At 37.5% G+C, this 124,130-nt stretch overlaps 2 protein-coding genes and 2 long non-coding RNA genes across 13 annotated transcripts; 1 reads left to right on the plus strand and 3 right to left on the minus strand.

Moving 5' to 3' along the window:
• The first annotated feature begins 51,718 nt into the window (after positions 1-51,718).
• On the plus strand, positions 51,719-94,662 carry ECHDC1 (ethylmalonyl-CoA decarboxylase 1). 5 transcript variants are annotated; one of them, XM_027086906.1, is made up of 7 exons: positions 51,719-51,792; positions 62,640-62,687; positions 66,260-66,481; positions 69,023-69,165; positions 77,764-77,816; positions 82,044-82,124; positions 93,898-94,662. In XM_027086906.1, exons 3-7 carry the CDS (start codon positions 66,262-66,264, stop codon positions 94,304-94,306), a joined length of 906 nt encoding a protein of 301 aa, XP_026942707.1. In that variant the 5' UTR covers positions 51,719-51,792; positions 62,640-62,687; positions 66,260-66,261; the 3' UTR covers positions 94,307-94,662. The 5 variants fall into 5 exon arrangements, with proteins under 5 accessions (XP_026942707.1, XP_026942701.1, XP_026942726.1 ...); XM_027086900.1 differs by lacking the exon at positions 51,719-51,792 and adding an exon at positions 51,799-51,979; XM_027086916.1 differs by lacking the exon at positions 51,719-51,792 and adding an exon at positions 54,225-54,396.
• Positions 52,147-60,019, minus strand: LOC113609555 (uncharacterized). The gene is made up of 3 exons (XR_003428680.1): positions 57,193-60,019; positions 52,849-52,927; positions 52,147-52,760 (listed from the first exon to the last, which is right to left on the minus strand). It is a non-coding gene; the product is annotated as an uncharacterized LOC113609555 (long non-coding RNA).
• Positions 74,190-78,629, minus strand: LOC113609559 (uncharacterized). Its single transcript, XR_003428683.1, has 2 exons — positions 78,173-78,629; positions 74,190-74,364 (listed from the first exon to the last, which is right to left on the minus strand). It is a non-coding gene; the product is annotated as an uncharacterized LOC113609559 (long non-coding RNA).
• A 1,383-nt stretch (positions 94,663-96,045) lies between the features above and the next one.
• RNF146 (ring finger protein 146) lies at positions 96,046-117,583 on the minus strand. Of its 6 annotated transcripts, XM_027086975.1 has the most exons (4): positions 117,266-117,430; positions 108,792-108,899; positions 101,154-101,229; positions 96,046-97,998 (listed from the first exon to the last, which is right to left on the minus strand). In XM_027086975.1, the coding sequence occupies exon 4, from the start codon at positions 97,995-97,997 to the stop codon at positions 96,918-96,920; it is 1,080 nt and encodes a 359-aa protein (XP_026942776.1). In that variant the 5' UTR covers position 97,998; positions 101,154-101,229; positions 108,792-108,899; positions 117,266-117,430; the 3' UTR covers positions 96,046-96,917. The 6 variants fall into 6 exon arrangements, with proteins under 6 accessions (XP_026942776.1, XP_026942758.1, XP_026942785.1 ...); XM_027086957.1 differs by lacking the exon at positions 101,154-101,229 and having other exon boundaries at positions 117,266-117,583; XM_027086984.1 differs by lacking the exons at positions 101,154-101,229; positions 117,266-117,430 and adding an exon at positions 117,438-117,556.
• Between the last annotated feature and the right edge of the window lie 6,547 nt (positions 117,584-124,130).

A 124,130-nucleotide genomic window follows, 5' to 3' on the forward strand; every position in this document is an offset into this window, starting at 1 on the left:
TGGTATCTCCGTGTGTTTGATTTGCATCTCCCTTATGATGAATGATGTTAAGCATCTTTATGTGTGCTTATTGGCTATGTGTTTTTCTTCATTGGAGAACTATCTATTCAAATTCTTTCCCAATGTTTAAGTTTGTTGACTTTTAGAAATTTTTTACATATTCTGGACACAAGTTCCTTATCAGATACATGATTTGCAAATATTTTCTACTATTCTGTTTTTTTTTTAATTTTCTTAATGGCGTCCTTTGAAGCATAAAAGTTCTTAATTTTGATGAAGTCCAATTTATCTATTTTTTCTTTTGTCACTTGCACGTTTGGTGTAATATCTAAAAAACCATTGCCTAATGCAAGGTTATCAAGATTCATTTCTATATTTCTATAAGTATGTTGCTTTTTAGCTTACTTTTAGTTTTATGATCGATTTTTAGTCAATTTTTGTATATGACATGAAGCAAGGCTCTAACTATATTATTTTGGATGTGGATACCCAATTTCCCCAGCATAACTGATAAAAATAAATGATTTATTTCAGGACTCTCAGTTCTATTCCACTAATCTGTATGTCTATCTTGATGCAAGTACAATATTGTCTTGATTACTGTAGCTTTAGAGTAAGTTTCTGGGCTCCTTACATTCCCATATAAATTTTAGGATCAACTTATCACTTTCTGCAACAGAAGAATGCAGCCGGGTTTTGGGTCGGGACTATATTCAATCTGTAGATCAATATGGAGACTATTGCCATCTTTATTATGTCTTCTGATCCACAAACATGTGATATCTTTTCATTTATTTCTATCTTCCTTAATTTCTTTCCATAATGTTTTGTAGTTTCCAGGGTATGAGTTTTGCACTTTTTTTGTTAAAATCAGTTTTAATCATTTTATTCTTTCTGATGCTATTGTACATGGAATTGTTTCTTTTTATTTTCAGATTGCTCATTAATAGTGTATAGAAATACAATTTATTTTTATATATTGATCCCGTGTCTGGCAACCTTGCTGAATTCATTTGTTAGTGCTAATATTTGTGTGTGTGTGGTGGGGTGTTCCCTTAGGATTTTCTACATACAAGATCATAGCATCTGCAAATAGACATAGTTATACTTCCTCCATTCTAATCAGGAAGTCTTTCATTTCTTTTTCTTCACCAATTGACTGGGATAGAATATCCAGAACAATGTTAAATAGAAGCAGCAAGAGTGGACAGCCTTGTCTTATTCTAATCTTAGGGGGAAAGCCTCAGTCTTTCATTATTAAGTATGATGTTAGCTATAGGCTTGTCACAGTTCTTCATTATCAGTTTGAAAAAATTTCCTCCTATTTCTTAGTTGAGTGGGTTTTTTTGTTGTTGTTAGGTGAGTGTTTTGTTTTGTTTTTTAATCATGAAAGGGGGTTGGCTTTTGCTGAATGATTTTTCTGCATCTGTTGAAATAATCATGTGATTTTTGTCTTTTATTCAATTGATATGGTAGACTACATCGATTGAGTTGATATGCTAAACCAAACTTGAAGTCCTGTAATAAGTCCTACTTGGTCATGGTGTTTAATCCCTTTTATATGTTACTGGCTTCAATTTGCTAGTATTTTGTCATTGAAGGATTTTGCATCTATATTCATAATGGATATTGGTCTGTAGATTTTTTGTGATATCTTTATACATTGTTTTGGTATGAGGGTAATATTGGTAATACTGGCCTCATAGAATGTGATGTGAAGTGTTTCTCCTCCTTTTATTTTTTGGAGAGTTTGTGAAGGATTGGTATTAATTTTTCTTCAAGTGTTTGGTAGAATTCACTAATAAAATTTTCTGCCCAAAACTTTTAAGCTTGAAGAAAATATTGTCTTTTTAAACACAAATCTCAAAGTAAATATACATTCCAGTAAGCTGTTTATAATATAAACTTCTATTTACATTTCTAAAGCATGAATGTACTTTATTATTCTTTTGTAAAACCATATACCTTGCTATAAAAAGAGCATAATTCTTAAGGTACCTCTTCATTCTGGTGTCAAAGACAGATGTCCTGTTTGTAGTGTAGGATTTCTAGTGGCTTCGTATCAGTACTTTATCAGTCAGGGGCCAGTCAGGAAAACAGAAACAATGGTAGGAATCTAAACACAAAAGAACAGGAAATTGATAACAAAGGTACTGGCATTTCTGGAAGAACAACTGATGATGGGGCCTAGAGGAGCAAGAAAGGAGATGTAATACCTAGAGATTAAGAGCTAATGTTCCTGGCCTGGAGCACACACTTGATGCTGCGCTGTTGGAAGCTCTGTCAGGGCTGATTCTAGGATGTTAAATAAGGACCATTTCATATAGAAAAGTGCAGTTTCCATTTGGACTGTCGAGTCTGAAATCACCGCACCTCCACTACCATTACAATGACACCAGCAGTTACCACTGGGTGGGAGCTAGAAGCTTCTCTTTCCCTTTATCATCCTGATCTCCTGCCAGTATCAAAGGAGCTTAAGATGTGTAGTCTCCCAGCCCTGACCATACACAGCAGAGTGTACAAAGGCAAGTGGGAAAATCCAAAATGCTTCTGCAGAACTTATTATAAAATTAAACATTTGATTTAAAGTGCCTTAACAGGAAAAATGATAGTACATGGCACCTGTCGGGAAACTTTATTTTTTTATCCCAATATTTTAGAGCAAAATGAAATTATCACCAATATGTAGCAGGATCATTTACTTATAGATTTTAGTAAAAGTGACAAAGAGGGTTTAGAGGCTTAAATTGGCACAGAGTACTACATAGAAATTTCAAACTGCTAGTAAGAGAACAAAGAAATTTGTGGGGGGTTTTCCCAAATTGTACTCAGGATATTAACTTGTTTGTGTGAAGGAGAAGAGCAAGGAATAAGCCTGCTCTTCTTTTATGGTATTGAACACCATAAAAGTATTTAATCCATTCAAAAAAAGAGAAGATTAATAAATCACTGAGGATCAGCCTTTAAACTGCATTTCACATTTGTGCCCTAAGTAAGCACCTCTTACCCAGGTCATCCTAATTTAATTTACAAAACCTGAAAATATATTCATTCACCTGGTATCTCTTCTCCAACTCTGTAATTTACACTCTAAAACGTTCATGGCTTATTAAACAAAACTTCCATAATTATTTAAATGAAAAGACAGATCTGGTTCTAAATCACATGACTGTTACTGTCCCCAAATTCAGGCAGTGCATGTCATGCAATGGGGGCAGAGACACACACAACATTAGCAACCAGAGGTATAAAAGTAAAGTGGTTGTCCTGGGGAAACATACAGTCAGGCACACTCAACAACAGCAGGGCACACTCGATCCCATTGACCTGCATACCCTGCATAGCTCACAGAGGCAAGCTGAGGAGGGCAGAGCAGGACTCTCTCATCATAGAAAGGGCTCTAGGAGAAAGACCTCACATGATACTACTATTCTACATATTAATAGAGAAAGAGGAGTAGGAAATGGCCACTTGATTTTGAAAGTGTAACAAGGGGAGCTTATTTTAATAATGTCATGGGACATTAAAAACAGCCTTGTGGGAAAGGCGGAGCCCCAGAGCTCAGGCACTGCTGCCAGCTTGTTCTTTTATCAGGCTGACTCAGACCAGAATCTAGCTAGCTACCAAAAGGGGGAGGAAATGAGCTACTGACACCAGCCATCTCAAGGTGTCTCTCCTTATAATTGTGAACTGTAGCAGCCAGGGAAAGAGAAAGAAAAATTTAGAGAAGTTTAGAGGACTTAGTAGCAAATAGGCACTTAATCTTTTGACTGTAGGAAAAAATGTTGTTATACTGTAGAATGGAAAAATGTAATGGGATTTCACTTATATATAACAAATACCTTTGTATTTTCTACTCAAAATTTTATAGAAACAGATATGTGTGAAGAGAAACAAATTTTAAAATATATAAACAAAATATGATTTATTTTATTTAGTCTTTCAAATGATTTTTATCTTCTAGTGTCCTAATTAGAAAATTAACTTAATTTTCCTCTAAAGTATAAGAAAAAATATTTTTATCTTATAAATAAATCACTTTCTATTCATTTAAATTATATAAGCATTATCTGTTAGCTGAATTGTGTTTAATCTATTAACTTATTTTAAATAATAGACTATAAAATACTGAGGTAATGACCCTTACCCGGGTTAAGAAATTACCATCCTGAGGAAAACTGTTCCAATAAGCATATTTATGATGACCATACATGTGGGGTTGCTATACTTAACAATTATAAATACAGAATGCCCAATTAAATTTGAACTTCAGCTAAACAACAATTGGTTCATAATCACCTTATTGGTTTATTCTACTCTGAACCGATTGTTAACACGAAGATAGATAAATAGATGATGGATGATGATGGTAGGTAGATAGATAGGTAGATAGATAGATAGATAGATAGATAGGTAGATAGAGCACAATATTTGGGACACACATGCTAAAACATTTCTTGTTGTTTTCTGATTCTCAATAGAGGAAAGAAAGAAAAAAGAAATATTTTTAAACCAGAAAGCAGAGACCAAGGGAAGGGCTAACCAGACTAACAATAAACTGGTTGCTTTGAAAAGCAGAGGAGGTTTTAAGTTGATCTCCATGGGAGACTGGTAGAGCTCCTAGTTGCTGCAAGATATGTATTTCTCAAGCTTAAAACCCTACAGCATGCAGCTCAGAAGAAAATGGAACAATCAAAAGAATTCTTTTGACTTGGAAAAGTCAGTCTGGAGCTAAAAGGAGTTTATAGCTTAGAGTAGGATACACTAATAAAGTAGTTATAAACTGTTAACAAAAAGATTAAGAAATCAATTACAAAATAGAAGCTACTTACAAAATATTTTTTCCATTGTATTCATAATAATGCTTATTATATAAAATTTGAAATTGTTAGAGAAATATAATTAAATACACTATGTTTTCCCAACCCAAAAAAGTAATAGAGAAAGACAGCACTTTTGTTTTTGAATAGGTGTTAAACCAGACTATAATGCACATCACAGGTAACCTGCTAAGAGATTGCGAAGACAGAAAGGAGTCTTACCCTCTTATATAGCCAAGGTGATACAGTCCATTGCACACCTATTTTCTTTTTTTTTTTTTTACATCTTTATTGGATTATAATTGTTTTACAATGGTGTGTTAGTTTCTGCTTTATAACAAAGTGAATCAGCTATACATATATATATATATATATATATATATATATATATCTCTATATCCCCTCCCCCTTGCCTCTCCCTCCCACCCTCCCTATCCCACCCCTCCAGGTGGTCAAAAACACCTAGCTGATCTCCCTGTGCTATGTGGCTGCTTCCCACTAACTATCTATTTTACATTTGGTAGCGTATATATGTCCGTGCCACTCTCTCACTTCGTCCCAGCTTCCCCTTCCCCCTCCCCGCGTCCTCAAGTCCATTCTCTACGTCTGCGTCTTTATTCCTGTCCTGCCCCGAGGTTCTTCAGAACTAATTTTTTTTTTTAGATTCCATATATATGTGTTAGCATACGGTATTTGTTTTTCTCTTTCTGACTTACTTCACTCTGTATGACAGACTCTAGAACATCTATTTTCAAGGTAATAATAACTAATCCTCAAAGGGAGGACTGGGCAGCACCGCCTGGCACGTAGAGTTCATCCTAAATTCACCTGGTAATTGGGGGTGGCCATCTGTGTTAGCTAACTGACCTATCCAGAGGGAAAACAAACTTCTCACGTTCTTATGACAGAAGGTAGTTTTGCAACTTGGAGCCAGGTGCCCACTGAAGTTAGGCTCCTGCCCATCCACAGAGACTGGGAGATAGGGATGCCGTCTTCCTCAATGTTTATGTTTCCTGTTGTGTGTGATGGGGGCGGTGGAGGGGGCAGGAAGACTTAAACCATTTACTTCTCATAGCTCTGGAGGCTAGGAAGTCCAAAATCAAGGCGGCCGACAGATTGGACAGGTTTGGTGTCTCGTGAGGACCCTTCCTGGTTCATAGACTTCCAGGTTCATTCTGCTCACTGTGTCCTCACAGGGCAGAAAAGTTTGATGTTTACATTTCAAAGAGATGGTTCCCAGATCTTTGAGAGAATACATTCCTGGTTCATAAAGCTGACAAAGGACTATCTAGTCTCCAAAAGGATTTACATATATTTCAAAAAGAGGAGAAATTACAGTTACAAGTTTTCTAAAGTAAATGCTCTGAGAAAAAGGAAGAGAGGAAGATTTCTTCCCTTATTTTCAACAAAAAGAAATAAGCCTCTTATTTTTAAATTGTATTTTCCCTTAAATATTATAAGAAAAGTTAAGGAGGTATCTTGATACTACCTATACGTAGATATAATCCCTTTAGCGTTTTGGTATATTTTCTTTTATATATTTTATACGTCACTTTGTTTCTATAGCTTTAATTGTACCATATAAACATAATTTTGTGTCTGACTTTTTTCTCTTAACGTTATCCTATGTTATTTACAAGTATCGCTTTTAATGGTAATATTTTAATTGTTACATTATGGTTCATTTTATACAGCAGTTAATATTTTGGTGGATAAAACTTTTATTCCTGCATATTTAACATTATTTTCTTTTGAAAGATTATCAGAGGAACTTCCCTGGTGGTCCAGTAGTAAGACTCTGCACTCCCAGTGCAGGAGGCCCGGGTTCAATGTCTGGTCGGGGAACTAGATCCAGCATGCATGCCGCAACTAAGAGTCCGCATGCCCCAACTAAGACTGCATGCTGCAACTAAAAGATCCCACATGCTGCAACGAAGATCCTGCATGCCACAACTAACACCCAGCGCAGCCTAAATAAATAAATAAATATTTTTAAAAAAGAAAGATTATCAGGAATAAGATTTCTAAGTAAATAAGAATGAAACTTTTAAAGCTTTTGATAGATGTTGCTGAGTTGCTAAAAATTACTTTTTAAATAACACAGTATGTTTAATCCAGTAGTTTTTCTCTCCCTCATTCTTCAAGCAACTGTGCAGTTCCTATGATTTTTAAAGTGACTTGAACAATTCCTTCTCCTTAATCCAATTAAATCCTCTAACGCATTTAGAACTACTGGGAATCATGAAAAAAATAGTCCTGTTATGTTTTTCCCTCTTCATAGAGAGAGCCCACACGTTTTGCCCTCACTGGAAGCCGTCACTTGACAGTGAGCCATCACTGACAAGTCAATAGAAGCTACCGAAGATAAGAGGAGAAGGAATACTGGATGAATCTCACGTTACCTTTGACCATGGTTTGAAGCCTTAATGAACACTTGTGATAATTGTATCCTCATATAGAAAAACAGATTGCTCAACTTCAAATTAATAACTGAAAGGTGACTTTGAAATAATCTATTTGGCTGCATTACATATTTTTCTTTCTCTGCTGCAGGCTGTCCTGTTTACCCTAGAGACCGACTAAAGTAAACCCTGGAGACTCCACTGACTTGAGTCTCTGAAGCAGCCACTGAGGTCCTTTGATCAATGGATTAAAAAAAATAGGTCCCTAAAACAAAGCATCTTTTCTCTCTCCCTACCCCACCCCCAGCTTTTCCACTTTTGTCAGCTGTTTGAAAGATCTAATTAAAGCCACTGTGTTTTGATACACAGCCAGCCCCCAGCAGGTTGAATTACAAGTCATTCTGTAGTCAGAGATTCAAGTCAGTGTTCTAGCTCTTAAAGTTAAAACAGTGAGTAATAAGTTACATTTGATCAAATTCAGCATCGGTTTTCAGGCAGAGAGATAAAATGGAGGGATATATAATTTTTTAATTAATATACAGAACTTAGCTCCTCTTTGTCACAATTCTGTTTTAAATTACCCCACGTCCCCTGTAAGTAACAACAACAAAGAATTAAGTGCTATTTTCACATATTGCTAACCAACTAATAAGATATTTAACATGAGATACTCTGGAAGCATTTTATCACCATATCAAATCCACCCCGTTAGTTGACAAATATCTTTGTTTATATAGAATAGAAAAGTACTTGGCCAGGAGTATTGAGAAGACAAAGTATAAGAACTATACAGCATTCTCAAGAATTCAGGATGTAGATGGAGAAAAAATACAATACAATACAAAAATACAATACATAAAATTGTAACTAAAACAATACATGGTATTAAACAAAAATTATGATATACTCAATATTTCTATAATTTATTAAAGTGTACAAAGTTTGGCCTTCACTAAAACTCTGAATTTGTTATTATTACCACCATACAATGGATGAAGAAATTGGGATTTAGGGAGACAGGAACCTGCCTAAGATTTCAATTCTAGTAAGAGATAAAGTCTGACATCAAATTCATGATTCTGAATATTCTAGGCAATTAAATGTCTAGAAAATCAAAATTGGAGGGGAGCATTTATGACAGATGCTGGATTTGACTGGACCTAAGCACATAGGTCATGTTAAGTGAAAGACAACTTTGTTGGCAAAGGCATGACAAATGGAAATCCTGAGGCCTCCACTGGAATTTGGAAAACAGTGAGTGGACCACGTTGCCTGGAGGGGAGGCTTCAGGAGAGACTGGAATAATAAGGCTAAAATGTTTATACTTTATTAAGTAAACCAATGGGTACTAATGAAAATTTTGAAAGAAGCCAGTGACATTTTATCTTTGAAGAAAATGACAGTAGGCTTCAATAAAGTATATGAGTAAAAAACATTCTTTATATTTTTAAGAAATTTCTTCTAGGAACTCGGGACTGTCATACTATGCCAGTATATATTTTCGGACCACTAAACTTGGCAAAAATGTTATAGGTATCAACTGTCAAAATCCCTTCCCAGATGCTCCTATTGTATTTGATAGTAGCTAAAGGATATCCATTCATGTCAACTGTTTCTTTGTAGAAATGCCCCAAGATTCTGAGGACCATTTTTCTGGTTAAGAAACTTAGGTCATTGTTATCTTAATAAATAGACTTTGTTTTCAGGGACTTTGAACATATTCTGAGGCAGTGTTGTTTCTCAATCCTTGAGATTCCAGGAAACTGGGAAGAGGCATGGCAGAGAGGAAGTGAATGGCACAACAGTGACATGGGTTTGGAGTCTACTGGGTGAGGCTTTAAGACAGCCAATAGATTCCAGTCTGGGGTTAGGGGACATTGCTTCTTTGTCTTTCTTTTCCAGGTCAGAGCTGACTAGCTTCCATCTTGCAATAGAATAAAGGTGTATAGCACTGGTTCTTTCTCAAACACAACTTTGTCCCTCTTCTAAAACTCTTTGTCAGTGAAACATAGGGAGAATCTATGAGTCTGAAGGATTCACTAAAATTGTTCTTATGAATACTATGCCTGTTAATTTTATAACCCTATATGGAAACAAGACACACCAGGATGGATAAGATTAATTAGCGTTCTGAAAATGTACTCAATGCTTAAATAACTGGAGATAAAAGTTGAAGCAACATAATGGAAAGTTATTCTTTCACTTATTCTTTTTCTTCTATTCTCTGATTCCACATATCTTGATATTTTAAAAACATGCAAGATTTATTTGTTCTTATGTATGTCTTGAATAGCTTGGTATAATTGATACCCATGGAATATGATTATAATTTTTACGGCATATTTGACTCTCAGAATTAAAAGACAGTCATCACTGAACCATAAATATGAGTTAACCTATATTTTATTGAGCCTCTGCACACACCACCATTTTAGACATCATAGTAACCTGGGCCTTTGCCCTCAAGTATTAAAACATGGTTATAGAGAAAAACATACATGCTTTGAAGCATTTCCAAAGTTAGCAGTCAGTAAGCATAAAACAATACTGTAATAGCACAAATTAAATGTGTACATGTAGAAATGACAGACTAGACAGAGTAATAATATTTCTGACAAACTAGACAGATTGAGTAATAGTATTTCTGACCACATATGGTGCCTCTGTCCCACTCAGCAGATGGAGACTTTTTTTCAAGTTCCCAGGATTTGCCAAACCCCATTCTATGACCTACATAAAATAGGTCATCTTTGTTCCATCTGATTAAAACCCTGATGACATTGCCAGTCCTGAATATAAAACAAGAATGAAGCTTCTAACACTGTAACCCAAAATACGCAGGGGGATGAAGAAATTCCTCTAGATTCATAGAAATCCATAAGAAGATTAGAGGTCATTTTAATAAGCTAGAAGAACCAAAGAAATGCTATGCACGATATTCAGAGAATAAAAGATCTCATTTATTTCGTTCAACAAATATTTATCAAGCACCTTTACGTATTAGGCATTGTTGTGGGTCTGGGTGAATACAAGCTGATAAAATCCCTTCCCTTGGCGCTTACAGTTTAATGAAGGAAGAAAAACCAAGAAAAAACATACAGAGAAAAGATTTTGGATGCCAGGTGGTAAGTAAGAGGTTGAGAAGTGAGCTAGAAAGAAGACAGAATGCGCTGGAATGGGGATTCAATTTAAACAGAGTGATTAATGAGGGCTCATTGGGAAGAGGATATTTGAGCCAGGATCATAAGAAGGCGAGGGAGTGAACTCTGTAGGTATCTGGGGGAAATGTGTTCTAGGTAGAAGGAATAACAAGACCAAATGTCCTGAGGCAGCGGAGTGTCTGGTGAGTGAGAGACCCAGTAAAGAGGCCAGTGTGGCTGGAGAAGAGCGAGCAAGAGAGAGAAAAATAGAAGAGACTGGAAGGGTCATGGGGAGCCAGGTTGTGTAAGGCCGGCTGAGATGTTTTAAAGGCTTACACTTCCACTCCAAGCAAAATAGAAAGCCCCGGCAGGACTTTAAGCAAAGGAACGACATGATCTTACACAGGTTTTAAAGGCATGGCTCTGATGCTGTGTTGAGAATTTAAAAGAAAAATCTAAACAAATAATTCTCCGTTGCCTTGAAAACAAGGAGTCCATAGAAGTATCTATCAATCAAAAAAAGAAATGCCTTGTCCTTTGTACAAAGATGTGGATCCTTTGTTTGGGCATTTGGCAGAAAAATGGTGGTAAAGTTGGAGCTGATGCATCCACCCTGTCTAAGCCTGTCACTCTCCTGCCCAGTGCACACAGAGGAGCCAGCTGGCCAGGATTAGGTGCTTCCTCCCACGCAGGGAATGAAGGAAGGCGTGGGCCTTGGGAGCTTATCATTGGCAAGTGCAAAGTGAACGACTTCTCTCTCTCCTCCTGTTCCTACTAAGATGAAAATCAGCTTAATCTCAAGAGCAAATAAACAGCATTTTTACTGATAAAAATAAGGTTTCTTTACTTCAATTACTTTCTCGAAAAATATATATACAGCACACAATCCTCAGAGTAAAATGCAAAATCCCAAACCTGACATCCAAGGCCTCATCACCACAGCCCTGCTCTGTCTCCCATCTTCTATTTTTTCTGAACACACACAGTGAGCGTTAGCCAAACCAAACAGCCATTTTCTGCTCCTTTGCTCATGTTATTTGCTCTGCCTGAAAAGCTTCCCCAACTCCCACTTCTCCTGATCCAAAATGAAGCTACAAAATGAAGTTGAAAGAGCAAGAACTTAAAATGAGGAGCCTGGGTGACTAACTATCAAACTTTGACCCCCGTCTCTTAAACTTCCTCAGCCCATTTCCTTATTTGCCTCACATAGTGTGTTATATGCCAACTAGATGATATATGTGAAAGTCCTTCTAGATTATAAAATAAAAACATCCCATGAATTTATTTAGTCAGTAAATATTTATTTCATTGAAGGGGACAGATTGAAGAGAATAGAGGGAATGTAGGAAGAATTTAGGAATAAGAAAGCTCAGTGATAAGTGCTGTCACAGAGGGGTCTATGGCTGCCTAAGGATGTTCTCCTCCACTGCACCTAGTCATATGGTGGAGAGAAACTAGTCCCACCCCTAACCCTCATGGGGCCTGGGGCAATTGTACAAAATGGAAACCCATATTCTATGTGTCACATACCTTCATAACAACAAAATTGCAAAATACCTGTAAAACTATGGTTTTCATATAACTTGAAAATCTGAGAGACACCAAAGTTGGCTGAATTCAATCACTGTTACACATGTCCAGGATTCTACTTATAGACTGGTGGTGTGATGAGTAATAAAACAAAGGCAAGCATAATTAATGAATAACTTAATATATTCCATTAAATTTATTTTTCTTGTCTTCATTTTGAGAAAACCACTAAAGCTGTGCTAGAAGTATAAAATACACACAGAATTTGAAGACTTGCTACCCCAGAAAAAGAATGTAAAATATCTCATTAATTTTTGTATGGATTAAATATTGATATAATATTTTGTAAAAATTGGATTAAGTAAAACACTATTGAAATTTAAAAAATATATATATACATATAGTACGTATTGACTTTCAAATGTTTTTGATAAAACTAGGCACTGAGCAGTCTAACGCTAATTTGGGATAAGTCCCCTTTCATTTTATTTCTGAGGCAGGGAAGATGATAGTGATCATTGCTCCTTCAATCCTTTCCTTGAACAGACATAAGAAGAACACGGCAGGAACAAGGGCTGGAGCTCAAGAACCTGACGCAGTCCAAGTCCACCTTTGGCCATGCTATGCCCTGTTACAAGAGAGTAACTCTGAGCCTGATTATTAGTGCAGAGGGAAGGTGGAGAGGACTGAATAATATCGGCTCTGTGAACAGGAAGAATCTGCAGCACCTGGAGGACGGCATGCTCTCACAGCTCCCAGAAAACCATAGCCAGAAAAACCTCCTTCCTCACCGAAACTTGAAATCCTGGAAAGAATTTCTTTCTAAAGTCACAGGAGGAAAGGGATAGCATCCAAACTACCTCCCAGAAAACTGTATTTCATGTTTTATGTAAGTCAAAGAGTATCTGTGAAATCAAGGACTTAGGAAGTTCCCAGAAATAACCTTGAAATTGAAAAGTAGTTGTAAGTGACTTATAGTCTGTCAGATGGGTTTTGCATCTTTAAGCTATGTTGATATTTGCCTTTTTTCATTATTTATTCGACAAATATTCACTGGTCTTTTTCTTCTGGTTAGCTCACAGTGAAAAACGAAAACAAGAAACTTTCTAATTTTTGGACTCATATCTTTTTACGGCATAATTTTAAAATAATTCTTCTAATTAAACATTTCTCAAAAAGGTGATATTTGAATGAGCACGTTGTAAGCTTTGAACATGGAGAATATTTACTCTGCTTTTTCTTTCAGTCCAAGAGAGCAATTTTGAAAACTGTGCTAAAAGCATTTACTTACAAGATCATATCTGGGCCAAAGCTACTTGCTAATTTTCAAACTGGCTGCAAGAGAGGAATGAGATTAAGAAGACAGGGCATTCTGCATATTATCAAAAGGAGGGAAGGGATCAGGGGCACCTACCAATCATTTTCACTAAAGTATTGTAAATCTAAATTTTCCACATGCCTGAGACATAGTTTTATTATTGTAAAGGTTATCTTACATATGAAAAAATATACCTTTTTATAGATTCATTGATTTTCATTATATAAACAATAAAACCATGTATTCGAAGGGCGTAAATAATTATACTAAAGTGCTACTGGTATGTGTGTTCATGTGATGAGGTGTGTTCTTCCCTCGTTCCTCTGCTTTCTAAATTTTAGACTTTCTTCTATGATTTAAGTAACACATATTAGGAGGACGGGGAGGTTCTTGCACCTAGCCATGACATTCACCTAGGAAAATCTCCGATTTATATCAACATGTTGGTTTCTTTTCTCTCATCTACTGAGCAAACTAGAGGAAATCCTACACCTCTGAAAGTTAGTATGTCGCCACAAGGCGCAACCATCAAGCTTATCAGGGCCTCAGTGCCTGCCGCTCTTTTATTTTTCCCAAGCCATCTCTCTCCTACTGCCTTATGGGTATTTCAGTCCTACATTTTCCCACAACCCTCTATTTCATATTTTTTCCTTGTTTTCAACAGTTTATCTTATTTTTAACTGAAAGAAAAGAAAAATAGAAATCATTCTGCAAGAAGAGTGTCACCTTTCTCCACATCACACCATCACTCCCTCCTCCTCTCAAAGGTTGACTCTTTCTCCTGGTGCTCTAAAAACAATCTCTCAGGCTTCCCTGGTGGCGCAGTGGTTGAGAGTCCGCCTGCCAATGCAGGAGACATGGGTTCGTGCCCCGGTCCGGGAAGATCCCACATGCCGCGGAGCGGCTGGGCCCATGAGCCATGGCCGCTGAGCCTGCACGTCCGGAGCCTGTGCTCCGCAACGGAAGAGGCCATAACAGTGAGAGGCCCGCGTACCACAAAAAAGTAGAAAATAAAAAAAATAAAAACAATCTCTTTTTCAGTCTCTAACCTGTTCTTGACAAGGGAGACGGTAGAGGTTATACTCTCTGCTGGAAAGTTCATTGTTGGCAAATCCAACTGTGAGGAAATCTAGGGTCATCTGTTCCCAGACATGAGTAGTACCTGCAGTAAACAGTTACTGGATCAGGAAAGGGCCTCAATAGGTACGATACCTTCGTGTTATTCCTTAATTTATTTACCAAATGTCGAATGTCCTCAAAAATGTTTACAGTCAATAGGGAGGAAACATATTAAGCCAGTAATTACACAGATCATTAATTATATTCTATTAAATGCTCTGAAGGAAAGATACAGGATGTTGGGAGTATATAACAGGAGACCTTGCCTAAACTACAGCATTAGAAAAGCCTTCCCTGAGAAAATGTCAGTTAATTGAGAGGTGGAGGATAAGTAGGAGTTAGTTAAACTGATGGGGAAAGGGCCTTGTAGGCAAAGTGATCATAAAGCCTGGCATGAAACTTGAAAGCTATGAAAATTGAAAGTAGGTCAGTGTGGCTAGAGTTTATTGACCAAGGAGAAGAAAGGGTAAAGAAGGAGCTTCATAGGTATGCTGGGACCAGATCTTGGAGGAGCATGGTCTTATCCTACGATCTTATCCTGTGGGAGCAATGGAAAGCCACTGAAGGATTTAAATCGATTGGCCTTATTTGCATTGTTTTTAAATGTAGATTTCAGATTTTTTGTTACCAGCACCCACTAAAACACTACTATTTTAACCCATAAAATGCATATTAAATTCCAAGAATACATTACTTTTGGGTTTTTCTTTCTGGTTATCTAAATCCCACACCATTGAATGCACAGCTCACCTTTACTTCCATGAAGCCTTCTTTGAGCATTTCAGGGCTCAGTGATTTACAGTTTTGTGAGTTCTTAGAGCCATTGCAGCCTTGTTATTCCCTGTCAGAACAGTAGCTTCAGGAGGACAGGAATTACTCTCTGCTGACTTTACTGATCTATCCCTATCACATAAAATAGGACCTGGCCATAGCTGGTGCTCAGTAAATATTTGTTAAATGAAAGAATGTACTGCCCTCAGTAAGGTTTTGGGATTCAGGATTTGTAATAGTCGTTTTGGAATTGTTGTATTAATTTATTATTAAGTCTACTTTGCCTGAAAAAAAAAATTCTGGCAAAATACAGCAAATATACATATTTGTTTAAGGTATATATGTTGAGATCTTCATAAATGTCCTACTTCACATATAGTTTATATATAATATAGTAAATTATACATATGTATTAAATATATATTTATGCAAAGCAGAACATTTTTAAATATACAAACTCACAGATTTGAGGGAAATGCTGAACAATCAGATTCCAAGAAATACAGGAACCAGGGTAACTGGGGATCTCAGCCATGGAAACTCTCAGATGGTCTTTTTAGGGCCCCGCCTTCTGTTTTTGTGTGGCTTCACTTCAGATTGAGATTTTTAGGAGATGACAATTAGCACAGATTGGAATACATGCATTGCTTGCCCTCTACCCCTTTGAATCTGGGATGAGGGAGGGACAACTTCCAAAAGGAAAAGTGAGGTGCTATTAACAGGCACCAGAACAGCTGACAAGGGAACATCTGCAATAAATAACAGATGTCCAACACACAGTTGTCCCTCCATATCCACAGGTTCCACATCCTCTGATTCAACCAAACACAGATCAAAAATATTCAGAAAAAAAATTCCAGAAAATTTCCAAAAGCAAAACTTGAAATTGCCCACATGCTGGCAACTGTTTAACTAGCATTTGCATTGTATTATAAGTAATCTAGGTATGATTTAACATGTACAGGAGAATGTACATGAGATATATGCAAATACTATGTCATTTTATATAGGGAACTTGAGTATCCTCAAATTTTGGTATCTGTGGGCCCGGGGTGGGGTGGGGAAGGAGGGTGGTAAGTCCTGGAACCAATTCCCCACAGAAATGGCAGAACAACTGTGTTCACTTTACCATGATGCAGTGTCTCTTCCTTTAATTAAATGCTATAATAGACAACAAGGTATAGGTACAAAGAGGCTTCACTTCTTGAAAACTTATAACAGTATGGAAGTATTATCTGTATTTATGTAAAAGAATAATTATTTATAATTAATAATTTATTTATAATTTTATATGATTCATATTAAAATGTAGACCAATGTGATGAATTCTAAAAGTGGCCACAGACTCTTTCTCTCCCTGAACCCATGTCTTTACAATTTGACTTTACAGGTCCTCCCCTTAATAGGTGGCATCTTTTCACCTTTGATTTGGACATTAGCAAAGGAGACACGAGCAGCAGAAGCTTGACAAGCAGTTGCACATCGGAGCTTGACCATGTGAAAAAGCACACATGGCTAGTCAAGACAAGGATGACAGATCGCATAAGGAAGACACAAGCCATACCAGCTGAGGCCTCCCAGACCAACCTCCAGCCAACCTGGGCTGACTGCAGACACATCAAAAAAGACCTGCAGACTCAGACCAGTGGAGCCCAGGCCAAACAAAATTTCATGAGCCAAGTAAATGTTTGTTGCTTCATGGAGCTAAGTTTTGGTGTAGTGTGCCATGAGGCAAAATCCAACATATATAATCGGTAAATTAACATTTTAAGCATAAGAAATAAAAATGAGAAAAGCAAGTCAAGCAAATTCAACCATAACCATGTATGTTGTCTCTCTTCCTCGTTTGATCTGATAAGTGTTCTTTAAGACAAGATAGTATGTGAACGTAAACCAATTCTGAATTAACCTCTTAATCTCCTTTTGTGATTCATTCTCTTAGTAGGAACCATACTTTAGATTTCAGGTGCTCCGATTCTTTTGTTCTCAGAGGAACTCGTACCTGTTTGATTCTAGGTTTTGTTGTTGGTTGATGCGTCTCTTTTGTTTTAATTTACAAAATTAAAAAAAAAAAGAAGCTTCTCTTCCTCGCCGATGTTTAAAAAACATTTTACAGAGCTTCTTCTCACAGTTCTTTCTTGGATGAAGTCTACCACCTGAAAAAACAGAAAGCAAATTTTCTCTTTCTGGCTCTCCTTTGCCTTTCACTTTTAATAGTGATGTTCTCTGATGATATTCTTGGTTGTTTTCAATGAATTTCACAGATGAGCACTCCCAGTCCCACTCAGAGTTCATTATAGCCCATGGAAATTTCTTTCCTCTTATAACATCTCATCTTTCTTCTGATTGTAAATGAAAATTAGCAAGACACATAACAAAGTTAACATTGAATACAGAAATTGAAGACAGAAGTCCAGCAGGTCTAAGTTCAAACACCACCTTTGTCACTTAAAGACCTATGGCACATTATCTACATTTCCATTCTTCATTTTTCTCATTTGCAAAATGGAAGTAAGTTATAATTTATAGGATTTTTAAGAATAAATGAGTATTTATAAAAGTATTTTGATAGTGCTTGATGTAATAAAAATTCTCAGTAGAGGTGTTTTACTATGGTTTTCATATGTTTAGTATTTGTCCAAGTGCATTGTTTCCAAAGTTATTTATTGATAATCCAGAGAAGATGAAGACAAGCCTACAATGTTAACATGAAGAAGAAACAATTCAAAACACTTTTATTAGTTTATCTCACCTAAATTTCACATAATCCTATGAAATGGTTACTGTCATCACCCACTTAATAGATTTGTAGAGTGAAATCTGTGAGTGTTAGTGTCCTTTGTAAATTCACACAGCTTTGAAGTGGTCACCACTCAAATAGAGACCCATTTGGCTCCCAGTCTCATGCTTTCTGACAACTACATGCTGGCATACCCTCTGCTATCACAGAACAAGTGTCTCACATGTTGGGAGTAATCTTCAGGAAGGCAACGCTGAAAACCACTGTATACGCAGTCAGTCAAGCCTTGTTCAACTTTTAATTCAACTGATGAAATGGAAACTTTGGGTCTTCTATCCCCAAAGTTGCTGATGCCACATCAAAAGCTTAGAAAAAGCCTTCTAAGCCGCGTCCGGAGCCTGTGCTCTGCAACGGGAGAGGCCACAACAGTGAGAGGCCTGCGTAGCCCCCTCCCAAAAAATAGTACTCACAGAAAAGCCCAAGAACACTAATTTCAAAATTCTTCCTTTGTCTGCTGTAAGGTTTTATTCAGATGTGCATCCCACATTATATAAGTTGCATTACTTAAAGTACTAGCGTATGATTTCTATAACTTGCATAATGCACTAAAGAAATGAAATGGGTCAGATTGCAATTTCATTTCATTGTGCAATAGCTTGTCTTAGAATCAGGGTCTATTACTCTATTCCCAAACTTACCCCATCTTTGTATTCTAATGTTACTTAACTGAGATATTTTTGATCGATGAATATACAGTATTTCATTTTGAGAAGCAGAAAGTCATTATTGGATCATGTGATAAAAAGATCATATTAAGAAAAATAACAGGTGGTGCTTCAAATTGTTTAAAAATTAGTCATGAAAGCAAATTTTTACTGCTGACAGTTTTGGCAGAATGCAAAGAGCTGCATCACCAGAACTGATAGATGTACCGAGCTAACGAGCAACAGATGTCGGGCAGACAAACATAGATTCCACAGTTGCTCCCGTCATTTGAGCAATACTTAATTGTGTGATTAGCACCTCCAGTCCTTGTTAACATGCCCTAGAGGCCAAGGAAAATATTCTAATCCAGCATGATATTCTCTGATTTACAAGTTCTATCAGAGATTTCTTAGTGTTGATATTTTTAATCCACAGAAGTGTGATTATATTTTAAAATGAGCTGCACATTTATTAAAAAGAGAACATTTTTAATATTCTTCCTAGTAAGCAATAATGAGGAATAGATCCAGAATGCCAGAGTAAATCTTTGGTTTATGTTTTAAATGTTAAAAAGTAAAATGTTTTAAATGGCTCCATAAAGCTGATAAAATAAGACGACTGATTCCAGAGTTGGGGCAAGGAAGGTACAAGATGAGCCTGGAACCCATTGTTGTGCCAGAAATTAAGGAAGTACTCATCAGAAAGGAAACAAAACAAAAGAAAACAAAACAAAAAAACCCACAATGGGGGCATAAATAAGTAATACAGAAGACAGCCTGAAGTGTCTCCACTTTGGCAATCTGAGACATTTTAATTATTCAAATACATAAAGATGGTAATATCATCAAATAAAATAGGAATCCATGAGTCCACATTACAGATAGATAAATAGAGGAGAGACAAAGCCCTTACTTAGAGTAGAATGACAACTAATACACGTGGAACGAGCACTGGAGTTGTGAAATCATTTTGCCTCCATTATAGTAAATATTGATTTGGGGAAGAATAGTCAATAGACGGATATGAAGGCAGGGGCTAGGGTTAAGTTTGATGAGTTTGTTGAATAGCAGAATTGTTTTAACCCCATAGACTATTTATCAGTTTCAAGGAGGAAGTTAGTAAGGATACAGTGGAGAAACCAGACAACATACTGACCAGTGATCAAAATTAACATCACCAAGAAAGGGTTGGTGGATATCATGTGACTCCAGATATGACACCCTAAAAAGAACACAACATCACTTTTGTAGCATTCTGGCCAGGAAAGCACTACCTGTATCTAACTATGAAAAAAACATCAGACAAATAAATATTCAGGAATATTCTATGAAATAACTTGATCATAGTCTCCAAAATATCAGCCTCATAGGCTGGTGAACTATTTCAGATGATTGAATACAGAGACGTGACAACTTCCTGCAATGTGTGAGCCTAGACTAGTTTTATATGGAAAAAAAAGACTACATAAACATTATGATAAAATTGTCCAAATGGTAATATAAATTGTTGATTTGATAAAGCTATTGTATCAATGCTAAACTTACTGAGTGCGATATTGCAGTAGTGTAAGTTATTCAAATTTTTCTTGTAACTTTCCTATAATTTGAAACTATTTTAAAATAAAATTTTGAAAAAAAGAAAAATATAAGAAATGTGTTATATTATTCTATTCCAATAGTTCATAGTACTTTATAATAGATTACTTCATGTAGATACATATATAAAACAAACATATTTACACCAAATTAGCAGAAAACCAAATTTGTGATGTAAATCAGTTAACTTTTTAATATATATAATGGATTTATCTCCCCCATCATGATCTAATTTGTTTTTTTAACATCTTTATTGGAGTATAATTGCTTTACAATGGTGTGTTAGTTTCTGCTGTATAACAAAGTGAAGCAGCTATACATATACATATATCCCCATATACCCTCCCTCTTGCATCTCCCTCCCACTCTCCCTATCCCACCCCTCTAGGCGGTCACACAGCCCTGAGCTGATCTCCCTGTGCGATGCAGCTGCTTCCCATTAGCTATCTACTTTACTTTGGCAGTGTATATATGTCAATGTTACTCTCTCACTTCGTCCCAGCTTACCCTTCCCCCTCCCCGTGTCCTCAAGTCCATTCTCTACGTCTGTCTTTATTTCTGTCCTGCCCCTAGATCCTTCAGAACCTTTTTTTTTGGGGGGGGGGGGGCGGTTCCATATATGTATGTTAGCATACGGCATTTGTTTTTCTCTTTCTTTTTTACTTCACTCTGTATGACAGACTCTAGGTCCATCCACCTCACTACAAATAACTCGATTTCGTTTCTTTTTATGGCTGAGTAATATTCCACTGTATATATGTGCCATATCTTCTTTATCCATTCATCTGTCAATGGACACTTAGGTTGCTTCCATGTCCTGGCTATTGTAAATAGTGCTGCAATGAACATTGTGGTACATGACTCTTTGAATTATGGTTTTCTCGGGGTATATGCCCAACAGTGGAATTGCTGGGTCATATGGTAGTTCTATTTTTAGTTTTTTAAGGAAGCTCCCTACTGTTCTCCACAGTGGCTGTATCAATTTACATTCCCACCAACAGTGCAAGAGGGTCTAATTTATTTTCAATATGTACATTACAACTTTGTTCTGGTCCTATCCATCTGCATCCATTCTAATTTCAATTATTTTAGTAACTAGCATTGCAAGTTATCTGTGTTACTGTTTCAATTAATTAAAAAATAGATAATACAGGAAAGCTGGACCACAATTCTATTTAAGCCCCCTAGGTTAATTAAATAAGTGCAGTAGAAATATGGTCCAGTTTTCCAATATTATTATCAATAGCAGGAAATAAAGTCTTTTTTTTTTAAGCTAGTAGCTGTCACTATATTTACCTATTCTTTTATTTCCTGATTATTGAGAACAAAGCAAGACCATCTATACTAGTGAAAACTTTTTAACTACTGGAAAGGCAGAATAATAATTGTTCTACAAGTGACCTCAGGGTTTTATACAGTCTCAGATGTCCGAAACTGAACTCTATGCTATATTCTTAGACTTGTTTAACACATTTCTACTATGTGCAGTATTTATTCTATTTCCTGAGCTAGAAAACTTGGAGCTTCTTTATCCAACATCCATCCAGTCAAATCTCTTGGTTACATCAGATGTATCTCTTTATTCTGCCCACATGAAACTGCTCATCATTTCCCAAACATCACAAGTTCCTGTTAGAACTTTGTGCTTTTGTACATGCTGTTACTTGTAAGGAAGTATTGTTCTTTCTGTCTGCCCAACTTTTCTCATCCTTCGTGTTCTGTCTCAAATGTTCCCAAGCATACTAAGCAACGCCCTCCCCTGTGCTCCAGTAGCAATTCTATCATTTTTGTGGTATTCTGGTATTTTAATTTATCTGTTTACAGGCCTGTCTGACACAGGAGACTATGAAATCCTTCAGAATAAGGAACATCTCTTATACATCTTTATATCTCATTCAGGATGTGGAATGTGCATCATAAAAAGCAAGTATTCAATAAATGTGAAATGAATGAATGTAAGAATAAATAAAAAACAAATGGATGAATAACAATAGAATGAAATTAAAAAGCTAACATCTCTGGGGGAAGCAGGGAAGAGGTAAGACTTTTTAGGAAATAAAGAGCTAGGAATGTTCAGTCATTTGAATTTACAGAATATCAATATACATATGTGTCTGGTCATATGTATATTGCATTTTTTTGAATAGAAGTTCTCTGGGGTCCAAAAGAAGAGTTCTTAGATCAAACTTGGAAACGACTCAAAGCAATGGCAGAAAAATGGGCTGAGAGTCTTGGTTCACGACAAGGTGAAATCTGCCAATCATGTCCGGGCAGGAGCAGGAAAGGCGGTCCTCTCAAGGATGACACCCCTCTTGCACAGCAAATCGCTGTGAGCTGTCTTTTGGCCTGTGACAATTCTTAGTCTTCATGCATTTTTATGGTGCAAGTCATCTCTCTGTCTTTATCATTCTTTGTCTACTACTCTGAGTCATGTACCTAAGAACTACATGGCCTTGTTCTGTATAAAACCCTACGACTTCACCTTGGTTCATGGGATAGTCTTGTAACTCACCAGCACCTGGCCTGGCCTCAGCTTCCTCCTATCCAGATAAGGGAGAGGAACTCTAATAGTCCAGAAGCTTCCTTCTAGGTCGAAAATTGTGTGATTCTAATGATAATATCAGGTTATACTAGTAACACAGGTTATCTGGTATGTTGCCAGCTGAAAATCACTAGTCCATCCCATGGGTGAAGGCTCTGAGGTTGAGAGTGACATAATAACTCAAGGAGACTTTTGCAGTGGTTGAGCTGAGAGAAGCCACCCTCCTAGTGAGCCACCTGGTCTAGGTAGGCAGCTGCGTCACCAACAGTGTGCTGAGCTTTAACTACAGAAGACTAGCCTCTCAGATGTCCTTGAGTCCACGTGGTGAGCAGAGCTAAAAATCCTAAGTAGCTCCTGGGTCTCCTAGGCTCTGTTTTTGTAGATGTAAAAATAGAAGAACATTGTGTATTAGGTCTTTTATAAACCATAAACTGGAAATACCAAAACACATGCTTCCACTGTAGAGATGGGGTAGGAGTTTGTCATCCACCTGGCCTGAGGGAGGCAACGGGATAATTGATATGCCCGTTATTTATAGCCGGGCCATAATATCATGTTGGTCATTTTAGTTGTATAAGAAAAGAATGTTTTTTAATTCCTGAATAAGTCCTGGACCATATTTAAATGATATCACGCATCCAAATAAGAAAAGCAATCTTTGTGTGATAAATGAATGGGAAAATGAATGAATGCCTATCAGCTTGATGTTATACAGGCAAAATAGCTTATAATGTGATGGAATATTACAGATCCACACAGATCATTCTTGACATTACACAGATGTGGCCTCAGGCTTTGTCAGAGGCGAACCGCTCAGAAAATTATGAGCTTTGGGAGACAGGGTGGTGAATGTGTTGTCTGAGCTGGTCGCATTGTTTATACATACCCTATTGCTATGAAGTTTTCATTTAGCTTACATCAGGCAACCACTGCAATGCAGTGCACACTTGTCCTGCCAAGTGCACGATGACTCCAAGACATTGCATTCTTAGTCATGGAAATAGCTACAGCATTGCAAAAATGCGTGATACTCTCTACCCCACACTATAGTTAGTGTCTTCTGGTCTTATTCAGTCACGTTAAAGTGCCCAGAGTTTTCTTGGCCTCCTAAACTGTGTGTTCTCATCCAGACACAATTTCTGGCTTGTCTCTGTCCTCTTCTCACAAAAGGTACTCTGAGTTCATTTATTTTATTAGTTCTAGTAAAGAATAGAATATCAAAATCTGTCTGATATGCTGAATTAAATTCTAAGGGAAGTGTTATTAGTACATTTTTATGTAATGGAAATATTAAATAAATTAGGATGCCATATATCTCTTTCTTCAACATCTTTAAAAAACTGGTTGAAGTTTTCTTCTTTATTTTTATTAATTTATGCCACTGATGGCTTCAAAATGCAGCTCTTAAAAATATTGCTTTATTAATTTGCATTTTCCTCATATAGGGAATTACCAGTGAATTGGTAACTTATGAACCCTGGAGATTCATTTTAAGTGAGGTTTTTAGATTTTGAAAGAAACTAAAACCAGAACTAAGACAGAAATGTTGTAAGAAAAGCATACGATAGAAAGACCATGATTTTAAAACCAGACATCTCTAGCTTTGAATTCTAAGTTTGCTGCTTACTAGTTCTGTGCAATGGGAAGAATTGAATGTCTGTTCCCTCACCTTTGAAATAAGAAAATATTTTGGGAAATATCTTTTTGAAAATTGAATGTGATAATCTGTCCAGCCCCTAGCACAGTGAGTCACAGACTAGCCACCAGTAAATGTTAGTTCATCTACTAACTACTACTAACTACCCATCTACTACTCCTTCCTTCTTAGTAACATTAGATTTTATTAAGAAAAAAACAAACCTTCTATCCCTTTAAATTCTACATGCAGTAGCATATTAATTGTTTCTAGACTGTACCTATTATTTTATTCAGCTCCAAAATGCTTCACAGAAGAAATTGGTTTGGAGTAGGTGCCAAGCAGTTGAGCCTAGAGAACACTGGGTCACCATTCTGTGGAGAACTTGCTCTGTACCAGTTCATAAATGGAGATGAAGCTAGGGGTTCTTATAGTTGCACAGTCCCGATGTGCAGCTGTACAATAAGAAGAATGAGAATGAGTTACAATCTCTCTACTGAAAATATTCTCAGAGGCTTTCCCTAAAAAGTTGCTGTTGTTATGGTTTCTGGCCAACAGCTCTGTGAAGCCATTTTCTTATGATTTAATTACCTTATTAAGTGAGAATCTCTTTCAAAAGCTATTCATTCAACCTTCCATACAATGTGTTCTTTATACAATTCTGCTCTCAATCCAGCTCTGACCTGGGGATGATAGAATATGAAGGATATTATTTGTCGACACAGATATACTCAGCTCTACAGGGAAAGATTAGCGACCATTTGGATAGAGTGTGTAGGTAATGGTAGGAAGAGAGACTATTCCTGCTTCTTCTGCTGTTACCACTATTGCTTTTTTTTTGGGCCTCATCTTGCAGCATGTGGGATCTTAGTGTCCTGACCAGGGATCGAATATGCACTCCCTGCAGTGGAAGCGCAGAGTCATAACCACTGGACCGCCAGGGAAGTCCCTGTTACCACTATTCTTGATGCAAGTCATGCCCAACTGATGCGGTAATTCATTAACTCAATCCAGGAAGCAAGAGCTCTCTCTGCACTTCACAATTAAACGCCCAAACTTTCTGATTGTCTCCTGAATAACAGGGGGAGCTCTAACTCGTCTCAGCTAAATTCTCTTTAAAATATATTTATGTCTATTAAATGAGGATAAAAAATAAAATTTTGTAAATCCAAAAATATGCATATGTGATATAAAACATATATGGAAATATGGTGATTTCAGTTTTCTGTCAAATCATAACTAACCTGCACCTAAGGAATAGGACATGCTAAAAAATTAAGGTAATTATTTATATTTAATTTAATAAGGGTAAAATGTTGAAAATGTTTCCTGCCCTTGAGTGATGTATATTGAGATTTTTTTTAACATGTGAGCATTATATGCAAGATAATAGTTCCTTGCTCTTGGTAAGTGGACTGATGCAACCCTGAGTTAAATAGACTAGTAAGCCCGGATTAAATAAAGTCTATGTTAGTGACACTGTACGTTATCCTGAGGGGAACAGAGAGCCTTTGGAGACACAACTAAGTATCACAGTGTAGATCTGACATGACAGATCTGATATCTGACTATTTCAACAAGGGATAATCAGTTCTGTAGACATCCCCAACGTTTCTGTTATTTTATATATAAAATAAAATGCATAAAATCTGATTGGTCCAACCTAGTTCATATGCCTGTACTGTAGATACAAAGGAGTTTGTGGGTGTGAATTTTCTGACTTCTACCTTCAGAAGGCAGGACTCATAGTGTGAGGAATTACAAAAATAAACGGAGGTATTCAAAGGAGTTGGCCAACTACAGATGACGAATGTCTACTCAAGAGCAGATTTGGAGAAGAAAATAGGTGAAGTAGATTTTCAAGGCAAGATGAAATTTCATCTGGAAATATTACATTTAAATGTTGGGGCAAACAGACAGGAAGACATATTTAATAGGCTCTTTGGAGCTAAGGTGAGATATCTGAACTACAAGTACAGAGGTGAAAATATTTATAAATAATCTACAAATGTTGAAGATAAAATGTTGCAGGTAAAACTGCCTAGAAAGAGATGGTATTTAAAAAAAGGGAACAGGGTGAAGGTGGAGAGAACTAGTAATGGAGCCTTGTGGAAGAGTTGCACCCAAAAGAAATTTAGCAATTAGTAAGGACAGTTTCACAATGGGGAGAATAGAACCCAACTTCCATTGGAAGGATATAGGGAATATTAGGAAGTAAGGAGTTCTGAAAGGAAGAAGAGATAAAGTTTCACACTACCCCTGATTGTCTGAGGAATTTTTCTGACCCTCAACACGATGCAGACGAAAGGACTTGGGTATTAGCTGAGTGGTCACTAGCTGGCCCACTGCACTATCTAAAATGACAGCACAGGCAAAGGTCTTTACAGCAGATTCAAAGAATTCACACCCCATGGTCCACTTGGGTTTAATCTATTAACAGACATGAGTCTTGTGTTCTACACAAAGTTGTTGTCTTTATTATTTTCTTCTCTTCAAGTATTCTTTTTTGATGTGAATTACACTAGCCTGTAAAAAAAAAAAAAAAGAATTGACTGAATGAACTGAGTTCTAAAGAATGCAACTGCTATTAAGGAGAAGACACAGTAAACTCTGTAAGCTTATGCTGCATCCTGATTCCAAAAAAAATGGCATCAGAAAGTAAAGCCTCAGTAACAAAGTCCTTGAATGTGGCTAATTAATAGATCCTTCTGGGGGGTTAGGAGTGAGAGTGCTGGTCATGGAGCCCTTTACTTTTACTCTGCTGCTTCAACCTCTACTAGCTTATTGGTTTATCTGCCTCTTTGTTACATGCATTTCTAGTAGCATTGGTACTTTTGGCACTTTCTGTGGTTAAATAGAACCCACCTTTCTCAAGGAACCAACCCCAACACCAGGAAGTAAGGGTTCCTAAGGACCCTTATCTGTGGAAAATATCATTGTCAACATAGCCATAGCTATTTGATCCAAGGATGGATTCCAGAGCTATCTGGAATGTCCTGTAAAACCTGACTTTTTATTTTTTTCCTTTTTTTTAATACAACTGCCTGAGTTAAGTTTGGATTGCTGAGGCATCCACTTTAAAGAGGCATCCACTTCAAAGATGGCTTTCTAGAATAAATTTGCCAGCCATAGGACTAGATAAAGAGCCAGGTCACCTTCTCCCACTGAGACCCCTTTGTTTTAGAGACCTTTGTTGATTTCAATAACTCACCAGTTGGACCACTTTTTTTTCTCTTCCCAAACTTTAAATTCCAGCTCCTATACTTTAAATTCACCAAGAAAGAGTAGAGTGCACCCCTGAAACCCTAGGCCCCCATCCTTGACTCCAGTGAAAGCAGAACTCCAGGCCTGTTCTCTCTCTCTCTCTCCCCCCGCCCCCAAACAACCTCACCATTAGGCCCCAGGTGTGCCATGTGCTTTCCAGGACCTGTGCGTAATAAACCTTTTTTCTTTTTTTTTCAGTTTCCTGATGGTTATTGCTGAAAGGCATCTTGCAATAATAATAAGAACCACAGGGCTGATCCAGCCACAACATTGGTTATTGACAGGCTGGGATCGGCACAAAACAACTGGTCAATCAGAAGAAAGATTAGAGAGCCTGGGAGTTAGTTGAGCTGAGTTCTTTAAATGGCAGGGAGAATCTGGACCACAATGTTTATAGTCTCCTGCTACTGGGTTTCTGGATCTACCTTCTTCCTTCTTTTCTTGCATCTTCATTTTTCTTTTGATTTTGTGAGATATGTCTGTCTTCCAACAAATTCCCTGTTTTTGCTTATGCTAGTCAGAATTGGTTCCTACTGCTCCCAACCAAATGAATGTAATGAATGCTCTTAAAATAGAGATGACTTGAAGTTAAAGAAAGGCACATTCCTAGGAGATTGCATGGAAGAATTGGCATTCTCTGGTTTTCAGTGGAAGCTTGTGCCAGTGACTGTGTGCTGCCCCATCAGAGCACCTAACCATACAATATACTTGGATTCTCTGTTTCATTGTCAGATTCCCCACTAGACTGTAAGCTTCACAAAGGAAGGGAACATTAGTGATCTGCACATTAATGAATCCCATGCACTTAGCACAGGGCCTGACATTTCATAGTCGTGCCAATATTATTGAGTGAAACACTTAATGAGCTAGACACCTTATCATCCTTGCCATGGTCCATTTGGCAAAATTGGCTAAGTTCATTTTTTATTACCACCATATAATTGTTAATACTATGTTCTTTTATTGCAGGGCTTCCATTTATATTGGCATACAGTTTTCTTCTTCTACTAAATCTTAAACCTAGGTCAATTCCTTTGTTTTATAGAGCTATGTTCATCCTCAACTCATGAGTGTAAGATCATGACTTTACTCAGAAACTGAGTTTCAAACATGAAAAATGATGAAGATGAAGTGCTGACTAAAAAAACAATAACAAAAATGTACTTGCAAGGAACTACAAACAGCTGACCCAACAGATTATTCTTTCTGATCCGTTCATTCATGTAAGAAAGAAGAGAGGTCCCTCTCCATCTGATTCTCTTGTTCAGTGGAAAGTCAGTCATCTGTTGGTGGGCTGGTGGGCATCTAGTGAAGCTAATGCAGTTTACAAAGCATTAGAAGCAGAAACCTCACATCCTGGGCTTAGCTGAAAGGAGTGAGGGAGGTTATTGTCTGGTGAGTGATCTGAGTCTAGATCAAAACAGCTGCAGAGCAACTAGATCCTGCCTATTTACAAAATTTTCCTTCCTTCCAGGATATAACATGTATAAACATCTGACCTAAGAGTTAGGGTTCCGAACGTGGGTGCTGGTAAATGTTTTACAACTGGTTTTCTGGGGGGGGGGGAAGTAAACAAAAAACGCGGTGATTGTAGCGTTTGCTGATTTCCACGGTGTACATTGCTTCTAACATGGCCAATTTCCAGGTACCAGTGTGATATCAAGTAGCTCACAAAATTCCCGAATATTTATCAGTTGACTCTCATGAGCTGGTATAGGTAAACTCCAACACACCACTAATCCTCTTCCTTGGAGGGTGTTTATCACACACCTCAGTCCGTTATGGTGTTTGGTTTCATTAAGTGACACATGCATACTTATATTCATTTACTAAACTAACACTTATGAAGTGTCTTGTGACAGAAATGGGAGCTACAAAGACTAACTCTACCCTCTAAGGGTTAATAGTTTAACAGAGACAAATTTTTTAACAATAACAGGTAATATTAGAGGTATGTACAGGCTATATGGGGCCACAAACAAGAAAGTACTTAAATCTATGTGAGGAGGCAAAGGAAAATAATATTAACTATTTAGTCATTTAATGAGCATGTTTTTAGCAATGATTATTACCAGGAACTGCTAAGCATTTGATCATACAAAGGCAAATTAGATACTTCTAGAGAAGGCTTCACATTATAGCAGGAAAGATAAGTAAATAAATGACCATAAACTGGTATAAGTACAATTATGGAAGTGGATATTAGAAGCAGTGATGGCATATAAAAAGCCTAAGATCCACACAGCTTGGTATAACCCACAAGACCTCAGTCACGGGGCCCCTTTGTGTCTCTCTACACTCATTTCTGACATACCGTGTAATCCATGCTCTGCTCTAACAGCGTCTTGAAACTCCTTTAAAATGCCCATTTCTTGCCACTGAAACTCGGGCTTTCCTCTTCTGGATTCAAGTGGTACTGAATATTTCCATATCACTTTTTTGAAGGGAAACATACTAGAACAGTCTTTGTCTATCTTTCTGTCAGACATTCTTCTTTGCTTTGCTTTTTGAAAAATGTCATATTAATTTATATAATTTTCACATAACAAAACTTACCATTTTATTAGTTCAGCAAGCCTTTTGCATTCCAGACCATCTAAGATGAGCTTACTTCTTCTGAAGTGTGTCTTTAAATGCTGCTTTATGGTGGACTCTGGGAAGGTAGTAAACTCAGTTTTTTTACTTGTAAGTATTTTTATTTTCCTTTCATTCTAAAAGGTTTTGCTGAACATGCAATTCTAAGTTGAGAGTTATTTTCTCTCAATAATTTGAAGATGTTATTCCGCTCTCTTCTAGATTTCATTGTTACTGTTGAAAAGTTTGCTGTAATCCTATTATTGTTGTTACTCCTCTGTAGTTTGGAATGGAAAGAATAACAATGGGTCTGGAAGCCATTCCTTGCTCCACAAGGACACCAGAGGCAAGCTTGACCCTGAGCAGAACTCCTTGCAAATGTTAACTGGTGGAATTTACTGACTAAGAAATACATGAGGGTTATGCAGGGGTTTCGATGTGCTGATTACAGAGCTAGGAATGCTTTTAGCATGGTGGATCTGTTCCATGCAGATTGGTCACTGTAAATAACCTGCAATTTATATACTGCCATTGCACTGAAGAATGGAAGGTGTGTACAGTGGCTTTCCTGTGCTACCTTGGCCCATACTCAGTTCTCAACACTCTAAAAGCAACCACATACTGGTGAGGGAAAGGGATTCTGAAAATGGGGTCTGACAGTTTGGGGTCTCCTGGATATTGATGTTGAATACACTTCAGTGTTTTGTGTGAGTCTGTTAAACAGTTTGAGTCTGTGATTATGCACAGGTGTCTGTTCTTCCTCTTCAACTAATTTAAGAACTCCCCCCGACTTTGGTGTTATGCAGTTTCACAATGGTTTGCTATGTATGCATTTATTTTTTTATAAATTACTGTATATCTTGAATTGTTTTTTTGCTTCCAGGATCTGTAGATTCATATTTTTCAATAGTTCTGGAATGTTTTCAGTCGTTATCTCATTGAACATTGTTATTCCTCCAGTCTATCAAGTCTATCTTTTCTAGCTCTTCAATTAGATGAAAGTTAGACATTTTCATGAATTTCTTTTAAAAACTCTTTATTTGTTTTCCCTTTATCCTATAGTCCATAATTTTTTTTTCAGTTATAAATTCCATTTAAGTAATTCTCTTCTAATTTACTGTTTATCCATTTCGGTTTTATTTTAACAAATACATTTTTTTGCTTCTGAAAGCTTCACTTACCTCTGTTTTCCAAATATTGTTTATTCTTGATAGATTTTTATTGCTTGCTTATCTTGTGTAAGAATAAGCTTTGTTCTTAAAATTTTACAATGGGATATCAATGTGATTTCTCATAGTTAGCTGTATTTGTGATGAGAAATGTGAAATACCAACACTTGAAGTATAGCATAAAAATCACCCCAACTTGACTGCGATTCGACACTTATCACAAGATTATTTGGGATATCTGAAATTGCAAAGGGAGTGTAGTGGACCTGCTCATTTTCCAAATCCTCTAATATCTCTAGTCTGCATCTATATTATAAATTAGCCCTCAGTGAAACAATAGCAGTGTTATATTTCTATCATTTATTTATCACTTTCTACATCCCATATATTGATTCAAAGCTATTTTACAAGATAGGTGCTGGTATTATTCTTATTTTACATATGCGAAAACTCAAACTTAAAGAATGTGTGTAACAGTTATACAACTAGCAGGACCCAGGATTCAAATTCAGGATTGCTCAATCGAAATTCCAAAAGGATTTGAACAAAGCATGAAATTATTTACCAGAATAGTACCTAATTTCCCTTACATAACAACTGACTTGAAAATTTCTCTTTAAATGCAGCGTAAGAAAAAGATTGTCACTATAATCCAAATGACACGCTTTCTGCTATAAGATCACTAGAATTATAACACCTCATCTGATTTCCTCTGTATCTTATCTGTCAGAAATCTCAAAGTAAAACAGAATATCTACCTGCCATAATAAACTATAGTCAGATGCCTGGTAATAAATATCAATTTGCTTTTGTCAAGTGTTTTTTTCACTGTTTTAATTCTTTTACTTTTATATTTCCTTTAACTTTTAAAGAGTTTCAAATATTTTTATAATGTAGGCAAGATAACTTTAAAAACTCAAATTAATGTGGTAGGTATGAGAAATATTCATTGCCTCAACATTAATGGCAAGTTCAGTTTAGTTCAGTCAAAATTATTATTTTTTGTTTCAGAAGCCATCTTCAGCCTTTAGTTGACTATAACAGTGGCTCAGTCTTTGAGGAGTTTGCAGACAACTTATGTGGTCAACTTACTTCCCAACAGAAGTGTGGTTTATTGTGTTTCTCTTAGGCTCAGACATTAAACATTACAGGTAGCAAGGAACCTTCTTTTCACCACCTACCATCCCCCCCTATATTTCCACAGTTATATGTATCTACCCTTGAAAAATTAGACCCAAAGGGTGTGCATTACCATCTTTTATTTAATCTTTGTTGAAAAAATATTCTCAAATGTTGCCAAAAGCCAAGAAAGAAAATTATGCTTTTTGTTGTTGTCATTATTATCCCATTTGTAATCTTTTATCTTGATAACATTTCAACCCTTTGATCATTGCAAAATGTACATATTTTAGAATGAACTAAAATTATTTATTTCTAAATCACTAGTATTTGTTAAAGGCCTATTGTATCCATATTTGTACTAGAATTTTTTATGAAATTTTATTTTGAAATTTAATAAAGAATAAATTTAATAAAGAATTTTATTATGAAATTTAATAAAGCAATAAATAGATAAGTTCAAAACAATACAGATGAAAAGTATACAAAAATAAACAACCTGAATATAATTCTAAAGGTGAAGTTATATGATATAAGCAAGATAGAGAGGTATGTTTCCGGACACATCAAGTAAAATGTTAATGGATAACTTGGCATTAGTCAGACAGTGTCGCATTTTAATGGATAGTAAAAAGATGGGAGACTTCTCTGGTTGGGAGAACAGGATGAACAGAGAATATAAAGGGGAGAGAGAAGAAGGAAAGTAGTGTCTCTGAGAAGTATATCAGGGAACAAGGAATCACAGGCCATTGTAAGCCAGGCAAGGGGGAGGCAGAGTGGACAGGAGCACAGCACAGTCGGTAATAGCCCCAGTTCTACAGCCATGTAACTTGCGATAGAGTCTCGGAGGCTGATGAACAGAGGACTTAAACTTTAGGCTGGCACTTCTGAAAGATCATAAAGGATAATATTTCAATTAATTAAATTTCAAAGTGGGTGGTAGTTATATTTTCTGTTTGTCTTGCCGTCTTTTAAAATATAAATTGCTACATTCACCTAAACAAAAACAGTTGGTGATCAATTTAAAGATAGATGGCACAAATATTTTTCCCTACAAGTATGATTGTTTTCCAGTTGTGACATTTTCTTTCCTGAAATTCAATTTTTAAAGATCTCAAAGGAAGCATTTCTAAAATGTAAATGATGACTGCAGTAGAGAAAAAAAAAGCATACTGATTACTGAACTCAACTGTAAGAGCAAATGAGTTCCAGGGGGATATGGCTTGTGTGTCCAAATGTGTTCTAGCCATGAGGTCAAGAGGTCATGATGTCAAAGCCACCCTTACTTGTCTGAAGAGTCAGTGGCTGCCTAGGCAATGTTCCTTCAGGGATAACAGAAAAGGTACCTGTCACTCAAAACAACTCCCCTGTCTATAGACTGACTTCTGATTCTCTCTAAAAAGAGGACTTTTAAGTGAAGATACTCTGTGCAATATAAGGAGTTGGTTTACATTTGCTTGAAGATATAAATGAATAAGGTTGATTCAGTCATGCCAGTCTCATGAATACTCACTTTTGATCTAATGAGATAATTTGACCACATATCACAGCTCTCTTTGCCCAGGGTAAGTTTGCATAGTATATCTATATACTCTGTACAGTGTGGAATAGCAGTAAACACTCTGGATCGCTTATTTACTTATCTAAATAACTTATTGAAGATACATTAGCAAATGCAGCTTCAGATTTTCCTACCACCCAAAACAACAGAATCTGTGTTTTGAGTAAAATTTAAATTGTAACCCAAGGCCTTCAAACTTAAAAAAAACAAAAATTCCAGTTCTAAAGAGTATAGTCTCTGATCTTTAATAAGCACTATTTCTTAGATATCAAGGACTTCATGCTATTTTAGGAAGAGAAAATGTCATATGAGAAAGAATCTAAAATGGATTTACTTTTAGATTCTATGTCTATTGCTGCAAAAGACAGTTACAGTTGGCATCTAAAAACCACACAGCTTTCAAACAGATACCATCTGGAACTGTGAGTAGTCTCCTCCAGGCAAAAGAAATGAGGGGATAATTCAACAGAAACAGCAGAATGAGGACATGGGAAGTTATTAAAACAATAACACGTGCATGTCCATCAATTTGGCAACTATCTTAGTGTCTTGTTACAACACAAATCTAGTGTATATTTTATGAGCAACACCTGTACTTTAAGTATTACAGGTTGCAAACATGAGTTTCTGTTCTTAAAATTGAAGTAAACGCACCCAGAAATTACAGAAATGAGACAAACATGATCATGTACTGCTGGTGGAAGAGTAAATTGGTTTAACCTTTCTAGAAAACAAATTGGAATCAAATATCAAATGCCTCTAAAACTTATTCATGACATTTTAACACTTCTAGCAATCTATCTAAGGAATTTGTCAGTGATCTTTTAAAAAGGGAATATGATGTTTTGCACAGTACTCTTCTTAAGAGCAAAAATTAACTCTACAACAAGGGAATGGTTAAACAAATCATGCCATTTCCACATTATGCAATATTGTGGAGCCCATAACCATGTTTTGAAAACTTAGTATTATTTTTAAAGGTTTATGATTTAATGTTAATTTTTTTGCAATTTCATGAGTAAAATTTTACATATGTGACCATTAAACTTTGTAAAAAGGAAAGTAAATCAAATGATAATATTTCAGTTCTTTATATTTTCCACTGCCAGACAACAATAGCTGTAATATTCAATGGGGGGTCAGTCTTAATCCTGCTCATTTAAGTCACATAGAACAAATGTATTTCAACTTCTTCACCTTTCAAATATTCGAAACTAGGTAGAGAGAGCTGTCAGATGATCTGTCCACTCCTTCCCAATCCTGACAAAATGTCACAACTTCTCCATGTTAACTATTCCTGATACCATCAAAGATTTCCTACATGATATTTCCTATTTATTTACTTAATTCTATTTATATACAATGCTTTCTATCTGCTGGTTACTGTTCTGTGTGCTTTACAATGGTGAGTTAAAGTGGCCTTCAGGGAATTTTCTGATCTAGGTTATCTAGAAGTTTGTGTTCTAATTGTGTTCTAAATTCAGGAGCCAAAAAAGAAATAAGACCTTGGGACCATTCCAGGTGGAGAGTTAAACTGAGTCCTGCCCTCCCACCCCTGCACAAAGTTGTGACCTTTGAAGGGCTGTGCCTTCTGAAAAATGATAAATGAGGCAAAATCTATACAACCAGAAAATGTGTCTGACTTAACTTGAGATATGAGTGAGGAAAGAAATCTCCCTTGAGAATTTGTAAACACAGGCATAGTTCAAGCAGTCTTAGGGTTTTATTTTAAACCTGGGTGGTTAAGTGCCAAGCTGAGAAATATACTTGCACTGGTCCTCATTGGCAGAGCCCTGGGTGTCTGGCAGAACATACTCCCTAAGGGCATAAATTTAATCCAGATTTGTGGATTAAACGTTGGATTCTCAGAAATCCAAAAGTCAAGCAGATAAAGTCAGGGTAACATGACCTCACACCTCATAATTACAAAACTCTCGAAGTTAAAACAATTTTTGTTTTAAATTTTTTAAAATTGGGGTATAGTTGCTTTTACAATTTTGTTTTAGCTTCTGCTGTACAATAAAGTGAATCAGCTATATGTATACATATATCCCCTCCCTCTTCGACCTCCCTCCCCCACCCATCCCACCCGTCTAGGTCATCACAGAGCACCGAGCTGAGTTCCCTGTGCTATACAGCAGGTTCCCACTAGCTGCCTATTTTAAACATGGTAGTGTATTTATGTCAAACTCAATCTCCCAATTCATCCTACCCTCCCCTTCCCCCCTTGTGTCCACATGTCCGTTCTCTACCTCTGCATCTTTATTCCTGCCTGACAAACAGGTTCATCTGTACCATTTTTCTAGATTCCATATATATGTGTTAGCATAAGGTATTTGTTTTTCTCCTTCTGACTTACTTCACTCTGTATGACAGACTCTAGGTCTATCCACATCTCTACAAATGACCCAATTTTGTTCCTTTTTATGGCTGAGTAATATTCCATTATATATATGTACCACATCTTCTTTATCCATTCATCTGTCGCTGGACATTTAGGTTGTTTTCATGTCTTGGCTATTGTAAATAGTGCTGCAATGAACATTGCAGTACATGTGACTTTTTTTTTTTTTTTTTTTTGCGGTACGAGGGCCTCTCACTGCTGTGGCCTCTCCCACTGCGGAGCACAGGCTCCGGACGCGCAGGCTCAGCAGTCATGGCTCACAGACCCAGCCGCTCCGCGGCATGTGGGATCTTCCTGGACCAGGGTGCGAACCCATGTCCCCTGCATCGGCAGGCAAACTCTCAACCACTGCGCCACCAGGGAAGCCCAATTTTTGACAGTTTGATTAATATGTATCTTGGCATGTTTCTCCTTGGATTTATCCTGTATGGGACTCTCTGCGCTTCCTGGACTTGATTGACTATTTCCTTTGCCATTTTAGGGAAGTTTTCAACTATAATCTCTTCAAATATTTTCTCAGACCCTTTCTTTTTCTCTTCCTCTGGGACCCCTATAATTCAAATGTTGGTGCATTTAATGTTGTCCCAGAGATCTCTGAGACTGTCCTCAATTCTTTTCACTCTTTATTCTGCTCTGTGACAGTTATTTCCACTATTTTATCATCCCGGTCACTTATCTGTTCTTCTGCCTCAGTTATTCTGCTATTGATTCCTTCTAGAGTATTTTTAATCTCATTTATTGTGCTGTTCATCATTGTTCGTTTGCTCTTTAGTTCTTCTAGGTCCTTGTTTAACGTTTCTTGTATTTTCTCCATTTTATTTCCAAGATTTTGGATCATCTTTACTCTCATTACTCTGAATTCTTTTTCAGGTAGGCTGCCTATTTCCTCTTCATTTGTTTGGTCTGGTGGGTTTTTACCTTGTGCCTTCATCTGCTGCATATTTCTCTGTCTTCTCATTTTGTTTAACTTACTGTGTCTGGGGTCTCCTTTTCACAGGCTGCAGGTTCGTAGTTCCTGTTATTTTTGGTGTCTGCCCCCAGTAGGTGAGATTGGTTCAGTGGGTTGTGTAGGCTTCCTTGTGCAGGGGATTGGTGCCTGTGTTCTGGTTGGGGGGACTGTATCTTGTCCTTCTGGTGGTCAGGGCCACATCCACTGGTGTGTTTTGGAGTGTCTGTGGACTTATTATGACTTTAGGCAGCCTCTCTGCTAATGGGTGGGGCTGTATTCCTGTCTTGCTAGTTGTTTGGCATGTGGTATCCAGCACTGGAGCTTGCTGGCCGTTGGGTGGAGTTGGGTCTTAGTGTTGAGATGAATTTCTCTGGGAGAGCTCTTGCCGACTGATATTACGTGGGGCTGGGAGGGTTCTGGTGGTCCAGTATCCTGGACTCGGCCCTTCCACCTTGGAGTCTCAGGCCTGACACCCATCTGGATCACCAAGACCCTGCCAGCCACACAGCTCAGAAGAAATGGAAGAGAGAGAAAACAAAAACAAAAAACAGATTTAAAAAAAAAAAAAACGAACAGAGAGAAATCTAGAATAAATGGTAAAAGCAAACCTATACAGACAGAATCACACAAAGAAACATACACTGTCACAAAAAGATAAAAAGGAAAAAATATATATATGTATATATAAAAAGGAGGGCTTCCCTGGTGACTCAGTGGTTTAGAGTCTGCCTGCTGATGCAGGGGACACAGGATCGTGCCCTGGTCCAGGAAGATCTCATATGCCGCAGAGTGACTGGGCCCGTGAGCCATGGCCGCTGAGCCTGCGCGTCTGGAGCCTGTGCTCCGCAACGGGAGAGGCCACAAAAGTGAGAGGCCCGCATATGGCAAAAAAAAAAAACCAAAAAGGAAGAGAGCAACCAAACCAATAAACAAATCCACCAAAGATAATAAGCACTAAATACTACATACACTAAGATAAACATAAAATCTGAAACAAATTAGACACAGAAAGCAAACCCCAAGTCTACAGTTGCTCCCAAAGTCCACCACCTGAATTTTGGGAACATTTGTTGTCTATTCAGTGTTCTTCAGATGCAGGGTTTATCAAGTTGACTGTGGGGATTTAATCTGCTGTTCCTGAGGCTGCACGGAGAAATTTCCCTTTCTCTTCTTTGTTCACACAGCTCCTGGGGTTCAGCTTTGGATTTGGCCCTGACTGCATGTAGGCTGCCCTCAGGAGTCTGTTCCCTGCCCAGAGAGGAAGGGGTTAATTCAGCAATGATTAGGGCTCTCTTGCTCACTCAGGCCGCAGGATCTGGTAGTCAGAATTGGAATGTGGGGAGAGCCTGAGGCAGCAGAGGCTGGTGTGATGTTGCAACAGCGCGAGGCATGCCGTGTGTTTTCCCAGGGAACGTGTCCCTGTATCATGGGACCCTGGCAGTGGCGTGTTGCACAGGCTCCCAGTGAGGTGTGGATAGTGACCTGCACTTGCACACAGGATTCTTGGTGGCAGCAGCAGCAGTGTTAGTGGTTCATGACTGTCCCTGGGGTCTGAGCTGATAGCTGCCGCTCACACCTGTCTCTGGAGCTCTCTTAGGCAGTGCTCTGTCTTCTGTGGGCGCACTGGAAAGGAATACCCTCTCCTTGCGCACCCTGAAACAAAGGTCTCTTGCCTCTCCAGCAGGTCCAGACTTTTTCCTGGACTCCTTCCCAGCTAGCTGTGGTGCACTAGTCCCCTTCAGGCTGTCTTCATGCAGCCAACCTCTTTCCTCTCCCTGGGGTCTGACCTCCGAAGCCCGAGCCTCAGTTCATAGCCCCCGCCTGCCCCAGCCAGTGAGCATACAAGCCTCTCAGGCTGGTGAGTGCTGGTTGGCACCCATCCTTTGTGCGGGAATCTCTCCACTTTGCCCTCTGCACTTCTGTTGCTGCACTCTCCTCCGTGGCTCCAAAGCTTCCCCCCCCAACCCCCATCCCCCCCAGTGAGGGGGCTCCCTAGTGTGTGGAAACTTTTCCTCCTTCACAGGTACCTCCTAGAGGTGCAGGTCCTGTCCCTATTCTTTTGTCTCTGTTTTTTTCTTTTTTCTTTTGCCCTACCCAGGTATGTGAGGATTTTCTTGCCTTTTGGGAAGGCTGAGGTCTTCTGCCAGTGTTCAGTATGTGTGTAGGAGTTGTTCCACATGTAGATGTATTTCTGATGTATTTATCAGGAGGAAGGTGATCTCCACATCTTACTCCTTCGCCATCTTGAAGGTCTCTCCTCAGAAAAATGTTGTCTTCATTCTTTTTTCTGTTCCGTGATAGTGAATTTCACCATTCTGTCTTCCAGTTCACTTATCCGTTCTTCTGCCTCAGTTATTCTGCTATTGATTCTTTCTAGTGTATTTGTCATTTCAGTTATTATATTGTTCATCACTGTTGTTTTGTTCTTTAATTCTTCTAGGTCTTTTTTAAGCATTTCTTGCATCTACTCGACCTTTGCCTCCATTCTTTTTCCAAGGTCCTGGATCATCTTCACTGTCATTATTCTGAATTCTTTTTCTGGAAGGTTGCCTATCTCCACTTCAATTAGTTGTTTTTCTGAGGTTTTATCTTGTTCCTTCACCTGGTACATAGCCCTCTGCCTTTCATCTTGTCTATCTTTCTGTGAATGTGGTTTTCATTCCACAGCCTGCAGGATTGTAGTTCTTCTTGCTTCTGTTGTCTGCCCTCTGGTGCATGAGGCTATCTAAGAGGCTTGTGCAAGCTTCCTGATTGGAGGGACTAGTGGTGGGTAGAGCTGGGTGTTGCTCTGGTGGGCAGAGCTCAGTAAAACTTTAATCTGCTTGTCTGCTGATGGGTGGGGCTGAGTTCCCTCCCTGTTGGTTGTTTGGCCTGAGGCGACCCAGCACTGGAGCCTACCCGGGCTCTTTGGTGAGGCTAATGGTGGACTCCAAGAGGGCTCACGCCAAGGAGTCCTTCCCAGAACTTCTGCTGTCAGTTTCCTTGTCCCTGCAGTGAGCCACAGCCACCCCCCACCTCTACAGGAGACCCTCCAACAGTAGCATGTAGGTCTGGATCAATCTCCTGTGGGGTCACTGCTCCTTCTCCTGGGTCCTGATGCACACACTACTTTGTGTGTGCCCTCCAAGAGTGGATTCTCTGTCCCCCCAAGTCCTGTCGAAGTCCGGTAATCAAATCCCACTAGCCTTCAAAGTCTGATTCTCTGGGAATTCCCCCTCCCATTGCCAGACCCCCAGGTTGGGAAGCTTGACATGTGGCTCAGAACCTTCACTCCAGTGGGTGGACTTGTGTGGAATAAGTGTTGTCCAGTCTGTGAGTCACCCACCCAGCAGTTATGGGATTTGATTTTATTGTGATTGCGCCCCTCCTACTGTCTCATTGTGGTTTCTCCTTTGTCTTTGGATGAGGGGTATCTTTTTTGGTGAGCTCCAGTGTCTTCCTCTCAATGAATGTTCAGCAGTTAGTAAACGTACATCCTTCTACTCTGCCATCTTGAACCACTCTCTCGATATGCCTGTATTTTACATTTAGACAACAGTTGGAAGTTCTCTTTACTTCTCCCTAAGTTGAGCATAAGAACACCAAGAGTAGCATTTCAGACATATCACTGACATAAGAGAATTTGAATTCCAGAGGGATATTTAATGTGCAATTTCTTTACACAAAGATCATTTTCAGCTTGTTGTTTTTGACATTGACCAAATGAGTTTTGCTTACTTTGAGTACTGCTTCACTTTCTGCCACTTAATTTTTGCAGGAACTGGGTTACTTTCTCTAAATCATGGCAAGAAAAAGACTGACTGACAACTACTTTCGTCCTCCCACCATGATCCCCTCCTGCTGTTCTCATAAAGAAGGAAAAGAAGGGAGGATAGAAGGTCTTCCAAAAATGTCAGGAGGATACACAGTGATCTCTGCTGAGATGAAAACAGATCTGAAAAATCCACAAGGACTGTCCAAACTGCAACTTCTGCAGAACTCATGACTTTGCACTCTGACCAAGTAAAACATATTTTAAGATTTCTGAAATTTCAAAATAAATTCTCCCCTCTTTCCTACTAAATTTGGTAAATAGTAATATCGTTTCAAACTGTTTGAATCACTGGTATGACTCATTCAAATCCAAATTATTTGACAGGTAAAAATGACAGGAAGAAACCAGTTCCATGTTAAAATAAAACTAGTGCAGTGCTCACTGGGTTTTCTTCTGGTTCTATAAAGCTACATCCTTAAGCTTTCTCTCTCTCAGCTTCTCAAGTGAGTTTCATAAAGTTTTTCCTTTGGTACATTCAAACAGTCCACTCTTATTTTAATTATTTGGGTAGATGTTACTTGATTTTTGTGTGTGAGTTGACTTTGCTAGGTGCTTGAAAGACATGAGGAAGTGTCAGGAAGTATAGAACAAGAAGAACTTTGCTTTGTCTGTTATTTTACCTCATTTTTCCAAGGCAAGAATAAGAAATGAGGAGGTGACGGAGATAGTTTGAGGAGAGAAAAACTACTGCGCATCTTATTCATCCATTCGTTCATTCAAAAATAATTATCCGGCACCTCTCATATGGTAATCATGGCAATTCAGAGCTAAAGGAGATAGTAATGGTCTCTGTCCTCATGAAACTTAGAGTTTGGCTAAGAAGACATTTATTACATATATATTCACATGCACACTGAACCTTAGAATAAAGTATAAAGTATACTGGGTGTGTGTGAGGAGCTGATCATGAAAACAAAAACCACTGAGTATTTAAAACAGCAGAAATTTATTGCAAAGGAATGGTGACACAGGTGATGAAAAACTGAGAAGTCCAACAGAGGACCCTGAGGCTATCTAGAGGCTGGCAACAATAGGAACCCATTATCTCCTCACTTCAGTCTGAAAGGACAAAAGGCAGAGGTGGCATTATGAGAGCACAGGGGCCAGGGTCACCTGGTGGGAACTGGAGCCACGTTAGGAAACACAACTTCCATCAGTTATGACACCACGGGCCAGGAGATGTGGAAACACCGTGGCTTTCCTTTTCCTCCCACCCTTCAGTTTCTCTACAGTAGTCATCATTGGCAGTAAACAAACTGGCATGGGAGTTTATCTTTTTGCTAAATAGAAGAGACCAAGAAGGAAATTTGAGGACAAATTGACCCAGGACCTGCACAGAGAATATAGAGAATTAGAAATATCTAACGTAGTACTGGGGATATCAGCTTTGAACCCTCTACTCACTTCCTACCTCTACATCAGCCTGGCTATGTAGCCACACAATCAGAAATGTTCACTGCCAGTCTTAAAATACTCTTCCTTCTACTTACTCAGACATAGATCTGAGGAAAGGAGAAAAAGGAGGTGGAGGAAGCTCTAAAAATGGTATAAGAGACCAAATGGAGGGGGAGTTTTATATATATGCAGCTCAGTATAGATACAAAGGAGAAACATAGTCATTATTGAAGCACTATAAAGAAAACCCTCCGCAAGATTTGGGTTCAAATTATATCTTTTGCAATTACAAGCCATGAGCTCTTCGGCAGTTTATTTAACCAATTTGACCTCAGTTTCTTCATCTATAAAATGAAGTTAATAATATCAATACTTACCTTGAGTGGTTGCTGCAAGGATTTCCATATATCAGACTTAGGGGTGGCAAGCTGGTTGGGGGTGGGAGAATGAGAGCTAAACTCATGTTTGCACAGAAAGCAGCAATTGCCCACTTTGGTACTGCCACCAATTAGTTAATGCCATGTTAATCTCTTGGATACATAGTAGGTGCTCAATAAAAAGTTACTTTTATTATGTTTATAAATCATTAAGTAAAACTTTGTGTGTAGTTTATTCATTTGGAATTCAGGTAGGTGTTGAAAGGAAAATTATTTATTTTCTCATCTCAATCTTCGTGTTCATCTTTTTACAGCCATTTGGAATAAACCGATGTAGAAACTTCTATAGAAAGAAACCCCTATTTCTTCTTTCAATGTCATCGCCTTCTCCTCCTATACACCAGCAACCATGTCTATCTTGTTCACTATTTGATCTTCAGTGCCTAGAACAAGGCATCTTAGGACGTGAAAGGTCCTGAAATCATGTTGCTATGCAGGCTCCACTTTAGTAATTGATTGCTTAACTGGTAATTCTGAAATAATTAGGTTGTTGAATGCAACCACTGAAATTTAAAGATCACTTCCCGACATGCCTTCACAGTTTGAAGACTGAACCTACTGTTTCCATATCAGAGCAAATGCTTTATGGGAGCCGACTATAAAATTCAAAAAGTTATTATTCCAATTAGTAAATCTTAAAACAATGGTTGAAACTAAAGAATTTATTCTTGGTTGAATTTCTTCTGTGTGAATCAGAAAGACTAATGTTGTGGGTAATACTAAATAAGACAGAGTATGCCTCTGTGTCAAATATCAAAATAATTTTGATATGTGATGCATAATTTTCTGAATCTTTTTGCAACATCTCCTGGTTATGAAACATCCCAACATCCCATATCATCTCCTTTCACACCTTTAATACTAGGCTGAGAACTTTCTTTTTCCTTTCATCTCCTGCTGTTATATATGTATATAAATGACTCATCAGAAAGTCTAGCCTCATAATTTCTCAAGCTCCATATTTCCAAAACCTTTTATCTCCACTTCATTTCAGTCAGTCTTACAGCTCTGAATTGCTCCCCTTCGAAGATTAAATCTCAAGACTCCACTTCTGTCTAATCCTTTCCTCCTGCTCTGTTTCCTCTCATAGTTGTTGCATTTACTCTTCAGGAAGACCTCTGGTGTCCTTTCCCCTTCTGTATCTTTTCAGCACATTAGAGCCCCTTTTGGCTTCTCTTACTTTTCTATTTAGCCTAATTTCATGCTTGCACATCTCAACTCTGCCCTTTTTTCCCAGCACTTTTGAGTCCCTAGACTCTAACCTCTCACCAACTTACAAAATCAGGTCATAAACCTTGGTAACTGCTACACTCATCCCCTTCTTTCCTTAGAATGCCTAATGTTCCTGTATGTCAAATATGATCCTGAATCATATGAATTCTTGCAATTTTTACCTCAATTCCAGGAATCTTTTGCTGTTTTTTTTTAAATTTATTTTTTATTTCTTTATTTTGGCCGTGTGGTGTGGCATGCAGGATCTTAGCATGTGGGATCTTAGTTCCCTGACCAGAGATCGAATCCGTGCCCCCTGCATTGGGAGCACGGAGTCTTAACCACTGGACCTCCAGAGAAGTCCCCCAGAAATCCTTTTTTTTTTTTTTTTTTTTGTGGTACACGGGCCCCTCACTGTTTTGCCCTCTCCCGTTGCGGAGCACAGGCTGCAGACGCGCAGGCTCAGTGGCCATGGCTCACGGGCCCAGCCACTCCACGGCATGTGGGATCTTCCCGGACCAGGGCACGAACCCGTGTCCCCTGCATCGGCAGGCGGACTCTCAACCACTGCGCCACCAGGGAAGCCCCCAGAAATCTTTTAATTCATTTCTTGTGGATTCAGAATCATATTTCTGAGAGAGTATTTTTCTCTCCCCCCTTGTCTCCCAGTCCCACCACGGCCTTGTTCAGTCTCAATGGAAGCTTTTTCTCATTTAATTTCTATGGTCTTGAACCAATAAGTTTAGGCTATTAATCACTGGGCCATCTTTACGAAGGAGACACATTTACATGCACCTCTCCCAATTGTGCCGTATACAAGAGTAGTCAGAATGCAAGGTGGTGGGTGAAGGGAAGAGAGGGCACAGGCTGGTTTGTTTGAAAAACTCCCTAGTGTAGGAGGCACTATCAATATGCATAATTTCCATGCATACCATGATTGCTTCCAACATCTTGGGCTGCCTGAACTCACTTTGCTGGAGATCACAGCAGGCCAGAAGTGCCAGGAAAATGACTCGCTGGTGTGGGAAAACATATACTCCAGCTCTCAACATTCCCTGGATGGGACAATTTTGCACACGTGTTTTACACTGTCTTCTAGAGCTTCCCTGGGGATTAGGCTCCATTTTTCCCCCACTGTGGTATCATGCTTAATTACTCCTCCTTCAATTCTCTGTATCACCTCACCTGTGTTCCTGGCTACTTTCAATAAACTGCTTACACGTGAATCCTTGGGTTAAGGTATGCTTCTGATGGAGGCAAAAGATGACACTAGGAAATTCTAAAGTGCATACACTTTTGGGAATCAGTGCCTTAGTGAGAAGATCAAACCCAGCTCTCATCAATTTATTTTATCTTTCTTGTTTTTCATCTCAAGACACATTGCCACACCACTCCCCTCATCAAAAAATATTCAGTAACCTCCCCAATTAACTTTTCCACTCTTGTTGACCTGGGAGAAAAGCTGTCTTTTCTCCTTGTCAAGCCATGTTACTTCTTATCTACTTTCAACACTAAAATCCACTATTAAGAGATTGCCTTTATTAAAAAAAAAAACAACAAAAAGAAACCTCTCCACCCTTGTACTTCTTGTCTATGATTTTATAGCTACCCTACCTTGCATCAAAACATCTAAAAGAGTAGTTGCTAGCCAGCCTTTGCCTTCACTTCATTACCATCCTTTGAGTTTTTAATCGTTTGCACTGCTTCTTCCCACCTAAATTAAAGCTGCTCTCTCAAAGGTGACCTATTTCAGGAGTCCCACCTCTGGAATGGCACCATGAGGAGTTCCACGGACCCAGTCCCCAACCAAATAAGCACAAATAGTAAAACTTATTTTTAAAAAAACATGACGTTTTAATGTATATGGAAATTGGCCTAAGGACATACAACAAACATTTATTCAAGAAAATCTACTAAAACTCAGTAAGAACAGTGAGAATCTGGGCCATTTGAATCACAACCTGTTCCCTCTGTCCCTTGCTCCACATCAGCATGAAAGAAAGTTCATTCCAGACAAGTGCAACCAAGAACATAGGGTTCCCTCTCCTCTTAAGTGCTGTGCAAGGGACAGGCTGCCAGTGTTTATCAAATACCCCTGCTACATTTTGCAGAGGCTAAATTCCAGGTGACTGCAGTAGAGCTCAGAGGCTCTCTTCTTTCACCCAGCCTCAATTCATAGGCCAGAGGCTCTACCACAAGTGCGGTAGGCTGAGAAGACTGGGCCCTTGATTTCTCTCAAGCTAGCTCATTTCGAGGTGGAGGTTTCACTATAGGAGAGGCAAGCCAAGAGGACCAGAGGCTACTGCCTACACTTAGCGCCTTCCTCCTGAGGGAAAGATACCATACATAGAGAAGTCAGAGATTTTTTTTCCTCAGGAGGACAGATGGGCCTTTAGAACAGAAATTTCTGAAGCTCTACCAGATAATTTAACTTTATATGAAACAGAGTGTGGGAAAGGTCAAACCTAAGGGTGCTCTTAGAAACAATGGAGCTGTTTGTTGGGAGTGAGAACGCCAAGCTAAAAGGCTGGCCAGCAAGTTTGCTAGAGGGAAACAGGGAAAGAGATGCCCAAGAAAATCACTCCTGGAGTCAGAGCAATCTTCATACACTGGCTTCAGACACTACCCCTAAAATGAGGCCCAAATTTAATTGCATCAAACTGTGGAGCAATTTATGCCCAAGGGCACTATAAAACAATACAGCAGATCAGCCAGAAATTGAAGGAGTCTAACATCTGGGTGTGATCAGGGAAAGAAACAAAGAAAGCCCTGCTAAAACCACTATCATCCCAGGAACCTATGCAGTACTCTCTCAGGAGCAACATCAGAGCCTTCAAACTAAGATAGCAGCACCAGTAGCTAAAGAAATAAACAAGTAAACAATGATAAGCACCAAATGGGTGGGGGAGAATCATATGCAGAGTTACTACAATATATTATCTAAAATGTAAAGTTAAAAAAAAGGAGACACGCAAGAAATTGGAAACGGTGACACACACACTGTTTTTTTTTTTTTTTAAAGCAGGCAATAGAAACTTTATTTGAGGGGGCCCAGATGTTGACCATAGCAGACTTCAAAGCAGCTCTCACAAATATCTTCAAAGAATCAAAGGAAATCATGCTTAAAGAATTAAAGGAAGGTACAATGATAACGCCTCACCAGAGAGAGAATATCAAAAAGGAGAAATTACAAAAAAGAAACAAATAGAAATTCTAAAATTGAAAATACAATAACCAAAAAAAGAAAAATCACTACAGGGCTCAACCATAGAATTGAACTGGCAGAAGAAACAATTAGCAAATATAAAGAAAGGTTGATAGAGAGTATACAATCCAAAAAAATTGAGAGGACAAAAAGAATGAAGGAAAAATGAACAGAGCCTAAGAGAAACGCATAACATCACTAAGCTCACCAACATACACGTAATAGGATTACCAGAGCAGAGAAAGGAGAGAGAAAGAAACAAGCAAACAAAACTGCAAAAACTTATTCAAAGAAATCATGAAAATTTCTCATATTTGATAAAAAACATTAATCTACACATCCAGGAGGCTCAACAAACTACAAGTAGGGAACACACAAAGAGAGCTACCCAGCAACATGATAATTAAATGTTCAAAGACATTTTTGTCTAAAGACATCTTTGTCTAAAGAGAAAAATTTGAAAGCAGCACAATGGAGCTGTAATAAAGACAATGTCAGGTAAACAAAAACTGAAAAAAATTCATTGTAAGTGAATCCAACTAACAAGAAATACTAGGAGAAACTCTTCAGGCTGAAAGCAAGTGACCTCAGACAGTAGTTGGAAACCATATGAAAAAAAGAAAAAAGATACTGATAAAATAATTATGTAATGATAAAACATTGAATGTGTATTGCTTCTCCTTTCTTCTCTTAGTTGATTTAAAAAGCAATTATGTAAAACAGCATGTATAGAAGTAGGTCTATAACATATAGAAATGTAATGTATTTGCCAATAATAGCACAGAGGAGATTGGTGGGAGCAAAGCTGTATTGGAATAAGGCTATGATACTAGATGGTAACTCAAATCTTAAAGAGAACCATAAATGATGAATAAGGTTAATATAATAAATGCTATAAATATACATTAGCTCTTTTCTTCTCTCAGTTTTTTTAAAAGATATACAACTATATAAATTAACACTTATAACAATGTACTGTGCAGTTAGTAACATTTATAAATGCAGTATGTATAATAATAATGGAACCAAAAGGCAGAAAAAAGAACTCTATAGGAGTAACATTTCTATATGTTACTGGAATTAAGTTAGTATAAATCGAAGTAGACTCTGATAAGGTAAGATGTATATGGCAAACCCCAGAACAACCACTAAGAAAATAACCCCCAGATAATGAAAAAACTGTAAAAGGAAAAAAAAATGTAACAAGAGAAAACAATCGTTAATGCAAAACTAAGAAGTGAAGGAAAAATAAAGGAAAGAAAGAAATGAGACAGGAAAAAAAAAAGGTAAAATGGCAGGTATAAATCAACTATATTAATAATAACATTAAATGTGAGTGAATTAAACAATCCAATAAAAAGACAGAGATTGTGACACTGGTTAAAAAAAAAAACAAGAACCAAGTATATGTTGTGAGAGTGGACAAATTTGTATTTATAGATACAAATAGGTTGAAGGTAATAAGATGGAAAAATATATATCATGTAAATAGTAACAATAAGAAAGCTGGAATGTGTATGCTGATATAAAGCAAATTGGACTTTTAAAAAATGTTACAAGAGACAAAGAGGGACTTTAAAAATGATAACAGTGTCACCCTTAGGAAGATAAAACATTCATAACCACATGTTTACCTAAAGTTAGAGCCACAAAATACAGGAAGAATTTACAAAATTGAAGGGAGAAACAGACTTAAAAACACAATTCAACAGCAATAGTTGAAGGTGTCATTAACCTATTTCCTTCCCCCCCCAACTTCATGGAAGTATAATTGACAAATAAAATTGTATACTTAATGTATACAATGTGATGCTTTAATATATGTATACATTGTGATATGATTACCACAATCAAGCTAATTAACATCCATCACTTAACAGTTACCGTGTGTGTGTGTGTGTGTGTGTGTGTGTGTGTGTGGTGAGAACACTTAAGATCTACTCTCTTAGCAAATTTCAAGTATACAATACAGTATTACTAGCCATAGTCATCATGTTATACATTAGATCTCCAGGATTTATTCATCCTATGTAATTTAAATTTTGTAGCTTTTGACCAATATCTCCCCATTTTCCCCATCCCCCAGCCCCTTGTAATCACCTTTCTGGTCTCAGTTTCTATGACTTTGGCTTTTTTTCTATGACTTTGGCTTTTTTAGATTTCACAAATAAGTGATATCATAGAGTATTTATTTTTCTCTGACTTATTTCACTTACTGTAATGCCCTCAAGATCCATTCATATTGTAGCAAATGGCAGGACTTCCCTTCTTTCTTATGGCTGAATAATATTCCTTTATATATATATATATATATATATATATATATATATGTATATACACATATATATACATATGGCCATCAGATATAGATATTGCTATAGATAGACTATATCAATTTATATTTTTAGAATATATTCAAATATTAGCAGTTATCTCTGTGAATGGGACTAGGGAAGGTTTTTGTTGTTCTTTAAAATTTTCATATGTGCACTGTAACATTATATTCCTAAATAGAAAAAACATATTTTTTTCTAATGCCAACAGAGAATTACACTCTTTTAAAAATAGATGGGAGGGAATATCTCTTACTATCTAGGAAGTGAGGAAGTGTCGGAAAGAGAGAGGGAGAGGGGAAAGGCATGGAAGAGACAGAGGAGAGAAGAAAATCGCAAAGAAATAGAAGTTATAGTCACTTGATGCTTTTCATATTTGATAAAAATATCTACTTTTATCTCTCAATTGGGTTTTTCTTGGACATCCAAACTCTTTAGAAAGGGATGAATGGTGACCTATCCAGATACAAAGTTGGGTCATAATACTTTTTAAGGTCCAAAAAGTCTTTTGGAATTGTTATAAAAATGCAGAAAAAAACTAATTGTGACATAGAAAATTTTATGTGCCTCAAGACTGAAAGCTATTTTGAGCCAATCTCTCAGAAGAGTAGATACTGAAAAGTCTTGACCGTAGAACATGAGATGGAGTAAAAGGAAGAAACGCAGTTTAACAGCAAGTCAAGTGAAGGAGGGGAAGAATAACTGGACATGTATTTTATGAAAACTCAAATGATTAAAGAAATGGCCATCCAATATTTGCAGATTGAGCCAGCAGTTAGACTAGGCACTGACATGCTAACATTACAGCACATTAACCTTGTAGTTCGGCACAACGGTTATTGTAGTAAACGGTATTTTTACACTAAGTTGTATGTAAATATACACTGAAATGCTATTCATACAGATGGGCAACCAGAACACTACTGGAAGATAAAAAAAAATGTGAAAGACTAGCTCTTTTAATAGAAAACTTTTTCTACAGGATATGGGAAGCAAGTATCAGATATCCTGGTCTCAGCCCTCCCAGCTCCCACCTTCCTGTCCTCTCAGGACACTTAAATAAATAAATTTTTTGTGGCTTAGCCTCATAGTAGATTCCAATTTATCAAGGCTAATTACAAATGTACACGTGTGTGTGTGTGCAGGGGGTGTGAGGGAATTTCAACATGAAATTCAAGTAAAATATCAATAGAATTCGTTATTTAGGCCCACTGCCTACCACCACTGACACGTCATTGCAGATTCCCATCTACTCTAACTATATGTCCATAGCTGTGGGTGAAGAGGAACATCTGTGGGTGAAGTGCGATTAGAGAAAAGAAATACTGGTCTACCAGCGTATTAGTCACTGTACTTAAATGCATAACTGTCATCTTCTGTGCTACCTTCCATGAATCTTCACTAGCTGCCAAACTTGTTCCCCTTCCTCCAAACTCCTGAGCACCTTTTCAGCTACCTTCCAAAGCACTTCGGATTGACAAATAATTTTAAGCTTGTTGAGCGTTACAATGACGCTATTACACGCGGTGCATATGCTTTCTGGCAAAAACAAAAAACACAAAAATGCCTTCTCTCCACTCAATAACACAGATGACATGTGTAAGAAGGCACAGCCTAGATAACTTCCTCTCCCCTCCCGTTTCGAAGTTCTCCTAAACTGGTCCTTCTCCTTCACTCTTTCCACGTTTACACAGGAGCCTGAAACAGCGCAGGACTTCGGGGCTTCCGGGCACCAGCCCCGGCCCTGCGTCGCGAAGCTCGGCAGATAGGAGCCCGCTTTCAGGGCTCACTCACGACACGAGCACCCGGCCAACAACGGGGTCTCCTGGGTCTGGGGACAGGATCGCCGGGAGAAAGAGCCGACGCGTAATATAGGTAACGGGCCGCGGAAGATCAGAAGGCAACGGGCGCTGCAGGTCGGGGGCGGGGAAACGGAAGAGGATCTGGGCGGAGCGGAATGGGGGCGCGGCGGGGCGGAAGGGGAAGTCGGCGCTTCTGGGAGCTGCGGGACTTTGTGGCCGTAGGAGCTTCACTTTAAGTAAGTACCGTCTAGGAGAGGACCCTAGCTGTCTCTGCGTAACGGACTTTAGTGTTTCTCCACAGGGATTCCAGACGGCGAGCCGCGGGGGTTCGGCGGCGCGGTCCGTGTGAAGCCGCCCCGCAGGCCCGCTGCCCTCTGCTGGGCGTGGGGACGCAGCGCACAGCGACGCAGAGGCCTTTGCCTGGTGAGCGGAGGGTGATAGGAAAAGACGAGTCGAACTTTCCTGGGAGAGTGGAGAAACAGCTGACATAAACGTTTTCAAAAGAATAGGGAGACCTGATTTCAGTGCACTAATTTAAATGCTGAATACTTTCCAGGCCCTCTTCTCAGCAGTGTTAAAAAAAAAACGACTAAAGAAAATAATTTAGGTGATACAGTTTAAGTTCACATTGACATGAAGTGGGCAGTCTCCTTTTGGAGACATGCAAAATAAGGTGAAAGGCATGAAGCTTTTAAGGTAAAAATAAAACAGCTGTTTATTTTACCAGCAAAATGGGCTTATTTGGGAATAGCAGAGGAATTGCAATTCGAGACAAGCGAACTAGAGGAAAAGCCATAGATAAGTTCAGCAAACAAAGGAGAGGCCCATTCTGTTACAGGGAAAAAGGAAGAAATTGGGAGGGGTTGTTCTGAAGAAAGTCCCCTGGTAGAAAGTGAGAGTTCAGGTGGTGATGGTTCCTCCTAGGCAAATTTGCTGGGTGAACAGGAAATCTTCCCTCCTAGTAGGTCTGTGAATGATGCTTTGCTGTTGGAGTATGTAATTAACGGGAGTAGTTGATGCTTCTTGTGGTAGTGTGTGAGGGTTCCCCCTTCTGGACTCCCAGCTATTTTAAATGAGGTTTCCTCTATTCAGTTTGGCATTTTCTGCTTTTCTCTGAAAGCATCGCTGATCAAGAGTCAGGTTTTCCATCTTCAGTGGCCTTTGTCCCTTGGTGCCAGGACTTTTCCTGGGTGTTGTGTCCCACCTTAAAGGGAAAGTGCACAGATTGGAAACGACTGAGGTCATGTTCAAGTAACAAGGAGGAGTAGGAGGGAGAAATCTCAGGCACTTACCATCTAAAGTCTGTGTCTTCTTAAGGTCATAAGCGTTGCAGACCATTCTGATCATTTTGAAATGTTGAGCCAGCATTACCTGTTGGACACATCAGTTTTACAAAGGTTTTACAGGAAACAAAATACAGAACTTAAAATAGTTATACAAACCGGAATTAAAAGTAACATAACTCCAGGGCTTCCCTGGTGGCACAGTGGTTGAGAGTCCACCTGCCGATGCAGGGGACGCGGGTTCGTGCCCCGGTCCGGGAAGATCCCACATGCCGCGGAGCAGCTGGGCCCGTGAGCCATGGCCGCTGAGCCTGCATGTAACGGGAGAGGCCACAGCAGTGAGAGAGAGGCCCGCATACCGCAAAAAAAAAAAAAAAAAAAGTAACATAACTCCAAATTTTATGATGGTCTAAACTAGGACCTTAGGCCTGCGGGTAGCCAGCTGAACAAATCATGGAGGGTCAGGTGAGACTTGTTGCAACCAGTGCTCTTTCTCCTCAATTCTTCCACGCAGTTGAGTTTCTGCTGCTCTAATCATGTTTTCTTTGGCACTTACTCGGACCTGAGGGAAAAAAGGCCCTTCCTACAGAGGCAGACATGGAGTCATGTATGCCTCCTGGAAGTTCCCACTCAAGGTGGCCATGAAGGCTTAGTAAAATGGATCAATGGGAGGCTTCTGTTTTGTATTGAAGAGAAAATAGAACAGTGAATACAGCAACAGCATAAACTGAAAGAATTAACCGAGCATGTTGGGAAGACAGGGCAGGAATAAGTATGGAGCAATAGCTTATGAGCTGTTTGCAAAAACAGCAGAACTTCAAAGACATATTAAAATAGTATTGTTATCCCAAAAGAGCTGTTTAGAACCAAGTGTGTTATCCAGTAAGACAGCCTGTAAGGTTGCAAATTCGAAGACCATGAATCTAGGTAAGAATCCCGAAAAAATTAATAGTCCAGATGAAAGTAAGACTTCAGTGAATTCTGAACCTTCTAACTCTTAAAAAAAAACCCAAAATGCAGGTGAAAAGACTAATTTGTTATGGGGTCATGATGAGGTAGTTTCTGAAAGGCCATAATCAAAAGAAGAGGATTTGGGAAATACAAACAAGGGCATTGTCTTTCTGTGAAAGAGAGAGAGAGTGAAAAAAAAGCAACAGTGAGAAAAAGGGTATACAGGCCTGGTCAGGTCATCTTTGGAAAGCTGTATGCCTCCGTTGTCAGCTGCTTCTCTTCCTAGTCATTTCGATTTGGAGGTTTCCAGTGTTTGTGTAGGACCACATGTCAGGTGCGGTCTTCTCTAGCTGTGAGATGTGTACTCAAGGTTCGAGTCCCTGAAGTTTGGCTGCCTTCTAGGTAGTGAGGAGGACCTGGTATAGTCCCTTCCAAGAGGATTCAAGGCAGTCTTTGTTCTTACTGATTTCAAATCAGAAGAGTGGAAGAAAATTGAAAACATTAGTCTGGAGAGGAGTAGCCAGACATTATTGGAGACTAGAAGAATTTAGGATCCAGTCCAGTGTGCAGGTATATGACAAAACCTTGGAGATAATTGATAGCTACGTAAGTGCAAACATGATTTTTCTATGATTGTCCTTACTTTTATCAAAGATAATCATAGTAAAACTAATTTGTTGGTATTAAACTTGGTTTGATTATTTACATAAATGCAGCAAGAATGGTGATTGACCATATAAGCTCTTTTTCAAAATTGTTTTGCTGGAATCTTGTAAGCAAGGTACCAGGCTGATTTATTTATTATTTTTGAGAAGTTCCTTAAAGCTGTCTGGTCATATCTGTCTATGTACGTCTTTCTTGAATATGATAATCCAGCCGAAGCCTTGGTAATATAGCCAATATTTCCAGTTGTGTCTTGTTATGAGGAGAACAGATTCTCATTGAATTTATGCAAGTACACATATTGTCATGAAAAACATACTTAAGTTTTTGAATTCTGGAGGGATCAGGACGGGAGAAAAAAAATAAATATTTTAACCTTTGTTACAAAGATACGTTTTCTTTTTTTTTTTTTTTTTTTTTATGCGGTACATGGGCCTCTCACTGCTGTGGCCTCTACCGTTGCGGAGTACAGGCTCCGTATGCGCAGGCTCAGCGGCCATGGCTCACAGGCCCAGGTACGTGGGATCTTCCCGGACCGGGGCACGAACCCGTGTCCCCTGCATCCGCAGGCGGACTCTCAACCACTGCGCCACCAGGGAAGCCCAAAGATACATTTTCTTAAAGGAGAGGAAGAAAAAGGTCCTTTAAATCTAGTTCTGTGTAATATCTTACAGTTATCTAACACCTGCCTTCTAGAGTATTTGTCAGGATCTTTTCTGCGATGAAAGGTACTAGAAATGATATTTGCAAAAGCACCAGAGTAAAACAACAACTGTCTATAACTGACAAAAGACTTAAAAATAGTAATGATTAAAGATCTGATGAAGGTTCATTATGATGTAATTGACAAGTCAATTTGGTTATTTCTATGACTACATCTTTAAAATCATGGCTGATAACATTATGCCAGGACACATCAGAATCATAGGAATTTTCATACAATCTCTAGAACATTTAATAACATTCACGTATACAACATAACCTAAGAAAGTTTATCATCATTTATTTGACAAAGCTTCCCATATAATCTGACATATCAGATAAACCTGATTAACATCTCCCTTTTTATAAGAAGAGAGAACAAGTCCTCTGAGAAGTCCCAGGGGCCGTCTGGAGATTCCCAAAGTTATTTTCAGGTCAAAACGACTTAATTTAGAGTTTGATTTTGGGGAAGTGTTTCAAAAATATCAAAAGGTTTTGGACATTTGACCAAATAAGATTACTGAAGATTACAAAACACCAAGTATCTATTTAATCAAAATGACAAAAAGATTTCAAAAGACAAATAGAGAAGGTTACATAGCTGCAAAACAAAAAAAACCAAACCAAACCCTTAGCTCTTCTTTATAAAAAAGACAGCTTTTTAGAAAAGCACAGGAGATAATTTTGATAAAACACAAAAAAGTAAGGAAAAACCTTTCACAATCTCTTATCAGGAGCAGACCAATAGCCCAAGCAAACTATGTCCTTTCAGCAGCTGAAAGAAAATTAAGTTCCAGTTTTACATAAGTACACTATTGATATTAAAGCTTACTTTTAAAACCCTTATAGCAAGTATATTTAATCTTATCCTAATTTATTGCGTATAAAATTTCTTTCAAAAGATTCTTGCTTCACAAACCCTTCTACAGTTTTCTCTTTACATTCAGATTTTGTCTTATCCTTTCCTTTTTATTCTGGCAACTATTTTACTTCAGGACAAAACTACTTCCTTTGCATACAGCGATGTTTTCCTTATCATTTCTAGTAGCTTTAATCATATTTATTAATCAGAATATATAACCCTTAGAAACTTTGATTTCTAGTGAAAACTAAGAAGTAAGCAATTTTAGAGTAGCAAATTTATAAATGTATTTTCTAGTTTCCAAAGGTATATGCCATTTTAAATAGTACAGTCTTTCAGTGTGACACAAGACATGGTTACTAAAAGACAAAAATTTAACTTTGGTTTCTCTAAAATAGAAAGCCAAAAGCAATAGATCTGTGTTCGGTAATTAATGTTTTAGTAATTTATCATGTTTGGAGAATGATCCAGACATTCAATAAAGATTTGAGTATGCTACTTTTTTTAAGGACACATATCATAAAACATAATTATTGCACCTAAACACTCTTACCCCATTTTCATCTATCTGAATTATTTGTTCCCAGCATTTATGTTTAAATTGCTCACAAAAACTTCATGAGACATTAGACAAAGTCAGCCATCAACTCAAGCAAATTTTTTTTCTAACAAACTTGCAACAGAGATAACATGAACTTATTTGACTAGTAAACCCAAGTAGAATAAAAGTATTATATTTAATGCTGATAACTCTAAAGACATTCCTGTTTCAATTAGACTAACAAATTTAAACTAGCTTTAATGCCCGATATTTTCCCAGATCACATGAACCACAAAAGCATCTGTTTGAGTTTCTCTTATATTTCTGATAATTTAATTTATATAAGTACTTAATTTTTTTAGGCCAGTTAAATAGAACTGTTTTTATAAATTAATTTTGGCAGTACCATCTGGAGGTATAAAAAGAACACATCTATAACACATATATGGACGCACATAACACACAGACAGACACAGAGATCTTATAGCCTGGTACAAAACTCAAAGAGAATATTTGGATCCAAATTGTATCTCTGGCAGATGGACTAAGTTAACCTGTTTAATTGCATACTGTAAGGATCCTCTTAGAGCTGTCTTTTCGGAGTCCTCTTGTCTTTTTAGAAATTTCTGCATACCTATTAAAGAATGCATTCCACTGTCCTCGAGATCAGGTGTCCTAAATATTGAACCTGGGTTTGAGCAAACTGCAGTTTTTCTTTGGAGACATCACATCCCCTTAAGGTCAAACATTTTAACAGGTGGATGCTGTTTTTCTGTGAAGAAATTTGAGAAGGGGGGCAGAGAAACAGATTATCTACATAGTATAACAAAGTAGAGAATAGAAGAGTTTATCAAAAAATTTGATCTCAGTAGGAATGGATGTCAGTAGCTTGTAGGGATTAGGAACAATAGGGTACTGAGGGATAATGGTGTTATTTATTGTTCAGAGGTTCTGGACAAAGCTCCATCCCTGGCCTCGGGTTTTCTCACAGGTAAACTAGGGGTATTACAAGGAATGAGTTTATTGCTTTGAAGGCTTATTTATCTACTGTCAAATTCTGGAATTATTATTTCCTTTTTGGGGAGAAAGAAATCCCAGCATGATACTTTTCTAAGAAGTCTTGGCCTAATAAATGAATAGGGGGCAGAGGAAGTTAAGGAGGGAAGAGTGGGTATCTCTCAAAAGGCCTAAAAAAAGACCTATTGCAGAGACTCCCACTATCTGAACCGTGTTAGTACCCATCTTGGAGAAGGGAAGGAGGAAGCCGGCACTGGAGGCAGGGCCTGAGACAAAGAAAATTGGAGGAGGGGAGAGAGAGACCTCAGAGGACATGTCTTTCTTTCTTCGTTTGAAACGTGCATGAGGTAGGACTGCAATTTTTAAATGTAGTACTGTCCAGAGTCCCTGAAAGGGCAGGGGGCGAACTCCAACATGTAGATTACTGGGATCCCATTTCTCAGGTTTTTTTCCTAGAGCAAAAGAAAATTCCTAAACAGTCTGCAGGTCAAATATCAGCACAGTTCCAATAGGAACAGCCTGATTCCAAACGAGTTGGGCCAAATGCTAAGTGAGTGAGTGCTCACAGGAGGGATAAAGCCTTTATACAGAAAGTTATCTAATGGAGGTTGTCTAAGTTTTGGTTTGCTGATGTGGGACCCATGGCAGGAACAGCTCTATTTTGGGCCTAGAAATTGATTTCAACAGTAGGTAATGTTCCCTGGGAACTCTGTAATTGTCCTTCTCACTACCTGTATTAAATTATCTTGCTTAAGTAAAATTTGCATCCTTCATTTCATGCAGCCAACTTTTCGACAACAGCAAAAATGACTAACTCATTTTTGGTAAATGTTCTTTCATTCTAGAATTCTTTTGAGCCTCATTAATCCTTTTAATGCTACACACACATATAACTGCGAAATCTGCTGGGGGAGGGAGGAGCATGGTAATAAAACAGAGGATCTTTTCTTGATATTTTATTGGTCTGATCTGAAAGATGAGCAGATCTCAGTTAGTTGGGGCACAGGCAGTGATCAACATTCCAAGAGGAGAGACCAGCTTGCAGGGAAGAATGGAACCGAAACAGGGTGAATGGTGGGAATAATAAACAGGGTAGGTAGAGTTGGTTTGTGGACAGCTTCTTAAGCCTTGTATGGCATTATGGATTCTCAAGCATTGTGTGCCAAATTATTACTGGTGAATAGTATTTGTCAAGTACTGTACTAGGCATTGCAAGTGCCCTCTTACAGCTAAATCTAGTGGGAAGATTTGGTTAAAGAAGTCATTACAGGAAAGCGTGAGTGAGGGTTAATAAAGGATATAAATATTGTGAGAACAGAGAGTAAAAGTATTTGGTATAGTTTAGAGTATTAAAGGAGATGACTTGGAGTCTGAGGAAGAAAAAAGTGTAATGGGTGGGGGAAGCACGTATTCAGAGGCTTGGAATGAAGAGAACACCTGAAGGATTTGAAAAACTGAAAGAAGTTCATGTTGGCTGAGAGGAAGAAGGGTATGTGTGGCACGTAATTAACCTTGAAAGGTAGGATAATAAATGACAGCCTAAAACCAAACTAAAATACGAGAAACAGGTCATATACTGACAGTCTAAAGTAGAATAGTTTTGATTTTTTGTTTACTCCCTGCGTTAAGCTAATTGTTTTCTTACTAAGTATGCGTCTGTGTTTATTGTCTAGATGTAGCAGTTTCAACACATGGTAAAACGGGTTATGCCTTCTAAGAGAACAGCTAGCTTAGATCCTGTGCAGGGAAGGGAGCTATTTGATCACCTTTGAAGAACTTTAAAACAAAAGTGGAGAAAGTGAAACCTTTGATCTCAGATGTACACAGGGCTCTCTTCTCTTTTCCTTTTCCCATGGTATGGTTGTGAGCTTGTTCAGCTGGGCTGAATCTGCTTGTGGTAGGACAGCAAACCATCCTGCAGGATGAGTTTTAAACATACTTTTTGTCCTGAAGAAAATTTATAAAATCAAAAATGCCTCCGAACCTTTTCGTTGCCTCTGATCCTGGGACAAATCCAAAATGCCGATTGCTTAACTACATGCTTATAAAAGACCAGAATCTCAGCCCTTGTTTGTTCACTTATACTTTCAGATAATATGGTAGTTTAATAGTGGTTTACACCTTGTCATCTTCTAAGTACTGAACTACTGTCTAATTTAATCTCTGAGTTTAGAATTGGGATGAAAGTATCCATAATAGGCTATTTCAAATGTCAAGAATTGGATCCCTAAACTTGAGATCAGCAAATCTAATAGGCTTAAGCAGTGCCCTTGAGTTTCTCTGGTACTAGTGTGTGGCACAGACAAGGGGATATAAGGGGAGAAGAGAAAAGAAAGGAGAGTTAGTGCAAGGGGGACAAGAGTGAGGGGGGAAAAGAAAAAAAATATGGAATCAAAAGAGAAAAAGGATAATGAGGTTTTTATTATAAGGTTTCCACGGAAAAATCAGCATATCAGAGTTGTCCAATGAGGCAAAAATGTTAGTAACATGAATATTTAAATTTGTAATGATTTAAGTATGAGGAGATACAGATCTGATGATGTCTATACTAATTGCCCTTGTTTTGGTTATTGGAGGTAGGGAAGTGTGTGAAGACAGAACAGACAGACTCCTTACAATGAAAGAGGATAACGTTTATTGAATCTGTTATCCCTTCATAATACTTAAAAATGCTAATGATTTTATAAGCCTTACCCCTTCTTATTTTCTAGTTTAACTCCTTATTCTTTTCCCTAAACAGAATACTATGGAAAACAGGGAAATTTATTTATTTTTTTAAATAGTCATTTAAGTTCTCATCAAGTTTCTTTGGCACAATTCTTTTATACTGAAGTCATGGTCAATGTGGAAGAGACCTCTGCCCCAACTGAATTTTCCATTGAGTGGTCTCTTCTATATATGACTTATCCCCAGGGGCAAAACATGCATAGAGCATATTCTAGGCAAAAGCAAGCTTGGTCATATTGTGTTTTGCTCTGACCCTCTATGTAGACCTCTCAGTTTTGTGAACTGATCTGGCAGGTGACCTTGAGAGCTTATTTTTCTTAGACTAGAAGCAGGCCTAAGGAACCCTGAGCCCTACTGCCTTTAACCTTCTTCAGATGCCTTCCGAAGATAAAGGCAGCCCCCGCTTCCATGTACCACACAAGCTGAAAAAGAAAGAGAGGAGAGGAGAGAGAGAACCCAGTAGAGAGGAAAAGGAGGAAAGGAGGGAGATGAGAACAAAGAAATCCAAAGTGGCAGCAGTGCCAATGGAAACAGTTTCACTCTGTTGCCTTCTACAGAAAGCTGTGGTACTTTGAATGTCGTTGGCTCAAAACCGATAGCATCTTCCTTTGAAGGAGGAGTGGGGAAGGTAGGGCAAATAGGTCGTCATGGGTTCCCCATTTAAATTTGCCACGAACAGTTACTAGGTCTTTTTTAAAATTAATTAATTTTTATTTATTTTGGTTGCACCGGGTCTTAGTTGTGACATGGTCTTAACCTCAGTACTCACTGGGTAAATTGCCTTTCATTCCTAGGAAGTTAGAGAATGTAACAGGCTAGTCCTAACCCTTGTGAGGGAAATCTGGTTATATAGTTAAAGTATGAAGAATACTACTAACCAGACCCTTGTAAAATATGTATTACCAACTACAGACATTATAAATAGGTAGAGCGATGTTTTGTTATCTATTACTTACCATCATTTCTTAAAAAGTGTTAGTATTTTCATTAATGATCCAATAGAGATTGTGTTGTATGCAAACCCAATTTGTAAACATGAAAAGAAAAAAAATATCAGACCCAAAGCTCTTGTCTGTTTTGTGAAAAGGAGCAGGGGCTCCTAAGCTAGGACTGACGGTGGAGTCGTGGTCCTGGATCAAACTGACCAGGGGCCAGTGAAAAGGAGATCTCCTTCTCTGGCTGACTGTAATACCCTTGAGCACTTGTAGCTACATATCCTGGACTTGCATTTCCTAGAATTCCAACAATGAAATAAACTTTTTCTATATGGCAAATAGAGATCTTTTATTTAGTTTGGGAAATGATGGTTAGGTACAGTAATCCCTGTATGGTAATAACCACGTTAGGTATCATTTAGTACCGCAAATATTAAATGTAAAGCTCTGTATGCTAAAGCCATGAATAAGATGTGGTCCCTACCCATAAGCGTTTTTGAATTTACTGGAGGCAGGAGCTTCATCTCTAATTCTTTCTTATCTGGTTTCTGGCTGTACATCAATTTTTAAGAAATATCATTACCTTTAATAAGGACACTTGCTCAGTTGTCAGACCTGCCAGAACCTTCAGACACCTATGTGGCCACCAATGGCAATATTTGTGTTCTTTATTAAATATCTTCTATGCAAAAAACAGAGTACTTAGAAAACTAGTCTTGAAATTGGCAGTTTAGAAGGTTGGGAGAGATCACTAGCAAAGGTAGAGACCATCCCCTCTAAATTTGGAATGATATCCTTCAGTTAAAAAAATGTTTAGTGAGAAATGTAGCATACATGCATATAGTGAAAAGAGCATAAGAAGAGTTTAAAGAAAGGCAACAACAAAAAGAAATACCTTAGGTTAAGAACTACAACACTTAGGTTACTTAGGTTAAGAACTACAACACATTCATTCTGAAACCTTACTTTTTCAAATGTATGGTTTACTTAGGTTAAGAACTACAACACATTCATTCTGAAACCTTACTTTTTCAAAAGTATGTTAGGTTAGCTTTCTTCATTCTTAATGTCTACATTTATTTTCATTCTGGCTAACTGTAATACAACCTGATTTCAAAGTAAGTAAATGAAAGCAATCTTTTATAGAAGTAATACATGAATAGTAGTGTCGCGCAGTTTCATATAACCTCATAAATGTTTTGATTTCATCCGAGAGCCTTTATGTAAAGTATGTTCTTGTCTATTCAAAAGACTTGTGATTCTAGGCGGCTATTTAGTTACCTAAAACAGTGTCTCAAGTTTTAAAAGTTTTTATAAATTGATAATTTGTTTTAAAAAATTACATGTATTTATATGGAGAAAAAGCAGAGCGAGAACTTCAAGAGCTTTCCTGTTGTTTCAGAATTTGACAGTAAGCAGGTCACTCTCTAGAGGAAAGCTTCACATAAAGGTAAGCTTTCATTACTTGTAAAATGGAAATGTGGGCCCTATTTTCTGTTTGTCTGTTTTCTAGATTTGTTTTGGGAGGGTAGTGGGACTATATAATTTTCATTCTAATAGATTAGTGCTAACGTAATCAGGTGAAGAACTGATACTCTGGAAATATGTAAGATGAGAGTATTTTGAAAGTAGAGCCCTCTGCCAATATTTTGGCCACAAGACACTGCAAAAAAAGAGCTGATCTGAGTTTACTTCTTTCTTTGGTTACTCCCCAGCAGAACTAGAATGTTGCTTGATTTTTGTTCTACTTCTGCTTAGAATGTTAAAACTTGGAAAGAATGAAGGGAAATAAAGTATAATCCCATGCACTGATTTCATGTCTTTGGATCCATTTCTGCCTATAGAAAATTCTTAGACTTCGTGATAAAAGTTTATTGGTGAAGAGAAAAAAATCCTTTTATGAAGTTATGGCTATATTTTAAATTTGATGCAGGTCTCTAATAGAGCTTAATAAAAGGAGGGATTTTGTTCTGTTTTCAACTAGAGAGTTGAATATTATTGCTGAGTGTGTATGTATTTTGTTTCTTTGATAAAACTAAAAATACTTTTTTTTTCTCTCTGAAATAGCTAGTTAGCAAAGGGGAGATCACTAAATAGGAACTCAATAAATACCAATTGAATTGTTACCAATTATATCTTACCAAATGCTCTTATCATATGCATGTATGTTTATATACTAGGATCCCAGTCCTTTGAACTTCTTGGCTATAAAAACCTATATACACATGGTGTAATTTACTTAATGGCTTTTATGCAAAGAAACTATTCAACCATTTTTTATTCTTAGAATGAAGCTATTTACTTTAAATAATCCAAGAAAGAATACTGTCCTGTTTTAAAAGATTTATCTTAATTGCTAATCTAGTTATTATGTATGTTTTTTGCAATTTGTCTTTTAAAAAGCAAGGAAGGCTTCCAAGCTCATTTTGAATGATATATTTTGACCTTATTTTTCCCACAGACTTTGATCACTGAACTTGAATCTAGGGATAGTGAAAGGGGAGATAAAAAAGAAAAAACAGTGGTTGGGGATGAGAGGGCTTTTTTGCACATTGCTGGAGTCGTGAGCATACATATAAATATACATATATATCTTGTCCTGAGAATATAAGTTTTGCTAATTTAATTTATTTCTAGCCCCATTGCTTGTAATTTCTCAATAACTTCTGAAATTTTTAGTGTAGATTTCCTCTGCTAGCTAAGAGAATCCTGAGAGAACTTGATACTTATATTTAGTTGATAATTTAGGAAGCCTCCAAAATCCTTGTGTTTTTTCATAACTATTTCGTACTTTTTAATTAGCAAAAACATTGTATTTCCCCCCCCCCATCCCTTTCATTTCCCATAGACCTAAATTTTCCCACCTTAATCACTTTATTTCCTCTTCAGGTTCATTTTTTAGGTTCATGCTCAAGTCCTGAGAAGGACTAATTTTAAATCTTTTCAATTTCTTTGAAAATGTCTGTGAAGATTTGTACTTCTGGGGGCATACAGTAGAAAGATAGCTCTGATTTTAAGGTGTAGTATACAACTAATTGGTGCCCACTGTATTCATCCAGGTACATAGGTTTGAACTATGTTAGTCATAGAGGAAGTAAAGGATGAGAAAAATACAAAAGGTTGCATATGAGAAATGAAGGTGGCGAAGGAGATTGGGTTTTCCGCTGTGGCTTTCTGGGTTGAGGATACTGTGGATAGTTAAGGGAAGGAATAAAGTAGTTACAGGTTTTAAAACTGTGAGTTAGGTTTAAACAGTGATTTTGAGAAACCTGTGGTACATCTAGAGGTGAGGAGTAAGGAAGTAGATTTTTGTTTGATTTAGGAGGACTTGGGCATAAGGTCTCAACTAGAGATGGAAATGTAGAATTTGTTGTCTTACGAGTTTTAATAAAAACTGTAGGCAAATGAATAAAAGAATTCCAACAAATTAGTACTAAAAAGGCAAAAAAATGAGCAAGAAAACTTGAAGAGGCACTTTATAAAAGATGATATGCAAATAACAAGCATATGAAAATGGAGCTTGACTTCATGAGACATCATAGAAATGCAAAGTGATACCACAATGATATACCACTCTCTAGAATGCCTAAAATGGAGAGAAAGGAAAAAAAAGACACTGGCAAGTGATAACAAGGTTGTGGAACAACTGGAACGTTCACTAGCTGTGGATGTGAAAACTCTTAGGCAGTATCTTTTAAAGTGAAATAAATGAACAGATGTGATCATTATGACCAGTGGTGTACCCGGAAAATGGCTGTGGGGGGGGGCGGGGAGAGATTGATATGCAGAGTTTGCTAATACTTTTACCATGGTTAATTTCAAGCTACCTATGGTTTAAAAAGCAACTTGCAAAATTCTTCAGTGTTTAACAAGCAGTTTTAGCCAGCTGCTGCCTGACCCACTAATTCCATTTCTAGATATAGCCAGCAGAAATGCATACTTGTTGACCCAAAAGACAGATACTAAAATGTTCACAGCAGCTCTACTTGTAATGCCAAAACCCAGAAACAACCCAGATGACTATTTACATTAGAATAGATGAATTGTGATATATTCATATAATAAAATACAACAATGAAAAGAATGGACTATTTAGAATCTAATTACACATAATAATAGTAATGGGTGTCACAAACGTAGTTGAAACCAGACACAAAAGAATATTTACTATATTTTTCAATTTATATAAAGTTCAGTAGCAGGCAAGCTAATGTTGGTTATTAGAAGTCAAGATAGTTGTTATTTTTATTTGGAGTCATGTTCAGTTTCTTGATCTGAGTGCTATTTACTTGAATGTATTTACCTTGTGAAAATTCATTGAACTGTAACCTATGATTTGTATAATTTTCTGAACGTATTTTTTATGTGAACAAAAGTACTTACATAGGGCAAAAAAGCATTTGGGCAGATAGGAGATTACCCAGAGATGAGATACATAAAGTGAGAAGAGTGACAGAAGTTTGGGGAATACAGAAACCACACACATACATTCCTATTTCTTTGCCCACTTTCCTCAGGACTCATTCCAGCTTTTTCTATAAAGCATTACATAAGGTAAGGATAATGCTAAAAATAAATTTTCTGTTAGAGACTGGAACTGCTCTGTAGCATTTCTGCATAGAGATTGTTTCCAAGGGGACTTCTGGACTGAATTTATTCTTAGATTTAGAGTTAAAGGAAGAAGAACTGCTGTCATGAGGAAGACTCCCTGAAGGCAGGAGATGGTGCTAACTACAGAACAGCAACATTTTTCTAAATCCTCCTAGTGTGTTGGATCTCAGTAAATGCCCTATAACTACGTCATCATCTCCTGATGATATACTGAAATAATGTAACTTATATCCTTTGGTTTGAGAAGCGGGGGGGAAGGGAAGCAATCCTATACACTTCTCAGAGAGTGTTTTGAGAAGTAGGGAAGTCCTCCCAATAAACAGAAAGGTCTCTCACTAAAGCCTATTAATGTATAATATTCTAGAAGTGTCTGTTTATCCAGACTACTGCATACTTATCTTTCTTTTCCAGAAATGGCAAGACATGTTTTGAAGACATCACCTATCCCTATGAAGACAAAATTGCTACATCAAATAGGATTGTCACTTTATAGTACCTCTCATGGCTTCCATGAGGAAGAAGTGAAAAGAAAACTTGAGCAGTTTCCTGGTGGATCCATTGACCTTCAGAAGGAAGACAGTGGCATTGGCATTCTTACTCTGAACAATCCAAGTAAAATGAATGCCTTCTCAGGTATAGAGAGCTTTCTTTTGTTAGTTAAAAAACGACACTAAATCTAACCTGCTGTCCCATGCTTTTATCCTTAAATCTGTTGAAGAATTCTTGAAAGTCATGGTACTCTTTGTAGAACATGAGAAAACAAAACAAAACGATCACCTGAACCAGGAACTCTTTTACTAATTGTGAATATTTTAATGTTTTTAAAAAATCCGTGAGTATGGATGTTGGTAAAAAGGAAACCATCAAATTAATCTTGATTATTTTTTCCATTGAAATTTTAAGTGCTTAATAACTTCATTTGTTTGTGTTCAGCTAAGGTCACTGGGAGACAAAGGGAAGGATGTTTCAAAGATTTTACAACCTAAAGAGAAAAGCCTAAAATGAGAAAAAAAATTATTTAGCTTAAATTTTTTTTTCTATGAACTGAAATAAGACTGTCATTTTAACCATATAGTTCCAATAATCACTGAGAACACTGCACTTGCCTACTTGTTGCCCCTTTCTAGCTCTGAGATACAGGTAAATACCTTCTATTTACTAGGCAGCACTCTTGGCATATAAGAATTTTATATTTAAGAGACCTCAAGGTCCAGGACCTGTGATAATTTGTAATTTTTTGCCAAAGCTCAAATTTGAATTATCCTACCATGAGGTTATACAAGAGCTCATGAGTTACCTTCCTGACTACCCAGCACTCGTGTTTCCAGGTGATTTTGGCACTCTGTTTGTTAGTTACATACTTATTGTGGGGGGAGCGAATTATATTTTATAGTAGCATTTGAAATATTGGGTTCAAAAATATCCCAGTAAAGTTTCTTGTGTCTGTATATAATCATACTTATACACATAATTCAGTAGACTGTAAACTTTGTAAATTATTAGTGGTGGGTCTTTAAACACAAGATGACTTTTCTTTACATTCAGCAGAATTCAGAGATGTCTCTATTAATGTTAACCAATAGAAGTATAATGCAGGACACAAGTGTCAGCTACATATGTAATTTAAAATTTCCTAGTAGCCATATTTTTAAAAAGGAAAAAGAAAGGTAAAATTAATTTTAATAACATATTTTATTTAACCCAGTGTACTTAAAATATTTCAACAAATGACTGATACAAAAATTATTAATGAGGTATTTTCCTCTTTTCTTTTTTCATACCAATTCTCTGAAATCTGTTATGTATTTTACACTACTGTTACCAAATCAGGTCTGGTTGCTTGCCACTCAAAAATCAATACTCAAGAGACAGATGTTGGTAGAAAGGAAAGTAGCTTTTAATCAGAATGCTGGCAATCTGGGGAGATGTTGGACTCAGTTGTCCCCCAAAAACCACCTCTGAAGATTCTGCTCAGCCATGAAAGTTTTAAAGGGAAAAGGGGAAGTAATCTCAGTCGGGTCAGAATCGTCGCCATCCCCCAGTGTGTGCAGGCTTGTTGACTTCTTGTGATTTTTCTTTAGATGCTATCTTGTTCACACAGATTTGTTCTCGAGATTTCTGAAGGGGAAGCTAGGGAAGAGATCTGGTCATGTCTTAATTACTTATTCTTCATTTCTACTTCTTTGATCTACGGAAAGAGCCAACAGGTTAGGCAATGTATTGTGTGATCAAAAGATCTGAAAGTTGTGCTAGGGCCAGAGATGAGTAGAGGATGGGGGTGCCTGGCTTAAGGTTAGTGACAAGACAAAAGGGGCCTCCTGTAGAGAGCTCTTTCCTGCAAAGAGGCCTTTCCTGCCCAATGCTGTTCACACTACTGCACATCTCAGTTTAGGCTAGCCATGTTTCAAGTGCTCAAGGACTACATGTGCGTGGTGGCTACTTTACTGGACAGTGCAGCTGCATACCCTCAACTGGTTCAGAGAATAAAAGCCAGTTTTTATATTAGCCTAGGAAAAATAAAATTAGAAAGGTAAGACTGCTCGAGAGATTTAGACTAGATAAATACTTGTTTTAACTTACTACTGAATAGCTACAAATTTATAATTTATATTAGTAAAACTTTTTATTCAAACGGAAACAAGTATTAATTTGATGCCTAATATTTAAAACTAATACAAGCAGAACTGCTTTGATTTGGATGATGGTGGTTGGGTTGGGTTGGGTTGTGAGATGATGAATTAGCTCCACACCACACAACTCTCAAGGCCCTTGTTTGAAAATCAGCCAACCAGATACTCTTTAAGGTCTGTTTCAACTCTTATGTTTATTTTACAAAGTCAAAAAGATTATTTTAACTACTGGTACAGATTTCTCATACTTAGGGCCAGCATTATTTTTTCTACCTAACCACATATTCATGTGACTTCTTAATTAAGGGGGAGAGAGAGAGAGAAAGAGGTCACTATCAAGTTGTAAACTTTTAAAGCAGAGACTGTCATGCTTGCCTCTTTTGTATATACTCCTTAGTACCAACATGATAGGCATTTGATAGACATTCAGTAAATATTTGTACAATTTGTGACCTAAGAGTCTTGTTTGACACCTTACAGTTTCTAAATTATTTCTATTTGTCCAATATTTTATGTGTTTTTGACTCCCCCTCCCCTCTGGCAGGTGTTATGATGCTACAACTTCTGGAAAAAGTGATTGAGTTGGAAAACTGGACAGAGGGGAAAGGGCTCATTGTCCACGGAGCAAAAAATACTTTCTCCTCAGGATCTGATCTGAATGCTGTGAAAGCACTAGGAACTCCAGAGGCAAGTATTGTATGAATTATGCAATAGGTTCTACATGTTTGTCAGACATCTGGGCTAAGATACTTATATTCTACTTACATGGTTATTATCATGACAGCTTTTCTTTAATAGCTTTCCAAGGATCCGAGTTTTTGTTTTGCTTCTTAAAGTAAAGATTAGCTTGTAATAGTGTGAAGTAATGAGGAATAAAATGAAGGACAGGAAGACTAGCAATAAAAAGTTCATTATTAAAGCCAGCAAGGATTTTAATTTTTTTAGTGGAAGTCCCTTAGCATCTCATGATAAGGAGTTTTCCATGAGGTACCTAGCATAGCTTTGGCACATGGTAGACTTCAAAAAATGCTAACAGTTAAAAAATTTTCTTTTGAATTATGATTACAGAAAAGGAATCCGAATCATCTCTCATTATCTGTCCTCCGAACAACCTGTTTTTCTTGAATTCAGCTGTCCACTAACATCCCCTAGGCAGGAAAAAAAAAAAAAGAGAGAGGGTGAGAGTGAGTGAGAGAGAGAGAGAGAGAGAGAGAGAGAGAGAGAGAGAGAGGAGAGAGAGAGAAGAAAAAGAAAAAAAGGTATCTGTTGCCATTTAATTATAGATGTGAGCTGTACATAGGTAATAATGTTTTAATGTTATTGCACAAATCTCATACCACTCTATGTAGTATAATGATCTATTTGCATAATATATGAGGAAGGATCTCTCTTTTGGAAATTTTGATAGATTTGTATTTGAATGCTGGTTTCAACATTTTCTGGCTAAGTGATTGGGTAAATCACTTACTCTTTCTAAGTCTTATTTTCCTAATCTATAAATAAGAATTGTATATTTCACAGAGCTATTGTGAGGATTTAAGATAATATATATGAAGTGCCTACTAGCATGGTGTCTGAAAAAGGTAGCTATTATTTTTATTTCAAAGATCGTCATCCATAATGATCCGTAATTTGTAGCAGCACTAGCCTTAAATTTGTAATGCCTCTGAACGGTTAGAGTGAAACTGCAGAAATGCATCTCGGGGCGGGGGGCTCCGAGGAGCTCTGGTTCTTTATGTCTCAGATTGGAAAGAATTCAGCAAGAGGCAAAGTGATAGATAAGAAATGATTTATTAGCATAGGATGCTTATAGGTTTACAAGCAGGCAGGCAGGAGGGTGCTGCCCTGAGAACTTAGTGGGCTACAGTTTTATAATCAAAGGAAAAGTGGGGAGGGGGAGAAGACCACCTTCTTCCTCATTCTTGAGTAGACATCACACTTCCAACATTGGTTCCTCCTCCATGTCGGGTGGGGGATTTTTCTTGTCCCTACATGGTCAAACTGGGGCTGTCATAGTGTAATGGAAATGAGCAAAAAGGTGGTAACATATACTAAAATATGATAAATCATCTCAGCTTTCAGTATAATGTCACCTTTTCCTAATATTTTTATTTTCAGTGTATGCAGAGAAGCATGTCCTAGAAATCATTAACTTACTGACCTCACTGGACAGGATGTGGGTCTCAATCCACCATTATTTTATTGTTTGGGGCATGTCTCATGCTTCTGTTGCCTGATTTTGTTGCTAAGCAAGCCTGCTTGGTTTTGTGGTGAAGCAAACCTGCTTTCTTGAGTGATCATTACCTTACAGGGTCTCCCATGCTTTGTCTTTACTTACAATCTCCTAGTGGGATTAACTATTTAATCACCTACTTTGTCCCTTTAATCTGTCCCTATCAAGAGCACTAAGCTGCGGATCTGAATATATGGATTCTTGCCCAGGCTTTACTGATAATTAACTATGTGACCTGCAAGTCATTTGATTATAATTTTTCATTTCTAGAATAATTGTATTGCTAAGCACTTTACTTTGTTCACAAAAGATACTATAAAGATATTGTAGAATGAGATAATAGATTACTGTGGGTCTGGTGTGTTGTCAGCGTTGGGCTGCACCCTGCAGGCCTGCAAGGCCTGTATTTGCCCAGCTTTAAGACCTAAGAAAGAGCCCGGAGTCAGTGACAGAGACATCAGTGGTTCAGTGGATAGGGGGAGCCTCTGAAGCAAGGTCCTGGAGCAACACCCCACCATCTGCAGCAGATGGCGGGTAGGACAGGGCAGGACAGTCTTCACTCCAAGGGCAAGGGGAGATGGGAGATTGCCAGTTTTAAGGGGAACTAACCTCAGGTTGGCTCATTGGTTACCAGGGAAACTAGCAGAGGGGCACGCCCCTCACCACCCCTTTGTTAAGAACAGTCACTAGCTGGGGCCTGGGGCAGGTATGTAGGAAGGTCAGTCATGTGAGTAGGGTGTAGGTAAAGCAGGCACTGGTGGAGCAGGGAATGTATAGAGAGCCAGAGAACAGCCATCTGGAGTGGCCTGACCTTCCAGTCAGATAGGAAAACACCCCTAAAAATGTGAAAGGTTATTTTGCTTTCTTCTAGTTAGAAGGTTGTTGCTGTCTAACTAGATCATGTGGCCAGGAATTTTTCCCCTATAAATGTAAAAACTAAAAGTGGAGACATGCTAATTGTTTCACATATATGTAGCCAGCCTGATATAAATCATGTAGGGAAATATGTATCATTTTTATTCAGACTTCAGGTAAGGGATCACTAAATAAAGTTTATTCTTTCCAGTAAGGACATTCTCCAAGTAATCTGCTGTCTTGAATGCCTGCAGTAGAGTAAGATTGACTTTTGATCAACAGTTGAGAACTCGGGTGGTGTTACCCCAATGCTTAAATAACACTGCCGGTGTTCGTCCCTTGTAGCTATGCACATCTGCCAGTCTCATTAGAAAAAAAAATCTGGAATTGTGATTGTACTTTTATGAAACGTTCTTAGTCATAGTTATAGGAAATATATAGCATGGAAATAAACAATTTGAGTAAATTCTCTTTATGGATAATATTAAGAAACACAGTAATATTTATAAAGTATGGTGTATTTGTCACATGATGATTTTTAAAATTAATAAGAAGTAGAAGCAGTTTACATAAAGTTCCTGTTAACTATTTCCATTTCTCATATAGAACATATTCCTGTATGCCTGAGAAGTACCTATAAATATGTGTAAAACTGAAATTTTCAATGGCCTTGGGACTTTTGAGGCTCATGCATGTTTATGAATTGCAGCTGCACGTATAAACGCATCTGTCCCTCACAGCTGAGAGATTCTGAGATGCTTAACGTGACTTTAAGTATAAACAGCCTTTCTCTCAACAAAGCTCTTCTTTATCTAATATACTTACTCTTTGTTGTTGCAAATGCCTCATTGCATCTGCCTATTTGGTGAATTTGCTCTTCTGAGGATGATGAGATAAATAGAATAGATGATTTTAGTAATTGGGTTACTTTCCCTTCTCATTATAATAAGATACATGAAAGTGATTATTAAATGGCTTTTTTAAAAAAGATAATTATGTTGATGTTTTTGCCACTGTATGTTTTCAGTTTTGAAAAAATATTTTATTAATGAAAATTACCAAATATAAACAAAAGTAGACATGTCAACTGAAAAAAAGTGCATGACCTAAAAGTTGAGAGTTATGTATTTTTCAGCAGGCATTCTTAGGACTTCAAGCCTGGAGACAGCATCTCAAATAACCCTGAGAAACTGCTCCGAGGAGGTGAGGGGGAACCGGAATATATAGGAGTATTTGCAGCAAAGGGCAGGTAGTCGGAATGTCAAAAGATTATTGTTAATTAAAGAAAACCAGATATCTCAAGTTAAGGAATTTACTGCTTTTCTATCTATAGGGAGGTGCAAGAGTCTAGGCTCATTGAAATCATTCCTTTGATAGGCACTTCAGCTATCTGGGGCCAGTGTTCTGTGTTTTCTCATCCTGAGTTTCCTTAAATCTGCAGTGTTGGGGTGGCTGCAGTCTAATGACTGCTAGATGGGGGGCATTCCTTGTTTCCATCCCGAGTTCCCTTAGGGTTCACCATCAGCAGTGGCTCCTGTGACTGATGGCTGTGACATCCTTTGTTTAGTGATATGACAAGCAATATTTTTCTTCTCAGACTAATACTTTGAAACCCTCATGTACTCATAATAGTATCAACAGTCATCAACATTATATTTGCTTATCTGTCATTCTAGTTTTTTTTTTTTTATGTATGTGGTCTCCTAAGAGGTTGGTTTCATATTGGTACCCTTTGTTTAATGAGCAGGAAAAGAGCTCTAATTGTTCCTATTAGGCAGTTAATCCTTGGTTGAGAAGGTCCAGGCAGGGAGATGAATTAGCATAACACAAGCGTTAGCCCTGAAAAGTTATGGGACAGAAAAAAAGAATAAAATAGGAAAAAATCTAGTGTAAGTATTAACCCATTTATAAGATTTGAACTGATACTACCAGTGTTCTGCAGACTAAAAGAAGTCTTTTTTCAGAGGGCAGAAATAATCAAAATCCAATTGGAAGCTTCAAGATATGGGGTAATAAAAACCTGCTTACTCTGCAGTGAATGGGTTTAATGCCTCAAGGAAAAGTCTGGCGTTTTAGAAACCTTTATACTCTTAATCTAGCTGGAAGATAATATCCTCCTTTGTCCGCTGACCTCCCTTGTTACTTTTCTACCAGTCTGTTGCCCCCTATTTCTCTGTTGCTTAAATTTCCACAGTGACCTCAAAGTTCTTGTCTAACTTCTTTGCTTTTGCTATGACTGTTGTACAGTTCCATTGTAGCCTTATTAATTTGTAGACGAGCTATTATAATTTTCTTGAAACCCTTCCATGTATTTTGAGGAAATTAATATATACAACAAGCACTTAGGGAAAAAAAAAGAGGCTCATTTATGGTTATGTTACTGTAAGGGGCACCCCTTCCAGGGCCCAAGAGTGGACTCTTGTCTAACACTCGGAATTGAATTGTCCAAGGAGACACCTGTACTGACAAAGCAAAAGACTTTACTAGGAAGGGGTGCCTGGGCAGAGAACAGCCAGGTATAAGGAACCCAGGAGAACTGCTCTGCCACGTGGCTTGTAGTCTCAGGTTTTATGGTAATGGGGTTAGCTTTCCAGGTTGTCTCTGGATAATCGTCTTGCTTGTACCCATATTTGGTCCACTTCCTGGCAGCGCATACATCTCTCAGTCAAGATGGTTTCCAGCGTGAGGATTTCTGGGAGGTTGGCAGGACATATTATGGGCTGGCATCTCCTCCCTCACTTTGGCCTCTCTTCCGGCTGGTGGTAGCTTGTCAGTTCTATTTTCCTTATCAGGACCTCCTGTTGTGAGATAATTCATTCAAGCAGTTATTACCCTGCCTGGCCAGGGCAGATGATTTCTGTCAGTGGTTCCCTAACAGTTCTAGGATAAGATATGTTTACAGGCTGGGCATTTTTCCACTCAGTATACACGTGGTTTAGAGGAAATATGACGTTGATAGTTCCCTTGGGCACTTAGGCTGGGCATTGTGCGTCTCATCTTTGTTATTCTAGGAGGAGCTGGAGGAGGAGGGTTGGGTCTCAGGGTATCATCCAGATAGGATGGAAGTATCCCCTTCTGCAGCAGCTCTGAAAACCTTTATTAAGTTTAAGTTCCAAGCTCCCAACTTTCATTCATCAGAGTAGGTCTAGATTTTCATTGGTTCCTTTCTTTCAGTTTATTCTATCACAAGTCAGGGTTTCTCTGTCACTGGCTTATTTTCATCCTGTAGCCTAGGAAGAAGCCTGAACATTTAGTCATTGTTGGCTCAATAGCTTTAGGGAATAAATTTAATAAATTAAATATTTCTTCTCCCTAGGTCATGTTGGCTAGTGCAGTGTAATCTCTATGATACATTTAAAGCCAAAGCATACCTTATTATCTGATTGCTATTACTGATATTAATTATAATGACGATAGATAACATTCTTGTTCTGGTACTGTATGTCAGGCACTGTTCTAAGCTCTTCTGTGTTGTAACTTATTTATTACTAATTCCCCTAATGAGATATAGGTACTATTACTAGCACCATTTTACAGGTGAGGAGACTGAGGCACAGAGAGGTTAAGTATCTTGCCAAAATTCAAACTAGCTATTAAGTGGTAGAGCCCAGATTCAAACCTAGGCAGTTTAGCTCTAGAGTCTGTGTTGTTATCTATTATTCCATATTGCTTTTAAACATTTTTAGTGTGATTTTTATCTTTTGAATGAGAAGCATAATAGTACATAGGTTAATACCCGCTTCACTTTTATTTCTACCAATTCTAAATAATTCCATCAGTATTTTAAGTACTCTAAAATCTAGTAATAGAAAATAAGCCTATTAAAATTACTTTGTTGAGATAATTTAACAGGCTTTATAGGACAGATTTTTAATAGAATATAAACCATTCTAGTTTTAAACCTTCTAGCTCTTTGTGCTTGTGTTAATTTTCTCATCACTTTATTGTATAGACTGACCTTCCTGATAAAGGCTTTCAGTTAGGAAATTAGTATCACACTGGTTTTTACCACTCATTGACTGCCTTTGTTTTATGAATCAACATAGTTCTCCATCTTAAATTCATCTGAGTCAGTTAACTTCAGCAAGCACATACTATATGCAGAACATTGTACTACTAGCTTCTGAGGATAAAGAAGGCATTTTGTTAGCCTCAAAGACTTTATTATCTAGGCCTAGCAAATGCCATCTCCCCTTCTCCTCTATAAAACCTTCTCAACTACCCCAACCCAGTTGAAATGAATTGTTTCCTATTTGCCACTGTTCTCAGCTTGTTCAAGCATTTCTTAAAATACTTATTATACTATACCTTGATGCATGTTGCATTTCTTTATTTCTCACAAGATTTTTGAGGACTGGGAACTGGGACCACATTCTACTGATTATGTTCCCTATCCTTATTTTGTAGAGATGATGTGACTGATAATAAATCCAAACACAGTGTATACAATCTATAAATTCTGTAGTTAAGTTAGAAAAATAAAAATACTGCAGAAACACAAAGGAGAAAACTATTACTGTGGGATTTAGAAACTCCTGATGGAAAAATATTTGATCCGGGCATTCCTTGAAATAGGTAGAGAAAAGGACGGGCTGTTCCAAATAGTGGGAATGATGTAAGCAAAGACACAGGAACAACCGTAACTGTAAGGTGTTAAAAGAATGACAAATAGTTTGTCATTGCAGAAGTTAAGATGCTTGGATGAGGGGTGCAGTAGTCAATAAAGTTGGTAAAATAGTTTGGGATTAATCCTTCCCAAGGAATTTAGACTTCATTTTATTGGTGATATGAAATTATCATCCTACAGGGAGGTTTTTCAGGCAGGATGCAAGATATATCACAGAGGAAAAAGGAATTAAATATAGAGAGACCAGTTAGGAAGCAAGGCTGTTGGTAATAATCTAAGCATGAGTAACACAAGTCTGAACTAGTGTTGTGGCAGAGAAAATAGAAAAAGAAGGGATTTGCATTGGAAATATTTCAGAGGAAGGATTGAGGGGACATGCTTGTTAACTCATCGAGCATGGGAGAACTGTGAAATGGAAGAGTTAAAGATAATACCAAAATTCTGAGCCTTTTGGACCAGAAAACCTTTCCTATTAACTCAGAACTCACTCTGTGATCTTTTACAGAGTATCTAGGTACATTTTCATCTTTCCAACCATTCTTTAAGTCAAATAGAACAGGTTTTTAAAATTTTCATTCCTTCCTTATGGATGAGAAAACCAAAGTTCATAGTTACGACCTGCTCAAGTTTATGTTATTATTATGTGGCAGTGCTAGGATTAAAACCCAGCTTTTTCACAACCAGTTGGTTTTGCCATGCTGAATTTGAAGTATTAGCAGAATGTGAAATTTCTAGCAGGTTTTGGGACTCTACATGAAAACAGTAGTTGAAGCAATGGGAATGGTTGAGACTTCCAAGGGAAAAATTGTAGATAAAGGAGAGAAAGAGAATCATGGATTGGATTTTTGGTAATAGCATTTAGCTGAATAAAAAGAGAGAAAGAAGAAAACTGGAAAATAACAATCAAAGAAATAGGAAGGGGATCAGGAGTGGAAGATGTTGCTGGAAACTGAGAATATCAAAATGCAGAAACTGGTCAAAGCAAGATGCTGTGTATACTACAGAGACACAGAGGAAGATGAGGATAAGGAAAAGCCATTTAATTTAACAATTAGGAGATCATTAGAAACCTTTGAGGAGAATCTTTTGAGAGAAGGCTGAAGACCACATTATACTAGTTGAAGAAAGTATATGAGGGAAAAAAGAAGGGGCAGTGAGTTTACACTACTATTAGGAAACTTGTTTTTTATGTTTATATTCTTAGGGGATCAGAGTTTGGGATAATAGGTGGGTTTGTCTTATGCCTCTTCCCTCCAAATTACCCTGAGTAGAACTACCCTCTTTTCTGGGGTATATGACTTAGGTGTGAGAGTTACTCTCTCTCTCTCACACCTAAGTCTTTACTAATAGCGCATGCAAAGCTGAGCTCAAGGAACCCTAGAAGATCCACACAGCTAAATACTGCATCATTGGCATTTCAGACAGCTTCAAAGAGTTTTAAATGATAACCTCATTTTATAAAGTTTGGTATATTTTTGGCTTTATTACTTTCTAAATCCTGAAAGTGTTTTTTAATAATTTCTTATATAATACATTTGCATTGTATCTTTGTGCTTATTCTTATTTAAAGGATGGAATGGCCGTATGCATGTTCATGCAAAACACCTTAACAAGATTTATGAGGTAATGTATCTTTGTTTTTAAAATATAGTTTCTAATAAACCAAAAATAGCTCTTCATTCTGTGATTTGCAGTAGATAAAAAGCAGTCACTGACTTTCTAACCATATTTATTCTAATGATGAACTATTTGTGCCATCAAGGATTGTCATGTAATTAAATGTTACTGAAGGACGTACAAGTATGTCTCTTAAAAAATAAGAGATGAGAGATAAAAAAAGAATTAAAGACATAGCACTTTTCCCTAAAGAGCTGATATTTAGGTATAATCTGGTTATATTTAGGTATAGACATGGGGAGGTTAAATACTGTTACTAGAGCAGAATAGACACTGGTCAAGAGATGACACATAAAGATTACCTAATATTCAGAATTAGTAGAATGTATAGTGAAGTGGTCTGTATCCGCAAGGAGATAGAAAAAGAGTTCCCAATTGGAGAAGGCTTTTACAGATTTCTGAGGAAGATGGATTCACTTTGCACCTAGATGAGGAAGAAAAATGAGAAAATTTTGGGCCTGTCATTTTGTATTTGGGGTTACAGACTGTGAAATGATTGGGCTGATTAGCTTTCTACTTCTATATTCTGAATGTAAACAATTTAAATATAATTATAACTAAGGAAATTCATATTTATTTAGCATACTTGTTTATTGGACATCACTGTATTTTTGGTACTCTTTGTATGTGAGTCTAGAAAGAAAAGTGAAATCAACATTACCGTTTAAAATACCTTCTTCATTGTCTTAGCTCCTATTCACCTACTTCTCCCTATTACATTTGACTTTTTCTTAAATAAATCTTAAAACTTGGGTTTTTTTTTTTTTAATAATCCTTTTTAGGGACTTCCCTGGTGGTCCAGTGGTAAAGAATCCACCTTACAATGCAGAGGACATGGGTTCTATCCCTGGTCAGGGAACTAAGATCCCACATGCTGCAGGGTAACTAAGCCCATGTGCCACAACTACTGAACTCACGCACCTCAACTAGAGAGCCTGCGTGCCACAAACTACAGAGCCCACGTGCTGTGGAGCCCGTGTGCCACAACTAGAGAGAGAAAAAAAGCCACATGCCACAAATAGAAGCCCGTGCCCTGCCAGGAAGAGCCCGCATGCTGCAACGAAAGATCCTGCATGCCTCAACAAAGATCATGCATGCCGCCAGTAAGACCTGATGCAGCCAAAAAAAAAAAAAAATCCTTTTTTTTTTTTTCCCTTGCGGTACACGGGCCTCTCACTGTTGTGGCCTCTCCCGTCGCGGAACATAGGCTCCGGACGCACAGGCTCAGTGGCCATGGCTCACAGCACTAGCCGCTCCGCAGCATGTGGGACCTTCCCGGACCAGGGCACAAACCCGTGTCCCCTGCATTGGCAGGCAGGCTCTCAACCACTGTGCCACCAGGGAAGCCCAAGACTTATTTTTACTTCAGAACCATTCTTTTATATAGGATCAGTCTGTGGATCATTTTAGTGAGTAATGAAAACATTTTTGATAGGAACCTTCAATAACAGGTCTGGAGCTCAATCTTCTGTACCACAATTCTTCCTTTTGGATACAGCCTTAATTTTCCCATCCATAAACTGATACCAATAAAAATGGACTAAGACAGTATCACATTGAATTATTCCCGATTGCCAGCTGCTGAAAAGTTCCAGGAGCTGTATCCAGGCCTACCTCAGAGATATTGCAGGTTAGGTTCCAGACCACTGCATAAAGCGATATCGAAATAAAGCAAGTCACAAGAAGTTTTTGGTTTCCCAATGCATATAAAAGTTATGTTTACACTCTACCATAGTCTATTAAAGTATGCGATAGCATTATGTCTAAAAAAATGTACATACCTTAATTTAAAAATACTTTATTGCTAAAAAATGCTAACCATCATCTGAGCCTTCAGTGAATCGTAAACTTTTTGCTGGTGGAAGGTCTTGTCTCAGTGTTGACGGTGGCTGACTGATCAGGGTGGTGGCTGCTGAGGGCTGGGATGGCTGTGGTAATTTCTTAAAACAAGACACCAGTGAAGTTTCCTGCATCAGTTGACTCTTCCTTTCATGAATGATTTCTCTGTAACATACAGTGCTGTTTGATAGCATTTTACCCATAGAGGAACTTCTTTCAAAATTGGAGTCAGTCCTCTCAAACCTTGCCGCTCTTTATCAAATAAGTTTATTTAACATTTTAAATCCTTTGTTGTCATTTCAACAGTCTTCACAACATCTTCACCAGGGTAGATTCCATCTCAAGAAACCACCTTCTTTGCTCATCCATGAGAAGTAACTCCTCATCTGTTAAAGTTTATCATGAGATTGCAGCAACTCAGTCACATTTTCAGGCTTCAGTTCTAGTTCTCTTGCTGTTTCCACCACATCTGCAGTTACTTCCTCCACTGATGTTTTAAACCCCTCAAAGTCATCCAAGAGATTTGGAATCAACTTCTTCAAACTCATGTTAATGTTGATATTTTGACCTCTTCCCATAAATCGCAAATGTTCTTAATGGCATCTAGAATGGTGAATCCTTTCCAGAAGGTTTTCAAGTGACTTTGCCTAGATCCATCAGAGGAATCACTATCTATGGCAGCTATAGCCTTATGAACTGTATTTCTTAAATAATGAGACTTGAAAGTCAAAATTACTACTAGATCCACAGACGGCAGAATGGATGTTGTGTTAGCAGGCATGAAAACAGCATTAATTTCATTGTACGCTTTCATCAGAGCTCTTGGGTGACCAGATGCATAGTCAGTGGGTAGTAACAGTTTGGTTTTTATAAATTTATTTATTTATTTTTGGCTGCATTGGGTCTTTGTTGCTGTGTGCGGGCTTTCTATAGTTGCAGTTAGCAGGGGCTACTCTTTGTCGTGGTGCGCTGTCTTATTGCAGTGGCTTCTCTTGTTACGGAGCACAGGCTCTAGGTGCGCGGGCTTCAGTAGTTGTGGCATGTGGGCTCAGTAGTTGTGGCTTGCGGGCTCTAGAGCGCAGGCTCAGTAGTTGTGGCACACGGGCTTAGTTGCTCTGCGGCATGTGGGATCTACCCGGATCAGGGCTTGAACCCACGCCCCCTGCATTGGCAGGTGGGTTCTTACCCACTGTGCCACCAGGGAAGCCCTGGGCAGTAATAGTTTGAAAGGAATCTTTTTTTTCTGAGCAGTAAATCAGCAGTGGGCTTAAAATATTCAGTAAAACATGTTGTAAACAGATGTGCTGTCACCCAGGCTTTGTTGTTCCATTTATAGAGCACAGAGTAGATTGAGCATAATTCTTAAAAGCCCTAAGATTTTCAGAACGGTAAACAAACATTAGCTTCAACTAGTAGCGTCACCAGCTGCATTAGCCCCTGACAAGAGAGTCAGCCTGTCCTTTGAAACTTTGAAGCCAGGCATTGACTTCTCTCTAGCCATGAATGTCTTAGATGGCATCTTCTTCTAATATAAGGTTGTTTTGTCTACGTTGAAAATCTGTTGTTTGGTGTAGCCCGCCTTCATGAATTATCTTAGCTAGATCTTCTGGATAACTTGCTGCAGCTTCTGTGTCAGCACTTGCTGTTTTATCTGGCACATTTATGTTACGGAAATGGCTTCTTTCCTGAATTCTCATGAACCAACCTCTGCTAGCATCACACTTTCCTTCTGTATCTGCCTCACCTCTCTCAGTCTTCATAGAATTGAACAGAGTGAGGACCTTGCTCTGGATTAGGCTTTGACTTAAGGAAATGTGGCTGATTTGATCTTCTATCTAGACCAATAAAACTTTCTTCCTATCAGCAGTAAGGTTGTTTTGCTTTCTTATCATTCATATATTCACTGGAGTAGCCCTTTTAATTTCCTTCAAGAACTTTTCCTCTGTATTCACAACTTGGCTAACTGTTAGCCAAAGCCTAATCCAACGCAATAAAGCGAAGCACAATGAAATGAGGAGTGCCTGCATTACACAAAAACATCCATTTATTTGGAAGAAAGTTGATATGTCTATAGTTTAAAAATATATAATGATTTAGGGAGGTATTTTGATAAGCTTAACATAGCATTTAGTATGAATTATTTTATCTTCATTATTATACTGTTTTGCTCATGATACATTGGCTAATAGTTCTATACTTCGAGGTGTGATTATTTTTATAAACATAGTTCAGTAATTTTGTTTCTACTGCATCTTAAGTTTTAAAAGTATTTGTAAATTAATATCAAAATGAAAAATATTAACATCCATTTTTCCTTTTTCCTTCAATATACAGACTTCCTTTAATAAGTGTTGCACTAGTTCAAGGTCGGGCCCTGGGTGGAGGAGCAGAGGTTACCACAGCATGTGATTTCAGGTAGGGTAAGAATTGTATGACTACTTGCACAGGTGTAATTAACATGCTCAAATTCATTTTTTGCCTGAATATCAATATTTTATTTATTCTTAAAGAGGATAATCAGTTAGTGAATATTTTCTTTTTGCCAATCATTCAAGTAGATAATTTTAGTCAGTCTAGTATAACTCCATAAATATTTCATTACTATGCATTTCAAAAAGTTAACAAAAGGATTTGAATAAATCACATCCATATTAGCAAAGTCCCTGGGGAAGGAAACCAAGAAAATATATAAAACTTTAAGATTCCCAAGAATTATACAAGAAAAGTAAAGAACTAAAAAAACCCAGAGAAATAAAGTAAAGAGAATAGAGAAAGAGACTGCTTAAGTCTTCCTCTTACAAATAACAAGAGGTTTTCTGAGAACTATTTCCTATCTTTACTGTGATTTGTAGTAACTTTGCGGAGATTTTGGGCTGATTAGGGAATTCAATTAGAGAAAGTTATTCGGGACCAATTAACCTTTCAATCCTTAGAATTCTTTTTAGTACTGGCTAGCTGTACTTTATAGGAATGACACAATTTTGATAAGGCCTTCTATATTTTGGTTTTGTGTGTATAACACATAAATGTTCAGTTTAATGACTTGCTACAAAAGAGGAGCCTATGTAACCATATTATAGGTCAAGAATTGAAAGATTGGGGCTTCCCTGGTGGCGCAGTGGTTGAGAGTCCGCCTGCCGATGCAGGAGACACGGGTTCGTGCCCCGGTCTGGGAAGATCCCACATGCCGCGGAGCGGCTGGGCCCATGAGCCATGGCCGCTGAGCCTGCGCGTCCAGAGCCTGTACTCTGCAATGGGAGAGGCCACAACAGTGAGAGGCCCGTGTACCGCAAAAAAAAAAATAAATAAATAAAGAAAGATTACCGGCACTCCTGAACCCCCATACATGCACCTTCTAAGTCATAGACCCTTCATTTCCATCTATAGGAAACTATTACCCTGTAATTTATGATAATTACATTCTTACTGTCCTGTATAGTTTTATAAGTTAACTATTCTGTAACCAATATATTCTATTATTTTTTCTTTTTGAACTTAATATAAATGGCATCATATACTAATAGAAATACTATGAGGAAAGATTCAGTAAGCTAATTCATGCAAAGTAGTAACATTTTATTGATATATTAATTTTTCTTTTTAAAGTTTATGACAGGTTTCAATTTGTAAGTTGAAATATATCACTTTGTATTCACATAAGTCGGGATTTTAAAATAGTTTTGGTGTATAAGACAATTTACAAAGATCCCAGTCTCTCTGAAAACTAGTACTTACTAACTGGGGAGGATTCTTGTACACAACGAAAAATGGCGATTTCACATGACAGTGACCCCTGCTGTCATCAGTGCAGATTGCATCAGGAAGCTACATTTCATTCTGTGAGGAGGAAGCAGTTATTGGCTTCATGGACAGTATGAGACTAAATATGAATGCTCTGTGTGTGAAAGGATTAAATGCTTTCTCACTTTACCCTGAAACACAGGTACTTGTGGAATATAACATTTAAATATATAATTATATAATATATATAAGATATAAAGTATATATTTAAGTATAATTTAATATATTTAAAGAATCCTAAGGTATATGTGAGTATACATTATTACACTTAAAAATTCTCTACATTAAAAAAAAACATTCTTTGCATAAAAGTAAGTGCAAGTTAAAACTTTATAGATGCACTCTGGAGAAAGTGTACCCTCTAACATAGGCTGGTGTTCATCTTTAAGCATTTATTAGACTTTTGCATCATCCTTTATATTCATTCCTGACCTGTGTTTGGGTGTAGTTAGGGTTTAGGCCAAAAGGCAAAATCACAGAAAAAACAGAGATTATTTAGTCCTTTAATACTGCTAATTTACCTTGCTATGTTATTCTCTAAATGAAGTGTCATGTGTTCCTAGAGCCTCATAAAATATTTAGTTTTTTTGATTATGAGTTGTCTGAGGGTACTGCCCTCATCAGATATATTCAGTAACATAACCAGATACAGTCACTTTTCCAATGAAGACATATTCATTTGTGGACCAACTACTTGGCATATACAGACCCTCATATTAAATTGCATTCAGTAGAGTCATTCATTAAACATAGTTTAGCACCATGGCTATCTAGGCACTGCCATTTAAGAAACTTTTATGTTTTGGGTTCTTGTTTAGTTTTTCTAGTAATACAGTTTTATTACATTTTATAAAATTTCTGATTCACAACTGATAAGAAATTTAAAAAAAAAAAACTGATCCTTCACAATAGAAGTGTGAAAAGCACTGTCCTAGACTATTCAGCCCTTTTAAATCTTTATACTAAATGCAAGAGTTCTTAAAAGATAAAGGCTAATAGAGAGGGTTGTATAGTGAAGTACATTACTAGCCACAGTAATCACTGTGTAATCACAGTAAGGTGACCACAAGGTAGTGATAAATCAATACAAATTACTCTAGCTGATTTTCCCCCCAACTTGATCAGTACCCTGTCAGTTATCTTCTATGACAAATTATATTATAAAAATACCTACTTGTTATTAAAAAAACACCAAAAGCTTTCATAGCATTCTGCTAAAAAGATAAGTTCCTTCCGTAGGTTGGCTCTTTTTAGCTTAACTTTCTTACCTTGGAGAGTTGCCTGGAATTCACTCAACTGACAGAAGAAGAAGAGAAATAATCTTAATATGAATATTCCAAAGAACTGAGCTCATGCACCATTCTAGCATTATCCTACTCGCTGCCCCCAAACCCTTTAAGCACCAGCTGATAATACATGTAATGAATTAATATGTCAGAAACAGGTCTACATGGCATATATAGACCCTCATACTAAATTGCCTTCAATTGAGTCATAATTTTCATTTAAACTTTCTTAGAGAAAATGGCTTTTTAAAAACATTTTCTAAAGCAAAACATTAACTTACGAATTAAAAAATGACATTCTACAGTGCTCACAATCTTGTCACTCTAACATTATCTTTCCCTTTAGTGACAAAATTGATGAGGAAATAAAAAGCTAGAATTGTATTAAAATCATTTGCTTCAAATTTTTAAATTTGTCTTGATTAATTAAAATATCTAGAATGAAATATAAATTAAGAAAATATTTGAGTATTAGTTTTCTATTGCAGCCGTAACAAATTACCACAAATTTAGTGGCTTATAACAACATCAGTTTATCTCACAGATGTATAGGTTGGAAATCTGGCTGGGCTCAACTGGGTTCTCTAAACCTGGTCACACAAGGCCCAAATCAATATGTTGGCTGGACTGGGCTCTGAGGGATCATCTACTTCCAGGTCCATCCTGGTTACAGCTGGCAGAATTCAGCCCCATGCACTTGTAAGACTGAGGTCCCTGTTTTTCTGTCAGCCTGTCAGCCAGGGGCCAGTCTTTGCTCTTGGAGGATGCCTGCATTCCTTCTCATGTTTTCCATGTGGCCCCCCTTCAGCAGTGGTGGGTTAAGTTCCTTTCGTACTTTGAATCTTTCTCACTTTCCCCTCTGCTGCATCTCTCTGACTCCAGTTGGAGAAAGTTTTCTGCTTTTAAGAGCTCATGTGGTTAGATTAGGCCCACTCAGGTAATCAAGGATAATGCCCCTATTTTGGTGTATATAACCTTAATTACATTTGCACAGTCCCTTTTACTATGTTTACTATGCACAGCTTCCAGGGATTAGGGCCCTGGACATCTTTGTGGGACCATTCTACCTACATCGTATGGGCTTGGCATAGAGAATATTGCCAGATTTTTTGCTTTTATATTCCTATTTGATCACCAATTAAAATTGGTAACTTTGTTACTCTAAGCTACCTTTGTAACTCTTTCTAAACTTTTATTTAGGTACTTTTAGACAACATTAATAAGAGTTCCTATATACACCAAATTAATAAAGGTTCATTGATATAAACATTATTTTAAGTGTAACTATAGTATGGTTTCTTAGATTGGTTTCAAGCTCAAGTTTCCAGAATGTATTTTAGGAGGTACTTAGAACACTCATTCCTTGATTCTGCTTTCTGTCTTATTCCATATCATTCAGAAAAAGGGGGTCGGGGTGGGACAAAGGGGAGAGAAAAGAAAATCTCTCAGAACTACCCTAGAAAATAGAAAATGACAAACTCAGACTGCTTGGCTTTTCAGCATCAACTTTTGGCAGTCAAAAGCATGTAAACAGTTTAATTACATGTCTAATATTTAGTTTTTGCTACTTAATTTGGTATAAGAGAGAAACTGGAATTGCATTTTTTGTTTGGAAATATAGTCAGCCCTCTGTATCTGCGGGTTCCAAATTCAAGGATTCAACCAAGGATTGAAAATATTCTGGAAAAGCATCCAGAAAGTTTCAAAAAGCGAAACTTCAATTTGCCACGTACTTGCAGCTGTTGACATAGCATTTACATTGTATTAGCTATAAATAATCTAGAGATGATTTAAAGTATATGGGAGGATGTGTGTAGGTTACATAAAAATACTACACTATTTTATATGAAGAAATTGAGCATCTGAGGATTTGATATATGTGGGGAGTCCCGGAACCAATCGTGGAATGAACAGAGAATTTTCCTATAACATATTATCACTTAAATTTACCGATTTTTAACACTTTGCTGTTTTGTTTTTCACCTCGTGTGTGTGTGTGTGTGTGTGTGTGTGTGTGTACGTATGTTTTATATATATATATAATAATTTTTTTCTGAGAAATTTGAGTAGGTTGCAAACATCTTGCCCTTTTACTCCTTTAAACACACATTACTCACATAAATATATATTATTTTTTAAGAACTAGAGTATTTCCTTATTTAACCACAGCACAGTTGTCAAATGCAGGAAATTTAACATCAGTGCCATACTTTTATCTAACATACTATCCATATTCCAGTTGTGTCGATTCAGCAGTAATACCCAGTATAGCACTCCTGGACTTTTCCTCCACTGCGAGATCATGTACTGCACTTAGTTGTCAGAGTTCTTTACATTCAGAACTGAGATTATTTATTTATTTATTTATTTTTGAGATAATTTATTTTTAAGCCAATAAGTTTGTGTTATAACATCAATAGTAAATAATACAGGTGATGATAGTTTTAAAATGTTTATTGTGCTTTCTGGTTGTAAAAGGATATGTGTGCATGCTGGTGAATATGAATCACCTGGCGATTTTATTAATATGCAGTTCTGATTTCATCTCAGGGTGAAGCCTGAGGTGATGCTGATGTTGCTGGTCCATAGACCACACATTGAATAACAAGGTTCTAGATTATTTTGAAAACACTTATTTCAAAAATATTTTACATATTGTAAAATATACCTTACTGTACAGTAAAAAAATTTTTTTAATGTACAGTTATAGACTAAAAATTAAAGTTGTTGCCATTCAAAGATAATTAGCATTAGCACTGTGGTGTGCTTTCTTCACATCTTTTTAAAACAGATGTATAACTATTTTTTAAAAATTAGGATCATATGACATATAGTTTATATTTAATGTACTTGGAAAACATGAATTTAATAAATTTAAAATATTCCATCAGTTTGGATTACTAAAATATCCTCCTTTGGTTGTTCCTAATTTTTCTCTATTATGATTAATGCTGTGATAACTGCCTTATAAATAAGGCTTTGTCCTTTTGGATTATTTCCTTAGAATAAATCCTAGTACTTATTAAGTACTTCAAGTACTTAGTCAAGGGATGTGAAAATGTTTAAGGTGTTTGATATATGGTGCCAAGTTATCCTCCAGGAAAGATTCTGCCAATTTATACAACTACCAGCAGTATATGAGTGTCTGTCTGAGAGCATCCTTTCTTACAATGAGTATTACTCTTTTAAAAGATCTTTTCTAATTTTGATAATCAAAAATTAAATTTCATTTTAATTTGCAATTTTTAAAGGTTTCAGTGAGGCATAAATTTTCACATGTTCATTGATGTGTATCTGTGTGTGTGTGTGTGTGTGTGTGTGAATTGTCTGCATTTTCTTTTTGCTCTTTGGAGTATCCAAGATTTAGCTGTTTATACACTGGATGAAAAACATTTTTATTCCTCCATCTCCCTAGAGAAATAAGATTCTCACTTATGCAGTTTAGAGCCTGCCTATCTAATTTGTTTTCAATCTCTTAACATTGCTTTCATGAATATAAATAACCCTCAGCCAAAGGTATTAGCATTTCCAGCTGCTACCCATTAGTTCAAAGTATATTACAAAGAAAGAGAGCTATAAACAGCCTTGTCCCAAGGGAGCTACTGTAGGTAGCTCTTTTCTTAAAATACTAACTTAATAAGTAAAACACAAAATACACATACACACTTGCACAAATGTGCACGTGCACACACACACCAACCAGCACATCCCAGAGTCATTAGAAAAGAAATTCCTTTTTTTTTTTTTTTCCCTGTACTCGGGCCTCTCACTGTTGTGGCCTCTGCCGTTGCGGAGCGCAGGCTCAGCGGCCATGGCTCACGGGCCCAGCCGCTCCGCGGCATGTGGGATCTTCCCGGACCGGGGCACGAACCCGTGTCCCCTGCATCAGCAGGCGGACTCTCAACCACTGCGCCACCAGGGAAGCCCACAAATTCCATTTTTGCTGCGGCAGTGCCTGTTCTCTAAATATGAGCTGTCCACCTTAGGAAGCAGTCACGCTGCCCACGCATGTTGCTTTGTTTTGTAGTTATCACTATTATGCGGAAAGACTTATTTTAGAGCCTGTGATATCAAGAAAATGCACCTCTGAGCATGCTAGGATTACTGAGTATTAAAATCAGACTATATTCCCAAAACATTTTACTGTCTGTTTCTATCTCACTGTACCACCGCACACACACACACGCATGCACGCACACACACACGATATTCACTCATTCAACCACATACTCTCTTAGTCAAGCAGTCTCTTTGCATAAAGTACACGGAGCCTCATGAGAACAATCAGCTGAGAGCAGGAAATCAGAACAGTGAGCTATGGGGAGAATCTTTGGAGTCTTTCCTTCTGTTTTCCATAATTTGTCTTATGTTGTGATGGCAGGTAGAAAACATGAGGAAGGAGGTGCCAGGAAAGTACATGCACAAACAAATAAGTGTCTGTGTTCAAAGCATGATTTTAAAGTATTGTTTGTGGTCAGATATGTTGTTGCTATTATATAATTTTATGTGCCATATTTCCCCATATCACCAGTTTGCTTTGTTGTATTTGGGTCTTCGTTTCCGTGCGAGGGCTTTCTCTAGTTGCGGCGAGCAGGGGCCACTCTTCATCGCGGTGCGCAGGCGTCTCACTGTCGCGGCCTCTCTTGTTGCGGAGCACAGGCTCGAGACATGCAGGCTCAGTAGTTGTGGCTCACGGGCCTAGTTGCTCCACAGCATTTGGGATCTTCCCAGACCACGGCTCAAACCCGTGTCCCCTGCATTGGCAGGCAGATTCTCAACCACTGCGCCACCAGGGAAGCCTGGTTCGTTCTTAATACCATGTAAAAGGACCAGCAATTTCTGGCCCTACAGTTTATTTAAATCAATGATTTCAGACTTCAAATTTATATTACGTGGTTTAATTTTGTAACAGGACTGCCTTCTTTAAAATTTTTAAATATTTCAGCTTTTACTTATATTGTATGATATTCCTTAAGTTAGTCTTAGAGAGATATATGTCTATTTTTCTTTTTTTAAATCACCTTGGAATCTTCTGCTTCAGCCATATCTATAACAGAACACAGTATTATTTCTACCTTTATCTGGAAATCAAAAATTGTATATATTTTGTATTCTCCATTAACAGATATTGAGGAAAGGTAGTATATCATTATTTGCTGGGCTTCAGTGCAAGTATAGCTCTTACTTTAGGGACTGAGTGAGTTTAGTCCAGGAAACAACTTTATGATGTCTTTCTAGCAGAAACACTGCTGTATTTGTAGTGACTTATCTATTAATGTAACCAACTTGATAATAATAAAAGCTAGTACACAGTTTAATATGTACACTGTGAGGCTACAAAATACATACAATTTTTATATTCCAAATAAAAGTATAAATAATACTGTGTTCTATAGATGTGGCTCAGACAGAAAATTTCACACTGATTTTTTTTTAAACATATATGAACACAATTCCTCTAAGATTCTGTTTAAAAGAATTGTGGTGTATATATGTTCTAAGTAACTTTCATATATTAACCATTTAATACTCATGGTAATTCTATGGCATAAGTACTATTGTTATATCTATTTTATAAACAAGCATACTGAGGCCCAGGGATGTTAAGTAATTACTTATCTACTCGTCCTCATTCTCTTTATACCATGTGTCTTTTTTCTTTGCTGTATTTTATGAGGTGTAAAATGCAGCCGGTCTAGTGGCCAAGCCAGGCAGTCAGTCTGGTTTACATTTATGCACTTCACATCAAAGCTCCTACTCTATCCCAATGCAGTTATTTATGTGTTTCTAACTCTTTGCCACAGAGATCAGTAAAAGTACCTTTCTTTAATAATAAACATTTTTTAAAAACTTCTTTATAACTTTTACTAAAAATCTTCCTGTTTTAGTAAAATTTGGTAATGGTTTTAAAATTGTTTTTCTTGAATACATTTGTCCAAAGTCCTGCAACTTATAGCTAACTCATCAGAAAGTAGTAGCACAATGAACAGTCCTTTCAGGTATCAACATTGACTTTGCAACACCTGTCAAAGGTGATACTCTTCCTCAAGTTATGGGTAGTTTTTCCTATAACACTGATGCATCCATACTGTAACACCAGATATATCCATATTTGATTAAATTTCCTCATCTCCCCTCTCCCAAGGTGTCGCAGGAAATTTTCAACTTTGCTAATAATAATGACACTAATAAACAGATGATACTTACAATTCTTTTACTTTTCAAAATAAGAGAGTTTAATATGGTTTTATAAATGAGTCGGGCTATAAGGCTTCAGAATCTTAAGATTCAGGTCTTCCAGTTTTCTACATAGATTAATAGATTATCCCTTGCAATAAATTACATTACATACAGGTAACTGCATCTAAACTCTAGCAGTAATTAGCGTATAATCCTGTAAGGCCTATCAGGAAGCAGTTTCTGTTTTTGGATGCATCTTGCTGATATGACGTTTTCTTCATAAATTCTGGTTATCACCATTGAAGATTTTATATTTAACTTTTAGGTTAATAAAGAGTATTGTGGAAGGTTATCATCTGAATGTTCCATATTTCTTTCATTGTTAGACTGAACTACTTTGTGTTCTTTTGTCACTAATACATTTTTTGGTCATATTTTCTAATGTATTGATAATATGTACATCAGTACACAAGTACACCCTAGGCATGACATGTAAAGAATGGATGTCAGAGTTTGATCACAATAGGTATTTTTATAAAGATCACCTCAGGATTTGTTACAGTTATAAAATATGATTCAAAAAATCATACCTCACCTTATAAAATAAGGCAAAAGGGAAAAACCACACATGGTATAAAGATGGTAATAAACATTCTTCTTTAGAAGCAAATAATTCCAAATATAAATATGCTTACATATATAATAACTTTTGTTGTCATAAGTTCATCTACATTATCCCAACATCTAGAACTTTAACGAACTTTTATGTTCAGCTGATTTTAAATGAATTTTTCCCTGACATCCTTTTCTGTACTGTAGGCATAGATCTGAGCCATCAGTGGCAATTCCAGTATATAATGAGGAACTGTGACACATTTATTTTGTGAAAAGCTTTATAGGATTTTCAATATTAACAATATTCCTATTTCCAAGTCTATTAGACGTTATTGTAATGTCTAGTCTACTTTCTTAACTTTTGACCTTGATTTCTGTTTATTATAAGACAGTACTCCTCTCACAACTTGGGGCTAGATTCAGATTAAGACACTTGTTCTTTCTTCCCTCCCATTTAAAAATAATTTATTGAAAACTACTATTTTCATGGCTATTTGCTTCTAATAGCAGTTGTCCGTAATAGAGGCAGATTTTCTCTTACAGGAATTCACAGCTGTGAAGAGAAAGTTCTCTTTCCCAGTGGGTTAGTAAATAGGCTTTTGTGAGAATTCTCTACTGGAATATTTCTCTTGATTAAAGGGTCAGAGACTGAAAGTCTATTGTTCTTGGTACTAAAAGAACCAAACCACCTGCAGCTAAGCATTGAACTCTTTGGAAAACCAGAACTATCTTAAAGTCTTCGTTTTTGTAATGAGTAGTTTGAAAGCAATAATTTTTCTTAAAAAATTAAAATTCAGACATGACTTTTGGTCCAAATTAGAGATTTTAACATAGTGAATGCATTGAAGAATGCAGTCCAAATAAAACTCATACGCTGCATTCTCTAAACAGTATAGCTTTATGCAGCCTATTAATACTATACACATATTTAACTGGCAAATGTGACTGCTGTGCCCACTAATCTCTTTGTGTTTATTCCCTTTTATTGTTCCACTTGATTATTAATCCCCCTACTCATAAAAGTCCCAAGATTTGGGGGAAATGAATCCCTGCTATAGGAAATCACTCAAGTCCAACCCAAGCCACTGTCAACTTTAATGGTATCCCTGCTTCCACTCATCTAGTTAACTATTTTATGTACTGTGAGGTTAAGAGCACACATAATGAAGCTAACTTACTTGGATTTAAAATTCTGGTCCTGCTATAGCTGCATGGCCTTGGGTGTGCTATTTATTTAATCGCTGTTGCCTCTGTTTCCCTCTGTAAAATGAGCATATTACTGTACCTCATGTGGTGGTTTGAGGATTAGTTAACATAAAGTTCCTTAAATAGTTGGTGTGCTATTAAATGCTAAATAGGCTACTCTTACAAAACAAATCAGATACTACTCCTTTGGTCAGCCTCCTCCTAAAGAGCTTCACACTTAAAAAATAAAACCTGACCTCCTGAGTGCCTATAAGCTTACCTGTCTGATTTCATCCCCCATTACTCTCTGTTGGCTCTATTCAAGCTACATTAGCCTGTTCCCCAGAGATACTAAGCAGTTCTACTTCAAGGCCTTTGCACTTGCAATTCCCTCTTCCTGGAATTCCCTCCCAGAATTTTGCATCGCTCACTCACTTGGGTAGCTGCTCAAATATTCAGAGGACTCCATCTAAAATAGCACACACCCAACACACATTGCCTCATTCTCTAGTTCCTTGCCTCATTTTCTTTATAGCATTTATCACCACTGACATTATATTGTCCAGTGTCTTTCCTACCAGGAATGTAAACTCAGCATAGGGATTTTATTTTGGTCATTCCTGTAGTCCCACATCTAGCGTTGGTAGTGCTTAGGAAATATTTGTTGGAAGAGTGGATCAATCAATTGAGTTAAAAAAAAACCAAACATTTTTTTTTCCCCTGAGGACTACTGAGTTTAACTTACTATGCATTTTTTTTCATGGTATGCACCTAACATTCCTTACTCCCATATTTTCACTTTAATCCAGGTTTTCTCAGTAGGCCACCACTTGAGAAAGATACACTTTGGGCTTTTAGAAGTAAACATAAAGATCAGATTCTTATATGCAAAGTAAAAGATAAGCGAGCACAAGAATGTTGACCATGTTTTCAAAGGGAAGTGCTAAATACTGTGCAATAAATTGAATTCTATACTTAGCCAGATTTTTTGAACATTGTTTTTAATACAACACATCTACCTGTAAAGATCTATGGAGATTTCAGATCAGATATGAATCGGTAGTACTTTGTGACTAAAGCATATATAGTTTCAATTAAGTTTTTTCTTTTTTCTTCTGCAGATTAATGACTACCGAGAGTGAGATCAGATTTGTCCACAAGGAGATGGGTGTAATACCAAGCTGGGGAGGTGCTACCCGGCTAGTTGAAATAATTGGCAGTAGACAAGCCCTCAAAGTGTTAAGTGGGGCCCTTAAGCTGGATTCAAAAAAGGCTTTACAAATAGGAATGGTTGAGGAGGTCTTGCAGTCTTCAGATGAAACCGAATGTCTCAGAGAGGCACAAGAGTGGCTACAGCAGTTTATCAAAGGGCCACCAGAAGTAATTAGAGCTTTGAAAAAATCTGTTTCTTCAAGCAAAGAGCTTTGTTTAGAGGAGGCATTACAGACTGAAAGAGATCTTTTAGGAACAGTTTGGGGTGGACCCGCAAATTTAGAGGCTATTGCTAGGAAAGGAAAGTTTAATAAATAGTTTAAAAAAATATGTACTACAGGTAAAACTCCAATGATTAATATGTATAAAAGTTAAATGATATTAAATATGAATGTCAGAACTACTTTGAAGGCTACTATTAGTATTTCAGTTTTAAACAACTGTTTGAATACCTGAACTCATTGGCCTAGTTTTCAGTCTATTTGGGTACTTACCAAGTAATTTTGAACATCTGACTAAAATATGCAACACTTTCAGCTTAAAAATTATTAGCAATTCCCAAATTCCCATATTAGTTCTTAGGCTATAACCAAAGACCAGTTTTTAAAAGAAAAAACTACACAAAATCTCTTGTGTTATTTTTCATAAAGTCTTTGTCTTGCCTTACCTGGAAATTATTTACAAAAACAGCTGAATGAAACTTAGCAAAAGTGGAGAGGGGTAAGGGACAGGAAAATACGCAAAGGTATGATTAGTCCTCTTCTGCTCCAAGCAGCTGCAGTAAAGAAGTCATGGGTAACAGCCCTTCTTTTAAATAAAGATGCTCCTCACCTCAACCCTCTACAAATCTGGACCTTATTTATTTGATCTTTTAAATAATTATTAGATTTCTATTTTAAATTATCTACGAAACAATGATAGCCACCATAAAGTCTACTAACTACAAAATTGGCCAATTCATTTGTGTGCTCCAGAATTTCCAAACCAATAGTTAAGAAGTACTGTAGTTTACGTAGTAATCAAATTGAACTTTGATCAAAACTGCCAAAGACTGCAGAGAGTGAGGAAGCATCCTGTAACATACATTTGCGTTTTACATCAGATTTCTATTTTTTTCTGAAAAGTAGCTAGCGTTTCTTCTTTTATAACTAGCTGTCTTTTAAAAGTAAAGTTAATAATGTGCAACTCAAACTTTTATGATCTCAGTAATACAGACTTTAAAAAAACATAAGTCAAAGAATTAATTCCTAATTCTAACCTGTCACAACAAGAGGTAAAAAGATGGACCTAGAGTCTGTCATACAGAGTGAAGTAAGTCAGAAAGAGAAAAAGCAAATACTAACACATTTGTATATGTATGCTAACACATATACATGGAATCTACAAAAAAAAAAATGGTTCTGACGAACCTAGGGACAGGGCAGGTATAAAGATGCAGATGTAGAGAATGGACTTGAGGATGCAGTGGGGGAAGGGGAAGCTGGGACAAAGAGAGTAGCACTGACATATATACACTACCAAATGTAAAACAGACAGCTAGTGGGAAGCTGCTGCATAGCACAGGGAGATCAGCTCAATGCTTTGTGACCACCTAGAGGGGTGGGATAGGGAGGGTGGGAGGGAGGCTTAAGAGGGAGGGGATATGGGGATATATGTATACATATAGCTGATTCACTTTGTTGTACAGCAGAAACTAACAACATTGTGCTACTGTAACATTCAATTCACCTTTGAAAAATCATATTAAAGACAACTTGCGTATGCTTTGTGATCCTACTGTTTTACTTAGGAAAATACAGAAGAGAAACTCACGTTACTTTTCTTCAGAATCAAATTCTGGATTACCAAGTTAACCCAATGCTTCCTACCTTGCTATACAGATTGTACAACATTTTGTGTTGAATCACTTTGTGTCTACTAATGCTGTTTAAAAATAAGCCTACCATTTAATTCAGATTAGGGTTAGCCATTAATGAATACTGGCAAAGAAAATCTAATATATATACACGGTCTCTACTATCAGTTATTTAAGGCCTTTAAATCTCACAGGCTTTAGGTTTATTTCCATACATATTTATTCCATGAACATTCCCTGTAGACTCTGTTTAAATATTCTCTATGAAGAAATCAAACTTTTCTGAGCAGGTGACTATGTAAGCTGAATACACCACCAATTCAAATCACCCCCTTTTTACTGACCTTTTGGCCACAGATGTCAAAATGTTTCCATCCCCTTCCAGACTCACACAAGAGACAGATTAATTTTGATAAACTCTAGTATTTATTAAATTATAAAGTCTGTAATCAAAAAGAAAAATGTGGATCAAGACACCTCAAACTACAAGGACTAGACTGCAAAGCCTATGGGAACGCCATGAAGTGTGTTACAGACAAGATTCTGAAACATAAGTTATAAGCTGTTTTCTTTACATTTCCATTTCAGTAACTTTACTATTAAATAGTTGTTATTCATCTATTTTAAAACCCCAAATTCACATCTATGCTCACATTAATTAAGCTGCTTGTTCATACTGATCCCAGACATCTCATAGGTGCCAAATTTTAGTAATGGTTTTATGTCATTCCATGCAGAAAAATATGACAATGCAAGAGTCAGATGAGGATCGTTAATGCACAAATAATACACGCTGGCCAAAAGAACTGAAGATATTTAAAAAAACTATAAACAGACCTCAAGAAAACTGGGTTACTACTAAACAGCTCTCAACTATTAACACCCAAGTTCCTTATATTAAATAAATTTCTCAACAGAGACATGTTAGACATTTTAATTACAGGTCTATCCTTACCATACCCCTTCCCACCCCAACTCCCAAAATGCACTACTAGGGATGAGTATAATGTTATGTGGGCAGAAATTTACAGATAACCATTTTTACCTTGAGCATGGATCTGAAAACTTTTTTACTTAAACTTCAGTTACTGTGCACTGTCCATCAGGCCTTCTGGATCTGACACTGACACCCACTGTTCCACCCCCTGCCACAGATCGATCAGTTCCTGATAGATCAGATCGATCAGATACTGTCTGGTTGGGATTAGGAACCAAAAGTCTCTGTTGGGTCAAGGAGTGTTGCGCAACAAGCGCAGATCCATCCTCACTATCACTACTGGCATCTGATTCGGTTTCTTCAATGGAAGTGTCTGGTGCTGGTACCCTGCCTGAAGATGGTGACTCATGATCTTCTTCTCCTTCCCCCCTATGACTCCTTTCAGCTATGCTGTCTCCACCGAGTTGTAAATGTGCAAAAGAGTCTTCCAGAGAAGTGCTTGCATCAGGGGATGGTGTTGCAGGGCTTGTTAACTGACCATCTACTGACGTCAGGGGCCTTACAGAAGAAGACACTAGAGGCTGAACAGAAGCTCCACTCTGTGCTGATACACTGTCCGCTCCATCAGCAGAGCTCTCTCTTGCTAGGTTTACGGTATTAGCATCACAGTCCAGCCTAAGTCCGGCTACTCCCTTCTTTGGTATATCTATTATATCCCGCTTAATCTTCCTGCGACGTCCATGTTCATTTCTCCTATATTGAACCATATTTTCAAGATCGGCAACATACAGAAACCCGGCAATTAACATTTCGGTGCTCTTTTTACCTTTGGAAAAAGCATCTTCCAGCTCTCTACTAGTGCGCTCATCATACTGCCACCACCCATTTCTTCCTTCATAATACCATGCATATTCACCATTTCCTCTACTTGCTGCCTTGAGTTCTTCTGGTGACAATAAGGTTGGCTTATCAAGGAAATCCTCGGGAATTTCTTGTCGACAGAGGGCACATCGCTTTCCAAGCCATGACGCTCCCTTCACACACAGATAGCAGAAAACATGCTTGCAAGGCAGACTGACTGGGTGAACACATGTTTGCAGACAAATGGCACATTCAGGGACAGTTAGAGAAGGTGCAGTATTAGAACAGGACTCATTTGCTTTCCTGTTCGTAGGAAGCATATTTATTGAGTGATCAATTTCACCACAGCCAGCCATCCTGAGAAAATGAGAGAAAATACATATAGTATTAAAATCTTGTTTTAACTCTTCCAATATCTTAATTCAACAATTCAGAAAACATTAAGTACCTGTTACATGCAAGCCACATCCTAGACAATGGGGATACAAAAATGAAAGTAGAGAAAAAAACTCTAACTTGTACAGAAAAATCTTTTTGATTTGTATTAATTTTTACTTGTGGGTGGCAATGAGGTACACAAATGTTAAGCCAAGAATAAAAACATACAACCAAAGTATGGATTTCAAATAAATACACCATTTCTATTTATTCACAGAACTTACAAAATAGAACTAAATGCAAAGATTTTAAAATGTATCAATACAACCCATCTAGACTTTTACAATCAGTCTGGAAAGTAGAGAAACAGAAAATCGCTAAAAGTAATTCAGGTTACAATTGCAGAAAGTAACAAATTTTGTAGCCTTTTAGGATACTACTAGGTGCAGTTTTGCAAATATTGCCATGTATTAATGTACTTTTGGTACTTGACAAGGAGACCATATGAAATCAATACCAGAGTTTAAATTCTAGAAATTCCCTTTCTCTGCTGTATAATCTAAAAACACTGGTTAAACCAGTCATTTCATTCCCCCTCTGTGAAACACTCTCTTCTTACGGCCTTTTCTGTTGTTGCTGCCTCTTTCTAAACCATATATATGCTCTTCTTGCTATACTCTTTCAAGATAATCTCATCTATATTCATGGCTTCAACTGTTACCGACTCATAAGTTGACAATCACCAGCCCAGGTCTCTCCTTTCAGCCCTATACCTATACTTTTAATTGCCTATTTTAGATCTCTTCTTGGATGTCTTGAAGGCACAAAAACTGAATTTATGATCTGCTTCCTCCTTATTTACTCACTCCCTAAATGCCCCTCTGGAGACACCTCTATTCATCTGCTTTTCAAGCCAGAAATCCATCCTTGAAGCTGTCCTTCTCCTAACCCCTCCCCAACCAAAACATCAGCAAGTTTTATATTTTATCTCCTAAATATCCCCTAAATCCATCTACTAGCCACCTCTACCCTTCCCTAGTCACCAAGCAAACACTATTTATTAAATTACTGCATATGCCTTTTAATGGGTCCAGCCTTACCCCTTTTTAAAAGGTTGATTTTAGGTTAAAGACCAGGATCTATATGCCCTGCATGGTCTGGATGCCAGCTCCCACGCTAGCCTCATCTCACATCAAACTTCCCCTTGATCAGGCTTCCAGCCACAGTGGCTACTCCCTCCAATAATAGGTTTTCTCTATACGGAATATTTCTTCATTTCTTGCCTCTCATGCCCCCCCATGGACAAACTACTACCCATCTTATATCTCTCTTGAGAAAGCCTCCATGAATTCATGAAACTTAGGTGGGAAACCACCCCACCAAAAAAAAAAAAAAAAAAAAAAAACCAAAGCTCAACAAATGTTACAATCATATAAGACCATGGGAGAAAATGACATGAATACCGAAGTTGCCCTGAAGAGGAAGGAGAGAGGAAAAAAAACCAAAGATTTGTCAAACTATCTACAAACAATAAATGCTGGAAAGGGTGTGGAGAAAAGGGAACCCTCCTACACTGTTGGTGGGAATGTAAACTGGTGCAGCCACTATGGAAAACAGTATGGAGGTTCCTTAAAAAACTAAAAATACAACTACCACACGACCCAGCAATCCCACTACTGGGCATATACCCTGAGAAAACCGTAATTCAAAAAGATACATGCACCCTGATGTTCACTGCAGCACTATTTACAACAGCCAGGACATGGAAGCAACTTAAGTGTCCGTCAACAGAGAAATGTATAAAGAAGATATGGTACATATATACAATGGAATATTAGCCACAAAAAAAAACAAAATAATGCCATTTGTGGTAAAATGGATGGACCTAGAGTTGTCATACTGAGTGAAGTCAGACAGAGAAAGACAAATATCATATGATATCACTTATAGGTAGAATCCAAAAAAAAAGGGGTACAAATGAACTTATTTACAAAACAGAAGTAGAGTCACAGATGTAGAAAACAAACTTATGGTTACCAGGGGATAAGGTACCATAAGTTTGAGGGATAAATTGGGAGATTGGGACTGACATATACACACTACTATATATAAAATAGGTAACTAATAGGAATCTGCTGTAGAGCACAGGGAACTCCACTCAATGCTCTGTAAGGGCCTATATGAGAAAAAAATCTAAAAAAAAAATAGTGGATATATGTGTATGTATAACTGATTCACTTTGTTATGCACCTGAAACTAACACAACACTGTAAATCAACTATACTCCAATAAAAATTTTAAAAAATTAAAAAATAAAGATTTGTCAAACTGGATGTATAAAGCTTAAACACTGGTATAAAATTTGGAACTTCCACCTTACTGATTCAGATAAACATTTATTAAACTACTACTATGGTCCGTATACAATTCTGAGTATTGATGGATCTAAAGATGAATAAGACACATACCTACTCTGTTAAAAAGAAACGTACACGCAAACAAGCAGATATTCACAATGTGACCTGATTCCTGCAATAACTGAAATGTGTTAGGATACTTATTAAAAGTAACAATGATAAGAGAGATGAGAGGATAGATATAGGTTAGAAAATTTGGGGTGCAGGAGGCTGGGGAGTGGAGGAGATTCAAGGCAGAGACATGTGCAAAGCACTGACTCATAAGCAATGGAGCAGCAGGAAATTAAGCTGAAAAGGTAACCAGATGCCCAACCTGAAAACCTTATTGTGCCCTGCTAAAGAAACATCTGATTTGGTTTAATCCCATAGTAATAGGAAACCACAGATATTTTAAAGGTGGAGAAAATGATAAGAGGGTGTATATGAGTGATAAGTGAAAGACTGAGAAATGGAGGTGAAGACCTTACAGAGACTAGCAACCCTTAATTAACTGCTGCTTAAAGTGAGTGGCAATCTCTCTCTACTAGTTGGTTCTACCATTTTAAATACGGAATATTTAGAATTTAATCACCATAAGGATATTTGCTTTTTTCCCAAGATCAAGTTCTCAAAAATGGGTTCAATGGTTACAAAAGGTATAGTCAGTAAAAATGTTTACACTTATCTCTTAGGCTTTCATCACAGTACATCTAATCAAACAAAAATACATTCTCTTACTGCTTTTTCTGTGTCCTTGGTTCCTCAACAGGCAAGGTTCAAAATGATAGTAAGTTTTTGAAAAGACTGCACTTATCTAGAAAAGGAAGCAACACACAGTCTCAAGGGAAAGAACTGATCTCCATGAAATGCTTAATTTCCAATCTTTTTTTTTCAACCTTTAATTTCACTTCCAATCAACTCCTTTACCAGAAATTCTAAGTTACAGAACCTAGTAAAATACAACTTTTTCCTAACCTATGGTAAATTCTAAGTCAACCAAATATGACCTCTTAATATGTGTTATTAGACACTACAGGAGCTTCAGAGTATTCTGAGATACACTTATGCCTTCAAAGATTTTGTAATTTAACAATCTGAGTTATAAGTGAAAGCACATGCTTCTCAACCGGTCAATTAATATCCCCCACCAATTTCCCCTAAAATGAACTGGCTGTACACAGAATATTTTGTTAGGCTCTCAAAAACTCATATGTATTTCTTGAATACAAAATCTAACTACTTTCCAAAATGGCAAGAGACAGAATACCACATATTTCATTTGTCATTTAGCAAACGATTCAGAATACTTTTGTCTGCCCCAGGTAGTCTTACACTGTGGTAACAGTTTATGTACACTACTTTCAATTTGGCCAAATACTATACTCAGTGCCCAATGTACCTTTAAGAGATTTAAAAGAAAAAATATCTCACAAACCATGCTTCTGGGACTTCAGTTTTCTCATCAGTAAAACAGGAAAAATTCATGTTTTGACTCAAAATTCCCTTTTCTAAGATATCTAATACATGCTCATCACACAGTACATAATAAATACTTGCTAACTGAATTTAGCTTCTCACTTTTCTGTTTGTTGGCAAAAGCTATATATAGGCCGTGCTCAGGAAAAGAACTCTGAAAACAGTTGTAAGGCACTGGCTACCTAGTTTTAATTCATCAGGTCCTATCGCTACATTTAAATCTCAGGATAACTTTAAACATTTTCATAACAAAAAGAACTAAAATCAGCTGTAGAAAGGGTGAACAATTAGTACATATATTCTTTCATCCCTTTCAATTTAAGTTAAAGAAATCAGTTGTCAATGAAATTCTTGAAAATCTTTTTTTAAATCTCCATATTTATTTGAAGCCCAAGTAAGAAAAAGAAAATAAGGACGCCCTTCATCCACAAGTAATAATTTAACTGAGTAAGACAGATGTTTGATTCTATTCGGAAGACAAAATGTTGAAATGGGCTAATGCTCATCAGTACTTTGAAAAAACAATAGCAACATCTCATATACAATAAGTCCATATCCTAAACTATCTAGGTACCCTCTGGGCAAAGGACAGGCCAATAAATTTAAAATTTTAAAAAGAAAATGTCTAGTAAAATGTAAATAAAATATCCAACAGTGTAACCTGGATGAATGCCATACTTTTAAAAGATACATAATCCCAAACCCTGTTGTATTTAAGTAAAATTAACCCAAAAGTAGATCTTCCATTAGATGCAGTTATCTACAAAAAGAAAGTTTTCAACCTAAAAACATTACTCTCCATCCTGTTTAACATGATCAATATTTTATATGACTCTTACTCTTGCATGCACAAATAAACGTAAACATATCATTAACAAACTAAAAAAAGCAATTACAGCCATCCCAGGGGAAGACGTGAACTGTGAAAGCAACATGCTTATTTAGAAAGGCAAAACAATTCTTTTGGGGCAGGTATTCTGGTTCCCTCATTAGAATGAAGTAAAATTGGATAAACTTCATCAGAAAACAGAGAGACACAAGATAGTTAAAGTTTCATTCACCTAAAGCACTTTAAACTATCAATTTGCCATAGCAAACATCAAATTCTGATTCTGTTTAGCCCACCAAGTACACTCCTAGTCTATCACCAACTAAGAAACGGAGAGAACTTATAAATACTTTTTACATAGCTCTGGATGAGGCACACACAGTGGACAAGATACCATTAAGATATTTAACAAGATAAAGACAAAGCAACCCACTAGCCTGCCTATCTATAGACACACTTCAAGGTAATTTTCATTACCATTTTAATCTACTCTACAAAACAGATTTTTTTTCTTTGCATAGTTTCAATGATCTTCAAACAGGCTGGAGACTGAGTATGTTCAGAGGATCATACTGGTGTGTAAGAAATGCTTTTTTTCCTTTCCTTTTTGTAGAGCAAGGATTTGATAAAGAGAATGCTAATCAAAGAGTAGTATTCTCTAACTAGTAAATGTCTCAGGAAACTTCAGAGATCATTTTGAAAAAGGGAATTTATTTCCTGGTTACTAAATTAAGAATAATATGTAGAAATTTGGAATGACGTTAGTCCAACTCTGCTGAAGAACATAGTAAATGTTTCTTTCACTCATTTTCCAAGACTTTCTTACTAACTGAACTCTTAGTGTGATATGACTTTTAAGCATAAATCCCATTCTTCGTCTAAACTATGTAAAATATTTCCGGAAGACAAATAAACATCTATTAATGCTAGTAAGGCTTCTCTCTTCAACAAGACCAAATATAGAGGGATATGGGCAGATTCAGTGGAAATCTCCAAGTATTCAGATTTTGTTTAATCTTCTTAAAAACATTTCATTAGTCAAAAGAAAGGTAAAATTACTATAAATGAAAAAGACCTTTAGCTTACATAGTATTGAAGAAATCTCTGCCAGCAAGTAAAAACTACAAATATTAAAAGTCAGGTTTTTAATTCTGGGCTCAGAATCCAATTAAAAACATAAAAAAGGGAATAAAGAATAAGGTACTGCAACATCTTTTGCGCAGACCTACCAAAAAAGAATGTCATCTTCCTTCCCAAAACTTTGACTATTTTTTAAAAGAAAAAAAATTCCTCAAGGGCTTCTCTGGTGGCGCAGTGGTTGAGAGTCCGCCTGCCGATGCAGGGGACACGGGTTCGTGCCCCGGTCCAGGAAGATCCCACATGCCGCGGAGCGGCTGGGCCCGTGAGCCATGGCCGCTGAGCCTGCGCATACGGAACCTGTGTTCCGCAACAGGAGAGGCCACAACAGTGAGAGGCCTGCGTACCGAAAAAAAAAAAAAAAAAAAAAAAAAATTCCTCAAATCTTTAGTTCTGCTGGAATATAAAGAGTTTGAGGTTTAATACAAGTTAAAAATATAACATTAAAATTTTAATTTTAACAATGACCATTCCTAAGTCCTTAAGACAAAATTCTTAACTTTTCCTATTGTACAGTGTATTATAATTGGTGGGTGTTTAATTTCTGTTGGATGTCTGTTGATGCATATCTCATTACATTAAAATATAACAACTAACATTTACTGATTGCATAATATGTGGCAGATACTTTGTGAAGCACTTTATAGCTAATCCTCTTATCACCCTACGAAATGGGTCCACTATTTTCGTTATTTTACAGATGAGGAAACTGAGGTACAGAAAGTTCAGGTGAAGAAATACCCAAAGTTCATTAAGTGATGGAGCCAGCCTCAAATCTAGGTTTCATAATCCAGGTGATCTGACTTCATAGTCTTTACCCTTAACTGTTACAGAATGCCTCTAAAATAATCATGACTATCCAAATATAAGAACCACCATCAATAATTTTAGGGAAGACTTCAGGAAGTTACTAAGAAATTTCACAGACTGATAAAGGAATGACATTTTTATCACCTGCTGCAAGAGCTGTCACGTATTTCTCCTTACTCCTTTTCAGTTTTGAACAGAGAAAGTGTCTGAGCATCTACCATGCCCATGGCGCTAGCAGAGAAACGGATAATAAAACTGCCATCAAAGTTAAGTTGAAGAACACTACATTACCTAATGGTTTCTGATAAGTGTAACAGATACCATTTCTTCCTTTGTACTCCCCAGTAACTAGCAGGGAGGGGAAAGATACATTTGAATGGATGAAATGTACTATGCACGAAGTATTGCAAAGACCTTGTACATTATGCTATCTTAGTAAGTTTAAACACTTATTTTAAATACAAATGGTTCTTAAACATTTTTAGGTCACAGTCTTATTAAGGAAATCTTACATATAACATCAAGGAGTTCAAGGATCTCTATGAAGCTGGTCCATATATGAACCCTTAAGGAGGCAACAGGAATTCATTGAAAGGTTTTATGTTAGGAAGTTACAGTTTAGTAGTTTACCAAGACCATTTGGACAGGAGTTTGGAGGAAGACTTGGTGTCATGGGGCTAAAAGGAAACTAAAATTTAGAGTAATCCAGGTATAAGATAACTGCGGGGGGGGAGACAGATGTAAGGTTCCAACAATAGAATATAAGAAATACTAAGGAAACAGAAATGAAAGCATTTAGTTACTGATGGATGATGGCATCATTCATCAAGATTCGGAACTTGAGGCGAGTTCTGACATAATGACTTTGAGATATTTATAAAGTCTCCAGATGAAGACAGGTAGATGACAGTTGAGTTTACTAGATAGGTGCTCTGAAGAAATCTAAGCAGAAAGAAGTCTCATGAGTCACCAACACATACACGGTTCTTGGGACATGAAAATGTACGAATGCCCAAATTAAACCTGTTAGAGAGAGCACACAAAAGGGCCAGCGATAGAATCTTGGATTACTCCAACATTTGTAAGTGAGGCAAAGGATGGGAGGAATGGTCAGAGAGAAATGGGGAATAAAGTAAGACTGCCACCTCGAAAGCCACAAGGGGAGACATTTGCAAAAAAGAAGGGTCAAGCAAGGAGAGAACTTATAAAAGTTACTCTTCAACTTATGAAAATTTCCATATTTGTAGTGAAATATATGGTGCAAAAATTGTGAGCACCATACACTGATTAGCTATTTTGATTCCCAGAATCCATCAAGCCTGCTATCAATTACTTTTTACTCAGCTAAGACATCTTTCTTTCCCTATTCCCACAAAGACTATTACAAAACTTCTCCAACCTCTTAGTAAAGAGATATTCTGGACTCCCTTATTAAGAAATTAGGTATGAATGACTCCTCAAAATTTATTTTTATCTTCACTCTACCTTATCATCATTCCTCTTGGCTCAGGATGGGGTACTGCTAGTTTTCAAAGCTAAACCATCCCAATTCCTCCAAGATTTCGATTAATATTCTCCATCCCTAAATTTCAAAATCAACTAATATGCTAAGTCTAATGACCTCTTTCAGTCTGATCTATTCGATCCCATTGAACTAAATGATATTATTAACCATCGACTCTTTTTCTAAAAATTTATATTATTCATTTCCATGATGGTACTCTCTCCTAATTCTCCGTTCTGTATCATTTTTTTTCTACCTTCTTTAGCTTCCCTTAAATACCAGTATTCCTCACAGGGGCTCTGTGGGTGACCAAATTTTCATACTACATTCCATGCCTAGACAATCTACTGAATATTCCAAACTTATATATATGTATTAGTTTGGAATACTCAGTAGATATATAGTATATATATATAAACCCCCATGAGTCCCCAAATCTAATATCCAGAACTGTTCTGAATACCTAAAATCTGTATTTCCAATTCTGTATTCAAAAAGTCTACCTCAGTATCTCCAGTTACCTGAAACCAAACATTAATAAAACCAAAATTATCTGCTCCCCTAAACCTACACCCTCTTCCTTTGGTCTCTATCTTGGATAAAACTTGGGAGTCATCCTCAGTGCTCCCCTATTCCTTGGCCACTTTGCTTTTCTACAACAGAAACTTCTTTAGAATGTGTTCCCTTTAAAGCTGTGACCTTAATTCTGGCCTCTTGGACACACTCTTGTACAAAATACTGACCTCCCAAGTGGCCTTCCTGACCTCAGTCCTTTCTTCTTCATCTTTCCTCAGTTCAATTATGTCTAATTAGTCTCCCCCCCACTCAATCTTCAATAGTTTTCTATTGCCTACATAATCCCACAGAAATTCCTAAACACTGGCTTTCAATTACACTGACATAGCCTTCGGAGTATAACAGACTTAGTTAAAATCTATCATTTATTCTTACTGTTGACCTAGAACAGTGTTTCCCAAACTTCTCTAAAGATAAGAATTAGCTGGTGTGCTCTCTCCTGGAAATCTGGACACATCTGGGTTAGAGTCTAAAACTCAGTTTTCAACAAGTGCCCTAGTAGATTATTCTCAGAGATATTTGGTAAACACTGACCCAGGGAAAATGACTTCATCTCTGTTTCTTCATCAGTAAATAAGGCTACTACCATCTTGTGACTGAATTCAGTAATCCAAGTAAAATACCCAGTAAGCACCTAGCAATAAGTAGGCACTAAATAAACACTCATTCCCTGTGAAGTCTCTATTTCCCACTCCACCTTCACACATAGGACTGCTCCCCGACTCCCCTAAGATACCTTGATATTTAGGCAACTGTGCCCTTCCCCATTCCCTTGGCTTAAAAAATAATTCCTAGTTTTCTCAGATTGTTAAAATTCTATTCATTCTTTAAGACCAAACCAAAAGTTCCCTGTTCACTCTGAACCCTTCAGATGGAATAAATCCTCTCAGTTCTGAAAGCATTTTATTGTTGCCTCAATACAGTATTTCTTCCACTATATAATTATTAATTACATATGTGTCTTACTGACTACACCACAGTCTAGTTCCTTGATGGCCATGATAGTCTGATGGTCAGACTATCTGACCTACAGGATTAAAAAATATACATATGTATATAGATAGACAATACATGAACAGGGTTAAATAAAAAATATATTTGTCCCAATTTTAAAGAAAAATGCTTACTGGTTTCAACTGTCTTTTATCAAATTCTCAACATTGACTAAGAATGATATGGTCATACTTTTAATGGGAATATATAATCAAAGCACCATATTGGAAAAGTAGATAACAATAGTTATATGTCAAACTGGGAGAACATATGAAATAGTATCTACAAGGGTCACTCTCTGGTCAAGTATATTAAACACTGTTATCACCAAAACTGTAAAAGTAAAGTGTTCACTGCATTTTTCATGAATGACTCAAGTTGGATATTTTTCATATCAACTTGGAAGACGGAAATATGATGTTCATTGTGTGAAAAAGTTTCATCAATAACAGAATGAAGTTCAATATGGGCAAGATCAAGGTAGTAGTAACATTTTAAAGCATACTTCACAAAGAGAAACTGATAGGAAAACAGAACTGGTAAAACTGGGGACTACAGTGACTCCAATAGGAATTAAAATGCATGTACTAACTTGTTAAAAGAACCAATTAATTAAAAAAACCTATTTATTTTACTGAAACATGTTTTTAATAACTAGTATTTTATAACCCATAAGTCTTTCTTATTTATAAAGCCTGATATTATCTCCTTAGCTTGGTTATTTAAGTAAATTACTATGTAAAGAAAAAGTAGAACCTAGAAGACCTGGAGATCTTTCCAGTTTTTTTTTTAGCCTTCTATGAGCAAATTTCTCTGTCTTCAGTTCCACTTTTTAATAGAGATTTTTCCCTATGAAGAGATTTTTTTTTGGAAATCTACATTAATAATAATTTAATGTGAATAAAATTGTCAACTCAAAGATCTAAAAGTCTATATAAAATGCTCATTTTGTATAATTAAAACTAACTATGACAGATACTTGATTTATTACATTTTATACCAGTCCACTTAATTTACTGCAGTTTTGGAACAAACATGATGCCATACTTACATTTCTACTACAGATCCCACAGATGACTGTCACAAAAATAAAACATCTTCTTCACGAGCAATCAGCCAGTTTGCAGTATTTTCTCCTCCATTGCTGGATCATCCTGTGCTGCAAAAGAAAAATTTCAACATCAACTTCTCTACAGACTAAGATCAACAACATTAAAAATTAATTTCAGTCAATTATGTATGATTCTTCATTTAACAAAATTCACTGGCAAATTTTATCTCAAAAGTGGAAAAATTTCAAGACAAGGATGCCTGCTTTCTCCACTGCTATTCAACACTTTACTGGAAGTTCTAGTCAGAGCAATTAGACCAGAAAAAGATATGAAAAGCATACAAATTGGTAAGGAAGAAGTAAAACCATTAACTATTTGCAGAGACAGTAAAATTTTCTCTATTCTCTATATAGAAAATTCTGGAGAATCCCCAAGAAAGCTACTAAAGCTAATAAACAAATTCAGCAAAATTGCAGTTTATTATAAGTTCAATGCATGAAAAAGTCAGTTCTGTATCTAGCAGTCAACAATTCAAACAGGAAATCAAGAAAGCAATTCCATTTATAATAGCATCTAAAAGAATGAAATACCTAGAAATCAACTTAACCAAGGAGGTGAAAGACTTGTACATTGAAAACTACAAAGCACTGCTGAAAGAAATTAAAGAAGAGTTAAATAATGGAAAGACAACTGGTGTTCATGGATTGGAAGACTATGAAGATGACAAAACTATCCAAAGTGATCTACAGATTAAGCATAATTCTTATCAAAATTCCAAGAGCCTTTTTTTCAGAAATGAAGAAACAAATCCTCAAATTCATATGGAATTGTGAGGGGCCCCAAATAGCCAAAAATAATCTTGAGAAAGAACAAAGTTGGTGAGTTCAAGCTTCTCGATTTCAAAACTTACTACAAAGCTATAGTAATCAAGACAGGGTGGTACTGGCATAAGGACAGACAAAGATACCAACAGAAGAGAGTGTCCAGAAATAAACCCATCTATGGCCAACTGATATATTTTACCACAGGAAAAAAAATTTAAGTGAAACAAGTTCTTTATGGACAAAGTAGCCCACATGGAATGTATTCCATAGCCACTGCCTTCCTACAAGAAGGTAATGTATGGGAAGGCAAGGTCACATCATCACATTAACTAGGACCTCCTGGTATTTATATGTATGTCCAAGTTTAAGCCAACCTTCTCTCAAGATGCCTGTTGTCCAGGAAGTCCAGAGTCACCAACTAAAGCATCATCTCAGCCATTAATCCTCTTTCTTCCCATTTAGTATTTCCTCCTTCCACTTCATCATGCCCACTGTGGGAGGCTCATTTTACCACACAGAAATTAGAATCAAGCATACATGATGACTAAAGAGATGACGGGCTTCACAGTAACCACAAGACAGGAGAGACAAATACTCTTTCAGTTCCATGTGCCGCTCAGTGTGGGAATCCATCTCCCTAAAAAATTTGTAATTTTAGTATTTAAGACGATATATGGCCTTTAAATACAAGCCAGCCTATCTCACCAAATGTTTAACAGACCAAACAGTATGCAATCTGTTTCAAAACTGGAGAACTTTCAAAAGTAACTGACTAGAAAGGGTTTCTAAACAACATGACTTTTTGTTTTACTCTGACTTTAGAACTTAGTCTTTACATGATAAGGACTCCACTGTCCTGACTTTCCCCCACAGCGCTTTCACTTTACCCTCCAAGAGCCTACAACTTCAATGGCACCAAAGAATACTCCATCATTCACTTCCCTCCTGTAGCCTACTCAAAATAGAAACTGTCCAGTTTCACACACAGGACAGCAGGAAACACTCTACTATTCTAACATCATTACTCTTAAAAACAAACAAAAAAACCCCACTTATTCTTTGAAGTCTCCAACCATTGGCTATAATCCCCTATAGCTGTTCTCTCTTAACCCTTAAGGTACTGACTTAATCTACTCACTAGTGGTCATCCTATTCATCTTATCTCCTGACATCGCACTATGAACCTATTTAAATATCCTTGAGAATAAAGCACTCAACACCTAACTCAGAGGTTCCTGAACTTGCCCCACAGAGGTGGCTTGTTAGAAATACACATTCTCAGGCTCTAACCCGAGATACTGTAGGCCAGTAGAGATGGGTTTCAGCCCAGGGATCTCACCTCAAGTGATGCTGATGCAGGTAGTCCATCGAATACAATTTGAGAAACACTGTCCTTGTTTTTCAATTCCTAAAATCCTAAATTCAATGAACTTCATCACCCCCCTCCCCCCCAAAAAATATGATGGCCACATTTGGAACTAGATGCCTCCTAAAACTACTGCCTCTATAAAATCTTAATCTCACTCTCAAATCACAAGCTCCGGTCCTTTCAGCTCACTTATTCATTCCCACACCCACTCTTTAATTTCAAGGGGCCCTCCAGTCTCTTGACCACCTCCTTTCCTTTCTCCAATACCTGATCTCATTTCCTTTCCTGCCCAATCTGGAGCCCAACCATTTTAACTTCTTAAGAGAATGCTTGGTTCTCTCATATCTCTGTCTCTCATCTACACATACTCTACACACCCCCATCTCTGCATATATCTAACAATGTGACACCTCAGCTTCCATGCCTTAACCAATGAGTGCTGACAGAGAAAAACAAAATTCTTTTTCTCATTCCCCTCCTAACACATCACACCAAATTCTGTCAACTTTCATCCCTAACACCTTTGGAATCTATCCTCCATTCTCTTGACATTGCTAGTCCCCTAGTTTAGAATTTTATCCTCTCTCTCCTGGACTACTGTTCAGCCTGATTATCTTGCTTCAGTATCACCCCTTAAATTTATTCACCAAGTCTCTGAGTGTGATAGACTTAAAAAGAAAAATGAAGCCTTCCATACACGAAGCCCTATATGGGCTCTCCAGCCTATACAACAAAGGTAAAGCTCCTTAGAACAATATTCAGAAGTCTTAAAGACCTGAAACCTAAATAACTCTCTAGTCTTATCTCTCTCACACAAATTAATACTCTACTTACACCTAATTACTCAGTTCTCCAAACTTCCCTTTGTAGTTCTGTATTTCCTCCTGCCTGGTATAGTCCCCCTCTTTTTTTTTTTTTTTTTTGCGGTACACGGACCTCTCACTGTTGTGGCCTCTCCCGTTGCGGAGCACAGGCTCCGGACGCGCAGGCTCAGTGGCCATGGCTCACGGGCCCAGCCGCCGCTCCGCGGCATGTGGGATCTTCCCGGACAGGGGCACGAACCCGTGTCCCCTGCATCGGCAGGCAGACTCTCAACCATTGCGCCACCAGGGAAGCCCCAGTCTCCCTCTTTTAAGGCTAAAAAGAATGCTACTACCTTTCTCTGACTACCTCCAAAAAACTGTTCCCTCCCTTCTATTTTGTAATTCTTCTATTACTGAATTTATCATATGCACTGCAATCATCTGTTCGCTTCTGACTCTTCTAGTAAACCATGAGCCCCCTGAAGACAAGGACAATTTATATCTCTAAGCGGCCAGCAAACTGCCAATCAGTTGTTGACAACTTGAACTGGTATTTCTTGGATGAATGAAAAACTAAATTTATTTACTAACATAACACAACATTTGCATTCTAATTGTGAATAGGCACCCAACCACAAAAGACATAAAGATATCTAAGCTCTAATCCTTTCTTTAAACAACTTAAAATCTAACAGAGGGAGTTACTACATTTACAAATATAAAATTCATGCCATCTTTATATCTTTTGACAAGTACATCATTTATCCAGCTTTATTTGCTGGCAATGAATTCTACAGAATGCAGATAAAAATCTAGGAATAAAACCAATTTTAGTAAATCTTGCAAGCTACGGGGACTTTTCCAATTCCTGTATCCCACGGCTAAATTTCAAAGCTGACTCTAAATGGATAATGGTTGAGGGGAGGAAAATGAACTAAAACCTATGTAGTCATCTAGATCCTAGCTATGACAACTGTGGTCCTCAACTAGCAACATCAGCATTACCTGGGAGTTCCTTACAAACAAGATATCTGAAGCCCCACTCCCTACCAAGAGAATCAGATCTCAGGTATTTCATATGCATATTAAAGTTCAGGAAGCACTAGTAGACCCATTATATCATTGAATCCTCAAAATGACTCTGTGAGAAATTTTATAAATGAGGAAACCCAAGCCCACAAGGATTTAACCCCAAATCACGAAACTATCAATACTGGGAGATGAGATTCAAGCTCAAGTATATCTTAAAAAAAATATTTTCCTCAATGTGCTGTATCTCAAAGAAAAGGTCTAGAATAGCACTGGCTAATAGAAAGATGATGCAAGCCACATATGTAATTTCACATTTTCTATTAGCCACATTAACAATAAGAAAACAGGTAGATTTAATTTAAAGAATATATTTTATTTAACCCAATATATTCTAAACATTACCATTTCCACTGGTATTTAATATAAATTAATTATTAATGTGATATTTTACACTCATGTGTGTGTGTGTACACTCTTTGAAATCTAGTGTGTATTTTACTTATAGCACAACTCAATTCAGACTAGCCACACAGTTTGCTCAATAGCTCCATGTGGCTAGTGGCTACTGGCAATGCAGGTTTAGAATGTCTTGCATACCAACAGGTTTTTTCCAACACAAAACTGGCAATTTACTACAAGAATTGTTGAATAAAGAAAATGAACTCCATGTTACTTTACTCACACCTTTGCTGGCACAGATGAAAAAGAAAATTGCATATTTTGCTGTGATCAAAACTGACTAGTTTAGCTAGTCTCAATTCTACCAAATAGATCCATCAACTCTAGCCTCTGAGAATTACAATGCCAATTGGGCACAACATAGGGTATGGCATGTATCAGTAATATTCAGAACAGTCATGTAAAGTAGCCCTCAGAAAACTTCTACATTTGAAACCAAATATTTTTTCTTTAATGGAAGGAGGGGGAGGCTTTTACTTTCAATTAAAGATAAAAGAATAGTATAATTCTAACTACAGGCCAGAATTAATTTGGCAAACATACATAATTCCTTCTGCAACGAATGATTTGTAAATTATGACCAAAGTCAACACAATTTATGAATTATTACAGTAAAATTTGCCACAATATTTTGACATGCAAATACCAATTAGCTAATGGGTTAAGGTTCCTTCTTAAGGTGCAAACTTATACAGAAATGAACCATTAGGAGGGTAACATACAAAGAGAAAACATATGAAACTAAATGAGATATTTCTGCCCCTTAACAATTCTAAAGAAAAAAAGTGGCAGACTGAATTTAAAAATATATAAAAGAGATTAGAGAGTATCAGTTAATTTAAATCATCTACCCATTCAACCAATTAAGTATAACTGAAAATGAATATTGTATTATTTATAATTTGTGACCACTCAACAAATTCATGCTCCTATTATTTGCACCTACTGTTATTTTCTCTGAAAACAGGCTTAATTACAAGTCTACTTTTCAAGTCAGTCATGGAGTCAAAAAAAAAAGTTTTTTAGATTATAGATTCAAATAAATGATTATCTTTTTTTAAAGAACTCATCAAAGAAAAAGATAAGCATGTAACAGTTAAAATATCAAATTACAAAGATCTGAAGATTTCCTGTATTTTTCCAATTATACTAACAGCTAATGTTTAATAAAATAGTTCTTACTCTTTATTCAAAATACACAAAACAGGAAATGTTCTATATAAAAGGTATCAGTGACAGAAAAGAAAAATACTACAAATCTTACAACTTTTGGTATACAAAGTCAAAAAAGAAAAAAGAACAAAAAGCAAGGACCAGTAAAAGAAGGAACAGAGAGAGAGAGATCGGGTGTAATTCAGCAGATACATCTTAATATTTCTTAAGAAAGAGTCCCAAATTGAGAGATGTAACTAAATGCCCTAATGTTTCCATTTTTAGCTTTCCTTCTCATCTCCTGTTAAAACTCAGCTTACTGAAAGCACACGTCATACTGGGAGACAAAAGTCTTCGGTCAAAACTCATTTCAACTAAATGGGGTCCAATATTTTACAGTACTCTATGTTAAAGAATTATTTCCACCACTGCGTTTAACACTTCCCATAAAAAACATTACTGTATGACAACCTCCGGCCTTCACAATCTTCATACCCAAGAATTAAATCTTTATATTTTCCACCCAAAAAAGGTGGGCTTTGCATTTTATTTTAACAAAACATTAAATGTGAATGTGAACAAGTACTGTCTTTTAATCACATAAACCAGAAGTTGCATAGCCTGCAACCATTTTGTAAATAAGAAAAGCTCTGCTGCTAATTATCTGTGTGACCTTGGTCAAGTCACAACTCCCATGTCTTTGTTATTTCACCCTACTCTACACTTCCATAATTCTAAATACTTTAATTAATACGATTTAACAACGGGTTTTGTTTTAACTAACTCAAAGGGTAATAAGCCATGAACACTCAACAGTCCATAAATAGCACAGGTGGTAGCAGAACGTAAATAAGATGGATTCCATACCCACAAAGACTGTTTCTAATCCAGCTGGTCGCACAAAATCAGGTTCCTTGGGCACAATCAAAAACCAGGCAAGAGGATGGAAAAGGTTCACCTTCTGTTACTAACACTGGGGGAAAAAAAGCATTCAAATACCCAACTGACAGTGTGTCAGGTGTTTTATGCTAGTAAATTGCTAATACATGAGATAATATTCTCTATGCAGATCAATATTGTGAAAAGAAAAAATTTAATACTATATTTTTCTTCTACTAAGTCAAGAAATCATTTTTAGATCCTTTCAAAAAAAAAAAAAAATCTGCCCTATCCTTGCGACAACTCAAAAACAAAATACTTTACCAGTTGACACATGTCTCCTACAAAAAAAAAAAAAAATTCTTTTTTTCTTCCTCTTGTCTCATGATCAGCTATTTGGAAAAACAGTTTTCCTGATGATTATAATTCTACCAAGTTTTTAACAACCGAGTAAATAACAAAATCCTACAAATGTTTACCATTATTTTCATTTTGCCCACAATTTACACTGGCCCACTTGAAACATAAATTCTAAATCAAAGATTCGGCTTAACAAAATGCTCCAATTTAAGATGTACAAGCTAAAACAAACATGCAAAATCTATTTCTAAAGTGGTTTTTCACTTTTCCGGTTTGCTCTTTAAAATTGGATTACTTGACGTATTTTCATGATTTTTAGAGCACTCCCAGACATTCAACACGAACAGTATTTGCTGGTCACAAAAACAGCAAAGCCAACATCATAAATCCTGTTATTTGTGCAGGTCATTTTCCTCCTGGGTCTTATATGCCACGTCTTTTAAAGGTCTAAATATAGATTCACTTATTAAAAAAACAAAAACAGTTTTAAGTCTTCCAGTTTCCGTAAGTATATACTGCTTTTAACGCCAATGTCATACTTTCAAATTCTATTTTAAAAGTACACACATTGGAGGGGTACCTGAAATGTCAATCATCCAAAGACAACGCGTTTTTCTATCATTTCTTGGCTTTCTTCTCTCAATTCCACAGTTTTAATATTACTTAATAAACAAAATATTACTTAACAAACAAAATGTACGTACTTTAGAAACTTGAGAAATAAGTGCTCACTAAAATGGCACTTAGGAAAAGGAAAAACATATTAAAAGCGATATCAAGCGGAAAAGATCTAGTTGCCAGAAGTGTGTGTAAACTCAAAACAATTTTTCAGCCTTTCTCTAGATGCCCACGGAAAATAAAACAGCGGCAACAATATAAGACCCGTACTCTTTCAGTCGGGATGGGGGGTAGGGAGAGAATTCCGCACCCAGCAACCAGAAGAACAAAGCAACAGCCTCCGCTGTTAAGATGCACCGAGGTTTTTGGAGGGTCAACGGGTATTGAGAAATCTCTTAATGATTCTGATGCTTTAATAACAGCGCTGGGCTTAACGAGAGCAAGGCGAGGGACTGCTCGTCGTATTAGGCAATACCCAGAAACTGAACCGGAGAAGGAGGGAAAGAGGGAAGAGAAAGAAGCCAAAGACACTCCGGAAGAAGACAAAATGCAGTAACTCTACGCCCTGACCCAAGGCCCGGGTAGAAGCCGCCGCACGGGAAATTGGGAGTAGGATACCCCTCAAACCATTGCCGCCCCTAAATCTTGAGGCCCAAAGTCCCCGTGTAGAGGCCTGACACCACCGATGAGGGGAAAGGAGAGGGACCTGGCTGCCACCAAAGGCAGCGACGAGGACCCCGGCGGAAGAGGCTGCGCAGTAATGGCCGCTGCTCCGCCTCTCGCACCCAGACCGTGACCAGCTCCAGGCTGTCGCCCAGGGCAGGGGCTGCGGCGGCCCCAGGCAACGCAGAGCCCGTCACCGTCTTCTTGCCTGTGACAGCAGCCAAGCTGGGAGCGATGGAAAGGGCTGAGCTGTCCCACCCCGGCTCGGCGCAACAGCCGCGGTCCCCCCGGCCCAAGGGCGTCCACCTACGTACCGGCCCCTGACCCCGCCGCCGCCGCCCCTCTCAGGCCTGGAGCGCAGGGCCGACCCAGAGTGTGTCGCCGTTGGAGGTGACACCGCGGGCCATCACTTCTCTCCCCAAGTTAGGATCCCGGAGCGGCTAACTTTCACCCTGCCCCTCAAGTGGGCTTCGCCCTTACTCGCACCTCTGTGGCCACAGCCGCGGTCGCCTCGCAGTCTTTTCTCTTCGGCCTCGGGGCCCGCAGCGGCCGCGGACGCGCGCGCGGCCGTCACGTGACCGCCGGTAGCGTCGCGGGGGGCGGGGCCGCGCGATGCGGAAGCAGCGCCGCGCACCCGTGAGCTCGCTCAAGCCCAGCTCCGCCCTAGTTCCCCACGCCCCGTTCCTGACGCACGCCGCAGGTTGCCTACCTTCTCCTATCTTTGGGGAGCTGCAGTTTCGCCGCTTCTAACTGCTTTATATTTTGCTTTACTTGTAGTTAGGTGCCGAAGAATTCTGAAAGAATGCAAGTCCACCAGAGAGAGATTTGGGGCCGAGGAAGTAAGACACGTGTAGAACCAGCAGGTGGTGCTGCTCAGAAACCCAGCTTCGAGATCCAGGAGAAGCCCTTTGGGCGCCTAGCTGGACTTGGGGGTGAAGAGTCCTTGGCAAAACTACTTGTTCTCTTTCAAAAAAAGGAAGTTCCAATTTATTCATCTTTTGAACCACTGAGCAATTTAATAGGAAAAAAAATCTTACTTTCCTTTGGGCTCATTTTTCTTAGACCAGGGCGCAGGAAGCTGGAGGAAGAGATTAATCAGCATAAGAATCTAAAACTAAAGAAATGGCTTTATTTTATTGCACGTGTTTGGCTTCAAACATCAGAATCCTGGCAGTACCCTCCATTTCAATTTAGCATATACATCATCTTTTTTTGGAACTGATTGTATTTTCTTAATTTGTAGTAAAATGAAAAAGGTGGAAGAGCATGCTTTTTTATTTTTAAAAGAATATATGTTTCAACATTCCTTGCCAGCATCTTCTTAATTTGCAATGCTGTTGCATTTTGAACTTTCATTAACTGTTTATGGTTAATTTTCAAGGTTGGAAATCTTTCAGAGTTTATATATATGTGTATTTTCTTTTATTCTGTCTGTCTACCTATCTATCTGCTGATCTGTCTGTCTATCCATCTGCGTGCAAGAAAGTGCAACAGGAGTCTCACTAAAACGCCATTACAGGCTTCAAACTCTCAGCCACAGCCATAGTCTTAGTCATTTCAGTGAATAGCTCTTGCTCACATCATCTTTCCTTGCTCACACCTATCTGTACTTTCTCTCTTTCTCTCATGCCCCATATCCACTTTTCAAATAACCTGCTGGCTCTTCGTTCGAAACACGTTTTGAATTGGACTACTGACCGCCTCTACTACAACCTACATTACCTCTTAGACCAGGGACTGGTTTTCTTGCTTCTGTCCTTGCTTTTCTTTGAGTCTGTTCACCCAGAGACCACAGTAAACTTATTAAAAAGGAAGTCAGTCATACCACATCTTTGTTGGAAGTCTCCCCTAGCTTCCCAAAACAAAGTAAAAACCAAAGTCCTTAACAGTGGTGCTAAGACTGTCCCCTCATTACCTCCCTGACCTCACAAACTGCTTGTTTAGCTTTGAGTTCCAAGAAGATTCTACAAAGTCTCTGAACCTCGGTCTCTGCAGTTGCTCTTTCCTCTGCTTGGAAAACTCTTCACCATAGTGGCTTTCTCCCTCTGTCTGGGCTCAAATGCCATCTTTTCAGTCAGGCCTCTACTTGCCAAACTATTTTAAATCGTGACATTCCCCCATTCCCAATATTTCTTATTCCTCTCACCTTTTTCTCTCTAATACTTAGCACAATGTAAAGGATGACTTAGTTTACCTGTTTATCTCTACTGTGTGTCTCTGCACACTAGAACGTAAGTCTCTCGGGGTCAAGAATTTGTGTTCTATTTTGTATTCCAACTGCCAGGAATAGTACCTAACACACTTAGAGAGGCTCTCTGGAAATATATGTTGAATGATTGAATGACTATGTGCACACACATTTATATACTAAATAATATATAAATGAATAAAAACTTATTTGTCAGCAGTTGTATATAGAGAGGAAAATTGAGTGTATGGAATGTTATGCACCCCACCTTCACCACACCTGAAAAATAGTATGAGTTTCTCTCTATGAGTAATACAGGAGGGCACCTCTCAACATGGACAGAATTATTTGAAAAGTAATTGGTTTCCAGTAATTGTCAAGATGCCCAAACTTTCAAATGGTTTACATAAAGAAATAAATCAGAGCCCAACAGATTCAAGGTATCTCTGTAATAATGTTATTACCATTTTCATTCTACTTTGCTTCATTGAATCAAGAAGTTGCAAAAGACTGCTAGGAATTGCTCATTATTCATAACTGACTGTCTATTTCCCACAAGCATATAAAATGTGTTCATGAATACCACACGTCTCAGGTACCCCCTCCTCCCTATACTATCCCCCCCAACATATAAAAATGTTTGATGTTGTTAGTTTAATGGTCAAAATATTCTGTTTAGTTAACATCTGAAGACATCCATGAAAACATGCATGAGAAAATTGTATGTGTCACAGTGGAAAATGTTTTGAAAACAATTGATATAGCTAGTCTAGGGCAGTGGTTTTCAGAGTGTTTTCCAGTGTTCCCTGGGGGTCCTTGAGATCCTTTCAGAGGATCCTAGAGGTAAAAATTATTTGGATAATAATACATACAAAGACTCTAGCTGCCTTGTTTCTCCCGCACCCCCTTTCACTTTAGTACAGTGGAGTTTTCCAGAGGCCACATGATATGTGACGTAACAACAGGTTGAATGTAGAAGCAGATTCTAGAATTTGGCTGTATTAATTAGGCCAGGGATTAAATAAATTTGCAAAACATAAAATAATACTGCCCTTCTCACTAAGTTAACTTTGGTTTTAAAAATAGTTATTTATCAGGAAATATTTATGGGGTTATTAATGTTAACATTAATGGGGTTATTTTTAATGAATTAATTTTAATTGATGAATTAATTTTAATGAATTAATAAATATTTTAAACAGTTTTTAGTTTGGTAAATATTGATAAATTAACATATATAAACAATACTTCTTCTGAGCCTTCTATAGGTTTTAAGAGTATAAAGGGGTCCCAAGACCAAGAACTTTCAGAACACTAGTTCTAGTGTAATGTAAAATAGATTGGGACTATTTTGTGCACCAGCCCTGAGCTAGATTTCTTCCCACATGCCAGCAGTCATCTGATAACTGTGGACACAACTTTCTCATGTTTCTGGAAACAGAACAAACCAGATTCAGGAATGTACTAGTCATTATAGCTAGCAGATGAATAGAAATAAAGCCAAGGGGAAGTTTTAGAAAGCAAACTTTTCCATTTCAGTTGAAGATTTTGCTCCAAGAGCTGATATATATCTTGCTCTCTGTCCTACCATTTGACATGTTCTTCAGTTATCAAAAATATGTACTTTTCTACTAGAATTCCTTTGTAAATAGTAGTAGACTAGACAGTTTTGCTGGTGCTCGTCCTTTACCTAATGTGATAACCAGTTCTCTCTCTTTGGCTCATTCTTAGTGCTTCTACAGCAGCCGTGGAAGTTACAACTGAGTTATGACAATTGTATGCCTGGGAAATAGCCCAACATTTTATAGTTTGTAAAGGCAAGCACGCCTTTCCTAACCCTTTTTGTATCTGTACATGAATGTGTGTATTGATTTTTAGATGTCTTATATTGACAATATTAGCTATTATATTATTTCCAAAATCCATGCTTGTTTCATTGGACATGACCTCATTGAGCATTGTATTGAATAAATGCTCTATTTTATTTATTGGCAAAGTCATTTATTATTTTATTTTTATTTATTTTTTTCTTTTTTTTGCGGTATCCGGGCCTCTCACTGTTGTGGCCTCTCCCGTTGCGGAGCACAGGCTCCGGACGCGCAGGCTCAGCGGCCATGGCTCACGGGCCCAGCCGCTCCGCGGCATGTGGGATCTTCCCGGACCGGGGCACGAACCCGTGTCCCCTGCATAGGCAGGCGGACTCTCAACCACTGTGCCACCAGGGAATCCCCTGCCTCCCATTTTATGCCAGCTTGCCTCATGCATTTAGACGAGTGGCTCCAGTCCTGTAGCCATTTGAGATTAAATACTCTGGATGGATCAAGAGTTAGATATAAAAGATAAAACCATGAAATAAATTAAAAGAAAACACAGGTGGATATTTAACTGGTTCTTGTGAGTTGGCCTAACTCGGGTTATTTTTGTTAAAGAATGGTAGCCTCCAAGGGTTAGAGGTAAGTGAAGGTTAACTATTTCGTCACAACCTCTCTATCACATTATAGAGAAAGCAAGTCTCAGACCAAATTCTTCCCCACAAGCAGCCATTTAGCCAATTTTTATTAGAAAGTAGGCAAAACATCTCAGGGATCAAGTTTTGGTGTCATCCCTAAGCAAACAGGATATAGGGCTCCCTAAATTCTTACATACTATTTAAGAAAGGGTAGGAAGTGTCTCTGAAATTTTTTATCCAACATACATATCTCAAATGCCATTAGCTTCACCAATAAGAACTCATCTCCCCAACAAAAATCCTTTTCTACCATTTGTATATCGATTAGCAAAAGTTCTGGTGGTGATTAGAGACAAGCTAGCTGAAGCATTGGGGTTCTTTGGGGTGTGGCCTTTCTGACTGAGTGCTAGCTGATCACCCTTTGGATGGGAAATTCTAATTAGGGCAAATAGCTACACATAACAAGTAGCTTAAGCTAAGTAGCACATACATTGTAGCACACTGTCTATGCTCAAGTTCTTTAAAGTGAACTATAGATACCACAACACTGGCATTTTGCAGAAAAGCACTTTCCAAGCATAAAAGAAATGGAAGAAATTACAGTGGAAAAGGAAGGTATCTGATACCATAAAAATGACAAGTTTCTGTACATCAAAAATACCATAAATTAAGAGGGGAATGAAAACTGTTGGAAATATTAGAGCAGTTATTTCCTAAGTGAAATATGTATTGTGCTTATTATACATACATAAATGTACACATTTATATGTATTACATATATGTGTGTGTGTTTCTAGCTTCCTCTTTGTCTTTTTATATGAATCTCATTATGCAAGATATGGTTACATGGATTTTCATTAAATGCTTGCTTTGGACTAAGCTGTTTCTTTCACTCCAGCATCCTCATCTGGCTTCTATGCTATGTTGCCGCTGCTGATTCTCTTGAGTGTTACTCTGCTGGCCACAGACCCTCTATTGGTCACTATTGAGGAAACCCCATCCTGATCTTAAGCAAAGAAGAAACTCCTGCAGTCCAAATAACTGGTTTTTTTTGTTTTGTTGTTGGGGAGGGCAGTTTTATTTTTGGGGGGGTGTTGTTTTGTTTTTTGGTTTTTTACCATGCACCAATTATGCACCACTCACTCAGAGGTACCATCCATGAAACGGAAGGACTCCACAACCACTGTCACGGATACAGGAAGCTCCAGAAAGTAGCTTATCTTTCTTCATTGTTGCTATTGCACCTCGCATAGCACACAGAGATTCCCTGAAGCCACCACAGGCAGGAGTAGTTCTAAGATAACATCTTGGCATCAGCATGATGCCTGCAGCTCCAGAGAGTGAAGACCCTTCCTCTTCCAGACAGAGGCCTATCTCATTTCCTCCTCTAGCATTAACCACTTCCTAGAATGACTGATCTTGAGAAAATCCTTTCTCTTGCTAAAAAATCATGGTCTTGCACCAAGATTCAACTTGTAATCACAGTGCTGTTCTACATTGGTACATTTCTCAAAACCTGTGTTATTCAGTCATTCACTGGACATCTATTGTAAAAGGCTGCCAAAAATCCACTTCCCCGTCTTTTGAAATGGTACCCTGAACTTAACATTGGGAAAACTACTCCTTCACTATTGGATGCAACCACAGAACTATCAATCAAGATGTCCCTATTTCCCCTGGCCAAGGGATGGACATGTGACCCAAGCTATACCAATCAGATCCTTTCCTCTCCTTGGAATTTGAAGCTCATGTGGAATGTGGGAAAAGGTAGAAAAAGCAGTTGGAATGGATCAACTCCATCTGGCTGTGACTGTCCATTCCTTCTCATTTTCCCCATAGAAACCTTGGCTTTTGACTTTTCCAAGACTGACTCAGGTTGTGTAAAGATGTCCCATGTTCTTCAATCCTCCAATATATCCCCCTGTGCTTGTTAGGCTGGGTTGATTTTTGTTTCTTGCACCTAAAAGTCTAAGTGATACAAGTTCTACTCATGATAACATTTTTATGTAAGTGTGCTTTTTCTCTACATTTCCTGTTACTCAGTTGCATCTATCTACCAGGATAGAATCCTGCATTGATCTTACTAACACCATTCACTGATCTGGTCTACTTTCTCTTGAGATGCTGGATCTATCCCAGGATGAGGCTAAGATCAGATCATGCCTGGAATGTGGTTATTGAGGTGAAATAGCTGTCATGACTCATTTTCAAATGATAATAGTTTTTTTGCTTTTTCATTGCCTCAAATCAAATGCACTCTTTGAGTCCCTGAAGAAAAGAGAAGAAAATGAATGAAAGTAATGACCAGTGATGTGGAGGGTCTCCTTTCCCCTGTCCTTGCCACCTGGCAGGAAGGAATAGGCCAATGCAGGTATAATCAGGGCTGAGGTTTATTAGTTCTGGGTGAAAAGTTGAGTTTATCTTTGGGAAAGACACTCCCTTGTTTTGTGTTAGGCTTCTTAAAAATGTCTCTTTAAGTATTTCTTTAATCTCTTTAACCATAGATCTAAAGCAGAAAGCTGCCTGTGAGACAATAGAAAAA

The sequence above is a fragment of the Aethalodelphis obliquidens genome, unplaced genomic scaffold (assembly GCF_003676395.1).
Source record: "Aethalodelphis obliquidens isolate GAN/ISIS:26980383/991018 unplaced genomic scaffold, ASM367639v1 scaffold3, whole genome shotgun sequence".
Taxonomy (NCBI): Eukaryota; Metazoa; Chordata; class Mammalia; order Artiodactyla; family Delphinidae; genus Aethalodelphis; species Aethalodelphis obliquidens.

What these genes read in the sequence shown, in the direction of transcription:
- ECHDC1 (XM_027086906.1), top strand. Translation starts at nt 66,262, where the DNA reads ATGGCAAGACATGTTTTGAAGACATCACCTATCCCTATGAAGACAAAA. An exon ending in TAAAATGAATGCCTTCTCAG is followed by an intron (nt 66,482 to 69,022) that starts GTATAGAGAGCT and finishes CCCCTCTGGCAG; the next exon opens with GTGTTATGATGCTACAACTT. An exon ending in AAGCACTAGGAACTCCAGAG is followed by an intron (nt 69,166 to 77,763) that starts GCAAGTATTGTA and finishes TCTTATTTAAAG; the next exon opens with GATGGAATGGCCGTATGCAT.